Source organism: Caretta caretta, chromosome 1, assembly GCF_965140235.1.
Source record: "Caretta caretta isolate rCarCar2 chromosome 1, rCarCar1.hap1, whole genome shotgun sequence".
Lineage (NCBI taxonomy): Eukaryota > Metazoa > Chordata > Testudines > Cheloniidae > Caretta > Caretta caretta.
Window position 1 is genome coordinate 824774 of NC_134206.1, and position 135163 is coordinate 959936.

Here is a 135163-nt window from a genome sequence, read left to right on the forward strand (position 1 = left end):
CTTACTGCAGGAAGCGCCATCCACGGGGTGCAGTACATCCCACCGCGGCCAGCAGTTGTCACAGAGTCCCTGGGCGATGCTCTGGAACTGCTCCCCATGAAGCCAGTCAGGACTCTGGGGCAGTCACCTTCCTGTGAGCAGCCTGTACACCCTTACCCCACCACCTAGATACTTAAGAACTGCCTAGGGGAAACTGAGGCACCCCCACACTATTCAGAGGAAACATTAAGAACAGTCCCACTTCGTCACAGGGAACAGTGAGCCAGACAACCACGTCTGCCCTTCACTCCACGTCCCCAGCCAGCCCAAACTGCCTCACCCTCAGCCCCTCCTCCTCTGGGCTTTGTCCCTCTCCCGGTCCAGGAGGTCACCGGATTCCTTTGTTCTCCAACCCTTTAGCTCTCACCTTGCAGGGGGGAAGGGCCCAGGCCATCAGTGGCCAGGAAACAGGGTGTTGGCCATTCTCTGTGTCCAGACCCCTGCACACCCCTCCCCTCTAGGGCTCTGCAATGATCATACCCCCTTATCCCACCCCCTAGATACTTAAGAACTGCCTAGGGGAAACTGAGGCATCCCCACACTATTCAGAGGAAACATTAAGAACAGTCCCACTTCGTCACAGGGGTGTTGGAGGTCAGGTGGCTGGAGGTTGGGGGTCTGCGTGGGGGGAAGCAGGGAATCCAGAATGTTTGGCTCAGGACTCCCAAGATGGACTTGGCTGAAAGTCACTGATTTCTGTGCTACCAAGTTCTGCCCTACGCTGTGTTCCTGTTGCCTAATAAACCTTCTGGTTTCCCAGCTGGCTGAGAGTCACATCTGACTGCGAAGTTGGGGTGCAGGACCCTCTGGCTTCCCCAGGACCCCGCCTGAGCGGACTCGCTGGGGGAAGCGCACGGAGGGGCAGAGGATGCTGAATGCTCCGAGGTCAGACCCAGGAAGGTGGAAGCTGGGTGAGCTGCGTGTCCTGAAGACAGGCTGCTCACAGAAAGGCGACTGCCCCAGAGTCCTGACTGGCTTCATGGGGAGCAGTCCCAGAGCATCGCCCAGGGACTCCGTGACACCCCCCCCATCTCGGTGTCTCTGTCCTCCCAGTGCCTGCTCCCTGGCTGTGCACCAGGCTCTTCGTTCGGAGGCCGGCTGCTGAGCGACTCCAGCCCCCCCCGGCGCTGCCCCATTAATTCAATCAGCCAGAGCCACAGGCAGGAAGCTGAGCGCTGGGGGGGACCCCAGAGACCAGGCACCTGGTGGCTCTGGGCAGCTCTTGCTCACAGCTGGCGCCGAGGGGCCAGGCCGAAGCCCCACGGGACACGGGGCGCCCGGCTGGGGGCTCTGTGCTAATGGCCAGGCTCTGGGGGAGACGGGGCACCGGAGGCACCAGCTTGGTGCCGGCCGGGGAGGGGCAGGTGGCGGGGCCTGGCCAGAACAGGGGGCAGCTTACAACCTACAGCAGACTCTGACCCTGCTCGGGGCAGCGAAGCCCTGGCCAGGCTGGGACCGGCACCGCGCCCCAGTGAGGGGCCCCTCGGCCGGCCAGCGCCCCGGGTGTCCCGCTCTGCTCCAGGGCCGGCCACACGGCCTCAGGGCCTCCAAGACAGAGCCTCTGGGCTCCAGCCTGCCGCCAGTCTCCCATCCCCTGGTGCCCAGGTGCAGAGCCCAGGTGGCTCCAGTCGGGGCCCACAGCACCCGCTGCCCACTCCCGGAGGGGCCCCCAGCCCGAGGCAGCGCTGGCCAGGGGCTCTTCCAGCTGGGCTGGAATCTGGCCTCGTCCTGAGCCCGCCCCCGCCGGAGACCGAGGGTGCCACGGATGCTCCTTCCGCCCCAGCACGCGCCCGTCACCACAGGCCCGGGGCTCCAGGATGCCTGGGTTCTATTCTCAGCCCTGCCTGGAACTGGCTGTTCCCCGCTCCTGGGCGGGGGTGGAGTGAGGGGCCGCGCCTGCAGCTCTAACGACATGTCTGTGACCCACAGGCTGTGACCGAGCTGTACGGTTCCTGGCTCAGAGCCCGGCACCTGGGCCGGCTAACTGGATCTGCCCTCCCCGGCACTCAACTGCAGAGCCTGCAGGCACTTCCTGTCCCAAACGGCCGGGCGCAGCCAGACACTGTCGCAGAGCAGAGCCGGCCTGGCCCATACAATGCTGCCCCTGCGCTGGGGGGCAGAGCTGGGGTCGAGGGGGCTTCCCTATGGCTCTGGGGACAATCCCCATCACAGGCTGGGCCTGGCCTCCGCTGGGGGCAGGGGACCTGTTTGTGGAAATCACCTCTCGTGAATCCTTGTGCAAAACTGTGGTTGTGCAAGAATGTGTGTGCAACAGGCTCCTAGCAGGGCTGGGCTGGCGAGAGATTGCGGTCGGGAGTGAGGGGCACTGGCAGGGAAGGGGAGAACCTGGGCCGGGTGTGTGTGGGGGGCTGCGGGTCGGGAGTGAGGGGCACCGGCGGGGATGGGGGGAACCTGGGCCGGGTGTGGGGGGGGGGCTGCGGGTCTGGAGTGAGGGGCACCGGCGGGGATGGGGGGAACCTGGGCCGGGTGTGGGGGGGGCTGCGGGTCGGGAGTGAGGGGCACCGGCGGGGATGGGGGGAACCTGGGCCGGGTGTGGGGGGGGCTGCGGGTCGGGAGAGAGGGGCACCGGCGGGGATGGGGGGAACCTGGGCCGGGTGTGGGGGGGGCTGCGGGTCGGGAGTGAGGGGCACCGGCGGGGATGGGGGGAACCTGGGCCGGGTGTGGGGGGGGCTGCGGGTCGGGAGTGAGGGGCACCGGCGGGGATGGGGGGAACCTGGGCCGGGTGTGGGGGGGGGCTGCGGGTCGGGAGAGAGGGGCACCGGCGGGGATGGGGGGAACCTGGGCCGGGGGGGGCTGCGGGTCGGGAGTGAGGGACACCGGCGGGGATGGGGGGAACCTGGGCCGGGGGGGGCTGCGGGTCGGGAGTGAGGGACACCGGCGGGGATGGGGGGAACCTGGGCCGGGTGTGGGGGGGGCTGCGGGTCGGGAGTGAGGGGCACCGGCGGGGATGGGGGGAACCTGGGCTGGGGGGGGCTGCGGGTCGGGAGTGAGGGGCACCGGCGGGGATGGGGGGAACCTGGGCTGGGGGGGGGCTGCGGGTCAGAAGTGAGGGGCACCGGCGGGGATGGGGGGAACCTGGGCTGGGGGGGGCTGCGGGTCGGGAGTGAGGGGCACCGGCGGGGATGGGGGGAACCTGGGCCGGGTGTGGGGGGGCTGCGGGTCGGGAGTGAGGGGCACCGGCGGGGATGGGAGGAACCTGGGCCGGGGGGGGGCTGCGGGTCAGGAGTGAGGGGCACCGGCGGGGATGGGGGGAACCTGGGCCGGGTGTGGGGGGGCTGCGGGTCGGGAGTGAGGGGCACCGGCGGGGATGGGGGGAACCTGGGCCGGGTGTGGGGGGGCTGCGGGTCGGGAGTGAGGGGCACCGGCGGGGATGGGGGGAACCTGGGCCGGGGGGGGCTGCGGGTCGGGAGTGAGGGACACCGGCGGGGATGGGGGGAACCTGGGCCGGGTGTGTGGGGGGCTGCGGGTCGGGAGTGAGGGGCACCGGCGGGGATGGGGGGAACCTGGGCCGGGTGTGGGGGGGGCTGCGGGTCGGGAGTGAGGGGCACTGGCGGGGATGGGGGGAACCTGGGCTGGGGGGGGCTGCGGGTCGGGAGTGAGGGGCACCGGCGGGGATGGGGGGAACCTGGGCTGGGGGGGGGCTGCGGGTCGGGAGTGAGGGGCACCGGCGGGGATGGGGGGAACCTGGGCCGGGGGGGGCTGCGGGTCGGGAGTGAGGGGCACCGGCGGGGATGGGGGGAACCTGGGCTGGGGGGGGGCTGCGGGTCGGGAGTGAGGGGCACCGGCGGGGATGGGGGGAACCTGGGCCGGGTGTGGGGGGGCTGCGGGTCGGGAGTGAGGGGCACCGGCGGGGATGGGGGGAACCTGGGCCGGGTGTGGGGGGGGCTGCGGGTCAGGAGTGAGGGGCACCGGCGGGGATGGGGGGAACCTGGGCCGGGTGTGGGGGGGCTGCGGGTCGGGAGTGAGGGGCACCGGCGGGGATGGGGGGAACCTGGGCCGGGTGTGGGGGGGGCTGCGGGTCGGGAGAGAGGGGCACCGGCGGGGATGGGGGGAACCTGGGCCGGGTGTGGGGGGGGCTGCGGGTCGGGAGTGAGGGGCACTGGCGGGGATGGGGGGAACCTGGGCTGGGGGGGGCTGCGGGTCGGGAGTGAGGGGCACCGGCGGGGATGGGGGGAACCTGGGCCGGGTGTGGGGGGGGCTGCGGGTCGGGAGTGAGGGGCACTGGCGGGGATGGGGGGAACCTGGGCTGGGGGGGGCTGCGGGTCGGGAGTGAGGGGCACCGGCGGGGATGGGGGGAACCTGGGCTGGGGGGGGGCTGCGGGTCGGGAGTGAGGGGCACCGGCGGGGATGGGGGGAACCTGGGCCGGGGGGGGCTGCGGGTCGGGAGTGAGGGGCACCGGCGGGGATGGGGGGAACCTGGGCTGGGGGGGGGCTGCGGGTCGGGAGTGAGGGGCACCGGCGGGGATGGGGGGAACCTGGGCCGGGGGGGGCTGCGGGTCGGGAGTGAGGGGCACTGGCGGGGATGGGGGGAACCTGGGCCGGGTGTGTGGGGGGCTGCGGGTCGGGAGTGAGGGGCACCGGCGGGGATGGGGGGAACCTGGGCCGGGTGTGTGGGGGGCTGCGGGTCGGGAGTGAGGGGCACCGGCGGGGATGGGGGGAACCTGGGCCGGGTGTGGGGGGGGCTGCGGGTCGGGAGTGAGGGGCACCGGCGGGGATGGGGGGAACCTGGGCCGGGTGTGGGGGGGGCTGCGGGTCGGGAGTGAGGGGCACCGGCGGGGATGGGGGGAACCTGGGCCGGGTGTGGGGGGGGCTGCGGGTCGGGAGTGAGGGGCACCGGCGGGGATGGGGGGAACCTGGGCCGGGTGTGGGGGGGGCTGCGGGTCGGGAGTGAGGGGCACCGGCGGGGATGGGGGGAACCTGGGCCGGGTGTGGGGGGGGCTGCGGGTCGGGAGTGAGGGGCACCGGCGGGGATGGGGGGAACCTGGGCCGGGGGGGGCTGCGGGTCGGGAGTGAGGGGCACCGGCGGGGATGGGGGGAACCTGGGCCGGGTGTGTGGGGGGCTGCGGGTCGGGAGTGAGGGGCACCGGCGGGGATGGGGGGAACCTGGGCCGGGTGTGGGGGGGGCTGCGGGTCGGGAGTGAGGGGCACTGGCGGGGATGGGGGGAACCTGGGCTGGGGGGGGCTGCGGGTCGGGAGTGAGGGGCACCGGCGGGGATGGGGGGAACCTGGGCTGGGGGGGGGCTGCGGGTCAGGAGTGAGGGGCACCGGCGGGGATGGGGGGAACCTGGGCTGGGGGGGGCTGCGGGTCGGGAGTGAGGGGCACCGGCGGGGATGGGGGGAACCTGGGCCGGGGGGGGCTGCGGGTCGGGAGTGAGGGGCACTGGCGGGGATGGGGGGAACCTGGGCCGGGTGTGTGGGGGGCTGCGGGTCGGGAGTGAGGGGCACCGGCGGGGATGGGGGGAACCTGGGCCGGGTGTGGGGGGGCTGCGGGTCGGGAGTGAGGGGCACTGGCGGGGATGGGGGGAACCTGGGCCGGGTGTGGGGGGGGCTGCGGGTCGGGAGTGAGGGGCACCGGCGGGGATGGGGGGAACCTGGGCCGGGTGTGGGGGGGGCTGCGGGTCGGGAGTGAGGGGCACTGGCGGGGATGGGGGGAACCTGGGCTGGGGGGGGCTGCGGGTCGGGAGTGAGGGGCACCGGCGGGGATGGGGGGAACCTGGGCTGGGGGGGGGCTGCGGGTCGGGAGTGAGGGGCACCGGCGGGGATGGGGGGAACCTGGGCCGGGGGGGGCTGCGGGTCGGGAGTGAGGGGCACCGGCGGGGATGGGGGGAACCTGGGCTGGGGGGGGGCTGCGGGTCGGGAGTGAGGGGCACCGGCGGGGATGGGGGGAACCTGGGCCGGGTGTGGGGGGGCTGCGGGTCGGGAGTGAGGGGCACCGGCGGGGATGGGGGGAACCTGGGCCGGGTGTGGGGGGGGCTGCGGGTCAGGAGTGAGGGGCACCGGCGGGGATGGGGGGAACCTGGGCCGGGTGTGGGGGGGCTGCGGGTCGGGAGTGAGGGGCACCGGCGGGGATGGGGGGAACCTGGGCCGGGTGTGGGGGGGGCTGCGGGTCGGGAGAGAGGGGCACCGGCGGGGATGGGGGGAACCTGGGCCGGGTGTGGGGGGGGGCTGCGGGTCGGGAGTGAGGGGCACTGGCGGGGATGGGGGGAACCTGGGCTGGGGGGGGCTGCGGGTCGGGAGTGAGGGGCACCGGCGGGGATGGGGGGAACCTGGGCCGGGTGTGGGGGGGGCTGCGGGTCGGGAGTGAGGGGCACTGGCGGGGATGGGGGGAACCTGGGCTGGGGGGGGCTGCGGGTCGGGAGTGAGGGGCACCGGCGGGGATGGGGGGAACCTGGGCTGGGGGGGGGCTGCGGGTCGGGAGTGAGGGGCACCGGCGGGGATGGGGGGAACCTGGGCCGGGGGGGGCTGCGGGTCGGGAGTGAGGGGCACCGGCGGGGATGGGGGGAACCTGGGCTGGGGGGGGGCTGCGGGTCGGGAGTGAGGGGCACCGGCGGGGATGGGGGGAACCTGGGCCGGGGGGGGCTGCGGGTCGGGAGTGAGGGGCACCGGCGGGGATGGGGGGAACCTGGGCCGGGTGTGGGGGGGGCTGCGGGTCAGGAGTGAGGGGCACCGGCGGGGATGGGGGGAACCTGGGCTGGGGGGGGGCTGCGGGTCGGGAGTGAGGGGCACCGGCGGGGATGGGGGGAACCTGGGCCGGGGGGGGCTGCGGGTCGGGAGTGAGGGGCACCGGCGGGGATGGGGGGAACCTGGGCCGGGTGTGGGGGGGGCTGCGGGTCAGGAGTGAGGGGCACCGGCGGGGATGGGGGGAACCTGGGCCGGGTGTGGGGGGGGCTGCGGGTCGGGAGTGAGGGGCACCGGCGGGGATGGGGGGAACCTGGGCCGGGTGTGTGGGGGGCTGCGGGTCGGGAGTGAGGGGCACCGGCGGGGATGGGGGGAACCTGGGCCGGGTGTGGGGGGGGCTGCGGGTCAGGAGTGAGGGGCACCGGCGGGGATGGGGGGAACCTGGGCCGGGTGTGGGGGGGGCTGCGGGTCGGGAGTGAGGGGCACCGGCGGGGATGGGGGGAACCTGGGCCGGGTGTGTGGGGGGCTGCGGGTCGGGAGTGAGGGGCACTGGCGGGGATGGGGGGAACCTGGGCCGGGTGTGGGGGGGGGCTGCGGGTCGGGAGTGAGGGGCACCGGCGGGGATGGGGGGAACCTGGGCCGGGGGGGGCTGCGGGTTGGGAGTGAGGGGCACCGGCGGGGATGGGGGGAACCTGGGCTGGGGGGGGCTGCGGGTCGGGAGTGAGGGGCACCGGCGGGGATGGGGGGAACCTGGGCCGGGTGTGGGGGGGCTGCGGGTCGGGAGTGAGGGGCACCGGCGGGGATGGGGGGAACCTGGGCTGGGGGGGGCTGCGGGTCGGGAGTGAGGGGCACCGGTGGGGATGGGGGGAACCTGGGCCGGGTGTGGGGGGGGCTGCGGGTCGGGAGTGAGGGGCACTGGCGGGGATGGGGGGAACCTGGGCCGGGGGGGGGCTGCGGGTCGGGAGTGAGGGGCACCGGTGGGGATGGGGGGAACCTGGGCCGGGTGTGGGGGGGGCTGCGGGTCGGGAGTGAGGGGCACCGGCGGGGATGGGGGGAACCTGGGCCGGGTGTGTGGGGGGCTGCGGGTCGGGAGTGAGGGGCACTGGCGGGGATGGGGGGAACCTGGGCCGGGTGTGTGGGGGGCTGCGGGTCGGGAGTGAGGGGCACCGGCGGGGATGGGGGGAACCTGGGCCGGGTGTGGGGGGGGCTGCGGGTCGGGAGTGAGGGGCACCGGCGGGGATGGGGGGAACCTGGGCCGGGTGTGTGGGGGGCTGCGGGTCGGGAGTGAGGGGCACCGGCGGGGATGGGGGGAACCTGGGCCGGGTGTGGGGGGGGCTGCGGGTCGGGAGTGAGGGGCACCGGCGGGGATGGGGGGAACCTGGGCCGGGTGTGTGGGGGGCTGCGGGTCGGGAGTGAGGGGCACTGGCGGGGATGGGGGGAACCTGGGCTGGGGGGGGCTGCGGGTCGGGAGTGAGGGGCACTGGCGGGGATGGGGGGAACCTGGGCCGGGTGTGTGGGGGGCTGCGGGTCGGGAGTGAGGGGCACCGGCGGGGATGGGGGGAACCTGGGCCGGGTGTGTGGGGGGCTGCGGGTCGGGAGTGAGGGGCACCGGCGGGGATGGGGGGAACCTGGGCCGGGTGTGGGGGGGGGGCTGCGGGTCTGGAGTGAGGGGCACCGGCGGGGATGGGGGGAACCTGGGCCGGGTGTGGGGGGGGCTGCGGGTCGGGAGTGAGGGGCACCGGCGGGGATGGGGGGAACCTAGGCCGGGTGTGTGGGGGGCTGCGGGTCGGGAGTGAGGGGCACTGGCGGGGATGGGGGGAACCTGGGCTGGGGGGGGCTGCGGGTCGGGAGTGAGGGGCACTGGCGGGGATGGGGGGAACCTGGGCCGGGTGTGTGGGGGGCTGCGGGTCGGGAGTGAGGGGCACCGGCGGGGATGGGGGGAACCTGGGCCGGGTGTGTGGGGGGCTGCGGGTCGGGAGTGAGGGGCACCGGCGGGGATGGGGGGAACCTGGGCCGGGTGTGGGGGGGGGGCTGCGGGTCTGGAGTGAGGGGCACCGGCGGGGATGGGGGGAACCTGGGCCGGGTGTGGGGGGGGCTGCGGGTCGGGAGTGAGGGGCACCGGCGGGGATGGGGGGAACCTGGGCCGGGTGTGTGGGGGGCTGCGGGTCGGGAGTGAGGGGCACTGGCAGGGATGGAGGAGGGGTGGGTGCCCAGGGTTCAGGCTGCGCAGCCAGGACACCTGCAGCACCTTCAAGTTGGGGGAGCCCGGAACTGAGCAGCCGAAGGGTCCGGGCCAGGAGCTGGCTTGGGCCAGGGAGCCCCAGTAGTATCCCTGCCCCTGCCCCCCAATCCAGCCCTGCTCCAAGCACCCCCCCCCCAAACGGGTCTTCAGGTGGGAGCGGCCACTGGAAGCCGGAGCCAGCCAAGGTGGAGGCAATCAAGGAGTGGCCCCCTCCCCAGACCAAGAAACAGGTCCAGGCCTTTATCGGGGTGGCGGGGTACTACTGGGGGTTTGTACCCCACTTGAGCTCCCCAGCTGCCCCCATCACGGAGCTGTGCAAGAAGAAGCAGCCAGACGAGGTGGTCGGGACCGAGCAGTGCCAGGGGGCTCTCTGTGCGCGGAAGGAGGCTCCAATCCAGGGCCCGGTAACTCTGGGAAACCCGGACAGTGCCAAGCCCTACGTGGCCATCGAGAAGAAATGCCCGGCCGTGGGGCAGGCCCTGGAGACGCTGCAGCCGGATCTATGGGGCGGCGTTTCGTGGTGTGCACCCTGGAAGCACCGAGTGCCACACGAGGATTAGCACCTTGGCCCGAGGCCCCGCCCCGGCCCCCATTCCTACCCCTTCCCCAAAATCCCCGCCCCGCCCCCACCCTCCTGGGAAGTCCTAAGCGGGGCCAAAGGAAAGCGCTGGGGGGCGGGGGGCGGCACGCAGGGGCAGGGAGCTTGGCGGCCGCATGTGGCCCCTGGTGGACACGGACCATCCGCCCTGCTGTGGCTGCCCCAGAAAGGGGCTGCTGCCAAGCCTGCCCCCAGGGGTATCACATGGAGGTGGGCCAGGGGGCGGGAGTGCCGAGGTTAGAGCCCACACTTTACCATGGGGCGGGGCGGGGGCCTGAGCTTCCCCGGGTCACTGGCTCAGTGGCCCCGCTCCACTCAGGCTGGAAGGGGAGAGGTGACTAAATTGGGCTGTTTCTTGTTTTTTTCCTTGTTTTTCCCATGGTTTGCATCAGAGGGGGTGGGACTCAGTTTCCCTGGGTGTTGCTCGTTTAACGAGTGTCACAGAGTGTGGGGGAGTTGGGCCCTGCACCCCCCCTTTCCTGCGATTCCCCGGGACTCTCAGCCAGCCAGTAACACAGAAGGTTTATTAGGCGACAGGAACCTGGTCCAAACCAGAGCTTGTGGGTACAGAGACCAGGACCCCTCAGTCAGGGGGACAGGGAGCTTGGAGCCCGGCCCTGGGTGTCCCTCCGTTTCCCCAGCCAGCTCCAAACTGAAACCCCCTCCAGCCTTCGCACCCAGCCCCCCCACCCCCCGGCCCCTCCTCCAGCCTTCGCACCCAGCCCCCCCACCCCCCGGCCCCTCCTCCAGCCTTCGCACCCAGCCCCCTCCCACCCCCCAGCCCCTCCTCCAGCCTTCGCACCCAGCCCCCCCACCCCCCGGCCCCTCCTCCAGCCTTCGCACCCAGCCCCCGCACCCCCCGGCCCCTCCTCCAGCCTTCGCACCCAGCCCCCCCACCCCCCGGCCCCTCCTCCAGCCTTCGCACCCAGCCCCCCCACCCCCCGGCCCCTCCTCCAGCCTTCGCACCCAGCCCCCCCACCCCCCGGCCCCTCCTCCAGCCTTCGCACCCAGCCCCCGCACCCCCCGGCCCCTCCTCCAGCCTTCGCACCCAGCCCCCCGGCCCCTCCTCCAGCCTTCGCACCCAGCCCCCGCACCCCCCGGCCCCTCCTCCAGCCTTCGCACCCAGCCCCCCCACCCCCCGGCCCCTCCTCCAGCCTTCGCACCCAGCCCCCCCACCCCCCGGCCCCTCCTCCAGCCTTCGCACCCAGCCCCCCCACCCCCCGGCCCCTCCTCCAGCCTTCGCACCCAGCCCCCGCACCCCCCGGCCCCTCCTCCAGCCTTCGCACCCAGCCCCCGCACCCCCCGGCCCCTCCTCCAGCCTTCGCACCCAGCCCCCCCACCCCCCGGCCCCTCCTCCAGCCTTCGCACCCAGCCCCCCCACCCCCCGGCCCCTCCTCCAGCCTTCGCACCCAGCCCCCGCACCCCCTCCTCCAGCCTTCGCACCCAGCCCCCGCCCCCCCCGGCCCCTCCTCCAGCCTTCGCACCCAGCCCCCCGGCCCCTCCTCCAGCCTTCGCACCCAGCCCCCCCACCCCCCGGCCCCTCCTCCAGCCTTCGCACCCAGCCCCCCCACCCCCCGGCCCCTCCTCCAGCCTTCGCACCCAGCCCCCGCACCCCCCGGCCCCTCCTCCAGCCTTCGCACCCAGCCCCCCGGCCCCTCCTCCAGCCTTCGCACCCAGCCCCCGCACCCCCCGGCCCCTCCTCCAGCCTTCGCACCCAGCCCCCCCACCCCCGGCCCCTCCTCCAGCCTTCGCACCCAGCCCCCCCACCCCCCGGCCCCTCCTCCAGCCTTCGCACCCAGCCCCCCCACCCCCCGGCCCCTCCTCCAGCCTTTGTCCAGGTGCCTGGGCAGGTGTCACCTGGCTCCAACCCCTTCCTGGGCTCAGGGCCCCTGCTCAGGTATCGTCCCGCCAGTGACGTCACCCCCAATACCCCCCACCATCCCACACCGACGCAGCCAGTCCCAGTCTAACTCCCCCCAACATCCCAGGTCAACGCGCCCCACTCCCTGCTCCGTCACAAAGAGGGGAGGGGAGAGGCGGTTGTGGGGACACAGGACCGGCGAGGGAACTTGGGACCCCGCCAATGGCCTGGAGAATGGAGGCCCCAGCGACTGGGGACCTGGGAGCCCAGGCGGGTCTGGCCGGGGTGGGACAATGGGCTGTGGGGGGAGGACCCTGGTGACCGGACCAGGCGTCCCGGGCAGGGGGGAACAAAGGGCGGAGGAGAGGGGCCCCAGCGACCGAGACAAAGGGCAGAGGCGGGGCTTGGGGGCGGTGATGGGGGGCTCGGTGGGGGGGAGGGAGCAGGCAGAGCCCCCCTGGATGGGCTGGGGGAGGCCAGGCCTGAGGCCGGGTTCAGACGCTCACGGACCGTCCTGTGGTACGCTGGCCCGGAGTCGCTCCGGGCTGGGGATCGGGTCCCGCGGCGGAAGCAGAACCGGAGCGGGGCCGTTCCAAGACGTTTATTATCCGCGGCCGCGTGTGGGGCCAAGCAGCAGCGGGGGCGGGGGGGGGGTTACAGGCTCACACTCACCACCCCAGCAATCTCCAGCCTTGCTGGTCTGTGGCCCTCGCCCCCCAGGTCAGCCACCTGCTGCCCCGTTACCCCCCCGGGCACGGCTCCCGCGGGGCCCCCAGAACAGGGCTCAGGGACTGGCCAGGGCCCTGCTGGCTTCCCACTCCCCTGTGGGGCTGGCTCCTCCTCCCCAGGGGACCCCATCCTCCCAGCAGCCCCCCGCGCTGCTCACGCACCGCCCCTCAGGGCTCCCTGACCAGCCTACAGCAGCCCCCTTCCTGCACCTGCTCCCCACACTCCTGCCCCCCGACCAGGCTCGCAGCTCAGGGCCCCTGGAAATGCTCCTGCCCTCTCCCTGAGCCCAGGGGCTGGCCTGGCTAGGGGCACGTTGCCACCCACGGCGAGCTCTGTGTCTGCCCCAGGGTGTCTTGCGCCGGCGGGCAGCTCTCCGCCCATCCAAGGCCTTTCCCCATTGGAGCCCAGGCCAGCCCCATGGGGGCCAGGCTAAGAGCTGGCAGGGAGGGGGTTCACTCACCCAGCCCCAACCCCAGGACAGGGGCAGCCGGGCACGAGGGGACAGGCTCTGCTGGGGCCTGGACACATGGGGGGCTGCATGCTGGAGGCCCCAGGCCTAGCCAGCCATGGGGGGGGGGGGGGGGGGGGATATGCTGAGATCACCCTGCCTTGGGCCAGAGACCCAGCCCCCTGCTAGCAGGGCTGGGGGGCACCGGGGAGACGTGCCACAGACGCCTTTCCCAGCCCCCGGTGCCCGCGGGGACGGATGGGCAGAGCCTCCCAGCCGGGGCAACCAGCGCACCTGACAGCATCTCCAACCTCGCTGTGCTTGAGGCAGGGGGCTGGGGTGTGGGAAGAGGTGCAGGGTGTGGGAGGGGGTTTGGGGTGCAGGCTCTGGGAGGGGGCTCAGGGCTGGGGGTTGGGGTGCGGGAGGAGGTGCAGGGTGTGGGAGGGGGTTTGGGGTGCAGGCTCTGGGAGGGGGCTCAGGGCTGGGGGTTGGGGTGCAGGAGGGGGTTTGGGGTGCAGGCTCTGGGAGGGGGCTCAGGGCTGGGGGTTGGGGTACGGGAGGAGGTGCAGGGGGTGGGAGGGGGTTTGGGGTGCAGGCTCTGGGAGGGGGCTCAGGGCTGGGGTGCAGGAGGTGCAGGCGGGGGTTTGGGGTGCAGGCTCTGGGAGGGGGCTCAGGGCTGGGGGTTGGGGTGCAGGAGGTGCAGGCGGGGGTTTGGGGTGCAGTCTCTGGAAGGGGGCTCAGGGCTGGGGTGCGGGAGGTGCAGGTGGGGGTTTGGGGTGCAGTCTCTGGAAGGGGGCTCGGGGCTGGGGGTTGGGGTGCGGGAGGTGCAGGCGGGGGTTTGGGGTGCAGTCTCTGGAAGGGGGCTCGGGGCTGGGGGTTGGGGTGCGGGAGGTGCAGGCGGGGGTTTGGGGTGCAGGCTCTGGGAGGGGGCTCAGGGCTGGGGGTTGGGGTGCGGGAGGTGCAGGCGGGGGTTTGGGGTGCAGTCTCTGGGAGGGGGCTCAGGGCTGGGGGTTGGGGTGCGGGAGGGGGTGAGGGGTGCAGGCTCTGGGTGGGGGCTCAGGGCTGGGGGTTGGGGTGCGGGAGGAGGTGCAGGGTGTGGGAGGGGGTTTGGGGTGCAGGCTCTGGGAGGGGGCTCAGGGCTGGGGGTTGGGGTGCAGGAGGTGCAGGTGGGGGTTTGGGGTGCAGGCTCTGGGAGGGGGCTCAGGGCTGGGGGTTGGGGTGCGGGAGGGGGTTTGAGGTGCAGGCTCTGGGAGGGGGCTCAGGGCTGGGGGTTGGGGTGCGGGAGGAGGTGCAGGGTGTGGGAGGGGGCTCAGGGTTGGGGTGTGGGAGGGGGTTTGGGGTGCAGTCTCTGGAAGGGGGCTCAGGGCTGGGGGTTGGGGTGCGGGAGGGGGTGAGGGGTGCAGGCTCTGGGTGGGGGCTCAGGGCTGGGGGTTGGGGTGCGGGAGGAGGTGCAGGGTGTGGGAGGGGGTTTGGGGTGCAGGCTCTGGGAGGGGGCTCAGGGCTGGGGGTTGGGGTGCAGGAGGTGCAGGTGGGGGTTTGGGGTGCAGGCTCTGGGAGGGGGCTCAGGGCTGGGGGTTGGGGTGCGGGAGGGGGTTTGGGGTGCAGGCTCTGGGAGGGGGCTCAGGGCTGGGGGTTGGGGTGCGGGAGGAGGTGCAGGGTGTGGGAGGGGGTTTGGGGTGCAGGCTCTGGGAGGGGGCTCAGGGTTGGGGTGCGGGAGGGGGTGAGGGGTGCAGGCTCTGGCAGGGGGCTCAGGTGGCTCCCGGTCAGCGGGCCCCAGGCTGCCGGCGGCGGGGGGACTGCCAGCGGCGGGGGTGCCTGGGGGGCCCCAGGCTGTTGGCGGGGGGCTAGGGGGGCCCCAGGCTGCCGGTGGTGGGGGGACTGCCAGTGGCAGGGGGGCCTGGGGGGCCCCAGGCTGTTGGCGAGGGGCTAGGGGGGCCCCAGGCTGCCGGCAGGGGAGGGCCAGGGGAGCCCCAGGCTGACGGGGGCGCTAGGGGGGCCCAGGCTGCCGGCGGGGGAGGGCCGGGGGAGCCCCAGGCTGTTGGCGGGGGGCTAGGGGGGCCCCAGGCTGCCGGCGGCGGGGGGACTGCCAGCAGCAGGGGGGCTAGGGGGGCCCCAGGCTGTTGGCAGGGGCCTAGGGGGGCCCCAGGCTGCCGGTGGCGGGGGGACTGCCAGGGGCGGGGGGGCCTGGTGGGCCCCAGGCTGTTTGCAGGGGGGGCCCCAGGCTGCTAGCAGCGGGGGGACTGCCAGCGGCGGGGGGGCCGGGGGGGCCCCAGGCTGCCGGCGGGGGAGGGCTGGGGGAACCCCAGGCTGACGGGGGGGCTAGGGGGGCCCCAGGCTGCTGACGGTGGTGTAGCTGGTCTTGGAGAGGGAGGTGCCCGTGGCATGCACCTCGCCGTCGGGCGGGGGGCGGCGTGGGCGCCGGGGCCGGCAGCGGGCCAAGGTGGCGACGGAGGCGGTGCGGAAGCGCCGGTTCATGAAGCAGTAGATGAGGGGGTTGGCGCAGGCCGAGGTGTAGGACAGCAGGTGGATGAAGGAGATGGGGGCGCCCGAGAGCGCCCGCTGGGCCGAGGCCGGGGCGAAGGCGCGCCAGGTGTTGGCGGAGAAGACGGGCAGCCAGCAGAGGAAGAACATGACCACGATGACGATCAGCATGCGGATCACCCGCTTCTTGGCCAGCAGCTTGGCCTGCGAGCTGTTGACGCGGGCGCCGTCCTCCTGCGCCCCCCCCGGGCCCGCCCGGCCCAGCGAGCTCAGCTCCAGCACCCCCCCCGGCCTGGCCAGCTGCACGTAGCACCCGTCGTCCTCCAGCCCCGGGGCCAGGGGCTCCACGGCACCGTGCTGCAGACCTGGGGAGAGAGCAGAGCCACGGGCCGCCCCACGTCAGAGCCAGGGGTCAGCCTGCTCCCGCCCGTCAGCCGACAGGCCCAAGGAGTCCAAGGGGCGGGGGCCCGGGAAGCGGATGGGGAGCACCGGGGGGCCCCAGGGGTGGATGGGGGGGTCGGCGGGTGTGAATGAGGGATCCTGGGGATGGACGGTGTGATGAAGTGGGGTTTTATTCATCTTGTTATGTTGCATGCGAGTCTTACTGTCCTATACCAAAACTGGGTGTGCTTCAGTTTCCCTGGGTGCTGCACGAATACTGGGTGTGCCTCAGTTTCCCTGGGTGCTGCACCAACCCTGCGGGGGTGGGAACTGGGGGTGTGATTTTGCTGAGGCCCTCAGGGTAGGGTAGGTGCACCTGTGTGACCAGAGACCCAGGAGGGTGGATGCGACCAGGTGACACCTTTTGCTGGGAAGCGAGACAAAGAGACAGATGAGAACAGGGGGGTGTCTGACTGGGTGGCTGGAGACCTGCGTGGGGGGACTGGACCGGGGAATCCAGGGTGTCTGGCCCAGGACTCCTAAGATGGACTGTGCTGAAAGTCACTGATTTCCGTGCTACCAAGTGGACAGGGATGTGTGTGGATGGGAAGAGCTGGGGGCGTGAATGGGGGCCCCAAGGGTGGTGTATGTGGATGGGAGGGCCAGAGGTGTGCGCGTGGACGGGAGGGGGAGTCTGGGGGCGTGCGTGGATGTGGAGGGCCAGGGGCGTGCGTGGACGGGGGGGCCAGGTGTGTGAATGGGGGCCCCAAGAGAGGTGTGTGTGGATGGTGGGGGGGGTCCTGGGGGCGCGCGCGTGGCCGGGGGTGCGCGCGTGGCTGGGGGGACGTGGCCGGGGGTGCGCGCGTGGCCGGGGGGACGTGGCCGGGGGCGCGCGCGTGGCCGGGGGGACGTGGCCGGGGGCGCGCGCGTGGCCGGGGGGACGTGGCCGGGGGCGCGCGCGTGGCCGGGGGGACGTGGCCGGGGGCGTGCGCGTGGCCGGGGGCGTGCGCGTGGCCGGGGGGACGTGGCCGGGGGCGTGCGCGTGGCCGGGGGCATGCGCGTGGCCGGGGGCATGCGCGTGGCCGGGGGCGGGGACGTGGCCGGGGGCGGGGACGTGGCCGGGGGCGGGGACGTGGCCGGGGGCGGGGACGTGGCCGGGGGGGTCCGGGGGCGTGCGCAAGGCTGGGGGCGTGCGCAAGGCCGGGGGGACGTGGCTGGGGGGGGTCCGGGGGCGTGCGCGTGGCCAGGGGGATGTGGCCGGGGGGGTCGCGTGGCTGGGGGGACGTGGCCGGGGGCGTGCGCGTGGCCGGGGGCGTGCGCGTGGCCGGGGGGGGTCCGGGGGAATGCGCGTGGCCGGGGGGACGTGGCCGGGGCGTGCGCGTGGCCGGGGGGACGTGGCCGGGGGGGTCCGGAGGAATGCGCGTGGCCGGGGGGACGTGGCCGGGGCGTGCGCATGGCCGGGGGGGGTCCGGGGGCATGCGCGTGGCTGGGGGCATGCGCGTGGCCGGGGGCATGTGCGTGGCCGGGGGCTCTCAGCCTCTCACTCACCCGTGGCTTCTCTCCTGATGTCCGTCTCGAAGCGGATGCTGCGGTACAGCTCGCGGGAGATGAGTCCATAGGCCACGGCCATCACCACGCCGGGGATGAAGAAGAGGATGAGGAGCAGCAGGATGTACCTGGAGCGGGCACAGCCTGTCACATGGGAGCCCCTCAGCCTGGCTGCCCATGTGCCACCCCCCTCCCGGGCCCTGCTCCGTCCGAGCCCACCGCCAGGCCGGGCCTGGGGCTCCCCATGGCCTGGACACCCCCGCAGTCAGCCATGCCGTGCCTCCTGCTCCAGCTGCCCCATCCCAACAGGGGCCTGGCTCCCGGCACCGCCCCGGGCAGCGCGTCCTCTGGGCCGGAGCCCAGCACCTGCTGCTTGCCCAGGCCAGGACCCACGGCAGTGGGGGAGGGCGGGAGGGTGTTGGGGGCATAGTGGGGATGTGATGAAGTGGGAATGTTCTTAATGTTCTCTCTGAATACTGGGTGGGTGCCTCAGTTTCCCCTATGCTGTTCTTAAGTATCTAGGGGGTGGGATAAGGGTGTATGATCATTGCAGAGCCCTAGAGGACAGGGGTGTGCAGGGGTCTGGACACAGAAAATGGCCGACACCCTGTTTCCTGGCCACTGATGGCCTGGGCCCTTCCTCCCTGCAAGGTGAGAGCTAAAGGGTTGGAGAACAAAGGAATCAGGTGACCTCTTGGCCCGGGAAAGGAACAAAGCCCAGAGGAGGGGGTTGGGGGGCTGGAGGGAGTTTCAGTTTGGGGCTGGCTGGGACATGGAGTGAAGTGCAGACGTGGTTGTCTGGCTCACTGCCCCCCCAAAATGGACCCAGCTGAGGGGTCCTGTTCTTTGCACCTACAAGCTCTGTGTTAGACCATGTTCCTGTCGTCTAATAAACCTTCTGTTTTACTGGCTGGCTGAGAGTCACGTCTGACTGCGGAGTTGGGGGGCAGGACCCTCTGCCCCCCCCAGGACCCCCCTGGGCGGACTCGCTGTGGGACGCGCCCGGAGGGGCAGAGGAGGCTGAATGCTCCGAGGTCGGACCCAGGAAGGTGGGAGCCGGGTGAGCTGTGTGTCCTGCAGACAGGCTGCTCCCCGAGAGGAGACCCCCCCAGAGTGCTGCCCGGCTCCGTAGGGAGCGGTTCTCGCCCGGGCCCGTGAGGGGGGCGCAGCGCAGGGAGGCTCAGGGGCCCGCGGCACGGTGCGGGCGACTCACCAGGCCTGTGTGAAGTGCTGGTTGGGCCAGAGGTGCTGGCACTGGGCGAGGCCGGGCCGGGCGGGCATGGGCACCGTGGTGCTGTAGATGGCGTAGGGCAGCATGAGCAGCAGGGAGAGCAGCCAGGTGCCGGCGATGACCCGGTAGGCATGGGAGCGGGTCTGCCACACGCGGGACTGCAGCGGGTTGCAGATGGCTCGGTACCGCTCAGTGGCGATCGCCACCAGGCTGAAGGTGGAGACGCTGACGGACATGCCTGGGGCGGGGGGGACGCCGCGTGAGAACCGGCCCCCAGGCCTGCGCCCAGCCCTGCCCAGCACGGGGGTCAGCAGGAGAACCGGGCACCCAGCCCGCTCCCAGGGGCAGGGAGACCGACCCAGGCCTGACCCCCGCCCCCGGCACCAGCCAGGGCTGGCAGCTCTACCCAGGAGCTCCCTGGCTACCCACTCCCCCCCCACCCCGAGCTGGATCCCCAGCCCTGCCCAGTCCCCGGCCCCCCCAGCTCCCCGGTCCTGGCACATCCAGATGCCCGGCCCCGCCCAGCCCCCCGCCCAGCCCCCAGCCCCGCCGCACTCACTCATGAGATAGGCCATGAGCTTGCAGCCGGCGGTGCCGAAGACGAAGGTGCCCATGAGGTTGGGCAGCAGGGTGAAGGGCATACAGCACAGGGCCAGCAGCAGGTCGCTCAGCGCCAGTGAGAGCAGGAAGCAGTTGGTGATGGTGCGGAGCCGCCGGTTCAGGGCCAGGACCACGACGATGAGTGAGTTCCCGAAGACGCTGAGCAGGAAGATCAGCGAGTAGAGCAGGACCCGCACCGTGAAGTCCAGGTCTGTGGGGATGGAGAGGCAGTGTGAGGCCAGGGCACCTGGGTCCTGCCTAGCTCGGGGGGGTGGGGTGGAGGTCTGGTGGCCAGGATGCCTGGGTCCTGCCTGGCTCGGGGAGGGGGGTGTGGTGGGTTAGAGCAGGGGGGCTGGGAGCCAGGATGCCCATGATGGTGCCTGGGGGGGCCCCCACTGACTCTGCCTCAGGATGGCTCCCGCCATGCTCTGTGGCTGGGCCATGCTGGCCGCTGTCTGCCAGCTCCCACCCTGCGCCCGCTGCTCCCCCTCCCCTCCGGGCACAGCTTCTCCTGGCTGTCGAGAAATCTCCGCATTAAGCATCTTCGCAGAACTTCCACGCGACTTCGTGTCAGGCCTCTTCGCACAACCTTGTCTTAGAATCATAGAATCATAGAATAACAGAGTTGGAAGGGACCTCTGGAGGCCATCTAGTCCAACCCCCTGCCCAGAGTAGGACCAATCCCAATTAAATCATCCCAGCCAGGGCTTTGTCAAGCCAGACCTTAAAAACTTCTAAGGAAGGAGATTCTACCACCTCCCTAGGTAACGCATTCCAGTGTTTCACCACCCTCCTCGTGAAAAAGTTTTTTCCTAATATCCAACCTAAACCTCCCCCACTGCAGCTTGAGACCATTACTCCTCGTTCTGTCATCTGATACCATTGAGAACAGTCTAGAGCCATCCTCTTTGGAACCCCCCTTCAGGTAGTTGAAAGCAGCTATCAAATCCCCCCTCATTCTTCTCTTCTGCAGGCTAAACAATCCCAGCTCCCTCAGCCTCTCCTCATAACTCATGTGTTCCAGACCCCTAATCATTTTTGTTGCCCTTCGCTGGACTCTCTCCAATTTATCCACATCCTTCTTGTAGTGTGGGGCCCAAAACTGGACACAGTACTCCAGATGAGGCCTCACCAATGTCGAATAGAGGGGAACGATCACGTCCCTCGATCTGCTCGCTATGCTCTTACTTATACATCCCAAAATGCCATTGGCCTTCTTGGCAACAAGGGCACACTGCTGACTCATATCCAGCTTCTCGTCCACTGTCACCCCTAGGTCCTTTTCCGCAGAACTGCTGCCTAGCCATTCGGTCCCTAGTCTGTAGCTGTGCATTGGGTTCTTCCGTCCTAAGTGCAGGACCCTGCACTTATCCTTATTGAACCTCATCAGATTTCTTTTGGCCCAATCCTCCAATTTGTCTAGGTCCTTCTGTATCCTATCCCTGCCCTCCAGCGTATCTACCACTCCTCCCAGTTTAGTATCATCCGCAAATTTGCTGAGAGTGCAATCCACACCATCCTCCAGATCATTTATGAAGATATTGAACAAAACCGGCCCCAGGACCGACCCTTGGGGCACTCCACTTGATACCGGCTGCCAATTAGACATGGAGCCATTGATCACTACCCATTGAGCCCGACAATCTAGCCAGCTTTCTAACCACCTTATAGTGCATTCATCCAGCCCATACTTCCTTAACTTGCTGACAAGAATACTGTGGGAGACCGTGTCAAAAGCTTTGCTAAAATCAAGAAACAATACATCCACTGCTTTCCCTTCATCCACAGAACCAGTAATCTCATCAAAAAGGCGATTAGATTAGTCAGGCATGACCTTCCCTTGGGTCTTGGGTCTGTCCATGTGCGGCCTCTGTTTTCATGCAACTTTGTGTCAGATCCTCATACAGGAAACCTTGTATTGAACCTTGGTATAATGTTAAAAAATGTCTTTTCGCGAGGAGCAGAACAAGGTCCCCGCCCCCCGTTTTAATCCATTGTCCAGTTGGATGAACGAGGTGTGAACGGGGGCGGCGGAAGGCACCTCCAGACAGCCGCAACCCTCGGAGAGGTTTCAGAGTAGCAGCCGTGTTTGTCTGTATCTGTAAAAAGAAAAGGAGGACTAGTGGCACCTTAGAGACTAACCAATTTATTTGAGCGTGAGCTATAGCTCACTTCATCGGATACATGCAGTGGAAAATACAAAGTGGGGAGATTTATATACACTGAGAACATGAAACAATGGGTGTTACCATACACACTGTAACCAGAGTGATCAGGTAAGATGAGCTATTACCAGCAGGAGAGCGGCCCGGGGGAGGGGGGAACGACCTTTTGTAGTGATAATCAAGGTGGGCCATTTCCAGCAGTTGACAAGAAACATCTGAGGAACAGTGGGGGGTGGAGGGGCGGGGAGTAAACTTGTGGAAATAGTTTTACTCTGTGTAATGACACATCCACTCCCAGTCTCTATTCAAGCCTAAGTTAATTGTATCCAGTTTGCAAATTAATTCCAATTCAGCAGTCTCTCGTTGCAGTCTGTTTCTGAAGTTTTTTTGTTGAAGAATTGCCACTTTTAGGTCTGTAATCGAGTGACCAAAGAGATTGAAGTGTTCTCCGACTGGTTTTTGAATGTTATAATTCTTGACGTCTGATTTGTGTCCATTTATTCTTTTACGTAGAGACTGTCCAGTTTGGCCAATGTACATGGCAGAGGGGCGTTGCTGGCCCAAGATGGCATAGATCACATTGGTAGATGTGCAGGTGAACGAGCCTCTGATCGTGTGGCTGATGTTATTAGGCCCTGTGATGGTGTCCCCTGAATAGATATGTGGGCACGGTTGGCAACGGGCTTTGTTGCAAGGATTGGTTCCTGGGTTAGTGGCTCTGTTGTGTGGTGTGTGGTTGCTAGTGAGTATTTGCTTCAGGTTGGGGGCCTGTCTGTAAGCAAGGACTGGCCTGTCTCCCAAGTGAGAGTGATGGGTCGTCCTTCAGGATAGGTTTCAGAGTAACAGCCGTGTTAGTCTGTATTCGCAAAAAGAAAAGGAGTACTTGTGGCACCTTAGAGACTAACCAATTTATTTGAGCATGAGCTTTCGTGAGCTACAGCTCACTTCATCAGGATAGGTTGTAGATCCTTAATAATGCGTTGGAGGGGTTTTAGTTGGGGGCTGAAGGTGACGGCTAGTGGCGTTCTGTTATTTTCTTTGTTGGGCCTGTCCTGCAGTAGGTAACTTCTGGGAACTCTTCTGGCTCTATCAATCTGTTTCTTCACTTCTGCAGGTGGGTATTGTAGTTGTAAGAAAGCTTGATAGAGATCTTGTAGGTGTTTGTCTCTGTCTGAGGGGTTGGAGCAAATGCGGTTGTATCGCAGAGCTTGGCTGTAGACGATGGATCGTGTGGTGTGGTCAGGGTGAAAGCTGGAGGCATGCAGGTAGGAATAGCGGTCAGTAGGTTTCCGGTATAGGGTGGTGTTTATGTGGCCATTGTTTATTAGCACCGTAGTGTCCAGGAAGTGGATCTCTTGTGTGGACTGGACCAGGCTGAGGTTGGTGGTGGGATGGAAATTGTTGAAATCATGGTGCAATTCCTCAAGGGCTTCTTTTCCATGGGTCCAGATGATGAAGATGTCATCGATATAGTGCAAGTAGAGTAGGGGCGTTAGGGGACGAGAGGGGATGGGAGCCAGGGCCAAGAACAGCAAAACCGGCCCAGTGGGCTCACGGCAGAAGAGCAGACGTGTTGACGGCCTTGGGGGTTAGACGCGGCACCTTCTTTTGAAAACACCCTCTCTGGACGTAAACGTGGGGCAGTGGGACAGCGCCCAGAAGGAAGCGCCGCCGGGGACCCACAGACACAGATTTTGACGCTGGGCTCGATTTGCAGGAGAGGGAAGTGGCTATATGTGCGAGGTGTCGTGCAGAGGACCCCGGGTCTCGTCTTGTCAACATGGGAGCATCGATCCGGATCGGCAGAAGCCCGGCTCCACCCCTCCCCCGTCGAACTCACCTGGCCAGAGATGTTCAGGGGAGCAACGAGCTGGTAACGAGGAGACGGCGTGTGCGTGTGTGTGTGCGGGAGTGTAATATCCACCCTATGCCGATGACACAGTGGGGATTGATACATGGATTACCTTGTCCCCCCCGAAAAGATCCTGTCCAGAACTCGAAGTACCACACGGCACCGGGGCAGCCGCTGGGCTGACAGCCGGGCACGACTCCGCCCCCCCCGACTTCCCCCCCCGGGGTCCGCCCCCCCGACTCCCCCCCCGGGGTCCGCTCCCCCCGACTCCCCCCCCGGGGTCCGCGCTGGGTCCGCCCCCCCGACTCTCCCCCCCGGGGTCCACCCCCCCGACTCCCCCCCCGGGCACCGCTCCCGACTCCCACCCCGGGCGCCGCGCTGGGTCCGCTCCCCCCGACTCCCCCCCCCGGGCGCCGCTCCCGACTCCCCCCCCGGGCACCGCGCTGGGTCCGCTCCCCCCGAGTCCCCCCCCCGGGCGCCGCGCTGGGTCCGCTCCCCCCGAGTCCCCCCCTCCGGGCACCGCTCCCAACTCCCCCCCCCGGGCACCGCACTGGGTCCGCTCCCCCCGACTCCCCCCCCCCCGGGCACCGTGCTGGGTCCCCCCCCGGTGTGGAAGAGAGGTGGGGGCAGAGATGGGCTCTGGGAGCTCTCAGTGGCCGGAGAGATTCCTGCCCGGGGAGAGCGACCAGGCCGGGCTGGCCCAGGGCCGACAGGAGAGAATCGGGAGTCTGACCCGTTACCTCCTGCTTCCCACAGACCGAGGGGGAGTCGCTGACGCTGACGGGGCAGAGGAAATGCCTCTCAGCCCCGAGCCCCGTTGGCCTGTGGAACTCACCACCACATGGTCCCCTGGCCGGGCGCTGGGCAGGGCCCAGGAAGGCCCTGGCATCGCTGGGGCTATCAAGCCCCCAGAGCGAGGCCAGAGAGAGGCAATCGGCCAAGTCCGACCAGCCGCGCAGGGCCCCGGCCACCTCCCCCGCAGGAGGAATCCCGGGGACAGTTGATCCACTCGGGGCTCCGGGCCGTGAGGGGCTGGCCCTGGCCGGGGGGAGCTGGGAGCCCCACCGAAGTGGCCCTGGGCAGAGACCTGCCCTGGACAGTCTGCAGCCCAGCGAGGTGCACGGTACAGCACGCGGGCTCACCGTTCTCCTCCCCAGAGGTGCCCAAGAGTCTCTGCGGCCTGGCTCGGGGGGCACTTGCTGACAGGCTGGAACCAGGGTGCACCGGCGTGGGGCGGGCAGGGGGGACTGGGCACCGCCAGGCCGATTGCAGCTCCCCCAGCCTGAGCGGCGTTGCCCCAGTCCCCGGGCTAACAGCGCCGCCAGCCCCGATGGCTCGCCGAGCGATCAGCCGGAACAGGCCGCTGGATGTCGGGGGCACCTGGGCAGGGGCCGCAGGAGCCCGGGGGCCCCTCACAGGGGCTGATAAGTGGGGGTGCGGCGCGTGGCCGTGGATCCCAGCAGAGCCACGCGGCGCCGGCTACGAGTCCTGGGCAAACGGCTGGTTTCCCCGGGGCCACGCCGGCAAGGCCTGGAGATTCCCCTGCCCCTGGGAGCCGGTGCCACACGCCAGCTCAGCGGGACACCGAAGGATCCGGGGCCACAGCGGACAAGCCACCCCCCCGGGCCCCTCTGGGCCAAACGCCCGGGGGGTGGGCAGGAGAGCAGAGGCTCTGGTACCTGCCAGGGTGGCTCCAGTCCGGCGGCTGGGGGCGGGGAGCCAGGGCCTGCGGGTCGGGAGTGAGGGGCACCGACAGGGCGAGAAGCCAGACACGGAAACAAGGGACAAACCCGGCCCCAGGCTGGACGCCCATCTGGACGGAGGCGGGGAGCCAATGCCCCTCCCTGCGCGGCGGTAACGGGCAGCTCGGACCCAGTGACACCTCCGCACAGAGCCGGCCTGGGGGGGGTCGCGGGGACCCCAGCAGCCCTAGTCCAGCGCCCCCAGGCCAGGGCCGGACTGGTGCCCCCGAGAGGGGAAGGCCCCAGATTCCAGCACTTGCCACCCTGCACCTAAGGGTGCCTTCCACACCCCTGTGGGGGGGGGGCGCTCCCCCCACGTGTCCCACGCCCCCCCCCCCCCCGGGGCACACACTGGGAGGGCAGCACAACTCACCTTTCCCCTGCCTAAGAGAGAATCACAGCTGGGCTGGGCTGGGGGGGCTGCAGGTCAGGAGTGAGGGGCACCGGCAGGGCTGTGGGGGGGCTGCAGGTCAGGAGTGAGGGGCACCGGCAGGGCTGTGGGGGGCTGTGGGCTGGGAGTGAGGGGCACCGGCAGGGTGGTGGGGGGGAACAGCTTCTCCCTTGCAGCTTTTCCCCCCAGATTCCCAGCCCAGCAGCTCCCAGAGTCAGAGGCTCCCTGCCCCAGACGTGGGGGGTGCAGGATGGAGCCCCTGGGACTCACCCCCACCCTGGCAGCAGGGACCCTGGCCCCATCTTAGCGAAGGCCGAGCCCTGGGGCTGGGGGCAGTGCGGGGAGTATGACACACGGGGCAGTGCGTGCGGGGCGGGGGGGCGATCTCACCTGGGGGCCGGGGCAGAGGGAGGCGGGGGGGGCGGTACGGGGGGGCCGGTCTCACCTGGGGGCCCGGGGCAGAGGGAGGCGGGGGGCCGGTCTCGGCGGGGGGGCGGTACGGGGGGGCCGGTCTCACCTGAGGGGCTCCGCAGCGGGTCGCAGAGGCTCCGGTTCCAGCCCGAGGCGTTGCCGGGCCCCCCCGCGCACAGCAGCCGCTGCAGCAGCGTCTCGTTCATGCGCCGCGGGTCCAGGGCTCCGGCCGCGCCCATCCCCGGCGCCTCGCGGCGGCTCGCCCGGGCGGCGCCCAGGTCCCCGGTCCGGACCCGCCGCAGCCTCCGCTCGGCTCCAGCGCCGGGACCGACTGAGCCCGAGCCCGAGCCCGAGCCCGCACCGGCGGCGGATCCGCGAGCGAACAGCGCCCCCTGCCGGGCCCGGCGCCAACGGGAAGGGGGGGCTGCGGGTCGGGAGTGAGGGGCACCGCCAAGCTGTGGGGGGGGCAGGGGGCTACGGGTCGGGAGTGAGGGGCACCGGCAGGGCTGTGGGGGGGCAGGGCCAGGCTGGCAGGGGGCTGCGGGTCTGGAGTGAGGGGCACCGCCAAGCTGTGGGGGGGGCCAAGTCTGCGGGTTGGGAGTGAGGGGCACCGGCAGGGCTGTGGGGGGCAGGGCCAGGCTAGTTGGGGTCTGCGGGTCGGGAGTGAGGGGCACCGGCAGGGCTGTGGGGGGGCAGGGGGCTGTGGGTCGGGAGTGAGGGGCACCGGCAGGGCTGTGGGGGGGCAGGGCCAGGCTGGCAGGGGGCTGCGGGTCCGGAGCGAGGGGCACCGCCAAGCTGTGGGGGGGGGCAGGGGGCTGCGGGTTGGGAGTGAGGGGCACCGGCAGGGCTGTGGGGGGGCAGGGGGCTGCAGGTTGGGAGTGAGGGGCACCGGCAGGGCTGTGGGGGGCAGGGCCAGGCTAGTTGGGGTCTGCAGGTCGGGAGTGAGGGGCACTGGCAGAGCTGGGGGGCAGGGCCGGGCTGGCAGGGGGCTGCGTGTTGGGAGTGAGGGGCACCGGCAGGGCTGTGGGGGGCAGGGGGCTGCAGGTCGGGAGTGAGGGGCACGGGCAGGGCTGTGGGGGGGCAGGGAAGGGCTGGCAGGGGGCTGCGGGTCTGGAGTGAGGGGCACCGCCAAGCTGTGGGGGGGGGGGCAGGGGGCTGCGGGTCGGGAGTGAGGGGCACCGGCAGGGCTGTGGGGGGGCAGGGGGCTGCAGGTTGGGAGTGAGGGGCACCGGCAGGGCTGTGGGGGGCAGGGCCAGGCTAGTTGGGGTCTGCGGGTTGGGAGTGAGGGGCACTGGCAGAGCTGGGGGGCAGGGCCGGGCTGGCAGGGGGCTGCGTGTTGGGAATGAGGGGCACCGCCAAGCTGTGGGGGGGCAGGGGGCTGCGGGTCGGGAGTGAGGGGCACTGGCAGGGCTGTGGGGGGGCAGGGGGCTGCAGGTTGGGAGTGAGGGGCACCGGCAGGGCTGTGGGGGGGCAGGGCCAGGCTGGCAGGGGGCTGCGGGTCCGGAGTGAGGGGCACAGGCAGGGCTGTGGGGGGGCAGGGGGCTGCAGGTCGGGAGTGAGGGGCACCGGCAGGGCTGTGGGGGGGCAGGGGGCTGCAGGTCGGGAGTGAGGGGCACCAGCAGGGCTGTGGGGGGCAGGGCCAGGCTAGCAGGGGGCTGCGGGTCAGGAGTGAGGGGCACCAGCAGAGCTGTGGGGAGCCCAGGGGTGGGGCGCCTGCTCCCCTCCAGCCCCAGGGTTGGTGAATTTCAGTTCCAGGCACTGTTTGGTGTCCCACACAGGGTCCCTCCGTCTCCCCCAGGCCCCAGAGCCTGGCTGTAACCTCGGAGCCCAGCGGGAAGTGAGGGGTTCGGGGGGAGCCCACGTGGGTGCTGGGCCTGGCCAGGCCCTCGCAGGGGTCCAGAGAGGCCTGGGCCACTTCCAGCGTTTGAAGCCCCAGCCAAAATACCGTAAACCACGACGCCTCGCGGCCTAATCTTGGGCCATCGACCCCCCCCTTTTTATTCGTATTTATGAACATTTTACACCCTTTAATGTGATGGGGGGGAGTGTGGCCAGGCGTCCGGCCCCCAGGACAGGGCTGGGGAAGCGGGGCCCAAGGGTCCGGCCCCCAGGATGAGGGGGGAGTGGGGTTTGGGGGTCCGGCCCCCAGGAAAAGCTGCAGGAACCCCAGGTCCATTCAACGCCCCCTGGCTGGCACCCGGCATCGGCTTGCGGCGGATCCAGGCCCAACCCCACAGGGTTCCTGGGGGTTGTGTAGCCGGATCCCCCGGCCCGGGGCTGGGCCCAGACACACCCACAGGCCGAATGGGGGTCTGGGATCAGAGACCGGGGAGGGGGCCAGGAGCAGAACCCAGGCGTCCGGGTGACCGGTGCTGTGGGGTGTCGCGTTAGGGCGGGTGGGCCCGGGGTGCTGGGCCAGGATGGAGCTGCCCCACGTCGGGTGAGGGCCCCGGGGAGCGGACGCTGTCTCCCGGCAGCGCCTGGCCCCGCAGGCATCCTGTGTTTGCCCTGCTTATCCGAGCGGGCGGGCGGGCGGCACGGGTATCGTGCTTGCCGGCGGGGCCGTGTTGACTCGCGGCTCCGAGCTCCGGCCTGTTTACCTGGGGGGGGGCGGGTGGGGAACAGCTGCAGTTTTTCACCCCAGCCGCTCGCCCATTGTCTGGGCACCTGGCGCCCAGAGCTGCCCGCCCACGCGGCCGGGAGACAGCCCCCCCAGAGCCCCGTGACGTGGTACAACCCCCCCGCGCCCCCACAGAGTCCCGTGATGTGGTACGACCCCCAGTTTCCCCCCCCATACCCCGTGCCATGGTACGACCCCTCAGTGCCCCCCTGTCCCGGAGTCCCCAGGCGATGCTCTGGAACTGCTCCCCATGAAGACAGGCAAGACTCTAGAGGACCCTCCTCTCTGTGAGCAGCCTATCCCCAGGTGTGACGAAGTGGGACTGTTCTTAATGTTTCCTCTGAATAGTGTGGGGGTGCCTCAGTTTCCCCTAGGCAGTTCTTAAGTATCTAGGGGGTGGAGTAAGGGTGTATGATCCTTGCAGAGCCCTAGAGGGCAGGTGTGTGCAGGGGTCTGGACACAGAGAATGGCCGACACCCTGTTTCCTGGCAACTGATGGCCTGGGCCCTTCCCCCCCTGCAAGGTGAGAGCTAAAGGGTCGGAGAACAAAGGAATCTGGTGACCTCCTGGCCCGGGAAAGGGACAAAGCCCAGGGGGGGGGCTGGAGGGAGTTTCAGTTTGGGGCTGGCTGGGACATGGAGTGAAGGGCAGACGTGGTTGTCTGGCTCACTGCCCCCCAAAATGGACCCAGCTGAGGGGTCCTGTTCTCTGCACCTACAAGCTCTGTGTCAGACCATGTTCCTGTCGTCTAATAAACCTTCTGTTTTACTGGCTGGCTGAGAGTCACGTCTGACTGCGGAGTTGGGGGGCAGGACCCTCTGGCATCCCCAGGACCCCGCCTGGGCGGACTCGCTGGGGGAAGCGCACGGAGGGGCAGAGGAGGCTGAATGCTCCGAGGTCAGACCCAGGAAGGTGGAAGCTGTGTGAGCTGTGTGTCCTGCAGACAGGCTGCTCACAGAAAGGCGACTGCCCCAGAGTCCTGCCCGGCTTCGCAGGCAGCAGTTTCAGAGCATCGCCCGGAGACTCCGTTACAACTGGTGACAGCGGTGGGATGTACTGCATCCTGTGGACGGCGCTTCCTGCAGTAAGTGACGGGGGAGCAGTAACACAAAGGGGGATTGACGGGGACCAGGCGTGCTGAAGGCTCAGAGAGGAGCGGTTTCGGGGGGCGGTTAACCCCTGGGAGTGTGTGACCAGCGAGAAGGACTGTGCAGTAATGGGGTCCCCCTGGGGACTGTGGTGAGCAGTCTCAGGGGCAGTCTCAGGGGCGGAGGAGCCTGCAGCTTGGCCCTGGGAGAGAGAAGGACTTTTGCAGTAACAGGGTCCCCCTGGGGATTGCAGTGAGCAGTCCCAGGGGCGGAGGAGTCTGCAGCTCGACCCTGGCAAAGAGGTGGTGACCTCGAGAAGGGCTGGCACACTAGGGGTTCTCCCTGGAAACCGTGGGGAGCTGAGAACACACGGGCCTGTGAGTCCACAACAACTTGGGAGGAGCGGAGTGATGGCCTGTCACCGTCTCCTTAAGAAGGACATTGTAACCCTGTGCAAAAAGAGAGGGTTGAGCATTGGAAAGTTCACCAAAGCAGAGTTAATCGTGCAGCTGGAGGAGGATGACCGCTCTAAGGAACAGATTCCTGACCCCAACTGGGGCTATAGCAGGATCTGGGAGCAGCTGAAGCGGGAGCCAGGCATCGCCAAGACTCCTGTCCCCGACCAGACGGGGGTCTTCACGATCGGGTTCCCCATCGGGGGATCGAGACGGACGGGATTGGAGCTGAGTCCGAGAGAGCAAGAGGACTGTGAGAGACAGCGAGAGCCCGAGAAAGAGCTGCAGAAACAGCAGCAGCATGAACTGGCGGTGGGGGAGCGGAGAGGCCTAGGGGACCCCCCAGGGGTGAGTGGGGATAGACCCCGGGGGGCCAGTTCCGCAGGGAACCTCGAGATTAAATTGCTGCCCCTAGTTAAGGAGTGGGGGGATGTGGATGCCACCTCACTGCCTTTGAGCAGGCTGGCGATTTGAACCAGGGGGACCCTGCGGAAAAGCCCCGGTGTCTAGCTCCCTTGCTGGGTCCCAAGGCCATAGACTCCGCCAGCCAGATGGGTGGGGAGGTGGACAGGCTCCCACTCCTGACCCCAACCTATATGTCTGTGTGGAGTCTCCTGGGGTCGGGCCCCTCGGACCCCCAGTGGGAGCGAAAGGTGATGGTCAATGGGGAGACATTCCTGGGGTGGCGAGATCCTGGGACAGAGGGAACCGTTGTCAGGCCCCTGGTGGTGCAGCCTCAGAGGCTGAGGGGCTGTGTGAGGGTCCCAGGGATGAAGCCCATCACCCTGCCTATGGCCCAGATTCCTGTGCAGACCCAGGAGAGGTGGGGCTGGCTGGTCGTTGGGGTTCTCCAGGATATTGGCTGCGAGACCCTGTTGTGGGGTGACTGTGTCTCTTTGGGACAGGATCCAGGCCCTACTCCTGTAACGGCCAAGGGTTTGAATTTGAATCCAGGGGACCAATCGGCGGAGAGGGAAATGGTCAGTGAAAATGCAGATGACCTGGCTGGCAGCAGGGAGGAGCCGCTAGGCTCAGGCTACCTGCCTGCCTGTAACCAGACCCCTGGGACTGGGTGGCACAGAAAGATGCTCCCTGCCCCCTTGCACACCAGAGTGGGGGCTCACGCTGGCTCTGATGCAGTGAGGAAAGCAGCGAGCTCGCTGCCTACCCCCACTGGGACAGCAAGGGCAGCGCTGAGCACAGTGGGAGCGGAGACCCCAGCTGAGTGGGGGGAGACACAGGCAGGGCAGGGGATCTGTGGGGAGTGGTAAGGTGCTGGGTAAGGAAAGTTTGGATGAGCCTAGGCAGCCTTGTGAGCTGATGGCTGTGTCTAGTCAGCAGCGTGGGAAGGCGAGGAGAGTGGAAGATGAGTGTCCCTGGACCTTACCTGTTACCTGGGTGGAGAAGTGGGACAGGGAAGGAAACGTGCCTGTGTCTGTCAGGGGTATTGACTTGCCTGTGGAGGGAGCTACCCTGATCTCCAAGCAGTTGTCTGTGACCAGCCTTGTGTGCTGGGACAAGGGGAAAGAGGTCCCAAGCTGTGTGTCTGGGAAAGGAGAAAGTGTGTCCGGCTCTTCTTTGTCTGTGGAGCAGACAGAAGGGGCCTTTCAGCCTGTGACGGTTGAGGGTCGTGCAGTTGTCTCAGAGCTGGTTCTGGATTCAGCTAAAGCCCAGGAAGGAAAGGGCCCTAAGTTTCTGTCTGCTCGGGAGAATGGCCCTGTAACTAGGTCGCAGCCAGTTAGTGTCTATGCAAAATCCCAGAGCCCAGACAATTCTGGTGCTTGTATTTTGCCTGTTGCTAGTGTGTTGTTGGGAAAGGATGTAGCAACTCTGTCTAATCAGGGTGAGATCCTAGCCAGGGCACAAGGAGAGCAGAAAGGTGATTTGATTGTGTTACCTACTGAGGGTGTGGAAACCTGTAGCAAGAAGGAAAAGATTCCTGAACTTGTGTGTGGCAAAGGGAAGGAGAATGTGTGTGGCAAAGGGAAGGAGAATTTTATCTAGGAAGTCTGTAAGTTTGCCTGAAAGGGGATTGGGTAGGAATTCGCCGGATGGGCCAGAGGTGATTCTGGATGTAAGGGAGACCCAGAAAGAGCCTGTTGTTGCTCAGGAAAGTGTTCCTCTAGAGCAAGCCCTCGGTGAAGAGGGTAAGAGCAGAATTTCTGGGAGGGGTGAATTGTTGCATAGAAAAGCCCTCGGGAAAGGAATCCTCATGGAGTCTTTGCAAGCAGTTTACTGCCACTGAAGGGTGTGAAAGTGATTTAATCAAGAAAGTTTCAGTTCCTAACAGCCAGAAATTTTCTGTTGTGAATGGATCCACTGACTGTCCTGTTGAAAGACCCAGTGTGGAGAGCTTTGAGAAGGTCTCAGATCGAGTGAGAGCTGTTAAGAAAGTTAAACAGTCCTATAAGCAAGTGGCTGTGTTTGGCCGGCTTGTTGGGGAGTTGACCTAATCCAAGTTTGACCCCCTTGGGTTTTGGGGTGGCCAAAGGGCAGGGGCTGCATAAACCTTCCTACATGCGGCCTGCGAGTGCTATCGATCACCCCCGACCTAAGGGAGGGCGTGAAACTGGAAGGGCCTGGTGTAACTCCTACCAAGGAATGGGAGAGATGCTGGGGCATCCATGGGAACGTTGGTGGCTTCGAACTTCCCAAGGTCACCGGCTAAAGTGACCCCGCTCAGTTCGATCTCGAAGGGGGGAGAGATGTGACGAAGTGGGACTGTTCTTAATGTTTCCTCTGAATAGTGTGGGGGTGCCTCAGTTTCCCCTATGCAGTTCTTAAGTATCTAGGGGGTGGGGTAAGGGCGTATGATCGTTGCAGAGCCCTAGAGGGCAGGTGTGTGCAGGGGTCTGGACACAGAGAATGGCCAACACCCTGTTTCCTGGCCACTGATGGCCTGGGCCCTTCCTCCCTGCAAGGTGAGAGCTAAAGGGTTGGAGAACAAAGGAATCAGGTGACCACCTGGCCCGGGAAAGGAACAAAGCCCAGAGGAGGAGGGGCTGGAGGGAGTTTCAGTTTGGGGCTGGCTGGGACATGGAGTGAAGGGCAGACGTGGTTGTCTGGCTCACTGCCCCCCAAAATGGACCCAGCTGAGGGGTCCGGTTCTCTGCACCTGCAAGCTCTGTGTTAGACCATGTTCCTGTCGTCTAATAAACCTTCTGTTTTACTGGCTGGCTGAGAGTCACGTCTGACTGCGGAGTTGGGGTGCAGGACCCTCTGGCTTCCCTAGGACCCCGCCTGAGCGGACTCGCTGTGGGAAGCGCACGGAGGGGCAGAGGATGCTGAATGCTCCGAGGTCAGACCCAGGAAGGTGGAAGCCGGGTGAACTGTGTGTCCTGCAGACAGGCTGCTCACAGGAAGGTGACTGCCCAAGAGTCCTGACTGGCTTCATGGGGAGCAGTTCCAGAGCATCGCCCGGGGACCCGTGAGACCAGGACATACAGCTCACCCGGCTTCCACCTTCCTGGGTCTGACCTCTGACCCCAGCCAGCTCCAAACTGAAACGCTCCTGCCCCTCCTCCGGCCTTTGTCTCTCTCCTGGGCCAGGAGGCCACCTGATCCCTTTGCTCCCCAACACTTTCCGTTGGCACCTTGCAGGGGGGAAGGGCCCAGGCCATCAGTTGCCAGGAAACAGGGTGTCCGCCCTTTTCTGTGTTCAGACCCCTGCACACACCTGCCCTCTAGGGCTCTGCAATGATCATAGCCCCCCATCCCACCCCCTAGATACTTAAGAACTGCTTTTAGGGGAAACTGAGGCACCCCCGCAATATTCAGAGGAAACATTAAGAACAGTCCCGCTTCGTCACACCCCAAGAGAGAGTGGCCCCCGAGAAGGGCTGTCACACTGAAGGGGGCTCCCCCCAGGGACCGCACAGGGCCGAGAGTGGGCGCGACCTGGGGGTCTGTGACACCTGGCTCCCCCCGGCCACAGCAGCCCAGCCCTGCACTGGGGCCCGCCGGCCTCTCTGGGCTCCGCTGGGACGGGGGGCCACGAGCCGGCCCTCGCCCCTCACTGCCCGGGCACAGCCCCCGGGCCTTCCCCGCCGGCGCCAGCCCAGGCCTGCGTCTGCCACTCCAGGCGCTCGATGCGCAGGGCCAGCTTGAAGGCGCTGGACTCCAGCTCGGCCAGCAGCCGGGCGAACTTGGTCTGCAGCGCGTCCAGCGCGTCCTCCAGGGCCCCGGTGCGCCGCTTGGCCTCCTGCTGGCGCGCGCTCTCCTCCTCCACGGCCTTCACGTCCAGCTTGTCCATGCCCAGGAGGATCTCCCGGCCCTTGGCCTCCAGTGCGGCCTTGGCGCTGGGGAACTCGCTCAGCACGGCCTGCAGGTCCTCCTTGGACAGGCAGAACAGGTCCGAATAGCCGATGCTCTGGATGTTGGCCGTGCGGCGGTTCCCTGACCTGTTCCCTGCGGAGACAGGACCAGCTGGGACCAAGGCCCCACTGGCCCCAGGGCTGCAGCCGGGTGAACCCTGAACATCCCTGGGCCCCGCCCTGGAGCCCCCAACATCCCGCCTGGCCCCGGCCTTGGAACCCACAACATCCCAGCTGGCCCCAGCCCCGGAGCCCCCAACATCCCAGCTGGCCCCAGCCCCGGAGCCCCCAACATCCCGCCTGGCCCCGGCCCCGGGGCCCCCAACATCCCGCCTGGCCCCGGTCCCGGAGCCCCCAACATCCCGCCTGGCCCCGGCCCCGGAGCCCCCAACATCCCGCCTGGCCCCGGCCCCAGGGCCCCCAACATCCCGCCTGGCCCCGGCCCCGGGGCCCCCAACATCCCGCCTGGCCCCGGCCCCGGGGCCCCCAACATCCCGCCTGGCCCCGTCCCTGGGGTCCCCAACATCCCGCCTGGCCCCGGCCTTGGAACCCCCAACATCCCAGCTGGCCCCGGCCTTGGAACCCACAACATCCCAGCTGGCCCCAGCCCCGGAGCCCCCAACATCCCAGCTGGCCCCAGCCCCGGAGCCCCCAACATCCCGCCTGGCCCCGGCCCCGGGGCCCCCAACATCCCGCCTGGCCCCGGCCCCGGAGCCCCCAACATCCCGCCTGGCCCCGGCCCCGGAGCCCCCAACATCCCGCCTGGCCCCGGCCCCAGGGCCCCCAACATCCCGCCTGGCCCCGGCCCCGGGGCCCCCAACATCCCGCCTGGCCCCGGCCCCGGGGCCCCCAACATCCCGCCTGGCCCCGTCCCTGGGGTCCCCAACATCCCGCCTGGCCCCGGCCTTGGAACCCCCAACATCCCAGCTGGCCCCGGCCCCGGAGCCCCCAACATCCCGCCTGGCCCCGGCCTTGGAACCCACAACATCCCGCCTGGCCCCGGCCCCGGAGCCCCCAACATCCCGCCTGGCCCCGGCCTTGGAACCCACAACATCCCAGCTGGCCCCAGCCCCGGAGCCCCCAACATCCCGCCTGGCCCCGGCCTTGGAACCCACAACATCCCGCCTGGCCCCGGCCCCGGAGCCCCCAACATCCCAGCTGGCCCCAGCCCCGGAGCCCCCAACATCCCGCCTGGCCCCGGCCCCGGGGCCCCCAACATGCCGCCTGGCCCCGGCCCCGGAGCCCCCAACATCCCGCCTGGCCCCGGCCCCGGAGCCCCCAACATCCCGCCTGGCCCCGGCCCCGGAGCCCCCAACATCCCGCCTGGCCCCTGCCCCGGGGCCCCCAACATCCCAGCTGGCCCCGGCCCCGGAGCCCCCAACATCCCGCCTGGCCCCGGCCCCGGAGCCCCCAACATCCCGCCTGGCCCCGTCCCTGGGGTCCCCAACATCCCAGCTGGCCCCGGCCTTGGAACCCACAACATCCCAGCTGGCCCCGGCCCCGGAGCCCCCAACATCCCGCCTGGCCCTGCCCTGGAGCCCCCAACATCCCGCCTGGCCCCGGCCCCAGAGCCCCCAACATCCCGCCTGGCCCCGGCCCTGGGGCCCCCAACATCCCGCCTGGCCCCGGCCCCGGGGCCCCCAACATCCCAGCTGGCCCCGGCCCCAGAGCCCCCAACATCCCGCCTGGCCCCGGCCCCGGGGCCCCCAACATCCCGCCTGGCCCTGCCCTGGAGCCCCCAACATCCCGCCTGGCCCTGCCCTGGAGCCCCCAACATCCCGCCTGGCCCCAGCCCCAGAGCCCCCAACATCCCGCCTGGCCCCGGCCCCGGGGCCCCCAACATCCCAGCTGGCCCCAGCCCCGGAGCCCCCAACATCCCGCCTGGCCCCGGCCCTGGAGCCCCCAACATCCCGCCTGGCCCCGGCCCCGGGGCCCCCAACATCCCGCCTGGCCCCGGCCCCGGGGCCCCCAACATCCCGCCTGGCCCCGGCCCCGGAGCCCCCAACATCCCGCCTGGCCCCGGCCTTGGAACCCACAACATCCCGCCTGGCCCTGCCCCGGAGCCCCCAACATCCCGCTTGGCCCTGCCCCGGAGCCCCCAACATCCTGCTTGGCCCTGCCCCGGAGCCCCCAACATCCCGACTGGCCCCGGCCCCGGGGCCCCCAACATCCCAGCTGGCCCCGGCCCCGGAGCCCCCAACATCCCGCCTGGCCCCGGCCCTGGGGCCCCCAACATCCCGCTTGGCCCCGGCCCCGGGGCCCCCAACATCCTGTCTGGCCCCGGCCCCGGAGCCCCCAACATCCCGCTTGGCCCTGCCCCGGAGCCCCCAACATCCCGTCTGGCCCCGGCCCTGGGGCCCCCAACATCCCGCCTGGCCCTGCCCCGGGGCCCCCAACATCCCGCCTGGCCCTGCCCCGGAGCCCCCAACATCCCGTCTGGCCCCGGCTCTGGGGCCCCCAACATCCCGCTTGGCCCTGCCCCGGAGCCCCCAACATCCCGCTTAGCCCTGCCCTGGAGCCCCCAACATCCCGTCTGGCCCCGGCCCCGGGGCCCCCAACATCCCGCTTGGCCCTGCCCCGGAGCCCCCAACATCCCGCCTGGCCCCGGCCCCGGAGCCCCCAACATCCCGCCTGGCCCCGGCCTTGGAACCCACAACATCCCGCCTGGCCCTGCCCCGGAGCCCCCAACATCCCGCTTGGCCCTGCCCCGGAGCCCCCAACATCCTGCTTGGCCCTGCCCCGGAGCCCCCAACATCCCGACTGGCCCCGGCCCCGGGGCCCCCAACATCCCAGCTGGCCCCGGCCCCGGAGCCCCCAACATCCCGCCTGGCCCCGGCCCTGGGGCCCCCAACATCCCGCTTGGCCCCGGCCCCGGGGCCCCCAACATCCTGTCTGGCCCCGGCCCCGGAGCCCCCAACATCCCGCTTGGCCCTGCCCCGGAGCCCCCAACATCCCGTCTGGCCCCGGCCCTGGGGCCCCCAACATCCCGCCTGGCCCTGCCCCGGGGCCCCCAACATCCCGCCTGGCCCTGCCCCGGAGCCCCCAACATCCCGTCTGGCCCCGGCCCCGGGGCCCCCAACATCCCGCTTGGCCCTGCCCCGGAGCCCCCAACATCCCGCTTAGCCCTGCCCTGGAGCCCCCAACATCCCGTCTGGCCCCGGCCCCGGGGCCCCCAACATCCCGCTTGGCCCTGCCCCGGAGCCCCCAACATCCCACCTGGCCCCAGCCCCGGAGCCCCCAACATCCCGCTTGGCCCTGCCCCGGAGCCCCCAACATCCCATCTGGCCCCGGCCCTGGGGCCCCCAACATCCCGCTTGGCCCTGCCCCGGAGCCCCCAACATCCCGCCTGGCCCCGGCCCCGGAGCCCCCAACATCCCGCCTGGCCCCGGCCCCGGAGCCCCCAACATCCCGCCTGGCCCCGGCCCCGGAGCCCCCAACATCCCGCTTGGCCCTGCCCCGGAGCCCCCAACATCCTGCTTGGCCCTGCCCCGGAGCCCCCAACATCCCGCCTGGCCCGGCCCCGGAGCCCCCAACATCCCACCTGGCCCCGGGATGTAGGCCAGGTTGGGAGCAGGGGGCTGCAGGGTGGGACCAGGGTCTGTGGGGTGGGAGCCTGGGGCTGTGGGGCTGGCAGGAGCAGGGGGCTGTGGGGTGGGCGGGAACTGGGGGATGATGGCGGGGTGGGAATTGGGGGCTGCGGGGCAGGAGCAGGGCCTGCGGGGTGGATGGGAGTAGGGGATGAGAGCAGGGGGCTGTGGGGTGAGGGCGGGGTGGGAGCAGAGGGAGGGGCGGGAATAGGGGGCTGCGGGAAGGGCAGGAACTGGGGGATGAGGGTGGGGCAGGTGCAGGAGCAGGGGGCTGTGGGGCGGGAGCAGGGCCTGCGGGGTTGGTGGGAGCAGGGGGCTGTGGGGTGGGAGCTGGGGGTGGGAGCAGGGGGCTGCGGGGCGGGCAGGAACCGGGGCATGAGGACTGGGTGGGAGCAGGGGGCAGGGGCTGCGGGGCGGGCGGGAGCCGGGGGATGAGGACAGGGCGGGAGCAGGGAGTGGGAGCAGGGGGCAGGAGCAGGGGCTGCGGGGCAGGCGGGAGCCGGGGGATGAGGACAGGGCGGGAGCCGGGGCAGGGGCTGCGGGGCGGGCGGGAGCCGGGGGCGGGAGCAGGGGCTGCGGGGCGGGCGGGAGCCGGGGGATGAGGACAGGGCGGGAGCCGGGGGCGGGGGCAGGGGCTGCGGGGCGGGCGGGAGCCGGGGGATGAGGACAGGGCGGGAGCCGGGGGCGGGAGCAGGGCCTGCGGGGCGGGCGGGAGCCGGGGGATGAGGACAGGGCGGGAGCCGGGGGCGGGGGCAGGAGCCGGGGGCGGGAGCAGGGGCTGCGGGGCGGGAGCCGGCCGCCAGCCTTACCCTTGATGTTGATGATGCTGATTTCCCCGAAGTAGAGCCCCTCGCCGAGCACGGCGAGCTGCGTGCGCCCGTCGTCGCCCAGCACGGCCAGCCGCCCCTCGCGGACGAAGTACATCTCCCGCCCGATGTCGCCCTTGCGGCAGACGTACTCGCCCGGGCTGTAGACCTGGGGCCGCAGCTTGAGCACCAGCTCCTCCAGCAGGCCCCGCTCGCAGGCCTGGAAGAGCTGCACCTTGCGCAGGGCGGCCAGATGCACGCTCACCGCCAGCTCGGCCCGCAGCGGCCGGGGCAGGTGCCGCAGGGCCTGCTGCTCGTTGGTCACCTTGCGGTGGAGCCGCAGGTGCTGCTGCCAGCGGGCCACGCGGCTCTCCAGGCGCCGGCCCACGCGGTGCAGCCGCAGGTAGGCCTGCGCCCGCTCGGCGTCGGGGTAGAGGGCGGCCTCGGCCGCGCTCAGGCTGGAGACGACGGAGCTCATGCTGCCCATGACGGTGGCGAAGCCCAGGACGGCCAGCAGGCAGCCGGCCGCCGCGAAGAGGAACTCCGCCTGGCGCTGGGGCGGGGGCGTGTCGCCCACGGTGCTGAGCACCAGCACGGAGAGGTGGAGGCAGTGCAGGTATTGGCGCAGCGGGCGGGCGAAGCCGGGCCGGCTGTGGTTGGGGTACACCCAGGCGTCCGCCCCGTAGCCGATGGCGCCCGAGAGCGCGTAGTAGGCGCAGGCGTGCCAGTGGGCGGCGAGCAGGACGCAGAGCATGAGCCTGGCGATGCGCAGGGCGTGGGGGCGGGCCGTGCGCGTCTCCCGCCGCTCCAGGGCCTCGGCGAGGCGCGGCGTGCGCAGCAGGCGGTTGGCCCGCACGGCCGGCACCCGCAGGCCCAGCCACAGGTACAGCAGGTCGGTGGGCAGCACCGAGGCCACGTCCCACGGCAGGTGTGCGGAGTGCAGGTAGGCCCGGGCCGTCCGGGCCCGGTCCCGCACCAGGATCCCCTGCTCCAGGAAGCCTGCCGGGGGAGGGCGGGGGCACTGAGCCCAGGGCCCCCCACGGCTCTGGGCACGCGCCCCCGCAGGGCTCCCTAGGGCCAGCTTCTGGGGGCTCCCAAGCCCGAGTTCCCAGGGGTCCGCTAAGCACGTCGCGGGGCTGGGGGCCGCTCTGGGGCTGGGGCTCCCTAGGGGGCCCGGTGCCAGCTGTGGCCTTGGCACTGGCTCCTCCTGGGCACGGTGTGGCCCAGGGTGCCGGGCCTGCAGCCTCCTGCATGCCGAGGGCGAACGCTCGGCTTGCGCAGACCATGAGCCCCAGCATGCCCCGCTCCGTGCTCCCCACTCCAGAGCAGCCCCCAGCTGCCGCGATGGGCACAGGGCACGGGGGACTTGGGGAGGGCTGGACCGAAGGGCTGGGATTGTGGCTGGGGGGCGGGGCTCGGCGGGCGGGGCTGTGATGTTACTGACGTGAACTGGGAGCGTGTAGATCATTGTTGTGACCAAGGCCCCCCAGTGGCACCAAATCTTGTACACAGGGGGTCAAAGAAGGCGCCTAAGTCAAGGTGCTGGTGGGCTGGTTAGGCTGATGCTGTCTATCTGCGGGTACGATTCCTGTAGTTGAAGTTATGAACATTGGCTCTGTACGGTCTGCAGTTCAAACGTGTGCTCTGCTTCTGGGGGGCGCCCCAGACACGTGGCTGTCAGCTCTGCCCAGCCTGCTGGGTGGCCCATTAAGGACCATCCGTGATACAACTGACCCACTGAGAGAAGGCAGAGACGCCTGGGGACTCAGCCAGCTGTGCAGGGACCTGCCTAGGGACAGGACTCTGAGGTGTTTCCAGGCCATGGGATGGGCAGCTTGTCCTTGGGACACAGACAGCAGAGACCACACGGCAAGAGACTATAGAAACCTGCTGCAGCTCCTTCAGCTGGTCTTCAGTCCTGCCTCTGGCCTCTGGAGGGACTTCCCTACAAATGGAAGCTCTACACAAAGGACTGATTTCAGAGTAACAGCCATGTTAGTCTGTATTCGCAAAAAGAAAAGGAGGACTGTGACGAAGTGGGACTGTTCTTAATGTTTCCTCTGAATAGTGTGGGGGTGCCTCAGTTTCCCCTAGGCAGTTCTTAAGTATCTAGGGGGTGGAGTAAGGGTGTATGATCATTGCAGAGCCCTAGAGGGCAGGTGTGTGCAGGGGTCTGGACACAGAGAATGGCCGACACCCTGTTTCCTGGCCACTGGTGACCTGGGCCCTTCCCCCCCTGCAAGGTGAGAGCTAAAGGGTTGGAGAACAAAGGAATCCGGTGACCACCTGGCCCGGGAAAGGGACAAAGCCCAGAGGAGGAGGGGCTGGAGGGGGTTTCAGTTTGGGGCTGGCTGGGACATGGAGTGAAGGGCAGATGTGGTTGTCTGGCTCACTACCCCCCAAAATGGACCCAGCTGAGGGGTCCCGTTCTCTGCACCTGCAAGCTCTGTTTTAGACCATGTTCCTGTCGTCTAATAAACCTTCTGTTTTACTGGCTGGCTGAGAGTCACGTCTGACTGCGAAGTTGAGGGGCAGGACCCTCTGGCTTCCCCAGGACCCCGCCTGAGCGGACTCGCTGTGGGAAGCGCACGGAGGGGCAGAGGATGCTGAATGCTCCGAGGTCAGACCCAGGAAGGTGGAAGCCGGGTGAGCTGCGTGTCCTGAAGACAGGCTGCTCACAGAAAGGAGACTTCCCCAGAGTCCTGCCTGGCTTCATGGGGAGCAGTTCCAGAGCATCGCCCAGGGACTCCGTGACAAGGACTTGTGGCACCTTAGAGACTAACCAATTTATCTGAGCATGAGCTTTCGTGAGCTACAGCTCACTTCATCAGATGCATCTCAAAGCTCATGTTCAAATAAATTGGTTCGTCTCTAAGGTGCCACAAGTCCTCCTGTTCTTTTTACAAAGGACTGAACAACCCATCTGTGAGGACGTGAGGCAGCAGGGAGGGGGGAGTGTTGACCTGGGAATGTGCCCTGGGGATGGGAGACCTGAGAGCCTGTCACCTGAGCCAGGAGGGGGAGAGGGAGGTGACACCTCTGCCCAGGAATGTGAACAGAGGCCGCAGAAAGGAACCTGCTGGGTGAGTTTAGTTCCAGTTTGGGACTGGGTGGAGGAACGCAGGGAACCCCAGGGCTGGGGTCTGAGCTCCCTGCTCCCCCAGAAGGACTTGACTGAGGGGTCCTGGCTGTACCCACAAGCTCTGTTGTGGACTGTGTTCCTGTTGTCCAATAAACCTTCTGTTTTACTGGCTGGCTGAGAGTCTCAGTGAATCCCAGGAAGAGGGGTGCAGGGCCTGGACTCCCCCACGCTTCGTGACACCCTCCCAGCTGGGGATGTTCTCCAGAGACGGGATTTGAACCTGCCGTTTATTCCATCACTGCAACAAGCCTGAACCAAGAACTTGGCCGTTACTGTCTGTCATTGATTCCATTTCACCCATTCTAGCTCTCATCCCTATCCTTTTCCTTTTATGAATAAACCTTTAGATTTTAGGTTCGAAAGGATTGGCAACAGCGTGATTTGTGGGTAGGATCTGATTTGTATATTGACCTGGGTCTGGGGCTTGGTCCTTGGGGATTGGGAGAACCTGGATGGGGGGCAGGGGGCAGGGCAGGGGTCTGGGCACAGTGGGTGGGGGGGTGTGTGGGCGGGGGCAGGCGGCTGGGCTCTGGCTGGCGGGGGGCAGAGCAGGGGGCTGGGCTGTGCGGATGGGGGGCAGGGCGGGGGGCTGGGCTGTGCGGATGGGGAGCAGGGCGGGGGGCTGGGCACGGTGGGCGGGGGGTGTGGGCGGGGGCAGGTGGCTGGGCTCTGGCTGGCGGGGGGCAGGGCGGGGGGCTGGGCTGTGCAGATGGGGAGCAGGGCGGGGGGCTGGGCACGGTGGGCGGGGGGTGTGGGCGGGGGCGGGCGGCTGGGCTCTGGCTGGCGGGGGGCAGGGCAGGGGGCTGGGCTGTGCGGATGGCGGGCAGGGCGGGGGGCTGGGCACGGTGGGCGGGGGGTGTGGGCGGGGGCGGGCGGCTGGGTTCTGGCTGGCGGGGGGCAGGGCGGGGGGCTGGGCTGTGCGGATGGGGAGCAGGGCGGGGGGCTGGGCTGTGCGGATGGCGGGCAGGGCGGGGGGCTGGGCACGGTGGGCGGGGGGTGTGGGCGGGGGCGGGCGGCTGGGCTCTGGCTGGCGGGGGGCAGGCTGGGGGGCGGCGGGGGCTCACCAGTGTGGAGTCGCACTGCGATGTCCAGTAGGTAGAGCAGGTCACTCAGGTAATCCAGGCTCAGCCACAGGGCCAGGTGCAGCTGTTGCACCTCGGGGAAGCAGGACCTGCGAGTGGCCGAGCCGGTGCGTCACCCCGGTGCCGGCAGCTCCCCACGGGCACCTGCCCGGGGTGCCCCCCGTCCCCGCCCCCTCCTGCCCCACCCGGCTTGGACACCCCCCAGCCGGCCCGGGGGCCCTTGGCTCGTGGGCTCGGCTGCGAGTGGACGGATGCCCGGGCGTCGGGCCGGCACTGGGGCTGGGCAGAGCTGCCTTCCGTGCTGCCGGTGCCCCGTGCTAGGCCCTGGTCCCACCTGCCCGCTGGGGATGGCAGCGCTGCCCTGCCCCGGGGGTGGGGGGATCCCCTCAGTCAGCCCGCCCCCCTGAACTCGGCCGGGGCAGTAACGCTCCCCCGGATGTCACTAGCTCCTCCCGGCCCTGGGATGCAGCCGTCTCTGGGGCGGAGCACAGCAGCTGGTCGCCATGCACAGTAACAGGACAGGAAGGATCCCGAGTGTGTCCCCAGGACGCTCGGGGCGAGAGAGCAGCCAGGACTCCTGGGTACTCAGCTGTCTCAGCACGGGGGGGCTGCGGAGCTGCCTCCCAGGGCACCTGGGGCTGGAGAGGGACAGTGGATCTGGAGTGCCCCCGTCAGTGCCTGATTCCCTGGGCTGCCCCCCCAGCCCATGCTCCCGCCTCCCTCCAGCCATGCCCCAGTCACCCCCTGTGAGGATGGGGGGGAGTGTTGACCTGGGAATGTGCCCTGGGGATGGGAGACCTGAGAGCCTGTCCCCTGAGCCGGGAGGGGGAGGTGACACCTCTGCCCGGGAAACAGGACAAAGGCTGCAGGAGGGGGCCTGCTGGGGGGGTTTAGTTTTCAGTTTGGGGCTGGGTGGAGGAACGCAGGGAACCCCAGGGGTCTGAGCTCCCTGCTCCCCCAGAAGGACTTGACTGAGGGGTCCTGGCTGTACCCACAAGCTCTGTTGTGGACTGTGTTCCTGTTGTCCAATAAACCTTCTGTTTTACTGGCTGGCTGAGAGTCACGGTGAGTCCCTGGAAGAGGGGTGCAGGGCCTGGACTCCCCCACACTCCGTGACACCCCCAGCCTGTGCCTCAGTTGACCCCCCAGCCCCGCCCCCGTGGCCCCCCAGCCGCACCCACCTGCAGATGAGCATGATCCAGTTGTACAGGATGGGAACCACCATGATACTGAGCCACCAATAGTGCACATCCCCGGAGGGGTCCAGGACCCAGGTCCTCGGGGCACGGCCCCCGCTGCTGGGAGACACGCGTGGGCTTTAGTGCCTGGCGCCGGCTCTGAGCTCCCCGGGCTCCGGCGCGTGGTGCCCGGTGGCTCTGTGCCCTGGGTGGCAGGGCGGCACCAGTGGGCAGGGATCAGTGCGCTGGGGAGGGCAGCGATGGCTCCCTGGGGTGCTGCCCCTGTCCCTGACCCTGCCCTGGTCTCTGTGCGCCCACAGGGATGCGTCCATAACCTGGGCTGGCAAAGCCCCCAGGCCTCGGATATCCTGGCCCAGGCCCTGCTGCCTCTCTCCAGCATCCCGTGGGGCTGGGGCTCCCGGGACCCCACTCCCCAGCCCTGCTCCGCACCCCCGGGACCCGCCTCGGGACTGACACTGTGCCTGCGGATCGCTCAGCGCGTGGGGCACCGGGGAGCTCTGCCCCCCCACTCACCCCTCCGCAGGCCCCACACCTGCGCTGGACTGCACCGTGCTGATCAGCCCCCTCCTGCCCGCCTCGGGCCGGGCGGTGGCCTGCGGCTGGCGGCTCATGCTGGCACTGGGATGGGTGAGGTGCCAGGTGTGTCCCTGCGAGCCTGGCCTGGAGCAGCGGCTCCTCCGGCTTTGGCAGCTCACGCTGGATCTTAGCAACCGTGCCGGGGCCCCATGGGGCCCTGCGCACCTGAGCCCGGAGCCTGTGAAACTAAAGGCCCAATCAGGCCGGGTGCCAGTCTGTAATGGCTGCCCCGGGGAGCGGCTGGGAGCAGCCGGCAGGTTAGAACCACCGCAGGGCCCCTGAGGGCAGCACACCGGCTAACAGCCTGCCGGGCCGGCTCTCGGAGCCAGGGCCTCACTGTGACCACGTGGGTAGCGGGTGGCGAAATCCATCACCCCCACGACGTATTTCTTCCCTGCCCGGATCGCCTTGCCGAGGGGCCCCACTATGTCCATAGCCACCTTCTGGAAAGGCTCCTCTATGATGGTGTGATGAAGTGGGACTGTTCTTAATGTTTCTGCTGAATAGTGTGGAGTGCCTCAGTTTCCCCTATGCAGTTCTTAAGTACCTAGGTGGTGGGAATAAGGGTGTTTGATCCTTGCAGAGCCCTAGAGGGCAGGTGTTGCAGGGGTCTGGACACAGAGAATGGCTGACACCCTGTTTCCTGGCCACTGATGGCCTGGGCCCTTCCCCCTGCAAGGTGAGAGCTAAAGGGTTGGAGAACAAAGGAATCCGGTGCCCTCCTGGCCCGGGAAAGGGACAAAGCCCAGAGGAGGAGGGGCTGGGGGGAGTTTCAGTTGGGGGCTGGCTGGGGACATGGAGTGAAGGGCAGACGTAGTTGTCTGGCTCACTGCCCCCCAAAATGGACCCGGCTGAGGGGTCCCGTTCTCTGCACCTCAAGCTCTGTGTTAGACCATGTCCCTGTCGTCAAATAAACCTCCTGTTTCCCCGGCTGGCTGAGAGTCACGTCTGACTGCGGAGTTGGGGGGCAGGACCCTCTGGTTCCCTCCCCGCCAGGACTCCACCTGGGCGGACTGGCTGTGGGAAGTGCACAGAGGGGCAGAGGAGGCTGAATGCTCCGAGGTCAGACCCAGGAAGGTGGAAGCCGGGTGAGCTGTGTGTCCTGCAGACAGGCTGCTCCCAGAAAGGAGACTTCCCCAGAGTCCTGCCTGGCTTCCTGGGGAGCAGTCCCAGAGCATCGCCCGGGGACTCCGTGACAGATGGGCAGGGGTCTCAAGGGAGCTTCTCCCTTATCCCGGCCTTCCCCACGCTCTGGCCGGGGTTGCAGGACCTGCCGTGCCGCTGGGCCGCGTCCCAGACTCCAGGTCAGTCGTGGTTCTGCAGCAGCCGCTGCCTGGGGCCTGGATCCCCTGGTGTCCCGAGAGAGGTTCATTGTGGGCCAGGTACGACAGCCGGCGGCGACACTTCTGGGGCACCCCCAGCGGCCTCCTGATCCCCCACGGTTCTACTTCCCCTGGGGGAGCCCCTTCCTGGTACAGGAATCCCTTCTCCCACGGGAATCTGTCCCTGCAGCCTTCCCCACGGGGGTTTGCAGCCTGTGGCCAGCAAGTCCCCTCAGCGCCTCCTAGGAGGGATCCTCCTGCAGCTCGGTCTGGAATTCAGGTGCTGGGGGAGGGAGTGGGACCTGCTCCCTCTCGCGGGCTGGGCCTGGGGTCACAGCCCCACTGAGCCCTGTCCCTGGTCGCTCCCTCCCTGCCGTGGGATCACTTCCCAGCAGTATCTCTGGACCAGCTAAACCTGGTTGGCAGCCGAACTGCCCTTCCTGTGGGTCCCCCCCCTCAACTGGGGTCTCAGCTCCCCCCTTGCTCAGCGCTGCCCTTGCTGTCCCAGTGGGGGCAGGCAGCGAGCTCTCTGCTCTCCTTACAGCATCGGATCCAGCGTGAGCCCCCTCTCCCGTGTGCAGGGGGGCAGGGAGCATCTCTCTGTCTCACCCAGCCCCAGGGGGCTGGTCACAGGCAGGCAGGTAGCCTGAGCCTAGCCGATCCTCCCCCCTGCCAGCCAGGTCATCTGCATTTTCACTGACCATTTCCCTCTCCGCCGATTGGTTCCCTGGATTCAAATTCAGATCCTTGGCCGTTACCGGAGCAGGGCCTGGATCCTGTCCCAAAGAGACACAGTCACCCCCCAACAGGACCTCACAGCCGATATCCTGGAGAGCCCCAACGACCAGCCAGCCCCACCCCTCCTGGGTCTGCACGGGGATCTGGGCCACAGGCAGGGCGAGGGGCTTCGTCCCTGGGACCCTCACCCAGCTCACCCAGCCCCTCATGCCCCTCCTCCGCCGCTTTGTCTCGCTTCCCAGCAAAAGGTGTCACCTGGTCGCACCCCCTCTGGGTCTCTGGTCACACAGGTGCAAACAGCTGGGCAGCCTCACCTGCCCTGAGGGCCTCAGCAAAATCACACCCCCAGTTCCCACCCCCGCAGGGTTGGCGCAGCACCCAGGGAAACTGAGGCAGGGCCAGGGTGGGGCGGCGGACAGGGAAACTGAGGCCGGGCCAGGGCGGGGAGCGCCAGGAAGAGTGACCTGCAGCGCGAGGAGAGGAATGACACCCCGCTGCGGCAGGCGGGGGGCAGGGCCGCCCCCACATCCGGGAAGCCCCGCCCCGCCCCTTCCCGGCCCCGCCCCCCGCCGCGGCCCCGCCCCGCCCCTTCCCGGCCCCGCCCCCCGCCGCGGCCCCGCCCCGCCCCTTCCCGGCCCCGCCCCCCGCCGCGGCCCCGCCCCTGAGCGGCCGCCTGCTGGTCCAGGCGGCAGCGAGGCCCCGCCCCCAGCGCGGTGGGCGGGGCCTGGGCGGCCCCGGAAGGGCGGGGCTCGGCGCGCGCCCGGGGCGTCGGTGGGAGGCGGCGGCAAGATGGCGGCGGCTGGAGCGGGGGATGGGCCGGGCCGGTGAGAGCCACACGGGGGGGCCGGAGGGGGCGCTGGGGGGGTGACGCGGGGGGCTTCGGGCGGGGGCCGGGGGGATGACGCGGGGGCCGGGGGAGGGGCTGGGGGGTGACACGGCGGGCCGGGGGGGTAACGTGGGGGGCGCTGGGGGGTGACGCAGGGGGCCGGGGGGGTGACGCGGGGGGCCGGGGGGGGCGCTGGGGGCTCCGGGCGGGAGCCGGGGGGGTAACGTGGGGGGCTCCGGGGGCCGTGGGGGGCGCTGGGGGGTGACGTGGGGGGCGCGGGGGGCTCCGGGCGGGGGCCGGGGGGGGCACTGGGGGGTGACGCGGGGGGCTCCGGGCGGGGGCCGGGGGGATGACGCGGGGGCTGGGGGGTGACACGGGGGGCCGTGGGGGGCGCTGGGGGCTCCGGGCGGGCGCCGGGGGGGTGACGCGGGGGGCCGGGGGGGTAACGTGGGGGGCTCCGGGGGCCGTGGGGGGCGCTGGGGGGTGACGTGGGGGGCGCGGGGGGCTCCGGGCGGGAGCCGGGGGGGGCACTGGGGGGTGACGCGGGGGGCTCCGGGCGGGCGCCGGGGGGTAACGTGGGGGGCTCCGGGGGGCCCGGGTCTCACTGGCGCTTTCCCTGGTTTGTTCCCAGCCCTGGCGCTGCTCGGACATGAACCCGGGTCACCTCCGCTCCCAGGTAACGGGGTCTGGGGAGGGTTGGCGGGGTCTGGGGGGCAGAGGGGCTGGGCTGGGGAGGGTTGGCGGGGGTCTGGGGGGCAGAGGGGCCGGGCTGGGGAGGGTTGGCGGGGGGCTGGAGGGGCGAGGGGCCGGGCTGGGGAGGGTTGGCGGGGGGCTGGGGGGCAGAGGGGCCGGGCTGGGGAGGGTTGGCGGGGGGCTGGGGGGCAGAGGGGCCGGGCTGGGGAGGGTTGGCGGGGGGCTGGGGGGCAGAGGGGCCGGGCTGGGGAGGGTTGGCGGGGTCTGGGGGGCAGAGGGGCCGGGCTGGGGAGGGTTGGCGGGGGGCTGAGGGGCAGAGGGGCCGGGCTGGGGAGGGTTGGCGGGGGGCTGGGGGGCAGAGGGGCCGGGCTGGGGAGGGTCGGCGGGGTCTGGGGGGCAGAGGGGCCGGGCTGGGGAGGTTTGGCGGGGGGCTGGGGGGCAGAGGGGCCGGGCTGGGGAGGGTTGGCGGGGTCTGGGGGGCAGAGGGGCCGGGCTGGGGAGGTTTGGCAGGGGGCTGGGGGGGCGAGGGGCCGGGCTGGGGAGGGTTGGCGGGGTCTGGGGGGCAGAGGGGCTGGGCTGGGGAGGGTTGGCGGGGTCTGGGGGGCAGAGGGGCTGGGCTGGGGAGGGTTGGCGGGGTCTGGGGGGCAGAGGGGCCGGGCTGGGGAGGGTTGGCGGGGGGCTGGAGGGGCGAGGGGCCGGGCTGGGGAGGGTTGGCGGGGGGCTGGGGGGCAGAGGGGCCGGGCTGGGGAGGGTTGGCGGGGGGCTGGGGGGCAGAGGGGCCGGGCTGGGGAGGGTTGGCGGGGGGCTGGGGGGCAGAGGGGCCGGGCTGGGGAGGGTTGGCGGGGTCTGGGGGGCAGAGGGGCCGGGCTGGGGAGGGTTGGCGGGGGGCTGAGGGGCAGAGGGGCCGGGCTGGGGAGGGTTGGCGGGGGGCTGGGGGGCAGAGGGGCCGGGCTGGGGAGGGTCGGCGGGGTCTGGGGGGCAGAGGGGCCGGGCTGGGGAGGTTTGGCGGGGGGCTGGGGGGGCGAGGGGCCGGGCTGGGGAGGGTTGGCGGGAGGCTGGGGGGCAGAGGGGCCGGGCTGGGGAGGGTTGGCGGGGTCTGGGGGGCAGAGGGGCCGGGCTGGGGAGGTTTGGCAGGGGGCTGGGGGGGCGAGGGGCCGGGCTGGGGAGGGTTGGCGGGGTCTGGGGGGCAGAGGGGCTGGGCTGGGGAGGGTTGGCGGGGGGCTGGAGGGGCGAGGGGCCGGGCTGGGGAGGGTTGGCGGGGGTCTGGGGGGCAGAGGGGCCGGGCTGGGGAGGGTTGGCGGGGGGCTGGGGGGCAGAGGGGCCGGGCTGGGGAGGGTTGGCGGGGGTATGGGGGGCAGAGGGGCCGGGCTGGGGAGGGTTGGCGGGGGTCTGGGGGGCAGAGGGGCCGGGCTGGGGAGGGTTGGCGGGGGGCTGGGGGGCAGAGGGGCCGGGCTGGGGAGGGTTGGCGGGGTCTGGGGGGCAGAGGGGCCCGGCTGGGGAGGGTTGGCGGGGTCTGGGGGGCAGAGGGGCCGGGCTGGGGAGGGTTGGCGGGGGGCTGGAGGGGCGAGGGGCCGGGCTGGGGAGGGTTGGCGGGGGGCTGGGGGGCAGAGGGGCCGGGCTGGGGAGGGTTGGCGGGGGGCTGGGGGGGCGAGGGGCCGGGCTGGGGAGGGTTGGCAGGGGGTGGGGGGGCATGGGCAGAGGGGAGGGGGACGCAGAGGGCTCCAAGCGGGTAGGGGGCGCTGTCTCGGGGCCATGGGATTGGTTGGCCAGGCGGTGGGGGGGTCGCCAGCCCTGGCCATTGGTCCCTTGGCATGGGCTGGCCTTGTGCCCGCTGCTCGAGGACTGGCACTGGCCCGGGCTCCGGCCTGGGACGAGGGGCTGCGGCTGTTGTGGGGCCGGGGAGGGGGTGGGCGCAGCCTGCTGGGGGCTGGGGCAGGGGAACACCCCCCATTGCGTGAGGGGAGGGGAAGGTGGGCAGCTGGCCCTCCCCTGAAGAGCCTCACCTTCCTGGACTGGGGAGGCAGTGGCCCCACTTGGCGGTCTCCTGAAGACTGAATATGGGGCGGCCCCACGGCCGGCCCCCGGAGAGCATGGCGGGGGAGGGGCTGACCCAGAAGATTCCAAGGGTGAGTCGGGGGCTGCTGAGGTGTGTTTTCGAGGCCAGAGCTGGGCCCTGGCACGGTGCCCAGTCTGCTGGTCCCAGCGTCGCTCGGTGCAAGCTGGCCCTGGCTGGGTGCAGGGGGAGGCACCGGGCAGGTGTGGGGGGCGTGGCTCACCCAGGCCCTGGCCGGGAGCAGGGGGAGGCGCCGGGTGGGTGTGGGGGGCGTGGCGTGGCTCATGCAGGCCCTGGCCGGGAGCAGGGGGAGGGGCCGGGTGGGTGTGGGGGGCGTGGCTCACGCAGGCCCTGGCCGGGTGCAGGGGGAGGTGCCGGGTGGGTGTGGGGGGCGTGGCTCACGCAGGCCCTGGCCAGGTGCAGGGGGAGGGGCCGGGTGGGTGTGGGGGGCGTGGCTCACGCAGGCCCTGGCCGGGTGCAGGGGGAGGCGCCGGGCGGGTGTGGGGGGCGTGGCGTGGCTCACGCAGGCCCTGGCCGGGTGCAGGGGGAGGCGCCGGGCGGGTGTGGGGGGCCCGGCGTGGCTCACGCAGGCCCTGGCTGGGTGCAGGGGGAGGCGCCGGGCGGGTGTGGCGGGCGCGGCTCACGCAGGCCCTGGCTGGGTGCAGGGGGAGGCGCCGGGCGGGTGTGGGGGGCCCGGCGTGGCTCACCCAGGCCCTGGCCGGGTGTAGGGGGAGGTGCCGGGTGGGTGTGGGGGGCGTGGTTCACCCAGGCCCTGGCCGGGTGCAGGGGGAGGCGCCGGGCGGGTGTGGGGGGCGCGGCGTGGCTCACCCAGGCCCTGGCTGGGTGCAGGGGGAGGCGCCGGGCGTGTGTGGGGGGCCCGGCGTGGCTCACCGAGGCCCTGGCCGGGTGCAGGGGGAGGCGCCGGGTGGGTGTGGGGGGCGCGGCGTGGCTCACCCAGGCCCTGGCCGGGTGCAGGGGGAGGCGCCGGGCGGGTGTGGCGGGCGTGGCTCACCCAGGCCCTGGCCGGGTGCAGGGGGAGGCGCCGGGCGGGTGTGGCGGGCGCGGCTCACGCAGGCCCTGGCTGGGTGCAGGGGGAGGCGCCGGGCGGGTGTGGGGGGCCCGGCGTGGCTCACCCAGGCCCTGGCCGGGTGCAGGGGGAGGCGCCGGGCGGGTGTGGGGGGCCCGGCGTGGCTCACCCAGGCCCTGGCTGGGTGCAGGGGGAGGCGCCGGGCGGGTGTGGGGGGCCCGGCGTGGCTCACCCAGGCCCTGGCCGGGTGCAGGGGGAGGCGCCGGGTGGGTGTGGGGGGCGCGGCGTGGCTCACCCAGGCCCTGGCCGGGTGCAGGGGGAGGCGCCGGGCGGGTGTGGCGGGCGTGGCTCACCCAGGCCCTGGCCGGGTGCAGGGGGAGGCGCCGGGCGGGTGTGGCGGGCGCGGCTCACGCAGGCCCTGGCTGGGTGCAGGGGGAGGCGCCGGGCGGGTGTGGGGGGCCCGGCGTGGCTCACCCAGGCCCTGGCCGGGTGCAGGGGGAGGCGCCGGGCGGGTGTGGGGGGCCCGGCGTGGCTCACCCAGGCCCTGGCCGGGTGCAGGGGGAGGCGCTGGCGGGTGTGGCGGGTGCGGCGTGGCTCCCGACTGGTACCAGGAAGCCCCGGGACTGGAGCCGGGTCCCTGTTCCAGGGAGCTGGGCTGGCTTTTGCCGCCAGCGGTGCTTGTCCTCGTGGCGTCTGCTCTCCTGCGCCGTGGCCTAGACCTGCATCGCGCCGCTGAAGATGCCGTCGCTTGGCTCGCCGCGCGCACACGCGGAATCGGTGGCTCACTGCTGCCTTTGTTGGGCTCGGGGCTGCCGGCTTGCCAGCCGTGCGGCTTGCCAGCGTGCCTGCCTGGCCACGTGCAGATGTGAGGCGCTGTCTGGCCGGCCTCGGGGGTGGGAATCCCGGGAGCTGGCTTGGCGGGCTGGGGGAGTGCTCTGTGCCCCGGGGCCGGGCAGACACTCTCCTGGCTGGGCGAGGGGTTCTCAGCCGCTGGCACGTGCCCGCCTGGTGCGGGATTGCCCATCCAGCCCAAGCTCCCTGGAGGGTGAGCGTGTCGTGCGTGGCAGGAGCTGGGCGTGGGCTGGGGTTCCGGTGGCTGTAGCCTGTGGACGGCGGGGGCTCGCTGGGCTCCGGGATGTGGGAGTCCTGCCTCTGGCCGGCATCCGCTCCGAGAGTGGGTGGCTCCGCACCGAGGCAGCTGGGTCCTCGCAGCTCCCCCCGGGTCCCCTGCCCAGCACGGGCATGCCCCAGCCTGGCCCCGGTGCCCTGCCAGCTGAGCGCTGGGCTGGAGTGGTCTGTAGCTCGGGTCTCCGAGAGGGCCGCAGGCTGGGCCAGTGACCCTTGAGCCCCCCAGTGCGCTCAGGCGGGTCCAGTGGGTCTGTTTTATTCAGCCTTAGTGGAGTAAACCCCAAAGGGCGTCTCCCCGCCTGCTGCCCTGGGTCTAGGTCCACCCTTCCCCTGGGCCCCGCGGGCGTGGTGCAGCTGGGAGGGGTAGCACTGCCCTGCGGGAGCTTCCTGGTGCCCGCTGCTCCTGCAGCCCTCGCCGCCTGCCCGGCGCTCTGGGAAGGAGAAGGCACGACGGCCCAAAGGCAGGCCATGAGCGGCCCTGCTCCCAGATCCCCTTGCTTGGCAGCTGCCAGGCTGGGCTTTGGCGGAGAGTGGCAGCCGGTGGGGAGGGGTTCACACCTCAGCCTGGGCCCCGACAGCTGTGCTGGGCTTCGGCTCCCCATGGAGCCCCAGAGGGACGGCCTGGGCCCTCGCAGGGAGTGGGGGCGAAGTCACAAGGCCTTGCCTCCCCGCCAGAGTGGCTGGCGCTGCGTGGGCCGACGGATCCACGCCCTCCTCCCGGCGATGCAGCGTCTCTTGTGGGGAGCAGGCAGCTAGAAGGGGAGGGGAGGGGATGGCAGCCCAGACTCGGGGTTCTCCCGGGCTCTCTGGCCCCAGTGAGCCCGGCACCCGGCGGGAGAGCGTGCTGCCCGCAGGCTGAGTGCTCGGTAGGGTGGGACGTGGTAACGAGGCCTCCTCTTAGGGCAGTGCCCTTGTGTGCCCCGAGGAGTGTGCAGCCTGTGGGCAAAACAAACTGACGGGGAACACGAGGAACCGGGGAACTGGCTGCTGCCTCAGTTTCCCTGCCTGTGTCATGCCCAGGCCCATAGAGCAGGTCAGAGACAGAGCAGAACAAGACCCTGGCACTTCCCGGGAGCCAGGCGAGGGCACGTGTTCGGCTGGGCAAAGAACAAGGTCCCTCTGGTGGGGGGCATCCAGGGGGCCTCTCCACGCTGCTGGCCTGCAGTCTGTGACCCACGCCACGCCCAGGCTGGGGGGCTCGTGGGCTGGGCCTGTGCAGCGCTAGCCCCTCCCACTTCCCAGTCGCTCTGCCCAGGTTTGTGCTGGGCTGGCAAGTGGCCAGGCTTGTGCAGACGGGCTCTGCCTTGGAGCCCGGGCTGTTGGCATGTGGGGGTGCCCAGCAGCGGGCTCAGCGTCAATGCCAGGCCTCGGCCCCCTGGGGGGATGCAGGCAAAGGAGCTGGCTCTTGGCATCGTGCTGCCCTGGGGGTGCTAGCTGCTTACTCGCTGGTGCCACTGGGAGCTGGGCACCCTTCCCCTCCGCTTCTCGGCGTGTGCTGGAAAGCCCAGTGCCACACGCCAGCAGGGAGATCCTCAGCCAGGCCTGGGGCGTGGCCCGATGGGGAGTGGGGAGACCACCCGGCACAGGGGCAGCAGTGGGGATCCTCCCGGGCTCCATGTTTCCGTTCTCTGCCAGGCACAGTGCAGCTCTGTGTGTTGCCCGCGGGTGTGCCAGCTGGCGGTGCTCACGGGGGGAGAGGCCAGGCTGTTGGGCGGCACTCCCACCAGAACAGGGACCTTGCTCCGATCCTGGGGCTTCCTGGTACCAGTGCCAGGGTTGCGAGCACTGCCCGGGGCTGGGCGGGATGAGCTGTGCCCACGACCCTGACTCCCAGCCTGCTGCTGCCCCAGCCCTGCACGGCCGGTGCCTCTTGGTCTGCCCCGACCCGTCTGGGGGGGCGCAGGCTGCCCCCTCTGCTGGGGCCCTGGGGGCGCTTGGCTGGTCCAGGCCCTGTTCCTCTGGGCGATGGCCCCCGGTGCCCCGCAGTCACTCGGCTCTGACCCTCTGGCCCCGTTGTCTGTGCAGCCAGACCTCCCGAGGGCTGGCTGCTGCATGCCCACTCGGCACCCTTCCCGGGGCCTGGACTCTCCTCGTGCCAGGGACTGCCCTCCTTTCAGGGTGGCTGTGGTCAGTGCCAGCGGAGGGCCGGGGTCTCCGAGGGGCCCCTCTCCTGCATGGCGCTCGTGTTGCTGGCAGCGCCTGGCTCTGAAACGTGGGCGGGTTCTGCCCCCTCTGCCTCAGTTTCTCTCTTGTGTGGTGGGGACCCTCCCTGCAGGCTGTTGGGCCGGACGTGCTAAGAGGGGTGGGGGCTGGCTGGCGCCCTGTCTCACAAGAGGCCCGGGAGGGGTGGGGAGTGGCAGGCCTCAGGGCTGCTGTGCCCAGGGCCCATGGTGGCGGGTGTGCTGCCGGGCACTGACGGTCCAGGGATGTCTGGACCCCCGGCCCCTCCTCAGCCCTCTGTCCTGCAGCTGGTCGCACCGGCGGGTGGCCTGCAGGGGACATCCCTGGGTGTCAGTTGCTAGGTCTGGGCAGTTGTCTTCTGGGCCTCTCTGTGGGCCCAGGCCCCTGCGTCAGACCTGGGTCTGTGCAGGGAGCAAACACCCCTCCCCCCAGCTAACTGTGCAGCGCGTGGGGAAAGTGAGGCACGCCCTGGGTTCATCCAGAGCATTGACAAATTCCTGGGTGCAGTTGGAGGTGGTCGTTGCCTGCCCCCGGGCTGTGCCCGCCCTGCGTGTCCTGTGGTGCGGGCAGGAAAGCTGCTGTCCACGGAGGAGGGGTCTGGTCTGCAGGGCGAGTGGCAGGCCAGGTGCTGGGGGGGCTGTGAGCTAGCCATTGCCAGGCCTGGCGGGGGCCCGTCCTCTCCCTCTCCCAGGACAGCCGAGCTTTCGCTCCGACCCCCCGTGCCTGGCACTTCCCCAGCTGGCTCTGGGGGCATCTCCTGGGTCAGGTTCCTGCCTCAGCTAGGACCTGCCCTGTGTCTGCGTGGGGCTGCTGGTGTTGGCGGGAGGGAAAGGCTGGCCGCGCATTGGGGAGATGGCACGTCAGCCGTGTGTGTTCGGCTGTGCCAGCTCTGCGATGGTGTGGGTGAGGCCGAGACAATGCCCATCCCTCGCCCAGCCCGGCCTGCTAGGCGCTGCGTGGGAGCGGGTGTGCCCGCAGGGGAGATGGTGCCCGTCCTTTGCCCAGCCCGGCCTGCTAGGTGCTGCGTGGGAGCGGGCGTGCCTGCTGGGGAGATGGTGCCCGTCCCTCGCCCAGCCCCGGCCTGCTAGGCACTACTTGGAAGCGGGCGTGCCCGCAGGGGAGACAGTGCCCGTCCTTTGCCCAGCCCGGCCTGCTAGGTGCTGCGTGGGAGCGGGCGTGCCTGCTGGGGAGATGGTGCCCGTCCCTCGCCCAGCCCCGGCCTGCTAGGCGCTGCGTGGGAGCGGGTGTGCCCGCAGGGGAGACGGTGCCCGTCCCTCGCCCATCCCCGGCCTGCTAGGCGCTGCGTGGGAGCGGGCGTGCCCGCAGGGGAGACGGTGCCCGTCCCTCACCCATCCCCGGCCTGCTAGGCGCTGCGTGGGAGCGGGCGTGCCCGCTGGGGAGACGGTGCCCGTCCCTCGCCCAGCCCCAGCCTGCTAGGCACTACTTGGAAGCGGGCGTGCCTGCTGGGGAGACGGTGCCCGTCCCTCGCCCAGCCCAGGGTTGCCTTGGCACCTGGCCAGGCTGGGGGCTGCGGCTGCCTGCCCGGAACGTAGCCGTGTGTCTCTGCCCGTTGGCCTGCACATCAGGGCGCCATGGCCAGCCAAGGGCGGGCAGAGCTGTGGGCCCCGTTCTCGGTGCCCCGGGCTGGTGCTGGCTCTTCCCTTTGCTGCTGTGTTCCATTTCCAGGCTTGGGTGAGATGGCAGCGGGGGGTGGGCATGGCTGTGCCAGCTCTTGGTGCCCATGTGGCCAGCTGGCTCCCTGCCCCACAGTTCCTGGCATGCCGCAACTCGACTCAGAGATTTGTGTCCCTCCTGCCGTGTGGTTCCCCCCGGCCCAGGGTTGCGGCTGGGCCTCTGGCCCCCCGCCCCGTTTGCAGCGGGGGCGTGTGCCGCTCTGCCGTGTCCGGCACTGCCTGTGCCCTGCGCGGGCTGTGGCCTCTAGCTTGTCCTGCATGGCCTGGTGATGCCTCCCGCTATCCTGGCCTGCTCTGGGCATGGCCCAGCCGCCCCGCCCCCCTGCTCCTGGCACAGCCCTGCCTGGCCCCCCGCCCGTTCCCCCAGCAGTCCCTCCGGCCCTTCCCGCAGCCAGATGGGTGGGGCTGGTGGCAGTCAGGGGATCTCTAAGCGATCCCTGGTACTTAAGCTGACCACTAGGAGGCGCTCTCCCCTCAGAGCCTGCGCCAGGTTGATGGGTGTGTGCGTGTGCCTGGCAGACCCTCTCCTGGCGCCGGCGCTGCCCTGTGGGGCTGTGGCAGAGCCTGGCTCCTCTGGCCCCCGGCTCCCCGATTATAGCGGAAAGCCGGCCGGGTGGCCCCGGAGCCACGCTGCCGGGCGTCTCTTCTAGAGCTTGGCCCCTGTGCAGGGCCTGGGGGCCTAGGACTCCTGGCTCCTGCTCGACCCTCGGGGGACATGTCTGAGCCCTTCTACCGAGCTCCCCCTGGAGGAAGAGCGGGACCCCTGGGGTCTGGCCCGCGGAAGAGGACCCTCCAGGGGTGGTTCTGAAGTGGGGGGTGCAGCCCCAGCCCTGGGGATCCATGACAGCACCCTGCCTGGCCCAGCTCGCTTGCCAGCTGGAAGTGAGGGTGCAGAGGCTGTGGCTGGGCCAGGGCTGGCTGCAGGGCAGCGTCCTCCGGGCTCGGAGAGGGGCCACCCAGGGCAGCTGTGGGCCCCTCGCCCCGAGCCCAGCGGGCCGCCAGCCAGCCGGCAGCCGTGCCGGTCGCCTGAGGGACAGCAGCAGCAGGGCTGGGGGAGGAGCAGGCCGTTATAAATAGCCCGCTGGTCCCCCGCCCAGCTGCCGTGTGCCCCCGCTCTGACCCCCTCCCCCTTTGGGCTGGGCAGTCTCTGGGCAACCCTTCTGCGGGCAAGAGCCCCGGGATCCCGCTCTGCCCGCGGGCGCTTCTGGGCAGGGCCACGCTCACAAGGAGCGGCGGGAGGGAGGCCTGTGCCCGTGTTTGAGGTCCTGGCGCAGCAGCTGAGCTGTGTGCCCGGGCCGGGTGTGGCTGGCAGGTGGCACTGCCCTTGCAGCAGGGAGGGCGCAGGGGGCGGGTGGAGCGGCCCCGGCCATTGCCGGCTGGCGCTGCTGCCCCTGGGGCCAGGCAGCCCCCAAGGGTGTCGTGAAGTTGGCAGTGTCCTGCCAGCATGGAAACCCGCCAGGGCCTGCAGCTGCCGGCCTGCGCTGGAGAGCGGCCCAGCCGGCTGGCAGCCGCGCCCGGGGGGGAAGCCCGGTGGCTGTCGCTGCTGCGGCATGGCGAGGGCGGAGCCCTTCGTCCCCCGAGCTGAGCCAGGGCCGTGCCGGGAGCTCCCCAGGGCTGCCGGGGGGTCGGGCCTGCGGGTGGCGCTGGGCGGCTGTTGGCAGGAGCCAGCCAGCTGCAGGGTGTCTGCATGCAGCGAACACAGGGTGCAAAGCCCGTTTTGGTCTGGCTTTATGGGTCCCAGGCCCTCTCCTGTGGGCACAGGCGTGGGACGTGGGGTAGCCTGGGGGCCGGCGGTCTGCAGGCCAGGAGGAAAGGCTGGCAGCGCCCCCTCGCCCCCGTCGGAGCGGGGAGTACGGGGGCTGCGCTGGGACCCTGCTGACCGTCCCATCTGACCTGGGCCCGGGCCCAAGCCTCGCCAGTGACTCCGGGGTGAGCGAATGCGGCCCGTTCCACACCCGGCTCCGGGGACAGAGCCCACCCCGGCCAGGGCATTGGTCCCGTGCTCGTCCCTCCCGCTGGCCCTCGGGCTGGGAGCTGCCCTCAGGGGGAGGGGGGCACTTGCGGGCTCTGCTCAGGCTCCCGCTCCTGGAGAACTGCCCTGGAGAGCCCCCATGGAGAGCCCCGGGGACGAGGGGGCAGCCTGCCTGGGTGGTTTCCAGGGGCCCCTCCCGGGGGTGGGGGCTCCCGAGGGGAGCTCCCAGCGCCAAGGGGCTGGTGTGAAAAGGTGACCAGTGGGGGCTGGAGGCTGCCGGCCGCGCTGCCCAGCACGGCCCGGTTCCTGGTGCCCCCCGCCTGCAGCTGGAGGGGCTTGGGGCCGTCTCTGGTGGAGGCTCTTTGGGGCTCTGCTCCGTCCGTCCAGCGCCCCGCGCGGGGGGCCTCCAGTGCTGCAAATCATAACACGGCCGGGGTTCCAGACCCCCCGTTGCTGAGCCGGCCCAGCCCCCAGGGACGCTGGCTGAGGCCGTGATGCCACTGCCCTGCTCCTCGCTACCCCCCCAGAGCCGGCCCCCAGACCTTTCCAGGATCACTGCTTCCCGGGGCTCCAGCCCCAGCTCCCGTGGGGCACAGCCAGGCCCCTCATTTCCTGGCGGTGACGGGGTCGTCGCCTGCAGCCCAGGCCAGCGCGTGGCGAGCACCGGGCTGGGAACAGCCCCTCCAGCTGGCCCGGGCCCCGGCAGGTGGGCAGAGCCCAAGTCCCACGGAGAAGTGTCAGCCCAGCGGGCTGCAAAGCTGGGCACGTCGGGAGCCCGTTCAGCAGCATCTGCCCAGCGCTGGCCTGACAGCAGAGCCTCGGGGCCTCCCCGCCCGCAGGTGCTGAGGGTCCTGCTGTTGCGTCCCTCCTCCGAGCTGGCTGCATTGCAGCCGGCAGATGTGAGTCCCCCGACGTGTTGCGGGAGGGCACGGCGCCGGGTCGTGGGGTGGCTCTGTGCCAGGTTGGGGGATGCGGTGCCAGGTCATTGGGTGGCAGAGGACTGGATCGTTGGGTGGCTCGTTGGCCAGGTCGTTGGGTGGCAGAGAACTGGATCGTTGGGTGGCTCGTTGGCGAGGTCGTTGGGTGGCAGAGGACTGGTTTGTGTGGGGGTGCGGCGCCAGGTTGTTGGGGAGATGGCACTGGGTCATTGGGTGGCTCGTTGGCTGGGTTGTGGGGGGGGACGCAGTCCCGGGTCATTGGGTGGCATAGGACCGGGTCCTGGGGGAGGGCACGGCGCCGGCTCATGGGGTGGCATGATCCTGGGTTGTGGGGGGGCATGGTCCTGGGTTGTGGGGGGCACAGAGCCGGGTCGTCGGGGGGGTACGATGCTGGGTCATCGCGGGGCACGGTCGTGGGGTGGCAGAGGTCCGGGTCGTGGGGAGGCGCGGCGCTGGGTTGTTGGGCGAGCGTGGTCCCGAGTTGTGGGGTGGCAGAGGACCGGGTCGTGGGGGGTTCGTTGCTGGTCGTGGGGGGGCTCAGCGCCGGGTCGTGGGGTGGCAGAGGACAGGGTCATGGGGGCACAGCGCTGGTTGTGGGCGGGTGTGGTCCTGGGTCGTGGGGTGGCAGAGGACCGGGTCGTGGGGGGTGCGTCGCTGGTCGTGGGGGGGCTCAGCGCCGGGTCGTGGGGTGGCAGAGGACAGGGTCGTGGGGGGCACAGCGCTGGTTGTGGGCGGGCGTGGTCCCGGGTCGTGGGGTGGCAGAGGACCGGGTCGTGGGGGGTGCGTCGCTGGTCGTGGGGGGGCTCAGCGCCGGGTCGTGGGGTGGCAGAGGACAGGGTCGTGGGGGGCACAGCGCTGGTTGTGGGCGGGCGTGGTCCCGAGTCGTGGGGTGGCAGAGGACCGGGTCGTGGGGGGTGCGTCGCTGGTCGTGGGGTGGCAGAGGTCCGGGTCGTGGGGAGGCGCGGCGCTGGGTTGTTGGGCGGGCGTGGTCCCGGGTCGTGGGGTGGCAGAGGACCGGGTCGTGGGGGGTGCGTCGCTGGTCGTGGGGGGGCTCAGCGCCGGGTCGTGGGGTGGCAGAGGACAGGGTCATGGGGGCACAGCGCTGGTTGTGGGCGGGCGTGGTCCCGGGTCGTGACAGAGGACCGGGTGGTGGGCGGAGCGCGGTCCCCGTTGCTGGGTGGCTCATGTCCGGGCTCCGGGGCGCCCCACTCCTCTCTCCCCCGTCAGGCTGCCCAGCAGAGGTGGGGCCTGGCTCGGCTGAGCTCCCCGCCCTTGTCCGGCCTCTGGTCGGCCAGGCGCCCGCTCTCTTGTTCCCCACGGGCAGTGAGAGGTGGGGGGCTCTGGGGCAGGGAAGAGCCCAGCCCCTGGGCCAGGCCTAGAGGGGTCACTTCCTCCTCCTCCCGCGGCTGAGCACTGTGGGCTCCCCCCTCGGGCTCTGGGCGTCCCCTCCCCGGACCCCACTGCTGTCCCTGTGTGGACACGGCTGCCTGGCTCGCTTGCGCAGAAGGGGCGGGGGGTTGAAATGGGGGGCGAGTGCCAGGCTGTGAATGCTGGGTGCGTGGGCACCCCGTGCCTGCAGACTGCTCTGGGTGTGCCCTGCGCTGCTCCTGCCCCGGCAGTGCCCGCCTTTCCTGCTGCTCCTTGCACTTTGCCCCTGCTGCAGGTGGGCAGGGCGGGGCTCCCGTCCCTCGGCTCCCTCCTCCCGGCCGGGGGGGGGATGAGGCGGGAGTCCTGGGCGGTGGCCCCGGCTCGCAGCGTCCGGGCCGCCGGGGACACGGGGCTCCCTGCCTCATGCTTGTCTCTCTCCCCGCAGCCTGGTGCCACCCTGGCCTCAGCATGGAGAGCTGGGCCTGCCCTCGCCCGTCCGGCGCCCCCCAGCAGCCGTTGCCGCAGCCCGTGGAGCGCCCAGGGCCTGCCCGAGCCCTGTAGCCCCCCCTGGCCGGTGTGGAGCTGTGCCCGTGCGCATGGAGAGGATGAGCTGGCTCAGCAAGCTGCACCCCCGGGCAGCGGGGCACCGGGCCAGCCGCAGTGCCAGCCTGCAGAGCCCCGTGACGGCTGACCCCGAGACCTGCCTCATGGTCTTCAAGAACCACTGGTGCCAGGTGAGGGCGTTGGGGGCCCCACACCGCTCCAGCCGGGGGGCTGGCGATGGGGCCGTGGGAAGGCGCAGAGTGGGGGGGGTCAATGCAGGGGGGGAGAATTGGGGGAGGAGGGAGAGCTGAGGGCCCCCAAGAAGGGGGGGCTCCCAGGTGCCGGGTGGGTCTGCGCTGGAAATACGACAGTGTCACGACTCCCAGCTCGCGTGCGCTCTTGGCCCCGTGCGGTCGCTAGGGGGAGTCCCCTTCTCTGCCATGGGCCCCCTCAGGGAGTCCCCTCACTCTGGCCCCCCCGGGCCCCCACCCCCCGATCTCTGCACAGGAAACTGCCCGGCCTCAGGCCTGGCTTCCCCCAGCCCATCCAGGGGGGCTCTGCCTGCTCCCTCCCCCCCGCCGAGCCCCCCTATCACCGCCCCCAAGCCCCGCCTCTGCCCTTTGTCTCGGTCGCTGGGGCCCCTCTCCTCCGCCCTTTGTTCCCCCCCGGCGGGACCGGCTGGTCCGGTCACCGGGGTCCTCCCACTGCCCAGACCCGGCTATCGGCCAAGCTGGGGTGGGCCTCTTAGTCACCAGGTGTTGGGGTTCCCCGTCTCCAGGCCATTGTCCGGGGTCCCGGCTGCTAGGCGAGGTCACACCTTGTCCTCTGCAACAACCCCCCTCTCCCACCACCTTGTTAAACGTGCAGGACACAGGGAAACTGAGGCGCGCACATGCTCTTCATGGAAATCACTACAAACATCCCCCAGTGGGGACGCTGCCTGTCCCGCCGGAGCGGTTCTTCCCTGGGGGGTGTGGGGCGAGGAGAGGTCTCCGGGGCACCCCGGAGAGGTGGGGACAGCTCCGTCTCTCACCTGCAGTGACAGGGATATGCCAGGGGACGTCCCATCGGGGCAGGTGGCAGAGCAGCCAGAGAGCAGGAAGTTGCTGGGCAGGGCGCAGGTGTGGAAAGAAATGGGCTCTTGTCCGGGACTGCGCCCATGGCCCAGACACCGGGGGGGGGAAGAGGGGTGTCCCAGAGTGCCTGGCCCCCACGTGGCCAGCCCCAGGAGGGCCTGGCCTGGGTGCCAGGGCTAGTCCCCCCCGCCACCCCCAGACACGCTGTGACAGACCCAGAGGAGTCATCCCCCCCCCCCCCCCTCCCGCCTTGGCACCAACACCACACGAGACCTGCCCTGCTTTGAAACCGCCGGTGGGGGGTCCTTGCGGCGCCCAGCTTGGGGGGCTCCGGCTCCTGGCTGGATGGGGGCGTCCCTGCGGCTCCCGGCTGGGCGGGGTGGGGGGGCTCTGCACGGGGACACGGCTCCCCAGGGCCCGTCGGGGCTGGACGTGCTGGGCAGAGCTCAGGGGGGACGCAGGCGGCTGGAGCCCAGAGGCCCCATCTCAGCGCGTGCCGCCCCCCCCCGCGCCCTGCCCCCCCTCGCTCAGCGCGTGCCGCCCCCCCCGCGCCCTGCCCCCCCCCGCTCAGCGCGTGCCGCCCCCCCCGCTCCGCGCGTGCTGCCCCCCCCGCGCCCTGCCCCCCCTCGCTCCGCGCGTGCCGCCCCCCCGCGCCCTGCCCCCCCTCGCTCCGCGCGTGCCGCCCCCCCCGCGCCCTGCTCCCCCTCGCTCCGCGCGTGCCGCCCCCCCCGCGCCCTGGCCCCCCTCGCTCCGCGCGTGCCGCCCCCCCGCGCCCTGGCCCCCCTCGCTCCGCGCGTGCCGCCCCCCCCGCGCCCTGGCCCCCCTCGCTCCGCGCGTGCCGCCCCCCCCCGCGCCCTGCCCCCCCCGCTCAGCGCGTGCCGCCCCCCCGCGCCCTGCCCCCCCTCGCTCCGCGCGTGCTGCCCCCCCGCGCCCTGCCCCCCGCTCAGCGTCTGCTGCCCTCCCACCAGGTGCTGCGGATCCTGGAGCAGCGGGGCCCCGGGGGCCCGGGCGCGGCGGACGACCTGAGCGCCGTGCGGAACAACAGCTACCAGATGCTGACGCTGCTGGCGGAGGAGCGGGCGGGCGCCGGGGCGGGCGCCGGGGCGGGCGCGGGGCCCATCCTGCAGCTGGTGCTGGCGGAGAACCTGCTGGATCGGCTCCTGCACTGGCATCTGCAGCGGGAGGGCAGCGAGGAGCAGCGGGCGGAGCAGCTGAAGCTCTACGAGATGCTGATCAGCCAGAGCCGCCAGCCCCTGCTGCGGCACCCGCCCGTGCGCGGCCCGCTGCTGCGCCTGCTCAGCCTGTGCGCCGAGCCCGCCTCGCCCGCCCTGCGCACCAGCCTGGTGCTCCTCCTCAACCAACTCTGCGGCTGCCTGGCCAAGGACCCGGCCCTCCTGGAGCTCTTCTTCCACCGGCCCGCGGAGCAGGGCCCCGCCGACCTGCTGCCCTTCTCCCTGCTCGTGCCCTTCGTCCACCACGAGGGGCCCACGGGGCAGCAGGCCCGCGACGCCCTGCTGCTGCTGCTGGCCATGGCCGCCGGCAACCACGCCGTGGCCATGTACATCACCGACAGCTCCTACTTCTGCCCGGTACGGCTCCCACGCGGTGCCTGGCTCCGCCCCGCCCGGCCTCGGGGGCCCGGGCTGCTCCCCGGCCGGTCCCTGCTGGCGCCCGCGGGACGGGCCGGACTCGGGGTCCCGGGCTGCTCCCCGGCCGGTCCCTGCCGGCGCCCGCGGGACGGGCCGGACTCGGGGTCCCGGGCTGCTCCCCGGCCGGTCCCTGCCGGCGCCCGTGGGACGGGCCGGACTCGGGGGCCCCGGGCTGCTTCCCGGCCGGTCCCTGCCAGCGCCCGCGGGACGGGCCGGACTCGGGGTCCCGGGCTGCTCCCCGGCCGGTCCCTGCCGGCGCCCGCGGGACGGGACGGACTCGGGGTCCCGGGCTGCTCCCCGGCCGGTCCCTGCCGGCGCCCGCGGGACGGGACGGCCTCGGGGTCCCGGGCTGCTCCCCGGCCGGTCCCTGCCGGCGCCCGCGGGACGGGACGGACTCGGGGACCCGGGCTGCTCCCCGGCCGGTCCCTGCCGGTGCCCGCGGGACGGGCCGGACTCGGGGGCCCCGGGCTGCTCCCCGGCCGGTCCCTGCCGACGCCCGCGGGACGGGCCGGACTCGGGGTCCTGGGCTGCTCCCCGGCCGGTCCCTGCCGGCGCCCGCGGGACGGGGGCTTGTGCACGCTGTGGCTGTGACTCCTGGCAGGGGTGCTCTGGGGGGGCTGGGCAGGGCACCTCCTGCGGCCCATTACCGCAGCATCCGTGCCCCCCAGGCCAGGCAAGTGGGGCCACCCACGGAGGCCCAGGGAAACGAGGCGACCTAGCCCAGGTCGGGGCGCAGCCCCCTCAGCCTCCTGCTCAGCTTTGCTTCAGTGCGTCCCCTGTGCCCCTGCCCTGCAGAGCAGCTGGTGCCCAGCCTTGGTAGCTGGTGTCTGGCAAAGCCCGGCCTGGCTTGGTGTTCGGAGCAGGGTGCCTGGCACGGGGGACACACAACGGGGCACAGCCGAATGCCCAGCATGGCCCTGAGCCCAGCCTGCTGCTGGCTCCCTGGCTGGGAGCCGACTGGCAGAGGATGCCAGGGTGGCCCTGCCCATCTTGGCAGCTGAGCCAGATGCTGGCCCTGGCCCCTCTCTGCCTGCCTTCCCTCGTACATGGGGGAAGCTGGCCCCGGTCCTGTGGGGAGGGGAATGGAGCCTGGACAGGCCTCCCCATGGGGGGCACAGGGTGTTCTCTGGGGGGACCTATGGCTAGAGGGAAGAGCAGGGAATGGAGCCAGGACTCCTGGGTCCCATTCACAGGGTTGCTGCCAGCTTGGAGAGTAACCTTGGGCAAGCCCTGTCCTACAGAGTCTACGGGCCCCACTGTGCCTCAGTTTCCCCATCACGGGGGCTGAGACTGAGGCCTTGTCTGAGGGGATGTGGGCTCTGCTCTGCGAGTGTGGGCTAGCAGGCCGCTGGCTGGGGCCATGGGGGAGCTGGCACTGAGCTGGGCTGGGCACCCCGTGCTGCCCTGGGCACTCTGCCCTGAGCCATCCCAGCCTGCCCGGGGGATCCGCACCCCATAGTCAGCAGAGACTCACTCCCTGCGAGGGGCCAGCGGGGGGTCCCAGTGCCTGGGGGACTCGAGCTGGGCCCTTTGCCAGCCCCTGCCCGGCCCCTCCCCTGCGCTCTGGTGGGCAGGCGGCGTCCGTTAGGGCAGCGCCTGGCACCAGGTGCCCCCTGCTGGGGGCTCTTCCTAACCATCAGCCTTTCACTGCCCCTGTGCCCCCAGGTCCTCGCCACGGGCCTCAGCGCCCTGTACTCCTCTCTGCCCCGCAAGATCGAGGTGCGGGCGGACGACTGGCACAGCCTGCGTCGCGAGGACTGGATGGGTGTGCCCGCGCTTGTCCTCTTCATGAACTCGCTGGAGTTCTGCAACGCCGTCCTCCAGGTGGGCAGGCCGCAGCCTGCGGGCACGCGCCAGGGGCTGCCCACCACCGTGCCCGGCACAGCCTGCCCTGCCCGCCCCGAGATCCCCCATCCTGCCCCCCAGGGGCTGCCCAGCACCGTGCCTGGCACAGCCTGCCCTGCCCGCCCCGAGATCCCCCATCCTGCCCGCCAGGGGCTGCCCAGCTCCGTGCCCGGCACAGCCTGCCCTGCCCGCCCCGAGATCCCCCATCCTGCCCGCCGGGGGCTGCCCAGCACCGTGCCCGGCACAGCCTGCCCTGCCCGCCCCGAGATCCCCCATCCTGCCCCCCGGGGGCTGCCCAGCTCCGTGCCCGGCACAGCCTGTCCTGCCCGCCCCGAGATTCCCCATTCTGCCCCCCGGGGGCTGCCCAGCTCCGTGCCCGGCACAGCCTGCCCTGCCCGTCCCGAGATCCCCCATCCTGCCCGCCGGGGGCTGCCCAGCACCGTGCCCGGCACAGCCTGCCCTGCCCGCCCCGAGATCCCGCATTCTGCCCGCCGGGGGCTGCCCAGCTCCGTGCCCGGCACAGCCTGCCCTGCCCGCCCCGAGATCTCCCATCCTGCCCGCTGGGGGCTGCCCAGCACCGCCCTCTGCCACGCTGCGCCCTTCTCCTGGTGTGGAGTGGAGGCTGCAGCCTGGATCGCAGTGTCTGGCTGCACTGGGAGGGACCCAGGTGTCCTGCAGCCCCTGCTGCGGCCGGGCGCCCACGCTGAGCTCTGTGCTCTTGCAGGTGGCCCACCCGCTGGTGCAGAAGCAGCTGGTGAATTATGTCCACAACGGCTTCCTGGTGCCCGTCCTGGGCCCGGCCCTGCACAAGGTAGGGCAGAGCTGGGAATGGGTGGGCTGCTGGCGTGGGTAACGCACCCCGGCCTGGCTCCGCTGCTGTGGGGGGGTCTGGCAGAGCCTTGCCGTGGGGAGCAGGGGGGCTCGGCGGCTGAGCCCCGCAGTGGGGGGGGGGGAACCTGGCGGCCGCGCCCTGCGGCGTGGGGGGTGGGGGGCCCCGGCGGCCGCGCCCTGCGGCGTGGGGGGTGGGGGGCCCCGGCGGCCGTGCCCTGCGGCGTGGGGGGTGGGGGGCCCCGGCGGCCGAGCCCTGCGGCGTGGGGGGGTGGGGGGCCCTGGCGGCCGTGCCCTGCGGCGTGGGGCCCGGCTGAGCGGCTGTCCCGCAGGCGGCGGTGGAGGAGCTGGTGGCCAGCACGGCGTACCTGGAGCTGTTCCTGCGCAGCGTCAGCGACCCGGCCCTGCTCCGAACCTTCCTCCGCTTCCTCCTGCTTCACCGGCACGACCATAGCACCATCCTCGACACGCTCGTCGCCCGCATCGCCGCCAACTCCCGGGTACGGGCCCCCGCTCCCCCCCCCAGCGCTCCCGGGGACGGGCCCCCGCTCCCCCCCCCCCAGCACTCCCGGGGACGGGCCCCCGCTCCCCCCCCCCCCAGCGCTCCCGGGGACGGGCCCCCGCTCCCCCCCCCCAGCGCTCCCGGGGACGGGCCCCCGCTCTCCCCCCCCCCCAGCGCTCCCGGGGACGGGCCCCCGCTCTCCCCCCCCCCCCCAGCGCTCCCGGGGACGGGCCCCCGCTCTCCCCCCCCCCCCCCAGCGCTCCCGGGGACGGGCCCCCGCTCTCCCCCCCCCCCCAGCGCTCCCGGGGACGGGCCCCCGCTCTCCCCCCCCCCCCAGCGCTCCCGGGGACGGGCCCCCGCTCTCCCCCCCCCCCCCAGCGCTCCCGGGGACGGGCCCCCGCTCTCCCCCCCCCCCCCAGCGCTCCCGGGGACGGGCCCCCGCTCCCCCCCCCCCCCAGCGCTCCCGGGGACGGGCCCTCCCCCCGCAGCTCCCTGTTCGGGGTTCCATGGGCCTGTCCCCCAAGGCTCAGCTCCCCCAGGGGATGTGCCGAGGGGCAGGAGCCAGCCCGGCCCGCCTACTGCCCGGCTAACACCTGCCTCTCCCCCAGCTCTGCATGGTGTCTCTGAGCCTCTTCCGCACTCTGCTCAACCTGAACTGCGAGGACGTGATGCTGCAGCTGGTGCTCAGGTGACCCGGCGTGTTGCGACCTGGCTTCCAGCCCAGGCTTCCCGTGACCCTAAGCAAAGCCCTGCCCCCCTCTGTGCCTCGGTTTCCCCATCTCTGCCGGGCGCTGCTGAAGGAGGGGCTAGAGCGTGCGGTGGCTCTCCAGCAGCGCCATGGCACCCCGGGCAGAGCGCTGGGCCCTGGCTCCCGGCTGGGCCCCTAGGGCTGCCGGAGCAGATCCTGGCCCAGGCTCGGACCAGCCAGGCCTAGTCCCACTCCGGCAGGCTGCTGCGTCTGTGGCTTGGCCCCATGGGGAGCCCCAGTGCTGTGGCAGGGCTGCTTCCTCCCAAAGCGCACAGGGACCCGGGCCCCCTCGCTCGCCAGCCCGGCTGACAGTCTGGCTGCTTGGTCCCGGCGTGGCTCCGGCTCCTACCTGAGGCCGGGGCAGCCTTCCCCAGAACCCTGGGGGGCCAGGGACCATAGGGGTCATTTCAGGGTGCGCAGTGGGCCTGGACCACCCCGGGGCTGGCATGTGGCTGGGGCTGGCAGGACGGAGGCCTTTGGGGGAGCCCTGGCCACATGCAGCTCAGCCTGGAGCTGGGGCTGCCCCAGGGCTGGTGGGCGGCATGTCCCGGGGCTATGCAGCTGGCACAGCCAGCGGCGTGGGGGGCCAGGGCAGTCTGAGGGGGCCCGGAGCTGGCCAAGGCTGGGGGCCCTGGAGAGCCCCCCAAGCTCCTGTTGGTGCCCCGAGCCCTTTGGGTCTGGTGGACAGGGCTGGAGGCGCTTCACCCGCGGGCACCTGGAGGGGAAGCTTGGAGCACAGCACCCCCTAGTGCCCACTCCTGGCATGGCTCTGCTCTGGCTGCCCAGGCAGCCTGGCCCTGGAGTGCCTGGGAACAGCGGGCGCGCTGCCCCCCGATGGGCTGGGAGCGGAGCCAGGGTGAGCCTGGGGAAGCTGGAGGCAGTCTTGAGGCCTCTGCCCAGCCCTGGCGGGGAGCTGGCTCCCTGGCGGAGGGGGCCGGGCGGGGCCTGGTGTGACCGGGTTGCTCCCATGCCCCCAGGTACCTGATCCCCTGCAGCCACGTCATGCTGAGCCAGAAGCGGGCGGTGAAGGACCTGGACATCTACGGCAAGTCGGCCGACAAGTTCCTGTCGCTAATCCCGCGGTGCTGCCGGGCCGAGAGCCTGCCCGCGCCCGACCGGGAGGAGGAGCACGCCACCTGGGCCAAAGGTGGGCCGCCCCTGGCCCTACCGGAGCCGCCCGGCACTGGGCCAGTCAGGCTTCCCCCGGGGAAGGGGGGCACCGTCACCCAGCAACTCGGGGGCCCCGGCGTGGTCTCTGGGGGTGCCTGTTGGCGGCTGGCACGCGGGAGTCAGGTGGGCGGGAGGTGCTGTCTGGCCTCACCTGGGGCCGTGCCCCCACCCGGCCGTGCTTAGGGCGCCCAGCGGGTAGGTGTCCATTCCCCCAACCTGGGGCTGGAGTGCTCCGGGTTGGGGTCAGGCCCGCGGTAACGCTCCCTCTCGGCTCTCCCTTCGCAGCCCACGGGAGCCCCACCGTGGACACCTCCTCCGTGGTCACCGTGCCCAAGCCCTCCACGCCGTCCCGTCTCGCCTTCTTCATGCGCCAGCAGAGCTGCAGCTCGGAGGCGGGGAGCCCGGCGCCCCGCTCGCCTGGCCTGGCCACGCCCGGCGGGAGCCCCTGCCACCGCCCGGCCAGGTGGGAGGAGGTGGCGGAGCTGGACGGGAACTACCTGGAGTACCTGCGGGATGCGCAGCTCGGCGTGGAGCAGTGCGTGCGGGCCTGCCGCGTCTGGTCGGCCCCCTATGACGGGGAGCGGCCGAGTGCCGCCAGCCTGGCCCCCTCCCAGCCCGCCGGCCCCCCGGGCCCCGCCACCCCCGCGCACGAAGAAGAGGGGCCTGGCAGAGGAGAGGGTGGGGCTGGCCGGGGCCCCCAGCAGCAGTGAGCCCAGCGCTGGCCCCTCCACGCCCGACGTCGAGGACTCAACCCCGCTCCTCAACGGGGCCCCTAGGGTGGAGTCGAGCCGGGCCGGCAGGCCAGCCGGGGCCGTGGCGGTGAAGAAGGTGCGCCGGGGTCCCCCCTCTGCCAGCTCGGAGCGGGAGCGGAGAGGGCTCAAGGCCGAGGCGGAGAACGGCTCCCCCACCGCCCCGGCCCCGGCTCCGGCCCCGGCCTGGGAGCAGCCGTCCGTGGACTCCCTGATCGACGAGCTGCTGGCCCGGGCCCCCAGCGAGCCCAACGGCGCCAGCCTGAGCATCGAGAGCTTCTCGCGGGAGCTGCGGGAGCTGGAGGCTGAGCTGCAGAGCGGAGCTGAGCAGCCCCCCACCTCGCCCGCCGAGCCCCTCTCCCAGGAGGAGGAGGAGGCCTACGAGCGGTTCGCCTCGCCCCCCGAGCGCCCGGTTCTGGCCGCCTCCGGGGGGGCCCCGGGCCCCCGGGCCCAACTCGTCAGCAGCCCCCTGTGTGCCCTAGGACAGCCGCCCAGCCAGCCCTTCACAGGTGAGTGTGGGCGGGGGAGCCCCTGGCCCAGCCAGCCGGCACCCGGCCTTCCCGGGGCGCCCACACCAGGGCATATCCCGGGTCCCAACGCCAGCCACCCGAGCCAGGGACACCTAGCTAATGGCCTTCGATGGACCTGCCCCGTCGCATCCGGGCCCAGGGCGGGGACTGGCTGGGGGGGGAGCGGGGCACTGGCTTCATGAAGCTCCCTCCTCTCTACTGAGAAGAGGAAGAGTGAGTGGGGGGCTGGAGGGCGGGACAGGGGCTGGAGCCTCCAGTGGGCAGAGTGGGGGCCGGTGTGGGGTGGGGGCTGGTGCCCCACTGGGAAGGGCAGAGTGGGGCTGGTGGGCAGGACAGGGTGGAGGCTGGCACCCAGTGGGCAGCGCACAGGGGAGGTGGCGGCTGGCGCCTGGCGGGCAGGGCAGGGCAGGGCAGGGGGCGCCCGGTGGGCAGGGCAGGGCAGGGGGCGGCCGGCGCCCAGCGGGCAGGGCAGGGCAGGGGGCGGCCGGCGCCGGGCAGGGCAGGGCGGGGCAGGGGGGCGGCCGGCGCCCGGCGGGCAGGGCAGGGCGGGGCAGGGGGGCGGCCGGCGCCCGGCGGGCAGGGCAGGGCGGGGCAGGGGGGCGGCCGGCGCCCGGCGGGCAGGGCAGGGCGGGGCAGGGGGGCGGCCGGCGCCCGGCGGGCAGGGCAGGGCGGGGCAGGGGGGCGGCCGGCGCCCGGCGGGCAGGGCAGGGCGGGGCAGGGGGGCGGCCGGCGCCCGGCGGGCAGGGCAGGGCGGGGCAGGGGGGCGGCCGGCGCCCGGCGGGCAGGGCAGGGCGGGGCAGGGGGGCGGCCGGCGCCCGGCGGGCAGGGCAGGGCGGGGCAGGGGGGCGGCCGGCGCCCGGCGGGCAGGGCAGGGCGGGGCAGGGGGGCGGCCGGCGCCCGGCGGGCAGGGCAGGGCGGGGCAGGGCAGGGGGCGGCCGGCGCCCGGGGTGACGCCGCTCCCCGCGCAGGTCCCTTCGTGGCCGTGCTGCTGGCCAAGCTGGAGAACATGGTGCAGAACTCGCTGTATGTGAACGTGCTGGTGACGGGGCTGGTGGCCCGACTCGCCTGCTACCCGCAGCCCCTGCTCCGCTCCTTCCTGCTCAACACCAACATGGTTTTCCAGCCCAGCGTCAAGTCCCTGCTGCAGGTACGGCCCGGGGCGTCTGCCTGTGCCAGCCGGGGGGTGACGGCAGCCTGGGCATGGCCCCTGCCCGCTCGGCCTGGTTGGCAGCTCCTGTCCCCTCTGGGCCTCTCAGCTCGGTGGCACAGCAGTGACCCACGGGCGGGGGTGCCCAGATTGCTGGGGGGGGTCACAGGGTTCAGGCTGAGCCAGCAGGGAGCCCTGGCCCCAGGCCTGCATGCTCTGGGGTCCCCCCTACGCTGCCCCTTGGCATCTCGGCAGCTCCCCTGCAGCCTGGCCGGGCCCCCTGCCCTCGGTGGGCACTGACCCACCTGCCTTGCAGGTCCTGGGCTCGGTGAAGAACAAGATCGAGAGCTTCGCCGCCAGGCAGGAGGACTTCCCCACCCTGCTCTTCAAAGCCCGCAAGTACCTGCTCGCCCGCGGCCAGCTGGACTGGGCCGACGCCCCGAATGCCGCGCCTGCCCTGCGCCGCTCGGAGACGCTGGGTAGGGCCAGGGGCACGGGGGGAGGGGCCCTGGCAGGGGGCTGCCGCCTGCTTCGGGCCTGCCTGGCACCGCGCTCAGCCTGCATGTAGCAGGGTGTCCCGGAGTCCCCGGGCGACGCTCTGGAACGGCTCCCTGCGGAGCCAGGCAGGGCTCGGGGAGCCTCCTCTCCCCAGTGCAAGAAGCTCACACAACTTCCACCATCCTGGGGCTGACCTCGGAGATTCAGCATCCCCGTCCACACCGTGCACTTCCCACCGCGAGTCCGCCCAGGCGGGGTCCTGGGGGGGCCAGAGGGCCCTGCCCCCCAACTCCGCAGTCAGACGTGATTCTCAGCCAGCCAGTAAAACAGAAGGTTTATTAGACGACAGGAACATGGTCCAAAGTGGAGTTTGTAGGTACAGAGACCAGGACTCCTCAGTCAGGTTTGTCTTGGGGGTAGGGAGCCCAGAGCCCCATCTGGGCCTCCCTCCATTTCCCCAGCCAGCTCCAAACTGAAACTCTCTAGCCCCTCCTCTGGCCTTTGTCTCTCTCCCGGGCCAGGAGGCCACCTGATCTCTCTGTTCTCCAACCTCTAACCTTTGCAGAGGAGGGGCCCAGGCCACCAGTGGCCAGGAAACAGGGTGTCGGCCATTCTCTGTGCAGATGGCATCACACCTGCCCTCTCGGGCTCTGCAACAATCACACACCCTGATCCCACCACCTAGAGACTTAAGAACTGCCTAGGGGAAACTGAGGCACCCCCACAGTATTCAGAGAGAACATTAAGAACATTCCCACTTCATCACAGAGGGCTGCCAAGCGGGCCCTGCCTCCGGCCGCTGTGCCCCCAGTGCCCTCGCCTGCTTTCGGGACAGTCCCTGGCAGGCCCCCTGCAGGCGTCAGCCCCCTCTGGGTCACACTCGCCGTGGTCAGCCCCTCGGCTCCCCCCCTCCTGGGACCGACCCTCGGAGCCCCCAGCTCACGCCGGGAGCTCCCTCGGCAAGTCCCCCTGGGTGGGACCCCTGTGGGAGACTTGTACCCCAAGGGAGCCAGGCACCCCCCTGCCTGACTCTGCAGTGACTCAGCCAGCAGGAAACAGCAGGGGGGTGCCTGGGGGTCTGGACCCAGCGCAGAGAGTTAGAGCCTGGGCCAGCTGGGTCGGATCAGAGCCCAGAGCCCCCCAGCCCTTCTGTAATCCCTGTCCAGGAGTGTGTGTCCAGCTGCCCACACTAGTCATAACCAGGGCCCCTCATGTCTTCTGGGCTTATCATGGGTGCGGGGCCCTGGCCCGCCTGGTGTCAGTCACACCCGGGTCCCTACGAAGAATAACCACCTCCCCCAGTAGCCAGGCAGCGCATGGGGGACACTGAGGCACACACAGCATTTCCCTGTGCTCTCTGCCCCCCGGGAGCCGGGCCCGGCTGACTCCGCTCTCTGCCCGCAGTGAAGAGCCGGAAGCCGTCCATCGGGGAGCTGATCCTGCGGCATGCCAACAGCCCGACGCGGGCGCGGCAGGCGGCCCAGCTGGCCCTGCAGCAGGTGCGGGAGGCGCCGGTGGGCGCAGAGAAGCAGAGCGAGGCGCTGCGGGTGAGGAACGCCGTGTACAGCGCCGTGATCTTCAGCGAGTTCCTCAAGGAGCTGGCGGCCATTGCCCAGGCCCATGGGGTCACCTCGCCCTTCCTGCTGGAGCCTGAGGAGTGAGGGGCGCTGGGCCGCACCCCCTGCCCACCGGCCCCGTCCTCCCGCTGGCCGGGCGCTGCCGGGACTCGCCTTTTTAACCTGCCCTCGGGACACGGACCTTAATTTATTGGGGGTGCGGGGGGGAGGGAGGGGCTGCACTGTGGATAAAGGAGAGTGTCCCTCTGACTGGTGTGTGTGTGCAGGGCCCCCGCGACCTCCGGGCTGTCCCCACTGTCCCCTGCCCTTCAGCTGCTCCTGTGATCCCCAGCCCCACGGGCTGCCCCCTGCGACCCCCTGCCCAGCGGGCTGCCCCCCATCTACCCCCACAACCCCCTGCCCTTCAGCTGCCCCCTGCCCCCCAGGCTGCCACCCACAACCCCCTGCTGCAGGCTGCCCCCCCATCTACCCCCATGACCCCCTGCCTTCAGCTGCCCCCTGCTCTGCGGGCTGCCTCCCCACAACCTCCTGCTGCAGGCTGCTCTCTCATCTACCCCACGACTCCCTGCCCCACAGGCTGCTCCCCCACTGCCCCTCATGATCCCCTGCTACTGGCAGCCCCCTCTGTCTACTACCATGACCTGCAGCCTTTTGGCTGCCCCCATGACCCCCTGTCTCGCAAAGGGCCTGGCAACTTAGAAAGGGACCCAGAAGAGCGGCAGGAACATTGGGGGCTGGATCCTGCTTGGCAGTGGGGGGTGCTCTGTGCCCAGGCCTGGTCTGCCCAGTGAAGGCTAAGGGGTGCTGGGTCACCGGCTAAAGGTTCCTGATTCCTGCGGGCAGCTGGCAGTGCAGGCCAAGGCAGGGCGAGTCCCAGTGGGATTGTGTGGGGCAGGGTCAGCTCAGCCCCCTCACCCTTCATCTCCGCTGCCCACCCTGTGGCAAGGTGCCTGGCTGGGCCCTGCGCTGCCCGCCGTCTGCTCCCCCGCCTCAGGCTTTCGCTCCCCCGCCAGGGGGACCACGAGGAGAGGCTCAGGACTCTTGGGTTCTTCTTCAAGGGCTTGCTCATATCGATTCCAATTCGGTGTGCGCGCCGCGTGCACCATCATCGGAGAATTTTTACCCTAGCAGCACCCGGTGGGTCGGCCGTGGAGCCCCCTGGCGTGGCGCCTTCATGGCGTTGGATGTATGCCCCAGCCGGCCCAGCGCCCCCTCAGTTCCTTCTTGCCGCCCGGGACGGCCGTTGGAACTGTGCAGCGCGGCGTAGCTGTCCTCCACGCCCCCTAGCTTTCCCCTTCCCTTTCTTCGGCAGTTCTCATAGTTGCAGCACTTGTTATAGAGATAGTGATAAGTTTAGACTTAATTTAGTGGGTTGGAAGGGGTCCTTCCCCTCCTCCCTGCCCGCCGCTTGAGCTCATGCCCAAGGCTCCGGGTTTCAAGCCTTGCTCAGCCTGCCAACGGGAGACCCCCACGACTCCTGTTTGAAGTGCCTCGGGGGGTCTCACCAGGCTGACAAGTGTAGGATCTGTACGGCGTTCAGACCTCGGTCCAAAAAGGAGCAGGACTTTAGACTCAAGCAGCTCCTTACGGAGGCGGCCCTTAGCCCGGGCCCTCCATCGGCGCGCCAAGTCCCGGCACCGGGCGCTTCGGTGCGCAGCGCCCCGGCGGCAGCATCAGGTACTGCACCACGGTTGGACTCTGAGAGAGGCCCACGGCACCGGACCTCTCCAGCAGCACAGCCGGTACAAGTGACCCGGCGCCGTTCTCTGCCTCCGGGCCAGAAGAGACCGCGCAAGCCGGAGACGACTGTCCCACCTCAGCAGTCGCCGGCACCTCCCATACCAGCCTCGGAGTCGCGTCCAGCGCCGGAGCGACCGATATCGGCGCCGTTGACTCTGGCACCGAGAGAGGAGCTGTTGAGTCCGGTGCACACAGGCTCCCCGACCCGGACCGTGGTTGAGCCCCAGCTTCTGTCAACGCCGGAGACGTTCGCAGCGGCGCGAGAGCTCATCGCCCTCACAGAGCCGGCATCATCGCAGACCACTGCACCGCCTCTGACTCGTGCGGTACCGTCTAGGGGCAAGCCAACCCTAATACGTCCGCCATCTCCGTGCGTGCAAACACGGCACCGCTCCCGCAGGCGGTCGTCGTCATGGTCCAGATCTGGATCCAGGAACCAGCCTGGTCATCGGCACCGATCTCAATCCCAGCACCACTCTCCAGCGACCCGGTACCGATCCACACCATGCCCCGGAGAGTCGACGCAGGCACGCTCCTCACCACCTTGGCCCTCGCGCTCTGCCTCACGGTCGTCACAGTCCAAGGGCGGCTCGCGCTCAGCCTACCCTGCTCCAAGCCACGGCGAGGGTGATGTGCCTCACTGGCAGGAGGAAGGCCTAGACCCTAATCAGGAGCTTTCACAATGGTCCTTCTGGACCCGTGGGCGTACCACCAAGCCCAAGGAGTGCCGTCAGGGGCCTCCCGCTCAGCCCACTGAGAACCCCAGGTACCAGAGGCCACCATAAGTCGTTCTCCTCCGTGGGGTAGGGAAGCAACTGCACTTACCCTAGCGCAGGCCCCAGACCCCAGTGTAGCGGGTCCTGGGCAACAGGACCCTTCACAGCAGGTTCTGCCACAGGATCCCCTGGCCCCTGTGGCATCCTTCTCGTCCTCTCCAGAAGAGGCAGCGGCAGGGACAACAATCTCGGGTCCTCCCCCGATAGACCTTCGTGCCCACCAAGACCTTCTACGTAGGGTGGCACGTAATATGAACCTCCCAGCTGAGGAGGTAGTGGAGTTGGAGGACTCAGTGGTGGACATCCTTTCAGCGGAGGCCCCATCCCGAGTGGCTTTGCCCATTATCTGCACCATCCAGACCAATGGCAAGACAATCTGGCAAACCCCTGCCTCCATCCCACCGACGGCCAGAGGAGTGGAGAGGAAATACTTTGTCCCCTCCAAGTATCTTTATACTCACTCTCAGCCCTGTTCACTAGTGGTGGCCTCGGTGAACGAAAGGGAGCGGCATGGTCAACAGGCTCTGGCACCCAAATGGAAAGACGCCAGACGTCTCGATTTGTTTGGGCGCAAGATTTACTCCTCAGGGGGGCTACAGCTCAGGGTCGTGAACCAACAGGTGCTCCTGGCCGTTATGACTATAATTCATGGAGCTCCTTGTTGAAATTTAAGGAGTTAGTTCCTCAGGAGTCCAGGGCTGAGTTTGGGGCCTTAGTGGAAGAGGGCAAAAAGGGGGCTAGGACCTCCTTGCTGGCCTCCTTAGATGTGGTAGATGCTGCGGCTAGGACCCTTGCATCGGGCACAGCCATGCGACGCATCCCGTGGCTGCAGGTATCTGGCCTGCCACCAGAGCTACAACAGACCCTGCAGGACCTTCCATTTGATGGGCAGGGCCTGTTTTCGGACAAAACGGACTCTAGACTACAGAGCCTGAAAGATTCCAGGGCTACCATGCGCTCCCTGGGAATGCACACGCCAGTTACCCAGCGCAGACCCTTCGAGCCGCAGCCTCAACGGTCCTACCCCCCCATCCTCAACCGAGGCAGGACTTCTATAGATGGTGCGGGCGAGGAGGTAGGAAGAGATCTGCCGGCCACCAACCCGGTCAGAATCGGGGCCCTCCCAAACCACCGGCGGGGCCTAAGCAAAACTTTTGAAGGTGCGCCCGACCATCCAGGATCTTTCCCCTCCATTTCGAAATCGTCTCTCCTATTTCCACTGTGCGTGGTGCCGTATAACTTCAGACCACTGGGTTCTTCGCACGGTGGAAAAGGGATATTCTCTTCAGTTTTCTTTCTCCCCTCCCTCCCAATCCCTCTTCAGGGACCCTTCTCACAAGCAACTCCTTACAAGTCCTCCTTTTCTTTTTGTGGATACAGACTAACACGGCTGCTACTCTGAAACAGGCGGTCCAAATGCTCCTGACCATGGGAGCGATCGAGGAGGTTCCAAGGGAGCTAAAGGGCAGGGGTTTTTACTCCCATTACTTCCTAATCCCCAAGGCCAAGGGCGGGCTTCGACCCATCCTAGATCTGCGCAGACTCAACAAATTCATGGTAAAGTTGAAGTTCTGCATAGTTTAACTGGGGACCATTAGTCCTTCCCTGGATCCTGGAGACTGGTACGCTGCCCTCGACATGAAGGACGCGTACTTCCACATAGCAATTCATCCAGCGCACAGATGTTTCCTTCGCTTTGTGGTCAATCACGAACACTACCAATTTACTGTCCTTCCCTTCGGCCTGTCCACGGCTCCCAGGGTGTTCACCAAGCATGTGGCCATTGTGGCAGCCTCCCTTCATCAACAGTGGATCCAAGTGTTTCCGTATCTCGACGACTGGCTTATTCGGGGCCGCACCAGGGACCAAGTACAATCCCACGTTCGACTTACCACAGACATGTTCCATCAGCTGGGCCTCCTGCTCAACACCGAAAAGTTGACTCTGGAACCAACCCAGAGAATAGAGTTTATTGGGGCAGTCATAGAATCATAGAATATCAGGTTTGGAAGGGACCTCAGGAGGTCATCTAGTCCAACCCCCTGCTCAAAGCAGGACCCATCCCCAACTAAATCATCCCAGCCAGGGCTTTGTCAAGCCAGGCCTTAAAAACCTCTAAGGAAGGAGATTCCACCACCTCCCTAGGTAACGCATTCCAGTGTTTCACCACCCTCCTAGTGAAAAAGGTTTTCCTAATATCCAACCTAAACCTCCCCCACTGCAACTTGAGACCATTACTCCTTGTCCTGTCCTCTTCTACCACTGAGAACTGTCTAGATCCATCCTCTTTGGAACCCCCTTTCAGGTAGTTGAAAGCAGCTATCAAATCCCCCCCTCATTCTTCTCTTCCGCAGGCTAAACAATCCCAGTTCCCTCAGCCTCTCATAACTCATGTGCTCCAGTCCCCTAATCATTTTTGTTGCCCTCCGCGGGACTCTTTCCAATTTTTCCACATCCTTCCTGTAGTGTGGGGCCCAAAACTGGACACAGTACTCCAGATGAGGCCTCACCAGTGTTGAATAGAGGGGAACGATCACGTCCCTCGATCGGCTGGCAGTGCCCCTACTTATACATCCCAAAATGCCATTGGCCTTCTTGGCAACAAGGGCACACTGTTGACTCCTATCCAGCTTCTCGTCCACTGTAACCCCTAGGTCCTTTTCCGCAGAACTGCTGCCGAGCCATTCGGTCCCTAGTCTGTAGCGGTGCATTGGGTTCTTTCGTCCTAAGTGCAGGACTCTGCACTTGTCCTTGTTGAACCTCATCAAATTTCTTTTGGCCCAATCCTCCAATTTGTCTAGGTCCCTCTGTATCCTATCCCTACCCTCCAGTGTATCTACCTCTCCTCTCAGTTTGGTGTCATCTGCAAACTTGCTGAGGGTGCAATCCACACCATCCTCAAGATCATTTATGAAGATATTGAACAAAACCGGCCCCAGGACCGACCCTTGGGGCACTCCACTTGATACCGGCTGCCAGCTAGACATGGAGCCATTGATCACTACCCATTGAGCCCGACAATCTAGCCAACTTTCTATCCACCTTATAGTCCGTCCATTCATCCAGCCCATACTTCTTTAACTTGCTGGCAAGAATACTGTGGGAGACAATGTCAAAAGCTTTGCTAAAGTCAAGGAACAACACGTCCACTGCTTTCCCCTCATCCACAGAGCCAGTTATCTCATCATAGAAGGCAATTAAATTAGTCAGGCATGACTTGCCCTTGGTGAATCCATGCTGACTGTTCCCGATCACTTTCCTCTCCTCTAGGTGCTTCAGAATTGGGGACCTGCTCCATGATTTTTGCAGGGACTGAGGTGAGGCTGACTGGCCTGTAGTTCCCAGGATCCTCCTTCTTCCCTTTTTCAAAGATGAGCCCTACATTTGCCTTTTTCCAGTTGTCTGGGACTTCCCCGGATTGCCATGAGTTTTCAAAGATAATGGCCAATGGCTCTGCAATCACAGCCGCCAGTTCCTTCAGCACTCTCGGATGCAACGCATCCGGCCCCATGGACTTGTGCTTGTCCAGCTTTTCTAAATAGTCCCGAACCACTTCTTTCTCCACAGAGGGCTGGTCACCTCCTCCCCATGCTGTGATGCCCAGCGCAGCAGTCTGGGAGCTGACCTTGTTCGTGAAGACAGAGGCAAAAAAAGCATTGAGTACATTAGCTTTTTCCACATCCTCTGTCACTAGGTTGCCTCCCTCATTCAGTCAGGGGCCCACACTTTCCTTGACTTTCTTCTTGTTGCTTACATACCTGAAGAAACCCTTCTTGTTACTCTTCACATCTCTTGCTAGCAGTCTTAGACTCCAGACTCGCCCAAGCTCTCCTACCGGATGCCCGCTTTCAGTCGCTGGCGAACATCATCCACAGCCTTCAACACTTCCCGACTTCAACAGTAAAGACATGCCCGAGCCTTCTGGGGCACATGGCTTCATGCGTGTACGTAGCCAGGTATGCCAGACTTCAGCTTTGCCCACTTCAGGCCTGGCTGCCAACAGTATATCGGCCAGGTAGAGACAGCCTGAGCATGGTGGTCACTGTCTCAGAAGCGGTTTTAACCTCCTTCCACTGGTGGTTGGACCCCAAGTTAGTGTGCGAAGGGGTACCATTTCACGCCCCACAACCTTCCTTGTCCCTAGTCACAGATACGTCATCTCTGGGGTGGGGCACTGTCACGGAGTCCCTGGGCGATGCTCTGGAGCTGCTCCCCATGAAACCAGTCAGGACTCTGGGGCAGTCGCCTTCCTGTGAGCAGCCTGTCTGCAGGACACACAGCTCACACAGCTTCCACCTTCCTGGGTCTGACCTTGGAGCCTTCAGCCTCCTCTGCCCCTCCGTGCGCTTCCCACAGCGAGTCTGCCCAGGCGGGGTCCTAGGGAAGCCAGAGGGTCCTGCCCCCCAGCTCCGCAGGCAGACGTGACTCTCAGCCAGCCAGTAAAACAGAAGGTTTATTAGACGACAGGAACATGGTCTAACACAGAGCTTGTAGGTGCAGAGAACAGGACCCCTCAGCTGGGTCCATTTTGGGGGGCAATGAGCCAGACAACCCCGTCTGCCCTTCACTCCATGTCTCCAGCCAGACCCCAACTGAAACTCCCCCCAGCCCCTCCTCCTCTGGGCTTTGTCCCTTTCCCGGGCCAGGAGGTCACCTGATTCCTTTGTTCTCCAACCCTTTAGCTCTCACCTTGCAGGGGGGAAGGGCCCAGGCCATCAGTTGCCAGGAAACAGGGTGTCGGCCATTCTCTGTGTCCAGACCCCTGCACACACCTGCCCTCTAGGGCTCTGCAATGGTCATACACCCTTAGCCCACCCCCTAGATACTTAAGAATTGCATAGGGGAAACTGAGGCACCCCCACAATATTCAGAGGAAATGTTAAGAACAGTCACACTTCGTCACAGGCACCCACTCGGGGACCTCCTAACACAGGGTTTATGGACCACATCCGAGCTATCTCTTCACATCAATGTGCGAGAGCTGATGGCAGTGTGCTTGGTGTGTCAGGCGTTTCGCAGGCACCTACATGGCCGTTGTGTGCCGGTCCTCACAGACAACACCACGGCCGTGTTCTACATCAGCAAACAAGGGGGAGCCCGGTCATCCCCCCTCTGTCAGGAAGCCATTCGCCTGTGGGAGTTCTGCATAGCCCACTTGATCCATCTGGTGGCGTCGTTTTTCCGGGGGGTTCAGAACACGGTGGCGGATCGCCTCAGCAGGTCCTTCCAGTCTCACGAGTGGTTGGTTCGCCCAGATGTCATCCACTCCATCTCCCTGAGGTGGGGGTTTCCCCAGATCGACCTGTTCGCCTCGCGCAACAATCGGAAGTGCCAAGTGTTCTGTTCTCTCCAGGGACGTTCCCCGGGTTCCCTATCAGACGCCTTCCTACTTCCGTGGAAAGACCTTCCCTCCGTTCCCGCTAGTCCACAGGGTCCTGCTCAAGTTACGCAGGGACAGAGCACACCTGATTCTGGTCGCCCCGGCACGTCCCAGGCAGCACTGGTATACCACGCTCCTGGAGTTACTGGTAGACGCTCCGATCACACTCCCGCTGTGGCCGAACCTGATCTCACAAGACCATGGCCGCCTCTGTCACCCCAACCTGCAATCTCTCCACCTCACGGCGTGGATGTTGCATGGCTAACTCGGTCAGAGCTGCTCTGCTCACCCTCAGTGCAGCACGTACCGCTAGGTAGCAGGAAACCCTCCACCCGAGCCACGTACCTGGCCAAAGGGAAACTGTTTTCCTGCTGGTGTGCTCCAAACGGCACGCCCCCGCTGCAGACTTCGGTGCCTTTCATCCCGGATTCCCTCCTGTCCTTAAAACAACAAGGTTTGGCTGTATCGTCGATCAGGATGCACCTGGCAGCCATTTGGGCTTTCCACTTGGGGCAACATGGTCGCTCGGTCTTCTCCAACCCTATGGTCGGCAGATTCCTTAAGGGACTGGACTGTCTGTATCCGCAGGTGTGACAACCGGTTCCCATGTGGGACCTTAACTTGGTCCTCTCCAGGCTTATGGGGGCCCTGTTTGAGCCAATGGCCACCTGCTCGCTCCTGTACCTCTCTGGGAAGACAGCCTCCCTTGTGGCTATCACCTCTGCGAGGCGTGAGTCCGAGCTCAGAGCCCTCCTGTGGGAACCACCATATACGGTGTTGCATAAAGACCAGGTACAGCTGCGACCTCACCCTGCCTTCTTCCCGAAGGTAGCGTCAGCCTTTCACGTCAACCAGGAGCTCTTCCTTCCGACCTTCGTTCTGGCACCGATCCTGGGTAAGGCTTGGGAGTCACCTGATTGGAATCGATATGAGCAAGCGCTCGAAGAGGAACAGACGGTTACTTACCTTTGTAACTGTTGTTCTTCGAGGTGTGTTGCTCACGTCCATTGCACACCCGCCCCCCTCCCCTTTCGGAGTAGCCGGCAAGAAGGAACTGAGGGGGCGCTGGGCCGGCTGGGGCACACATCCCGCGCCATGAAGGCACCACGCCAGGGGGCTCCACGGCCGACCCACCGGGTGCTGCTAGGGTAAAAATTCTCCGCTGACGGGGCACGCGGCGCGCACACCGAATTGGAATGGACGTGAGCAGCGCATCTCGAAGAACACCGGTTACAAGGGTGAGTAACTGCTGCAGCGGGCTCACCCCAGGCCCGGCTCCAGGCACCGGCAAGGCAAGCAGGTGCTGGGGGCCGCACAATTCCAGGGGCGGCCAAACCTGGAGCCGGCCCTGGCTAACCCCCAGGCTGGGAGCGGGAAGGTGACTGGCTCCCCATGCACCCAGCCTGGCCACGGGCACCGGGCTCAGCCGGCGTCGCCCGGGCTGGGGGCCGCAGCACCCACCCCCCCGCCCCAGGGAAAGGGGCCTGTGGCAGCAGGGGGAGATGAGAGCCGTGGGCTCAGCTGCTGCAATGCCAGGGCAGGCACAGGGCCCTCTCCCGCAGCTGGTGTTGAAGGGGGGCTGCCAGGCAGGGAGGAAAGGGCCTGGCCTGAGGGAGCTGCCACGGGCAGCCCCCCCCACCGTGTGTGTGTGTGCGGGGGTGGGGGGGGGGACGGGACGATGACGACACATTGGCCTAGGGCCCAGCCCTGAGCTCGGCCCCGCCTTGCCCTGAGCCCTGCCCTGCCCTGAGCCCTGCCCTGCCCTGAGCCCTGCCCAGCCCTCAGCCCGGTCCCACCCTGCCCTGGGTCCTGCCCTGCCCTGGGTCCTGCCCAGCCTAGCCGTGCCCTGAGCCCTGCCCTGCCCTGAGCCTCGTCCTGCCCGGCCCTGCCCTGAGCCCTGCCCAGCCCTCAGCTTGGTCCCACCCTGCCCTGGGTCCTGCCCAGCCCAGCCGTGCCCTGAGCCCTGCCCTGAGCCTCGTCCTGCCCGGCCCTGCCCTGAGCCCTGCCCAGCCCTCAGCCCGGTCCCACCCTGCCCTGGGTCCTGCCCTGCCCTGGGTCCTGCCCAGCCTAGCCGTGCCCTGAGCCCTGCCCTGCCCTGAGCCTCGTCCTGCCCGGCCCTGCCCTGAGCCCTGCCCAGCCCTCAGCTTGGTCCCACCCTGCCCTGGGTCCTGCCCAGCCCAGCCGTGCCCTGAGCCCTGCCCTGAGCCTCGTCCTGCCCGGCCCTGCCCTGAGCCCTGCCCAGCCCTCAGCTTGGTCCCATCCTGCCCTGGGTCCTGCCCAGCCCAGCCGTGCCCTGAGCCCTGCCCAGCCCTGAGCCCGGCCCTGCCCTGCCCTGGGTCCTGCCCAGCCCGGCCGTGCCCTGAGCCCTGCCCAGCCCTGAGCTCGGCCCCGCCCTGCCTTGGGTCCGGCCCTGCCTTGGGTCCTGCCCTGCCCTGAGCTTGGCCCCGCCCTGCCCTGAGCCCTGCCCTGCCTTGGGTCCGGCCCTACCCTGAGCCCTGCCCAGCCCTGAGCTCGGCCCCGCCCTGCCTTGGCCCCGGCCCTGCCCTGCCCTGGGTCCTGCCCAGCCCTGCCCTGCCCTGAGCCCTGATCTCGGCCCTGCCCTGCCTTGGGCCCTGCCCTGCCTTGGGCCCTGCCCTGCCGTGTCATGGGTCCTGCCCAGCCCTGCCCTGCCCTAAGCCCTGATCTCAGCCCTGCCCTGCCTTGGGTCCTGCCCTGCCGTGCCCTGGGTCCTGCCCAGCCCTGAGCTGGGTCCCACCCTGCCCTGAGTCCTGCCCTGCCCTAGGCCCTGCTGTGCCTTGGGTCCTGCCCTGGCCTGAGCCCTGCCCTGGCCAGGAGCCCCCCAGGAGACTCAGACGCTCAGCTGGGTTCAGTGCAGATGCCGTGTTGCATGGCGGGTCGGGGCCCGGTTCAGCCGTCGCTCTCGGACTCGGTGCTCAGGCTCTGCAGCAGTGGCAGGGACATGGCGTGCCGGTCCGGGTCCCCGCGGCTGGGGGCGGCTGGCTGGGCGCGGCTCCTGGTGAACGGCCACTTCGCTGGGGACAGAGAGGGGGCTGGCGTTGCAATGCCCTTGTGGGTCCCTATTGCCCTAGGGTGGGCACTAGCTGGGCACGCTCCGGCACAGAGCTAAGGGGAGCTGAGCCAGGCTGCCGAGGGGTACCGCGGAGCCCCAGGGTCACGCTGCCCTGGCTGGACCTGCAGGGGGCTCCCTGAGACTCCCAGAATCCCCCACCCATGGGCCGCCTAAATGACCTCCCAAATTGGCAGATGTCCCCCAGACCGGGCAGGGTCAATGTTTCAGGCCTGTCTGCCCATGACCCCCCAGCCCCCAAGCCAGACCCCCAGGGCTGGCCTCAGTCCATTGTCCATGGCCGCCCCCAGTGCCCACAGCCCCCACCCACGCTGGCCCAGTTACCTGTCCCCAGGTGGTGGCCAAGGCTGGGGCTGGCCCTATGAGCCCCACGGCCCCCCCAAGGCCAATGGCCCCCAAGGCCAATGGCCCCCCAGCGCCTCCCGGCCTCCGCCCACGCCAGCCCCCTTACCTCTCCTGGAGGCCCGGTGGAAGGGGCTCTGGCCCTTGGGGCTGCTGTTGGTGGGAGGCACCGGGGGCTCCAGCGACGCCAGCTTGAGCCAGGCCACCCTGGCGGGCAGCGCGGGGCCCACGGGCTTCTGGGGCCCGAGGAGGCCGTGGGGGCCGAGGCCGAACTTGAGGCAGCCGAAGGCGACGGGGCAGGGCCCCGGCAGGTGCAGGGCGCGCTGGGCCTGCCCCCGGGTAACGGCCAGCACCAGGCCGGAGCAGCAGAAGACCTCGTGCAGGAGGTAGAGGCTGCGCAGGCCCCGGAGCCAGGGCAGGTCGGGGCGCAGGGCCACCTGGCCAGGGCGCAGGGCCAGGAAGGCGACCTTCTTGTGCACATTGGCCAGCTGCAGGCGGATGTGGCAAGGGGCGCCCTCCACCAGCCGCGTCTCCTCGTAGCGCGCCTCGCCCCGCGCCCGGGCGCTGTATTCCTGCGTGCAGCACGCCAGCTCCGCCGGCTCCACCCCCCGCTCTGCCAGCTGTGGCAGCCCCCCCACCGGCACCAGGGGCCGGGCCCGCCCCAGCAGGCGTGCCGCCCGGCCCGGCCTCCTCACCAGCACGCTCAGCAGGTCGTAGGCCGCGGCGTCCTCCAGGAAGGGCACGGGCACCACGGCGGGGCCAAAGCACTCCTCCACCACCTGCCGGGACGGCGCGCTTAGAGGGGCTGGGGACGGTGACCCCCCATGGGCCACCGAGCCACGCACAGCCTGAAGGCCGTATGGCTGAACCCCCCGGCCCGGCCCGGAGATGCGGCTGGCTCTGGGGTGGGGCAGGGGGCTGGTTGTACAGGGACTGACCACGCCCGGAGCTGGGGCTGGCTCTGGGGCAGGGCGGGGGGCGGGTCGTGCAGGGACTGGCCCGGTCCGGAGATGTGGCCTGTTCTGGGGTGGGGCAGGGGGCGGGGTGCGGGTCGTGCGGGGACTGGCCCGGTCCGGAGCTGCGGCTGGCTCTGGGGTGGGGTGGGGTGGGGGGCGGGTCATACGGGGACTGGCCCGGCCCGGAGATGCGGCTGGCTCTGGGGCGGGGTGGGGGGCGGGTCGTGCGGGGACTGCCCTGGCCCGGAGATGCGGCTGGCTCTGGGGTGGGGCGGGGTGGGGAGCGGGTCGTGCGGGGACTGGCCCGGCCCGGAGATGCGGCTGGCTCTGGGGTGGCGGGGGGCGGGTCGTGCGGGGACTGGCCCAGCCCGGAGATGCGGCTGGCTCTGGGGCGGGGTGGGGCGGGGTGGGGGGCGGGTCGTGTGGGGACTGCCCCGGCCCGGAGATGCGGCTGGCTCTGGGGTGGGGCGTGCGAGGACTGGCCCGGCCCGGAGATGCGGCTGGCTGTGGGGCGGGGCGGGGTGGGGGGCGGGTCGTGCGGGGACTGGCCCGGCCCGGAGATGCGGCTGGCTGTGGGGCGGGGCGGGGTGGGGGGCAGGTCGTGCGGGGACTGGCCCGGCCCGGAGATGCGGCTGGCTCTGGGGCGGGTCGTGCGGGGACTGGCCCGGCCCGGAGATGCGGCTGGCTGTGGGGCGGGGTGGGGGGCGGGTCGTGCGGGGACTGGCCCGGCCCGGAGATGCGGCTGGCTCTGGGGCGGGTCGTGCGGGGACTGGCCCGGCCCGGAGATGCGGCTGGCTCTGGGGCGGGGCGAGGTGGGGGGCAGGTCGTGCGGGGACTGGCCCGGCCCGGGGATGCGGCTGGCTCTGGGGCGGGACGGGGGGCGGGGTGGGTCGTGCGGGGACTGGCCCGGCCCGGAGATGCGGCTGGCTCTGGGGTGGGGGGCGGGTCGTGCGGAGACTGGCCCGGCCCGGAGATGCGGCTGGCTCTGGGGCGGGGCGGGGTGGGGGGCGGGTCGTGTGGGGACTGGCCCGGCCCGGAGATGCGGCTGGCTCTGGGGTGGGGCGGGAGTGGGGTGGGGGGCGGGTCGTGCGGGGACTGCCCCGGCCCGGAGATGCGGCTGGCTCTGGGGTGGGGGGCGGGTCGTGCGGGGACTGGCCCAGGGGTGGGGCGGCTGGCTCTGGGGCGGGGCGGGGCGGGTCGTGCGGGGACTGGCTCTGGGGTGGGGCGGGGTGGGGTGGGGGGCGGGTCGTGCGGGGACTGCCCCGGCCCGGAGATGCGGCTGGCTCTGGGGTGGGGGGCGGGTCGTGCGGGGACTGGCCCGGCCCGGAGATGCGGCTGGCTCTGGGGCCTGCCCCCAGCACTGCAGCGGTGCTGTGGTCGCAGCACATCTCAGGGGCTCCCTTCCCCGCCCCGACTAGCCTTGGCCTGGGCTGCCCCCGGGGTGGACATGGGGCAGGGCATGTGACCCCCTGCAGGAACCCCCCGGAACCCCCCGCCCCACACCGGCCCTGCTCCCACCTTGTCTTTGATCAGTGCCCAGTTGGTATCGGCCTCTCCGATCTCCAGCGCCGAGGCCCCACCGTCCGCCATGTTCAGGGGCCGGCGTGGGGGCTGCACTGGCCCTGCCCGGAGAGCCCAGGCCTGGGGCCCCAGCTGGACATGGGGCCCGGCTGTGAGGTCACAAAGCCGCTGGCTCCATCAGCCCCCTCCCCTGGCCAGTCCCACCCTCCTGCCTCACGGCCACAGCCCAGGGCTCGCCCAGGACCAGCGCCCCCGGCCCTGGGGTGCCCCCTGGGGGGATGTGGCTGCACCCCTGGCCCTGGGGTGCCCCCTGGGGGGACGTGGCTGCGCCCCCGGCCCTGGGGTGCCCCCTGGGGGGACGTGGCTGCGCCCCCGGCCCTGGGGTGCCCCCTGGGGGGACATGGCTGTGCCCCGGCCCTGGGGTGTCCCCTGGGGGGACGTGGCTGCGCCCCGGCCCTGGGGTGCCCCCTGGGGGGACGTGGCTGCGGCCCTGGGGTGCCCCCTGGGGGGACGTGGCTGCGCCCTGGCCCTGGGGTGCCCCCTGGGGGGACGTGGCTGCGCCCCTGGCAGGGGGTGTGTGTCAGACCCTGCTAGTCACCCCCCTGGGCCTGCTCGGTGCCTGGCTGGGGGAGCTGGCGGTGGGGACCGTTGTGCAGCGGGTACGGCACTGGGGTAGTGGGTGGGGCTGCAGCCAGTCTCCCGGCCCCCGTCGGTGCAGGCCTGTCAGCACAGGGTCTGCATTCCCCCGGGGGGCGCCGGCGAACGGACCGGGGCGGGCAGGGTCACCGCGTCACCGCCCCACGGCTTGGGGGCTGCAGCCGGCGCCAGGCCCTGAGCCCAGACCTTGGCCTGGAGCTCTGCCCCATCCCATGGCACTGCTGCAGGGGTGGGGCACAGCAGGTGGGGGGCAGGAAGGGAGGGGGAGCTCCCATGGGGAGGGCAGTTCATGGGGGCGATGAACTGTCACCTGATGTCTCAGCTAGGCCTCCCCCAGGCGAGTCCCTCAGGCAGACAGTAGCTTCAGCCCACCACGCCCCACCCCAGAGGTGGCTGCATCCCAGCGGCAGGCGAGGGGGTCCCTGTATAACCAGCCCCCCCGCCCCACCCCAGAGGTGGCTGCGTCCCAGCGGCGGGCGAGGGGGTCCCTGTATAACCAGCCCCCCACGCCCCACCCCAGAGGTGGCTGCGTCCCAGCGGCGGGCGAGGGGGTCCCTGTATAACCAGCCCCCCCGCCCCACCCCAGAGGTGGCTGCGTCCCAGTGGTGGGCGAGGGGGTCCCTGTATAACCAGCCCCCCACACCCCACCCCAGAGCTGGCTGCGTCCCAGTGGTGGGCGAGGGGGTCCCTGTATAACCAGCCCCCCCGCCCCACCCCAGAGGTGGCTGCCCTGTCCCAGCGGCGGGCGAGGGGGTCCCTGTATAACCAGCCCCCCACACCCCACCCCAGAGCTGGCTGCGTCCCAGCGGCGGGCGAGGGGGTCCCTGTATAACCAGCCCCCCCGCCCCACCCCAGAGGTGGCTGCCCTGTCCCAGCACTTTAAGGCCCATTTCCAGCAGCTGAAGCGGGTTGCTGGTGCTGGTGTGGAGGCTCCCAGGCTGCCCCCACAGGCTGGCGCTGGGTGCAGAGGGCACAAGCAGGGGCGCTGCCCGCAGGGGGCCGGTGCGGGGCTGGCGGAGGGGCCTGGGGCGCAGCAGGGGGCAGGCCCAGGCCTCCGGATCTGGGGGCAGTACCTGGAACCTGGCAGGAGGGAAGAGTCGGTGCCCGGTCAGCAGCCCCCCTGCCCGTGGGGCAATGCCAGGTGTGACCGGGGCTTGGGACAGCGGGGGGGGGGGCACTCAGAGCCAGGGCCCAGCTCCCCCCCGGGGTCCTGGGGCTCCTCATCCCACCCCTCCCCATTCCAGGGTCCCCCCCAGCAGCCTGTCCAGGCCATGGTGGCGGAGGGGGCTGGGCAGGCGGTGGCCACCCTGGGCTCCCACCAACCTTTGGGTGGCTTCTGGCCCCTGCCAGGTGGGACCCCACCCTGTGTCCCCGCAGCAGCATCGGGCAGGGAGGGACCCTGCTCCCAGGGGCCTGGCCCCAGACCCTGCAGGCCACTCCCCGTGCTGCCCCCGGCCATGGGGCCCGTCCAGGGGGGCACAGCTGGGCCGACATGGGGACAGCGCAGGGGCCAGGTCAGGGACGTGACCTGGCCGGCGGGAGAGAGCGTGTCTCCCCCAGCACCAGGGGCCTCTAGCCGGCTCCCACCCCCTGCGAACGGCCACCTGGGGCTGGGCCCCCATCCCGGCCGGTTCCTGCCCCGTCACCCTCGGGCGCCAGCCGAACCCACCGGCCCCGTGACGCGTCTGTCTCTGTGCTCTGCCCTGACTCGAGCCCAGGCCCCCCGCGTGGGGCTGGCGCGAGCCGGGGGCAATCGGGGCTGATGGGCCTGTTGCGTGGAGAGGGGGGATTCGGGGTCCATGAGCCCATTGCATGGGGGGGGCGGGGAGTGCCCAGCGGGCTGAGGGAGGGGAGGCTTGGGGGGCTCTGGCCCCCCACCCAGGGTGCAGCCCCCCCACCCCACAACGCCCTCTGGCCCCCCTGGGGCAGAAGCTGAGAATAACCCAGGTTCCGTACGGACCCCCAGCCAGGGGGCTGGTACCAGGGGAGCTGCCCCACAGCTGCCTCGGCCCCCTCATTCCCGTGCCAACATGCCAGAGCAACGTGGGGGGTATTTATTATCGTTATGCAAATATATGCAAATTAAGTGCAGCCCACAGCCTCCTGAGACATTGTAACAGCACCAGGTACAGCCCCCGATTGAGCAGGACCCAGGCAAGGAGGGGAGAGGAAGGGGGCGAAACGGCCCCAGCCCCCGGCCTGGCTTCAGCGGCTGCTTCCAGTCACTGACACTGCCAAAATAACAACCCCCCCAGCCCCCCCGGCGCCCCTCACTCCCGACCCGCAGCCCCCTGGGCTCCCCCCAGCCCCCCTGGCGCCCCTCACTCCCGACCCGCAGCCCCCTGGGCTCCCCCCGGCTCCCCCGGCGCCCCTCACTCCCGACCCGCAGCCCCCTGGGCTCCCCCCGGCACCCCCGGCGCCCCTCACTCCCGACCCGCAGCCCCCTGGGCTCCCCCCAGCCCCCCTGGCGCCCCTCACTCCCGACCCGCAGCCCCCTGGGCTCCCCCCGGCTCCCCTCACTCCCGACCCGCAGCCCCCTGGGCTCCCCCCGGCACCCCCGGCGCCCCTCACTCCCGACCCGCAGCCCCCTGGGCTCCCCCCGGCACCCCCGGCGCCCCTCACTCCCGACCCGCAGCCCCCTGGGCTCCCCCCGGCGCCCCCCACTCCCGACCCGCAGCCCCCTGGGCTCCCCCCAGCCCCCCCGGCGCCCCTCACTCCCGACCCGCAGCCCCCTGGGCTCCCCCCGGCTCCCCCGGCGCCCCTCACTCCCGACCCGCAGCCCCCTGGGCTCCCCCCGGCTCCCCTGGCGCCCCTCACTCCCGACCCGCAGCCCCCTGGGCTCCCCCCGGCTCCCCTGGCGCCCCTCACTCCCGACCCGCAGCCCCCTGGGCTCCCCCCGGCGCCCCCCACTCCTGACCTGCAGCCCCCTGGGCTCCCCCCAGCCCTGCCAGTGCCCCTTCCCTCATTTTGCTTAGGGGAGCAGTCTCTGCCTCATCGCCCCATCTGTGCCGAGGACCCCCTGCCCCGGGGTGCAGCCCTCCTCCCCAGTCCATGGCAGCTTGTGCCAGCCAGCAGCCGCTGCAGGTCCTGTCTCTGCTCGGCCTCGTCTCCGGCCCGTGGGGCTGTTCTCCGTGGGTGGCTCCACCTGCAAAGGCAATGGAGGTGGGGGGCCCCCGCGGCCCCCACCCAGAATAATACCCCCCAGCAGCACACCTGCCCCTGGCTGGAACCGGCTCCTGATGCTGCCAGGGCCCCCACAGATAACCCAGCCCGGTGCTGCCCCCCGCCCCCCAGCCCCTGTGGGGGTGGCCCTGCCCCCTTCACCTTCACAGCGGCGTCTCCTTTCGGGGGTCGCTGCGGCAGGTGGGCCCCTCGAAGCGCAGCTTGACGGCTCGCTGCAGGCGCCGCTGGGGGTCCGGCGTGGCGAGGGAGGTGAGAGGGAGGGTCCGCGTCGGCCCCTGCCTGGCCAGGGCAGGAGGCCGTTGGGCTTGATGTCCCACTCGGGGGATGGCTCCTCCCGCCCTGGGCTGCCTGCCTGCGGCTGGGGGCTCTTGGGGGCGGGGAGCTGGGGCTGGGGGGCCGGGCCTGCGGCTGCTGGGTGAAGGTCGGGCGGCCGGCCGGCACCGTCTGTGCCGTGGCCAGCGAGTGTCGGGTGGAGCCGTGGGAGCCGTGCAGGGAGGCGTCGGGCAGCTGGCCACGCTGGCTCACAGACTCTGGCAAGGCCGAGCCGGGACCCTGGCTGGGGGCGGGGCCGCCGGGGGGCTGCTGCCGGAGGAGCGGCTGGAGGCGCCCAGCGGGGAGGTGGTGGTGGCGGTCGGCGCCCTGGAGCTCTGCAGCAGGTGCAGGATGGCGGCGTGGCCCGGGCGGGCGGCCACGGGGCTGGGCATGCGCCCGTCCCGGTCGGTGTGGGTGGGGTCGGCGCCCTTCTCCAGCGGCGCCCACGCCACCTCGCGACGGCCCTCCTGGGCGGCGATGCCCAGCGCCGTGGCGCCCTGGATGCAGGCCTGGTCCACGTGGGCCCCACACTCCAGCAGGAAGGCCACGGTGCCGGCGTGGCCCTGCCAGGCGGCCGAGTGCAGGGCTGAGCGCCGCTCCGTGTCCGGCGCATTGACGTTGGCGCCGTGGTGCACCAGAGCCCACGCCGCCTCCAGCCGCCCCTCCAGCAGGAGACGTGCAGCACCGTGCACCCGGGCACCCCGCGCCTCCAGGTCGCTGCCACTTGCCAGGAGCAGCTCCAGCAGGTAGGCCAGGGGCCGCCCCTTGGCATCCAGCAAGGGGTCAGCCCTGTGGCGCAGCAGCAGCTGAGCTGTGGCACGGTGCCCCCCCAGTGCAGCCGCGCCCAGCGCTGTGCCCCCATCATGGCCCCGGTGATCCACGGGTGAGCCGCTCTCCAGCACCAGCCGCACGCACTCGCCGCGGCCCCCCTGGGCTGCCAGGAGGAGGGGGGTGCGGCCGTCCCGGTCCTGCTGGGCCAGGCGGGCGCCATGCTTGGCCAGTGCCCCACAGGCCCCCGCGTGCCCCTCGCTGGCGGCCAGGTGTAGCGGGCTCCAGCCCATGGCGTCCTGGTGGTTCTCGTCCAGCCCGCGCTCCAGCAGGGCCCGCACCACGTCCTCATTGCCCTGGGCAACCGCCAGGCTCAGAGCTGTCCGGCCCTCGCTGTCCTCGGCGCCCGTGGCCGCGCCCCACAGCAGCAGGGTCTGCACCACGGCGCCGTGCCCCATGGCAGCGGCCGCCAGCAGTGGGCTGCACCCCACGGTGTCCACCGGCTCCATGTCGGCCCCGCGCTCCAGCAGCAGGCTCACCACCTCGAGGTGGCCGCGGCTGGCCGGCACGCACAGGGCCGCCAGGGACAGGGCCGAGCGCCCGTCCACATCGGCGTGGTCGATGTCGGCGCCGTGACGGAGCAGTTGCTCCACAATCTCACAGCGCCCCATGCAGGCGGCAGCGATCAGGGCCGTGCGCCCCTCGGTGTCGGCCCGGTTCACCTGGGCACCGTGCGCCAGCAGCGTCCGCCCGATGTCCTCGTGGCTCCCCCAGGCGGCTGCTCGCAGCGCCGTGCGGTCCTCCGTGTCCTGGCTGTCCACGTCCGTGCCCGCCACGGCCTCGGCGTGCCCACCCCAGGCAGCCGAGCGCAGCGCCGTCCAGCCCTTCTGGTCAGCGTGGTTGATGTTGGCGCCATGGGCTAGCAGGCAGTGCAGGACCTTAGCGTGGCCCTGGTGTGCGGCCAGTGTCAGCGGGGTCTGCCCGTGCCGGTCAGGGGCCTCCACCTGTGGGCAGCACTGGCCAGCTGGGTGCACCCGTTGGCATCCCGCTGGCTGGCGCCGGCCCCGTTCTCCAGCAGCATGCGGACCGCGTCCTCCCGCTCCAGCGCCTGGTGCAGCAGGGCCCCCACGCCGGCCTCCCCCTCGCCCAGGCCTGCCCCCGCCAGCACCAGCAGCTGCAGCACCTCCGTCTCCAGGGGCAGTGTCGGCAGGTCAGCCTGCAGGCAGTGGGCCACGGGCACGTCCTGCCACACCACCCAGAGCGCCAGCTGGCAGGGCGGCAGGTGCAGGCCGGCGCCCAGCAGGTGGGGGCCAGGCCGTGCACCTCGTGGGGGCGGAGCCGGCGGGCGCGGCCGGCGGCGCTGATGGCCAGCAGGCCGTGGCCCTCGGCCGCGCTGCACAGGGAGCGCTGGGTGCAGAACTTCACGTCCAGCAGCCACTCGGCGAAGCTGGCGTGGAAGAGGATCCGGGTGCCGCCTGGGCCGTCCAGCAGCAGCGTGGCCAGGCTGTCTGTCGAGCTGGCTCTGGAACTCCTCCCAGCTGGGGCCGGGGCCGGGGCCGGCCTGGCGCGCCCAGAGGGTGGCGTGGAGCTGGTGGGGGGCGCAGCGGGCGGGGCGCAGCCAGCAGCACGTTGAGCAGCGGCCGCAGGCGGGCGAAGAGCTCGGCAGGGAGGAGGCGCTGGCAGAGCCACAGGTAGAGGCCGTTGAGCCTGCCGGGGATGTGGCGGGTCTCCCGCAGCGCCACCGACCCTTCAGCCACCCCGTCCAGCACCCGCTCCAGGTACAGGATGCAGCCATTGCTCTTGATGTGCAGCTAGCTGCTCCAGCCGGCCCAGGACGTATCACTGCCTGCCCCACACCGCCGGCGCCCCCCGCAGGTCGTCCAGGCCGATCCGCCGGAACCCTGGGGGCAGGCGGGGGGGGTCAGCCGGGGGGTGCCACAGGCCTCCCCCGCCGCGTGCAACCAGCCTCCCCCCCGTGTGCAACCGCCACCCCCCAGCGTGCTGCCGGCCCCCATCTGAATCCAGCCCCCACCCCCATCCCAGCCGGGCCGAGCAGACGAGCAGCAGCCAGGGGGGCAGCAGCCGGGCGTGGGTGGTGCTGCGCCCCCCCGGCTGCCACGCGCTGGCCCCCCAGGGTGCTGCCCTTGTCCACCAGCAGCAGCCGCCTCTGGGGAGACCCAGGGGTCAGAAGGGAGACCAGACCCCCAGGGCGACAGGAGGGGTTACAGGGGCAGCCCCCCGAGATGTGGTTGGGGAGAGTCTCTGCCCCCCCAAGATGATGTGAACTCCCCTACAGCTCCCCCCCATCCTCACTGGGCCTCACTGGCCCTCTTCAGCTCAGGGATGGGGGCCCATCTCCCCCCACCACCCAGGGGCTCAGCCCAGCCCAGCCCCACAGGCAGATCTGCAGAGAGGGTACCACGTGGTCTCGGGTGTACTAAGGAGACAGGTGTGCCATGGGGTTTGGGAGTATCAGGGTGCTGGGGGGCTCATGGGGCAGTCTGGGGGCGCTGGGGGCACAGGGCACAGTCTGGGGGGTGCTGGGGGCTCAGTCTGGGGGTGCAGGGCGCAGTCTGGGGGGCGCTGGGGGTACAGGGTGCAGTCGGGGGGCGCTAGGGGCGCAGGGCACAGTCTGGGGGTGCTGGGGGTACAGGGCGCAGTCTGGGGGCACTAGGGGCACAGGGCGCAGTCTGGGGGGTGCTGGGGGTGCAGGGCGCAGTCTGGGGGCACTGGGGGAGCAGGGTGCAGTCTGGGGGGTGCTGGGGGTACAGGGCGCAGTCTGGGGGCGCTAGGGGCGCAGGGCGCAGTCTGGGGGTGCTGGGGCTCAGGGCACAGTCTGGGGGTGCTGGGGTCACAGGGCGCAGTCTGGGGTCACAGGGCGCAGTCTGGGGGCACTGGGGCTCAGGGCGCAGTCTGCGGGTGCTGGGGGCGCAGGGTGCAGTCTGGGGGTACTGGGGGTGCAGGGCACAGTCTGGGGGTACAGGGCGCAGTCGGGGGGCGCTGGAGGTGCAGGGCACAGTCTGGGGGCGCTGGGGGTGCAGGGCACAGTCTGGGGGTACAGGGCGCAGTCTGGAGGTGCTGGGGGCACAGGGCACAGTCTGGGGTTACTGGGGGTGCAGGGCACAGTCTGGGGCTACAGGGCGCAGTCGGGGGGCGCTGGGGGCACAGGGCGCAGTCTGGGGGGTACACGGCGCAGTCTGGGGGCGCCGGGGGCACAGGGCACAGTCTGGGGGCACTGGGGGTACAGGGCGCAGTCTGGAGGTGCTGGGGGCGCAGTCTGAGGGCGCTGGGGGTACAGGGCACAGTCGGGGGTGCTAGGGGCGCAGGGCACAGTCTGGGGGTGCTGGGGGTACAGGGCGCAGTCTGGGGGCGCTAGGGGCACAGGGCGCAGTCTGAGGGCGCTGGGGGAGCAGGGCGCAGTCTGGGGGGCGCTGGGGGTACAGGGTGCAGTCGGGGGGCGCTAGGGGCGCAGGGCACAGTCTGGGGGTGCTGGGGGTACAGGGCGCAGTCTGGGGGCACTAGGGGCACAGGGCGCAGTCTGGGGGGTGCTGGGGGTGCAGGGCGCAGTCTGGGGGCACTGGGGGAGCAGGGTGCAGTCTGGGGGGTGCTGGGGGTACAGGGCGCAGTCTGGGGGCGCTAGGGGCGCAGGGCGCAGTCTGGGGGTGCTGGGGCTCAGGGCACAGTCTGGGGGTGCTGGGGTCACAGGGCGCAGTCTGGGGTCACAGGGCGCAGTCTGGGGGCACTGGGGCTCAGGGCGCAGTCTGCGGGTGCTGGGGGCGCAGGGTGCAGTCTGGGGGTACTGGGGGTGCAGGGCACAGTCTGGGGGTACAGGGCGCAGTCGGGGGGCGCTGGAGGTGCAGGGCACAGTCTGGGGGCGCTGGGGGTGCAGGGCACAGTCTGGGGGTACAGGGCGCAGTCTGGAGGTGCTGGGGGCACAGGGCACAGTCTGGGGTTACTGGGGGTGCAGGGCACAGTCTGGGGCTACAGGGCGCAGTCGGGGGGCGCTGGGGGCACAGGGCGCAGTCTGGGGGGTACACGGCGCAGTCTGGGGGCGCCGGGGGCACAGGGCACAGTCTGGGGGCACTGGGGGTACAGGGCGCAGTCTGGAGGTGCTGGGGGCGCAGTCTGAGGGCGCTGGGGGTACAGGGCACAGTCGGGGGTGCTAGGGGCGCAGGGCACAGTCTGGGGGTGCTGGGGGTACAGGGCGCAGTCTGGGGGCGCTAGGGGCACAGGGCGCAGTCTGAGGGCGCTGGGGGAGCAGGGCGCAGTCTGGGGGGTGCTGGGGGTACAGGGCGCAGTCTGGGGGCGCTAGGGGCGCAGGGCACAGTCTGGGGGTGCTGGGGGTGCAGGGCGCAGTCTGGAGGTGCTGGGGGTACAGGGTGCAGTCTGGGGGCGCTGGGGACACGGTGCAGTCTGGGGGTGCTAGGGGCGCAGTCTGAGGGCGCTGGGGGTACAGGGCGCAGTCTGGGGGTACAGGGCACAGTCGGGGGGTGCTAGGGGCGTAGGGCACAGTCTGGGGGTGCTGGGGGTGCAGGGCGCAGTCTGGGGGGTGCTGGGGGTACAGGGCGCAGTCTGGGGGTGCAGGGCGCAGTCTGGAGGTGCTGGGGGTACAGGGTGCAGTCTGGGGGCGCTGGGGACACGGTGCAGTCTGGGGGTGCTAGGGGCGCAGTCTGAGGGCGCTGGGGGTACAGGGCGCAGTCTGGGGGTACAGGGCACAGTCGGGGGGTGCTAGGGGCGTAGGGCACAGTCTGGGGGTGCTGGGGGTGCAGGGCGCAGTCTGGGGGGTGCTGGGGGTACAGGGCGCAGTCTGGGGGTGCAGGGCGCAGTCTGGGGGTGCTGGGGGTACAGGGCGCAGTCTGGGGGTGCTGGGGGCGCAGTCTGAGGGAGCTGGGGGTACAGGGCACAGTCTGGGGGTACAGGGCACAGTCTGGGGGTGCTGGGGGCGCAGTCTGAGGGAGCTGGGGGTACAGGGCACAGTCTGGGGGTACAGGGCACAGTCGGGGGCCGCTAGGGGCGCAGGGCACAGTCTGGGGGTGCTGGGGGCACAGTCTGGGGGTGCTGGGGGTACAGGGCGCAGTCTGGGGGTGCAGGGTGTAGTGTGGGGGTGCTGGGGGCACAGGGCGCAGTCTGGAGGTGCTGGGGGAGCAGGGCGCAGTCTGGGGGGTGCTGGGGGTACAGGGCGCAGTCTGGGGGTGCTAGGGGCGCAGGGCACAGTCTGGGGGTGCTGGGGGTACAGGGTGCAGTCTGGGGGAACTGGGGACACAGGGTGCAGTCTGGGGGCGCTGGGGGTGCAGTCTGAGGGTGCTGGGGGTACAGGGCACAGTCGGGGGGCGCTGGGGGCGCAGGGCGCAGTCTGGGGGGTACACGGCACAGTCTGGGGGCGCTGGGGGCACAGGGCACAGTCTGGGGATGCTGGGGGTTCAGGGCACAGTCTGGGGGTGCAGGGCACAATCTGGGGGCACTGGGGGTACAGGGCGCAGTCTGGAGGTGCTGGGGGCGCAGTCTGAGGGCGCTGGGGGTACAGGGCACAGTCGGGGGTGCTAGGGGCACAGGGCACAGTCTGGGGGTGCTGGGGGTACAGGGCGCAGTCTGGGGGCGCTAGGGGCACAGGGCGCAGTCTGGGGGGTGCTGGGGGTACAGGGCGCAGTCTGGGGGTGCTGGGGGAGCAGGGCGCAGTCTGGGGGGTGCTGGGGGTACAGGGCGCAGTCTGGGGGCGCTAGGGGCACAGGGCGCAGTCTGGGGGGTGCTGGGGGTACAGGGCGCAGTCTGGGATCGCTGGGGGAGCAGGGCGCAGTCTGGGGGGTGCTGGGGGTACAGGGTGCAGTCTGGGGGCGCTAGGGGTGCAGGGCACAGTCTGGGGGTGCTGGGGGTGCAGGGCGCAGTCTGGAGGTGCTGGGGGTACAGGGTGCAGTCTGGGGGCACTGGGGACACAGGGCGCAGTCTGGGGGTGCTGGGGGCGCAGTCTGAGGGCGCTGGGGGTACAGGGCGCAGTCTGGGGGTACAGGGCACAGTCGGGGGGCGCTAGGGGCGTAGGGCACAGTCTGGGGGTGCAGGGGGTGCAGGGCGCAGTCTGGGGGGTGCTGGGGGTACAGGGCGCAATCTGGGGGTGCAGGGCGCAGTCTGGGGGGTTCTGGGGGTACAGGGCACAGTCTGGGGGTGCTGGGGGCGCAGTCTGAGGGAGCTGGGGGTACAGGGCACAGTCTGGGGGTACAGGGCACAGTCGGGGGCGCTAGGGGCGTAGGGCACAGTCTGGGGGTGCTGGGGGTACAGGGCACAGTCTGGGGGTGCAGGGCGCAGTCTGGGGGTGCTGGGGGCACAGGGCGCAGTCTGGAGGTGCTGGGGGTACAGGGCACAGTCTGGGGGCGCTGGGGGAGCAGGGCGCAGTCTGGGGGGTGCTGGGGGTACAGGGCGCAGTCTGGGGGTGCTAGGGGCGCAGGGCACAGTCTGGGGGTGCTGGGGGTACAGGGTGCAGTCTGGGGGCACTGGGGACACAGGGTGCAGTCTGGGGGCGTTGGGGGCGCAGTCTGAGGGCGCTGGGGGTACAGGGCGCAGTCTGGGGGTACAGGGCACAGTCGGGGGGTGCTGGGGGTGCAGGGCGCAGTCTGGGGGGTGCTGGGGGTACAGGGCGCAGTCTGGGGGTGCAGGGCACAGTCTGGGGGGTGCTGGGGGTACAGGGCGCAGTCTGGGGGTGCTGGGGGCGCAGTCTGAGGGCGCTGGGGGTACAGGGCACAGTCTGAGGGCGCTGGGGGTACAGGGCACAGTCTGAGGGTGCTGGGGGTACAGGGCACAGTCTGGGGGTACAGGGCACAATCGAGGGGCGCTAGGGGCACAGGGCACAGTCTGGGGGTGCTGGGGTTACAGGGCACAGTCTGGGGGTGCTGGGGGTACAGGGCAGAGTCTGGGGGTACAGGGCACAGTCGAGGGGCGCTAGGGGCATAGGGTACAGTCTGGGGGTGCTGGGGGTGCAGGGCGCAGTCTGGGGGTGCTGGGGGTACAGGGCGCAGTCTGGGGGTGCAGGGCGCAGTCTGGGGGGTGCTGGGGGTAAAGCGCGCAGTCTGGGGGTGCTGGGGGCGCAGTCTGAGGGAGCTGGGGGTACAGGGCGCAGTCTGTGGGCGCTGGGGGAGCAGGGCGAAGTCTGGGGGGTGCTGGGGTACAGGGCGCAGTCTGGGGGTGCTAGGGGCGCAGGGCACAGTCTGGGGGTGCTGGGGGTACAGGGCACAGTCAGCGGGCGCTGGGGGTACAGGGCGCAGTCTGGGGGCGGTAGGGGCGCAGGGCACAGTCTGGGGGCGCTGGGGGTACAGGGCGCAGTCTGGGGGTACAGGGCACAGTCGAGGGGCGCTAGGGGCACAGGGAACAGTCTGGGGGTGCTGGGGGTACAGGGCGCAGTCTGGGGGCGCTTGGGGCACAGGGCGCAGTCTTGGGGTGCTGGGGCTCAGGGCGCAGTCTGGGGTGACAGGGCGCAGTCTGGGGGCACTGGGGCTCAGGGCGCAGTCTGGGGGTGCTGGGGGTACAGGGCGCAGTCGGGGGGCGCTGGGGGTGCAGGGCACAGTCTGGGGGTGCAGGGCGCAATCTGGGGGTACAGGGCGCAGTCTGGAGGTGCTGAGGGCACAGGGCACAGTCGGGTTACTGGGGGTGCTGGGGGTACAGGGCACAGTCGGGGGGCGCTAGGGGCGTAGGGCACTGTCTGGGGGTGCTGGTGGTGCAGGGCGCAGTCTGGGGCTACAGGGCCCAGTCGGGGGGCGCTGGGGGTGCAGGGCGCAGTCTGGGGGGTACACGGCACAGTCTGGGGGCGCTGGGGGCACAGGGCACAGTCTGGGGGCGCTCGGGGTGCAGGGCACAGTCTGGGGGTGCAGGGCACAATCTGGGGGCACTGGGGGTACAGGGCGCAGTCTGGAGGTGCTGGGGGCACAGTCTGAGGGCGCTGGGGGTACAGGGCACAGTCGGGGGTGCTAGGGGCGCAGGGCACAGTCTGGGGGTGCTGGGGGTACAGGGCGCAGTCTGGGGGCGCTAGGGGCACAGGGCGCAGTCTGGGGGCGCTGGGGGAGCAGGGCGCAGTCTGAGGGGTGCTGGGGGTACAGGGTGCAGTCTGGGGGCGCTGGGGACACAGGGTGCAGTCGGGGTGCTGGGGGCGCAGTCTGAGGGCGCTGGGGGTACAGCGTGCAGTCTGGGGGTACAGGGCACAGTCGGGGGGCGCTAGGGGCGTAGGGCACAATCTGGGGGTGCTGGGGGTGCAGGGCGCAGTCTGGGGGGTTTTGGGGGTACAGGGCGCTGTCTGGGTGTGCAGGGCGCAGTCTGGGGGGTGCTGGGGGTACAGGGCGCAGTCTGGGGGTGCTGGGGGCGCAGTCTGAGGGAGCTGGGGGTACAGGGCACAGTCTGGGGGTACAGGGCACAGTCGGGGGGCGCTAGGGGCGTAGGGCACAGTCTGGGGGTGCTGGGGTTGCAGGGCGCAGTCTGGGGGTGCTGGGCGTGCAGTCTGGGGGCACTGGGGGTACAGGGCACAGTCTGGGGGTGCAGGGCACAGTCTGGAGGTGCTGGGGGTACAGGGCGCAGTCTGGGGGTGCTGGGGGAGCAGGGCGCAGTCTGGGGGGTGCTGGGGATACAGAGCGCAGTCTGGGAGTGCTAGGGGCGCAGGGCACAGTCTGGGGGTGCTGGGGGTACAGGGCGCAGTCTGGGGGTGCAGGGCACAGTCTGGGGGGTGCTGGGGGTACAGGGCGCAGTCTGGGGGTGCTGGGGGCGCAGTCTGAGGGTGCTGGGGGTACAGGGTGCAGTCTGGGGGTACAGGGCACAGTCGGGGGGCGCTAGGGGCATAGGGCACAGTCTGGGGGTGCTGGGGGTGCAGGGCGCAGTCTGGGGGGTGCTGGGGGTACAGGGCGCAGTCTGGGGGTGCAGGGCGCAGTCTGGGGGCACTGGGTGTACAGGGCACAGTCTGGGGGTGCAGGGCGCAGTCTGAGGGGTGCTGGGGGCACAGGGCGCAGTCAGGGGGCGCTGGGGGTGCAGGGTGCAGTCTGGAGGTGCTGGGGGTACAGGGCGCAGTCTGGGGGTGCTGGGGGCACAGTCTGAGGGTGCTGGGGGTACAGGGTGCAGTCTGGGGGTACAGGGCACAGTCGGGGGGCGCTAGGGGCGTAGGGCACAGTCTGGGGGTGCTGGGGGTGCAGGGCGCAGTCTGGGGGGTGCTGGGGGTACAGGGCGCAGGCTGGGGGTGCAGGGCGCAGTCTGGGGGCACTGGGTGTACAGGGCACAGTCTGGGGGTGCAGGGCGCAGTCTGAGGGGTGCTGGGGGCACAGGGCGCAGTCTGGGGGCGCTGGGGGTGCAGGGTGCAGTCTGGAGGTGCTGGGGGTACAGGGCGCAGTCTGAGGGCGCTGGGGGTACAGGGCACAGTCTGGGGGTACAGGGCACAGTCGAGGGGCGCTAGGGGCGCAGGGCACAGTCTGGGGGTGCTGGGGGTACAGGGCACAGTCTGAGGGTGCTGGGGGTACAGGGCGCAGTCTGGGGGTACAGGGCACAGTCGAGGGGCTCTAGGGGCACAGGGCACAGTCTGGGGGTGCTGGGGGTACAGGGCACAGTCTGGAGGTGCTGGGGGTACAGGGCACAGTCTGGGGGTGCAGGGTGCAGTCTGAGGGCGCTGGGGGCTCAGGGCGCAGTCTGGGGGCCCTGGGGCACAGGGCACAGTCTGGGGGTGCTGGGGGCACAGGGCGCAGTCTGGGGTTACTGGGGGTGCAGGGCACAGTCTGGGGGTACAGGGTGCAGTCGGGGGGTGCTGGGGGCACAGGGCGCAGTCTGGGGGGTACACGGCACAGTCTGGAGATGCTGGGGGCACAGGGCGCAGTCTGGGGGGTACTGGGGGTGCAGGGCACAGTCTGCGGGTACAGGGCACAGTCTGGGGGCGCTGGGGGTGCAGGACGCAGTCTGGGGGGTACTGGGGGTGCAGGGCACAGTCTGGGGGTGCTGGGGGCACAGGGCGCAGTCTGGGGTTACTGGGGGTGCAGGGCACAGTCTGGGGGTACAGGGCGCAGTTGGGGGGCGCTGGGGGCACAGTGCGCAGTCTGGGGGGTACACAGCACAATCTGGAGGTGCTGGGGGCACAGGGCGCAGTCTGGGGGGTACTGGGGGTGCAGGGCACAGTCTGGGGGTACAGGGCACAGTCTGGGGGCGCTGGGGGCGCAGGACGCAGTCTGGGGGTGCTGGGGGCACAGGGCGCAGTCTGGGGGCGCTAGGGGCACAGGGTGCAGTCGGGGGCGCAGGGCACAGTCTGGGGGCGCTGGGGGCTCAGGGCGCAGTCTGGGGGGTACTGGGGGTGCAGGGCACAGTCTGGGGGTACAGGGCGCAGTCTGGGGGCACTGGGGCTGCAGGGCACAGTCTGGGGGTGCAGATGGGGTCACAGGGCACAGTCTGGGGGTGCTGGGGGTGCAGGGCGCAGTCTGGGGTTACTGGGGGTGCAGGGCGCAGTCTGGGGGCGCTGGGGGTACAGGGCGCAGTCTGGGGTTACTGGGGGTGCAGGGCGTAGCCTGGGGGCGCTGCTCCGATGTGGGCCACAGCAGCTCCATGCACAGCGCCGTCTTACCGCTGCCGGCCCCCCCCGTGAGCAGCAGCCCCCCGGCCTGTCCCACGCCAGCCCCCGCGCCAGCCGCTGCAGCGCCCACTCCCGGCAGTGGAAGGGTTTGCCCTGCAGCAGGCTCTCCCCCCCCGCCATGCTGCCCCACGCCGGGCCCAGATCCGGGCAGCCGCGCCCTGGCCACCGTGTTCCGCGGGGGCAGCACGGCCGGGCGCGGGCAGACCTGTGGGGGGACAGGAGACTTCACCCAGCGATGCCACGACTGCCCAAGTGTGCCCCTGCCACCGCCCCACGCCCACCCTGCCACGGCCCCACGCCCACCCACCATGCCCGTCCCCTGCCCTACCATGGTGCCATCTGCCCTGCCACGGCCCCACCCCCACCCCCAACCCGCCACAGTGTCATCTGCCCTGCCACGGCCCCACGCCCACGTCCCACACCCCCCACGCCTATCCCCTGCCCTGCCATGGTGCTGCCTGCCCTGCCACGGCCCCACCCCCACCCCCACCCCCTACCCCGCCACGGTGTCATCTGCCCTGCCACGGCCCCACGCCCACCCTGCCATGGCCCCACCCCCACGCCCATTCCCTGCCCCACCACGGTGCCATAGAATCATAGAATCATAGAATCACAGACTATCAGGGTTGGAAGGGACCCCAGAAGGTCATCTAGTCCAACCCCCTGCTCGAAGCAGGACCAATTCCCAGTTAAATCATCCCAGCCAGGGCTTTGTCAAGCCTGACCTTAAAAACCTCTAAGGAAGGAGATTCTACCACCTCCCTAGGTAACGCATTCCAGTGTTTCACCACCCTCTTAGTGAAAAAGTTTTTCCTAATATCCAATCTAAACCCCACCCCACTGCAGCTTGAGACCATTACTCCTTGTTCTGTCCTCTTCTACCACTGAGAATAGTCTAGAGCCATCCTCTCTGGAACCACCTCTCAGGTAGTTGAAAGCAGCTATCAAATCCCCCCCTCATTCTTCTCTTCTGCAGACGAAACAATCCCAGTTCCCTCAGCCTCTCCTCATAACTCATGTGTTCCAGTCCCCTAATCATTTTTGTTGCCCTTCGCTGGACTCTCTCCAATTTATCCACATCCTTCTTGTAGTGTGGGGTCCAAAACTGGACACAGTACTCCAGATGAGGCCTCACCAATGCCTAATAGAGGGAAATGATCACGTCCCTCAATCTGCTGGCAATGCCCCTACTTATACATCCCAAAATGCCATTGGCCTTCTTGGCAACAAGGGCACACTGCTGGCTCATATCCAGCTTCTCGTCCACTGTCACCCCTAGGTCCTTTTCCGCAGAACTGCTGCCTAGCCATTCGGTCCCTAGTCTGTAGCGGTGCATTGGGTTCTTCCGTCCTAAGTGCAGGACCCTGCACTTATCCTTATTGAACCTCATCAGATTTCTTTTGGCCCAATCCTCCAATTTGTCTAGGTCCCTCTGTATCCTATCCCTGCCCTCCAGCGTATCTACCACTCCTCCCAGTTTAGTGTCATCCGCAAATTTGCTGAGAGTGCAATCCACACCATCCTCCAGATCATTTATGAAGATATTGAACAAAACTGACCCCAGGACCTACCCCTGGGTCACTCCACTTGATACCGGCTGCCAACTAGACATGGAGCCATTGATCACTACCCGTTGAGCCCGACAATCTAGCCAGCTTTCTACCCACCTTATAGTGCATTCATCCAGCCCATACTTCCTTAACTTGCTGACAAGAATACTGTGGGAGACCGTGTCAAAAGCTTTGCTAAAGTCAAGGAATAACATGTCCACTGCTTTTCCCTCATCCACAGAGCCAGTTACCTCATCATAGAAGGCGATTAGATTAGTCAGGCATGACCTTCCCTTGGTGAATCCATGCTGGCTGTTCCTGATCACTTTCCTCTCCTCTAAGTGCTTCAGAATTGATTCTTTGAGGACCTGCTCCATGATTTTTCCGGGGACTGAATTGAGGCTGACTGGCCTGTAGTTCCCCAGGTTCTCTTCTTTCTCCACAGAGGGCTGGTCACCTCCTCCCCATGCTGTGATGCCCAGTGCAGCAGTCTGGGAGCTGACCTTGTTCGTGAAGACAGAGGCAAAAAAAGCATTGAGCACATTAGCTTTTCCCACATCCTCTGTCACTAGGTTGCCTCCCTCATTCAGTAAGGGGCCCACACTTTCCTTGACTTTCTTCTTGTCGCCAACATACCTGAAGAAACCCTTCTTGTTACTCTTCACATCTCTGGCTAGCTGCAGCTCCAGGTGCGATTTGGCCTTCCTGATAACATTCCTACATGCCCGAGCTACATTTTTATACTCTTCCCTGGTCATATGTCCAACCTTCCACTTCTTGTAAGCTTCTTTTTTATGCTTAAGATCTGCTAGGATTTCACCGTTAAGCCAAGCTGGTCGCCTGCCATATTTACTATTCTTTCGACACATCGAAAAGACCCCATCTGCCCTGCCACGGCCCCACGCCCACCCCCACCCCCTACCCCGCCATGGTGCCATCTACCCTGCGATGGCCCCATGCCCACCTCCCACACCCACCACGCCCACCCCCTGCCCTGCCACGGTGCTGCCTGCTCTGCCACGGCCCCATGCCCACCCCACACGCTGCCGCCTGCCCTGCCCTCCCCTTCTTTTCTACGCTGAGAAATCCCAGTCTGATTAATCTCTCCTCATACAGAAGCTTTTCCAGACCCCTCATCGTTTCTGTTGCCCTTTTCTGAACCTTTTCCAATATATCATTCTTGAGACGGGGCGACCACATCTGCGCGCAGTATTCAAGCTGTGGGTGGACCAGGGATTTCTAGAGAGGGAACACGACGTTTTCCATCTCATTATCTCTCCCTTTCCTAATGATCCCCAGCACTCTGTTCGCTTTTTGGCTGCTGCTGCCCATTGAGTGGATGCTTTCAGAGAACTGCCCACAATGACTCCAAGATCTCTCGCGAGTGGTAACAGCTAATTCAGACCCCATCATTGTATAGTATACTTGGGATGATGTTTTCCCATGTGCATTACTTTGCATTTATCAACATTGAATTTCATCTGCCATTCTGTTGTCCAGTCACCCAGTTTTGAGAGACCCTTTTGTAACTCTTCGCAGTCTGTCTGAGACTTAACTATTTTGATTAATTTTGTAACATCTGCAAAGTTTGCCACCTCACAGTTTACCCCTTTTTCCAGATCGTTTATGAATATGTTGAATAGGACTGGGCCCAGGACAGACCCCTGGAGGACACCACTATTCACCTCTCTCCATTCTGAAAACTGACCATTGATTCCTACCCTTTGTTTCCTCTTTTAACCAGTTACTGATCCACGAGAGAACCTTCCCTCTTATCCCATGACAGCTTACTTTGCTTAGTCTCTAAGGTGCCACAAGTACTCCTCATTCTTTTACTTTGCTTAAGAGCCTTTGGTGTGGGGCCTTGTCAAAGGCTTTCTGAAAATGTACGCTAGATCCACTGGATCCCCTTTGTCCACATGCTTGTTGACCCCCTTAAAGAATTCTAGCAGATTGGTGAGGCATGATTTCCCTTTGCAAAAACCATGTTGACTCTTCCCCAACAAATTATGTTCATCTCTATGTCTGACAATTTTGTTCTTTACGATAGTTTCAACCAGTTTGCCTGCTACTGAAGTGAGGCTTACCAGCCTGTAATTGCCGGGATCACCTCTGGAGCCCTTTTTAAAAATTGGTGTCACATTAGCTATCCTCCAGCCATCTGGGACAGAAGCTGATTTAAATGATAGGTTAGAAACTACAGTTAGTAGTCCTGCAATTTCACATTTGAGTTCCTTCAGAACTCTTGGGTGAATCCCATCTGGTCCTGGTGACTTATTACTGTTTAGTTTATCAATTTGTTCCCAAATCTTCTCTAATGACACCTCAATCTGGGACAGTTCCGCAGATCTGTCACCTAAAAAGAACGGCTCAGGTTTGGGAATCTCCCTCATATCCTCGGCCGTGAAGACCGACGCAAAGAGTTCAGGGAGTTTCTCCGAAGTGGCCTTATCGTCCTTGAGTCTCCTCCTGCAGCTCGCTCCTTGTTTAACGGCTTCCTGCTTCTGATGCACGTAAACAATCACTGCTGCTTCCAGCTACTTGCTCTTGGAATTGTGCCCTGGCCCCCGAGTCACAGACCTACAATCCTAGAGCTGCCCGGCCCCGCCCTCCCCGCCACACAGCGCCCGCTGCCCCGTCTACCTCCCCCTCCCCCGCGGCTCCACCTTCCCTCCCATGCCCCTCCCCCTCCCCCACCTCGTCTACCTCCCCCCACGGCTCCCCCTCCCCTGCCCCGCCACGCCCCTGCCCCTCCCGCGCCATGTCCCTCCCCCTCCCCACCACACCCCCCCCATGGCTCCCCCTCCCCCTCCATGCCCCTGCCCCTCCCCCACCACACCCCTGCCCCTCCCCCGCCCTGTCTACCTCCCCCTCCCCGCCACACCCCCCCCATGGCTCCCCCTCCCCCTCCATGCCCCTGCCCCTCCCCCGCCCTGTCTACCTCCCCCTCCCCCGTAGCTCCCCCCCCTCCCCTATGGCTCCCCCTCCCCCTCCACGCCCCTGCCCCTCCCCTGCCTTGTCTACCTCCCCCTCCCCTCCCCCACCGACCTCCCCATCCCCTGCAGCTCCCCCCTCCCCCGCCACGCCCCTCCCCCATGTCTCCCCCTCCACCTCCACGCCCCTGCCCCTCCCCCACCCCATCTACCTCCCCCTCCCCCTCCACGCTGTGAGGATGTGACTCAGCAGGGAGGGGGGGGTGTTGACCTGGGAATGTGCCCTGGGGAGGGGAGACCTGAGAGCCTGTCCCCTGAGCCAGGAGGGGGAGGGGGAGGTGACACCTCTGCCCAGGAATGTGAAGACAGGCTGCAGGAGAGAGCCTGCTGGGGGGGTTTAGTTCCAGTTTGGGGCTGGGTGGAGGATCGCAGGGAACCCCAGGGCTGGGGTCTGAGCTCCCTGCTCCTCCAGAAGGACTTGACTGAGGGGTCCTGGCTGTACCCACAAGCTCTGTTTTGGACTGTGTTCCTGTTGTCCAATAAACCTTCTGTTTTACTGGCTGGCTGAGAGTCTCAGTGAATCCCAGGAAGAGGGGTGCAGGGCCTGGACTCCCCCACACTCCGTGATAGAACTCAAATATGAAATTGCAGAACTATTAATCGTGGTTTGTAACCTGTCCTTTAAATCAGCTACTGTACCCAGTGACTGGAAGATAGCTAATGTAACGCCAATATTTAAGAAGGGCTCTAGAGGTGATCCCGGCAATTACAGACCGGTAAGTCTAACGTCAGTACTGGGCAAATTAGTTGAAACCATTATTTGACTATTGGGTAATGTAATCAAAATCACTAAAGGATGGCAGAGGTTTCTTTTGGAACTTAACTTGGCTGCCCCTAGTTGTGTCTAGTTGTACAAGATGGAAGTGTAATCGGGGTACAGTTGTGTAAAAAAGAGTAATCACAGTGCAAGGGATGTTAGGCAAAACAGAATTTTGTGTGTGTGCACAGGTAAAAGAAAAGGAAAAGGGGAGGAATGATGGGAACACTGAGCCTTGAGATGGCTCTGGGGGATTAGATTGTTGCTTTGGTGGGTTCTGCATGAAAACTCTGTAGGCACGGGGGAGGCAGTTATACCTTGTGTAAAATTAATTTGGCTAATATGATGTTATGGAGGTTAAACTATATGGAAGGAATTTGCATTTTCCCAGGACATGTGCAGTGTATATTGGAAAAGGAGTAAAAGAAATGCAAATAAAACATGGTACTTCATTAAAATCCTAATAGGGCTCCAAAGGAGCCACAATAGGTTGTGCTTTCTTTTTCAGATCGCTGTGTTTTGGAGCAGGAGATGAAAGTGGAAAGTAATCAGAACTCTGGTGGAAGTAAAACGCTTCCCTTTTAAGACAGTGTCTGAGCTGCTAACAGCTTTGGATCCAAAAGCAAGCTAGTAATCCTCTGTGTGTAAATGCAAATTACCTAGCTGATGGGCACAAAGGAGCTGCAAATAACTGAATACATCTGGTCAGCAAACAAGCTACTAGAAGACTCAGATTATGGCCCTTCAGGAAAGGGAGGTGAAAAAAAACAAGTCAAGCCTGAAAATAAGGGGGACAGGTTAACCTTAAGGGGTGTGGGTGGGGGTGTGGGTGGGGGTGGGCATGGGCATGTGGGTAAGGGAGATGGGAACAGGGAATGGGGGTAAGAAAATTGGAATCATGTTTTGCTAAAGGGGGAAATGGGAACAGGGAATGGGAGTAAGTGGGCCCCTTACTGAATGAGGGAGGCAACCTAGTGACAGAGGATGTGGAAAAAGCTAATGTACTCAATGCTTTTTTTGCCTCTGTTTTCACTAACAAGGTCAGCTCCCAGACTGCTACGCTGGGCATCACAAAATGGGGAAGAGATGGACAGCCCTCTGTGGAGATAGAGGTGGTTAGGGACTATTTAGAAAAGCTGGACGTGCACAAGTCCATGGGGCCGGACGAGTTGCATCCGAGAGTGCTGAAGGAACTGGCGGCTGTGATTGCAGAGCCATTGGCCATTATCTTTGAAAACTCGTGGCGAACCGGGGAAGTCCCGGATGACTGGAAAAAGGCTAATGTAGTGCCAATCTTTAAAAAAGGGAAGAAGGAGGATCCTGGGAACTACAGGCCAGTCAGCCTCACTTCAGTCCCTGGAAAAATCATGGAGCAGGTCCTCAAAGAATCAATCCTGAAGCACTTGCATGAGAGGAAAGTGATCAGGAACAGCCAGCATGGATTCACCAAGGGAAGGTCATGCCTGACTAATCTAATCGCCTTCTATGATGAGATTACTGGTTCTGTGGATGAAGGGAAAGCAGTGGATGTATTGTTTCTTGACTTTAGCAAAGCTTTTGACACGGTCTCCCACAGTATTCTTGTCAGCAAGTTAAGGAAGTATGGGCTGGATGAATGCACTACAAGGTGGGTAGAAAGCTGGCTAGATTGTCAAGCTCAACGGGTAGTGATCAATGGCTCCATGTCTAGTTGGCAGCCGGTATCAAGTGGAGTGCCCCAAGGGTCGGTCCTGGGGCCGGTTTTGTTCAATATCTTCATAAATGATCTGGAGGATGGTGTGGATTGCACTCTCAGCAAATTTGCGGATGACACTAAACTGGGAGGAGTGGTAGATACGCTGGAGGGGAGGGATAGGATACAGAAGGACCTAGACAAATTGGAGGATTGGGCCAAAAGAAATCTGATGAGGTTCAATAAGGATAAGTGCAGGGTCCTGCACTTAGGACGGAAGAACCCAATGCACAGCTACAGACTAGGGACCGAATGGCTAGGCAGCAGTTCTGCGGAAAAGGACCTAGGGGTGACAGTGGACGAGAAGCTGGATATGAGTCAGCAGTGTGCCCTTGTTGCCAAGAAGGCCAATGGCATTTTGGGATGTATAAGTAGGGGCATAGCGAGCAGATCGAGGGACGTGATCGTTCCCCTCTATTCGACATTGGTGAGGCCTCATCTGGAGTACTGTGTCCAGTTTTGGGTCCCCCACTACAAGAAGGATGTGGATAAATTGGAGAGAGTCCAGCGAAGGGCAACAAAAATGATTAGGGGTCTGGAACACATGAGTTATGAGGAGAGGCTGAGGGAGCTGGGATTGTTTAGCCTGCAGAAGAGAAGAATGAGGGGGGATTTGATAGCTGCTTTCAACTACCTGAAAGGGGGTTCCAAAGAGGATGGCTCTAGACTGTTCTCAGTGGTAGCAGATGACAGAACGAGGAGTAATGGTCTCAAGCTGCAGTGGGGGAGGTTTAGATTGGATATTAGGAAAAACTTTTTCACTAAGAGGGTGGTGAAACACTGGAATGCGTTACCTAGGGAGGTGGTAGAATCTCCTTCCTTAGAGGTTTTTAAGGTCAGGCTTGACAAAGCCCTGGCTGGGATGATTTAACTGGGAATTGGTCCTGCTTTTGAGCAGGGGGTTGGACTAGATGACCTTCTGGGGTCCCTTCCAACCCTTATATTCTATGATTCTATGATTCTATGAGTAAGGAAGTTGGAATCATGTTTGGCTAAGGGTAGAAATGGGAACAGGGACACAGGTGTAAGGCTTTGTGGTGTCAGAGCTGGGAAGGGGGATACTAAGGAAGGAAACTGGAATCATGCTTGCTGGAAGTTCACCCCAATAAACATCGAATTGTTTGCACCTTTGGACTTCGGGTATTGTTGCTCTCTGTTCATGCGAGAAGGACCAGGGAAGTAAGTGGGTGAAGGAATAAGCCCCCGCATTTGCTCCAACCCCTCAGACAGAGACAAACACCTACAAGATCTCTGCCAAGCTTTCTTACAACTACAATACCCACCTGCAGAAGTAAAGAAACAGATTGATAGAGCCAGAAGAGTTCCCAGAAGTCACCTACTACAGGACAGGCCTAACAAAGAAAATAACAGAACGCCACTAGCCGTCACCTTCAGCCCCCAACTAAAACCCCTCCAACGCATTATTAAGGATCTACAACCTATCCTAAAGGATGACCCAACACTCTCACAAGTCTTGGGAGACAGGCCAGTCCTTGCCTACAGACAGCCCCGCAACCTGAAGCAAATACTCACCAACAACCACATACCACACAACAGAACCACTAACCCAGGAACTTATCCTTGCAACAAAGCCCGTTGCCAATTGTGCCCACATATCTATTCAGGGGACACCATCACAGGGCCTAATAACATCAGCCACACTATCAGAGGCTCGTTCACCTGCACATCCACCAATGTGATATATGCCATCATGTGCCAGCAATGCCCCTCTGCCATGTACATTGGTCAAACTGGACAGTCTCTACGTAAAAGAATAAATGGACACAAATCAGATGTCAAGAATTATAACATTCATAAACCAGTCGGAGAACACTTCAATCTCTCTGGTCACGCAATCACAGACATGAAGGTCGCTATCTTAAAACAAAAAAACTTCAAATCCAGACTCCAGCGAGAAACTGCTGAATTGGAATTCATTTGCAAATTGGATACTATTAATTTAGGCTTAAATAGAGACTGGGAGTGGCTAAGTCATTATGCAAGGTAGCCTGTTTCCTCTTGTTTTTTCCTACCCCCCCCCCCCCAGATGTTCTGGTTTAACTTGGATTTAAACTTGGAGAGTGGTCAGTTTAGATGAGCTATTACCAGCAGGAGAGTGAGTTTGTGTGTGTATGGGGGTGGGGGGGATGTGAGAAAACCTGGATCTATGCAGGAAATAGCCCGACTTGATTATGTGAAGAGTTGTCACTTTGGATGGGCTATCACCAGCAGGAGAGTGAATTTGTGTGGGGGGGTGGAGGGTGAGAAAACCTGGATTTGTGCTGGAAATGGCCCACCTGATGATCACTTTAGATAAGCTATTACCAGCAGGACAGTGGGGTGGGAGGAGGTATTTTTTCATATTCTCTGTGTGTATATAAAGTCTGCTGCAGTTTCCACGGTAAACATCTGATGAAGTGAGCTGTAGCTCACGAAAGCTCATGCTCAAATAAATTGGTTAGTCTCTAAGGTGCCACAAGTCCTCCTTTTCTTTTTGCGAATACAGACTAACACGGCTGTTCCTCTGAAACTAATCTGACTGTCCACCGGGTGCAGACAGGGTCGCACCCGCCGATAAGATGCTCCCCCTTCCGAGTCACAGGGAAAACTGCTCAGGACCTGGAAAGAGAGGTCTGGGACATGCTGGCTTTGGGGGTGATCCAGCCATCGGCCAGCCCGTGGGCGTCGCCAGTGGTGCTGGTCCCCAAAAAGGACGGGTCGGTCCGGTTCTGCGTGGACTATCGGAAGCTCAATGCCATCACTGTATCGGATGCCTACCCCATGCCCAGGCCTGACGAGCTCCTAGATAAGCTGGGAGGAGCTCGGTACCTCACCACCATGGGCCTTACAAAGGGCTACTGGCAAGTGCCGCTGGATGCAGATGCCCGGCTGAAATCAGCCTTTATCACCCCTCTGGGGCTCTATGAGTTCCTGACCCTGCCTTTCGGCCTCAAGGGAGCGCCGGCCACCTTCCAGCGCCTAGTGGACCAGCTCCTGAGGGGGATGGAGAGTTTTGCCGTGGTGTATATTGATGACATCTGTGTCTTTAGCCAGACCTAGGAGGACCACGTGTCCCAGGTTAGACAAGTGCTGGACCGACTCCAGGGGGCTGGGCTGACTGTAAAAGCGGAGAAGTGCAAGGTGGGGATGGCGGAAGTATCTTACCTGGGCCATCGGGTGGGGAGCGGCCGCCTAAAGCCGGAACCAGCTAAGGTGGAGGGGATCAGAGACTGGCCCGCTCCCCACACCAAAAAGCAGGTCCAAGCCTTTATTGGGATGGCAGGATACTACCGAAGATTTGTGCCCCACTTTAGCGCCATAGCCACCCCCATCACTGAGCTATGCAAGAAGGGGAAGCCAGACAAGGTGGTCTGGACCGAGCAGCGCCAGGAGGCTTTCCGGGCGCTGAAGGAGGCCCTGGTCAGTGGCCCAGTCCTGGCAAACCCAGACTTTGACAAGGCCTTTGTGGTGTTCACCGACGCCTCCGACACAGGACTGGGGGCGGTGTTGATGCAGGAGGATGAAAAGGGGGAGAGACACCCCATCGTGTACCTGAGCAAGAAGTTGCTACCCCGGGAGGAACACTACGCGGCCATCGAGAAGGAGTGCCTGGCCATGGTGTGGGCCCTCAAGAAACTAGAGCCCTATCTCTTCGGGCGGCACTTCACCGTGTACACCGACCACTCGCCCCTGACCTGGCTGCACCAGATGAAAGGAGCCAACGCCAAGCTCCTGAGGTGGAGCCTGCTCCTGCAGGATTACGACATGGACGTGGTCCACGTGAAGGGACCAGTGCGGCACCAGGGGGCGCTGTGCTGTGGGGCAGGGGCTCAGCAGGGGGCGCTCTCCCCGGCAGTCGGGGGGGGGCCCAGTGCGGCACCAGGGGGCGCTGTGCTGTGGGGCAGGGGCTCAGCAGGGGGCGCTCTCCCCGGCAGTCCGGGGGGGGCCCAGTGCGGCACCAGGGGGCGCTGTGCTGTGGGGCAGGGGCTCAGCAGGGGGCGCTCTCCCCGGCAGTCGGGGGGGGGGGGCCCAGTGCGGCACCAGGGGGCGCTGTGCTGTGGGGCAGGGGCTCAGCAGCTGGGAGATGGGCGCAGGTTCCCAGGGCTGGCGCCAGGGCTGGGAACGGGAAACTTGTGGTTCACCTCATCACGGAGAGATGGCAACTCCTGTAGCCTCGCGACCCCCAGCGCCACGGGTCAGCACCCCCCACCCCACTCCCTGCATCCCTGCCCCCTGCTGACCCCCCACCGCACCCCCTGCTGCCCAGTGCCCCCCACTGAGCGCGCCCCCCCTGAAGCCCGCCTGACTGAGCCCTCACCCCGCCCTCTGCAGCCCACTCCCCTGCCCTGCCCCCCAGAGGCACAGGGGGACGCTGGGCCAGCTCGGGGGGGGGGCCAGGCCCGCAGCTCTGTGGGGCGGGGCCGTGACGCTGGTGCCAGAGGCTGGTTCCGGCCCGTCGGGCCCTGACCTGCCGGCGCTGGGCCTGGGGCCGGTTTCCTGGGGACCGGACCTTGGCAGTGGCCCCCGTTCCCGGCCCTGCCCGCGGGTATCGCTTCCCCGAGCGGGCAGGGCGAGGCCTGGCAAAGGGCGGCTCCCGCTCCAGCCCATCCCTGCTCTGCTGCCCGCACGGGCCCGGAGCTGGCCAGCGCCCACAAGCCTGGGGCAGGGAACCAGAGAGGGCGGGACCCCTCCGGGAAAGGGGTGCCGGGGATGTGTGAGGGGCACCGGCGGGGCTGGGGGGAACAGGGGGCTGCGGGTCGGGAGTGAGGGGCACCGGCAGAGGTAGGGGGGCAGGGCTGAGGGGGGGGCTGCTGGTTTTGTTCAATATCTTCATAAATGATCTGGAGGATGGTGTGGATTGCACTCTCAGCAAATTTGCGGATGACACTAAACTGGGAGGAGTGGTAGATACGCTGGAGGGGAGGGATAGGATACAGAAGGACCTAGACAAATTGGAGGATTGGGCCAAAAGAAATCTGATGAGGTTCAATAAGGATAAGTGCAGGGTCCTGCACTTAGGACGGAAGAACCCAATGCACAGCTACAGACTAGGGACCGAATGGCTAGGCAGCAGTTCTGCGGAAAAGGACCTAGGGGTGACAGTGGACGAGAAGCTGGATATGAGTCAGCAGTGTGCCCTTGTTGCCAAGAAGGCCAATGGCATTTTGGGATGTATAAGTAGGGGCATAGCGAGCAGATCGAGGGACGTGATCGTTCCCCTCTATTCGACATTGGTGAGGCCTCATCTGGAGTACTGTGTCCAGTTTTGGGTCCCCCACTACAAGAAGGATGTGGATAAATTGGAGAGAGTCCAGCGAAGGGCAACAAAAATGATTAGGGGTCTGGAACACATGAGTTATGAGGAGAGGCTGAGGGAGCTGGGATTGTTTAGCCTGCAGAAGAGAAGAATGAGGGGGGATTTGATAGCTGCTTTCAACTACCTGAAAGGGGGTTCCAAAGAGGATGGCTCTAGACTGTTCTCAGTGGTAGCAGATGACAGAACGAGGAGTAATGGTCTCAAGCTGCAGTGGGGGAGGTTTAGATTGGATATTAGGAAAAACTTTTTCACTAAGAGGGTGGTGAAACACTGGAATGCGTTACCTAGGGAGGTGGTAGAATCTCCTTCCTTAGAGGTTTTTAAGGTCAGGCTTGACAAAGCCCTGGCTGGGATGATTTAACTGGGAATTGGTCCTGCTTTTGAGCAGGGGGTTGGACTAGATGACCTTCTGGGGTCCCTTCCAACCCTTATATTCTATGATTCTATGATTCTATGAGTAAGGAAGTTGGAATCATGTTTGGCTAAGGGTAGAAATGGGAACAGGGACACAGGTGTAAGGCTTTGTGGTGTCAGAGCTGGGAAGGGGGATACTAAGGAAGGAAACTGGAATCATGCTTGCTGGAAGTTCACCCCAATAAACATCGAATTGTTTGCACCTTTGGACTTCGGGTATTGTTGCTCTCTGTTCATGCGAGAAGGACCAGGGAAGTAAGTGGGTGAAGGAATAAGCCCCCGCATTTGCTCCAACCCCTCAGACAGAGACAAACACCTACAAGATCTCTGCCAAGCTTTCTTACAACTACAATACCCACCTGCAGAAGTAAAGAAACAGATTGATAGAGCCAGAAGAGTTCCCAGAAGTCACCTACTACAGGACAGGCCTAACAAAGAAAATAACAGAACGCCACTAGCCGTCACCTTCAGCCCCCAACTAAAACCCCTCCAACGCATTATTAAGGATCTACAACCTATCCTAAAGGATGACCCAACACTCTCACAAGTCTTGGGAGACAGGCCAGTCCTTGCCTACAGACAGCCCCGCAACCTGAAGCAAATACTCACCAACAACCACATACCACACAACAGAACCACTAACCCAGGAACTTATCCTTGCAACAAAGCCCGTTGCCAATTGTGCCCACATATCTATTCAGGGGACACCATCACAGGGCCTAATAACATCAGCCACACTATCAGAGGCTCGTTCACCTGCACATCCACCAATGTGATATATGCCATCATGTGCCAGCAATGCCCCTCTGCCATGTACATTGGTCAAACTGGACAGTCTCTACGTAAAAGAATAAATGGACACAAATCAGATGTCAAGAATTATAACATTCATAAACCAGTCGGAGAACACTTCAATCTCTCTGGTCACGCAATCACAGACATGAAGGTCGCTATCTTAAAACAAAAAAACTTCAAATCCAGACTCCAGCGAGAAACTGCTGAATTGGAATTCATTTGCAAATTGGATACTATTAATTTAGGCTTAAATAGAGACTGGGAGTGGCTAAGTCATTATGCAAGGTAGCCTGTTTCCTCTTGTTTTTTCCTACCCCCCCCCCCCCAGATGTTCTGGTTTAACTTGGATTTAAACTTGGAGAGTGGTCAGTTTAGATGAGCTATTACCAGCAGGAGAGTGAGTTTGTGTGTGTATGGGGGTGGGGGGGATGTGAGAAAACCTGGATCTATGCAGGAAATAGCCCGACTTGATTATGTGAAGAGTTGTCACTTTGGATGGGCTATCACCAGCAGGAGAGTGAATTTGTGTGGGGGGGTGGAGGGTGAGAAAACCTGGATTTGTGCTGGAAATGGCCCACCTGATGATCACTTTAGATAAGCTATTACCAGCAGGACAGTGGGGTGGGAGGAGGTATTTTTTCATATTCTCTGTGTGTATATAAAGTCTGCTGCAGTTTCCACGGTAAACATCTGATGAAGTGAGCTGTAGCTCACGAAAGCTCATGCTCAAATAAATTGGTTAGTCTCTAAGGTGCCACAAGTCCTCCTTTTCTTTTTGCGAATACAGACTAACACGGCTGTTCCTCTGAAACTAATCTGACTGTCCACCGGGTGCAGACAGGGTCGCACCCGCCGATAAGATGCTCCCCCTTCCGAGTCACAGGGAAAACTGCTCAGGACCTGGAAAGAGAGGTCTGGGACATGCTGGCTTTGGGGGTGATCCAGCCATCGGCCAGCCCGTGGGCGTCGCCAGTGGTGCTGGTCCCCAAAAAGGACGGGTCGGTCCGGTTCTGCGTGGACTATCGGAAGCTCAATGCCATCACTGTATCGGATGCCTACCCCATGCCCAGGCCTGACGAGCTCCTAGATAAGCTGGGAGGAGCTCGGTACCTCACCACCATGGGCCTTACAAAGGGCTACTGGCAAGTGCCGCTGGATGCAGATGCCCGGCTGAAATCAGCCTTTATCACCCCTCTGGGGCTCTATGAGTTCCTGACCCTGCCTTTCGGCCTCAAGGGAGCGCCGGCCACCTTCCAGCGCCTAGTGGACCAGCTCCTGAGGGGGATGGAGAGTTTTGCCGTGGTGTATATTGATGACATCTGTGTCTTTAGCCAGACCTAGGAGGACCACGTGTCCCAGGTTAGACAAGTGCTGGACCGACTCCAGGGGGCTGGGCTGACTGTAAAAGCGGAGAAGTGCAAGGTGGGGATGGCGGAAGTATCTTACCTGGGCCATCGGGTGGGGAGCGGCCGCCTAAAGCCGGAACCAGCTAAGGTGGAGGGGATCAGAGACTGGCCCGCTCCCCACACCAAAAAGCAGGTCCAAGCCTTTATTGGGATGGCAGGATACTACCGAAGATTTGTGCCCCACTTTAGCGCCATAGCCACCCCCATCACTGAGCTATGCAAGAAGGGGAAGCCAGACAAGGTGGTCTGGACCGAGCAGCGCCAGGAGGCTTTCCGGGCGCTGAAGGAGGCCCTGGTCAGTGGCCCAGTCCTGGCAAACCCAGACTTTGACAAGGCCTTTGTGGTGTTCACCGACGCCTCCGACACAGGACTGGGGGCGGTGTTGATGCAGGAGGATGAAAAGGGGGAGAGACACCCCATCGTGTACCTGAGCAAGAAGTTGCTACCCCGGGAGGAACACTACGCGGCCATCGAGAAGGAGTGCCTGGCCATGGTGTGGGCCCTCAAGAAACTAGAGCCCTATCTCTTCGGGCGGCACTTCACCGTGTACACCGACCACTCGCCCCTGACCTGGCTGCACCAGATGAAAGGAGCCAACGCCAAGCTCCTGAGGTGGAGCCTGCTCCTGCAGGATTACGACATGGACGTGGTCCACGTGAAGGGACCAGTGCGGCACCAGGGGGCGCTGTGCTGTGGGGCAGGGGCTCAGCAGGGGGCGCTCTCCCCGGCAGTCGGGGGGGGGCCCAGTGCGGCACCAGGGGGCGCTGTGCTGTGGGGCAGGGGCTCAGCAGGGGGCGCTCTCCCCGGCAGTCGGGGGGGGGCCCAGTGCGGCACCAGGGGGCGCTGTGCTGTGGGGCAGGGGCTCAGCAGGGGGCGCTCTCCCCGGCAGTCGGGGGGGGGGGCCCAGTGCGGCACCAGGGGGCGCTGTGCTGTGGGGCAGGGGCTCAGCAGCTGGGAGATGGGCGCAGGTTCCCAGGGCTGGCGCCAGGGCTGGGAACGGGAAACTTGTGGTTCACCTCATCACGGAGAGATGGCAACTCCTGTAGCCTCGCGACCCCCAGCGCCACGGGTCAGCACCCCCCACCCCACTCCCTGCATCCCTGCCCCCTGCTGACCCCCCACCGCACCCCCTGCTGCCCAGTGTCCCCCACTGAGCGCGCCCCCCCTGAAGCCCGCCTGACTGAGCCCTCACCCCGCCCTCTGCAGCCCACTCCCCTGCCCTGCCCCCCAGAGGCACAGGGGGACGCTGGGCCAGCTCGGGGGGGGGGCCAGGCCCGCAGCTCTGTGGGGCGGGGCCGTGACGCTGGTGCCAGAGGCTGGTTCCGGCCCGTCGGGCCCTGACCTGCCGGCGCTGGGCCTGGGGCCGGTTTCCTGGGGACCGGACCTTGGCAGTGGCCCCCGTTCCCGGCCCTGCCCGCGGGTATCGCTTCCCCGAGCGGGCAGGGCGAGGCCTGGCAAAGGGCGGCTCCCGCTCCAGCCCATCCCTGCTCTGCTGCCCGCACGGGCCCGGAGCTGGCCAGCGCCCACAAGCCTGGGGCAGGGAACCAGAGAGGGCGGGACCCCTCCGGGAAAGGGGTGCCGGGGATGTGTGAGGGGCACCGGCGGGGCTGGGGGGAACAGGGGGCTGCGGGTCGGGAGTGAGGGGCACCGGCAGAGGTAGGGGGGCAGGGCTGAGGGGGGGGCTGCTGGTGGCGAGTGAGGGGCACCGGCAGGGCTGGGGGGGCAAGGCTGAGGGGGGGGGACGGTGGGTGGGGAGTGAGGGGCACTGGCAGAGGTGGGGGGCAGGGCTGGGCTAGTGGGGGGCTGCGGGTCAGGAGTGAGGGGCACCGGCAGGGCTGGGCTAGTGGGGGGCTGCGGGTCGGGAGTGAGGGGCACCGGCAGGGCTGGCCTCCGATGCCACCCCCAGTAACAAAGTTCCCCGCCTCGTTTCCAGGCCCCTCCCGGCAGGGGGCAGAGCCAGGGGGCCACAGGGGAGGGTGGGGGGGTGGGTGACCGGGACTTGGGGCTTTTCCCCTCTGGGGGGCGCTGGCCCCGATCCAGCCAGCTGCGCCCCTGGAGTTTGGTGCCGGGCGCTGCGTTCCCCGGGGGGGGCTGAGCGGCTGCCAGGTGGGGCCGGGCTGGGGGCCAGGCGCAGGGCTGGGGCTCCCCCTCAGGAGCAGCTCCGCCCCCCACCCCGTCCCCCGAGACCCTGGCGCAGGCCGTGGCCCCGCGGGACGTGTGCCGGGCTGGGGGGCCCCGTCGGTTGCGACCCGAGACCCCACCCCGTAGCCCCGGGCACCCCGGCTGCCCCCCAGCCTAGCAGCCCCGCGAGCGGCCCCCCGTGCCAGGCCCCGGGCAGGACCCTCAGCTGAGCCGGGCTCTGGGGAGAGACGGAGAGTGAACCCCCCGACACCCCTAGGCAGGGCTGCACCCCCCGCCCCACGGCTGCGCCACGTGCCCCCAGCATGGGGCTCACGGGGGGCTGCGATTGGCCCCGCACCCGCGCTGCCCCGGCTCGCTCCTGCCCAGGAGGGGGGTGCGGGGGGGACGCATGGCTCCAGGCCCAGCACCCGGCACAGGCCGGGCCGGGGGAGGAGCCCAGCCGCGGAGAAGGGAAGGAAACGAGCTCCCTGGGGCCAGAAACAGCTTCACACCGAGTGCGAGCCACACTGACGCGCGGCCTTTCCCCTCCAGGGGGCGCCCGATCCCGCCCGGCCCCGGGCCCTTTCCCCTCCAGGGGGCGCCCGATCCCGCTCGGCCCCGGGCCCTTTCCCCTCCAGGGGGCGCCCGATCCCGCCCGGCCCCGGGCCCTTTCCCCTCCAGGGGGCGCCCGATCCCGCTCGGCCCCGGGCCCTTTCCCCTCCAGGGGGCGCCCGATCCCGCCCGGCCCCGGGCCCTTTCCCCGCCAGGGGGCGCCCGATCCCGCCCGGCCCCGGGCCCTTTCCCCTCCAGGGGGCGCCCGATCCCGCCCGGCCCCGGGCCCTTTCCCCTCCAGGGGGCGCCCGATCCCGCCCGGCCCCGGGCCCTTTCCCAGCCAGGGGGCGCCCGATCCCGCCCGGCCCCGGGCCCTTTCCCCGCCAGGGGGCGCCCGATCCCGCCCGGCCCCGGGCCCTTTCCCAGCCAGGGGGCGCCCGATCCCGCCCGGCCCCGGGCCCTTTCCCCGCCAGGGGGCGCCCGATCCCGCCCGGCCCCGGGCCCTTTCCCCTCCAGGGGGCGCCCGATCCCGCCCGGCCCCGGGCCCTTTCCCCTCCAGGGGGCGCCCGATCCCGCCCGGCCCCGGGCCCTTTCCCCTCCAGGGGGCGCCCGATCCCGCTCGGCCCCGGGCCCTTTCCCCTCCAGGGGGCGCCCGATCCCGCCCGGCCCCGGGCCCTTTCCCCGCCAGGGGGCGCCCGATCCCGCCCGGCCCCGGGCCCTTTCCCCTCCAGGGGGCGCCCGATCCCGCCCGGCCCCGGGCCCTTTCCCCTCCAGGGGGCGCCCGATCCCGCCCGGCCCCGGGCCCTTTCCCAGCCAGGGGGCGCCCGATCCCGCCCGGCCCCGGGCCCTTTCCCCTCTAGGGGGCGCCCGATCCCGCCCGGCCCCGGGCCCTTTCCCCGCCAGGGGGCGCCCGATCCCGCCCGGCCCCGGGCCCTTTCCCAGCCAGGGGGCGCCCGATCCCGCCCGGCCCCGGGCCCTTTCCCCGCCAGGGGGCGCCCGATCCCGCCCGGCCCCGGGCCCTTTCCCCGCCAGGGGGCGCCCGATCCCGCCCGGCCCCGGGCCCTTTCCCCGCCAGGGGGCGCCCGATCCCGCCCGGCCCCGGGCCCTTTCCCCGCCAGGGGGCGCCCGATCCCGCCCGGCCCCGGGCCCTTTCCCCTCCAGGGGGCGCCAGATCCCGCCCGGCCCCGGGCCCTTTCCCCTCCAGGGGGCGCCAGATCCCGCCCGGCCCCGGGCCCTTTCCCCTCCAGGGGGCGCCCGATCCCGCCCGGCCCCGGGCCCTTTCCCCGCCAGGGGGCGCCCGATCCCGCCCGGCCCCGGGCCCTTTCCCCGCCAGGGGGCGCCCGATCCCGCCCGGCCCCGGGCCCTTTCCCCGCCAGGGGGCGCCCGATCCCGCCTGGCCCCAGGGCAGGCCAAATGTGGGCCTCAGAAATTGATGCATGTGGTTTCACCAATGCCCTGTGCAGAGGTAAAATCCTTCCCCTGCTCGCACTCACCACTGCCCTGTTTATACAGCCAAGGGTCACATCAGCCCTTTTGGCCGCAGCGTCACACTGGGAGCTCACAACGAGCTGGTTTTACACAGTGACGTCTAAATCCTGATCAGGACCCTTGCATTGCATAATACAGCGTCCAAGACTGCGGGTCAGGCCTGCGTTGCCTGTTACGAAGGATACGTTTGGATCTGACTGTATTAAAACATTGCGTTTGCATGGGACACTCTTACCAATGCTCCAGATCAGTCGGTATGCCTGCCCTGTCCTCCTCATTTTCACCACTCTGCCAATCTTTGGGTCGTCTGAACATTTTATCTGCAGTGATTTTCTGTGTCCTCTCAGATCCTTGATGAAAATACTGCCTAGCATTGGGTCTAGAACTGATCCCTTCAGAATGCCACTAGAAACAGCCCCGTTCACTGACAATAGCCGATTAACAATTGATTTCTGAGATCTGTCAGTTCGCCAGTTTTAGTCTATTTTATTTGTGCACGACTGATATTGTAGAGTGTTAATTATCTTATCTCAGAGTTTTCCCTGATATATCAAATGCCTCAGGAAAATCAAAGCTGATTACATCTGCATGGTTCCCTTGCTCAGCCAAACGTGTGCTCTATTAAAGGGATGGAATCCGGTGTATTTGACAAGACTGGCTTTGCATAAACCATGTTGTTGAATGGCATGACTTATATTATCGAATTTTTTTCTTGAACTACTTCCATACCAGCTTTTCCATTGCTTCCTAACCTTCTCAAATCTTTGTTTTAAATAGTACCTTAATTTTTTTTAATACTTTACATATAACAAAGGAATTTCCCTAAAACTTTTCTAGGATTCCTTTTGTTCTTAATATACTTAATAACCTCCTTTTTGTAATCCTCAGCCTGCCAGCTTTGGATTTTCCCCTGATGTCTTCAGTGTCCCTTATCAGTTTTCATAACTTCCATTATGTGTTGCTGGCTATTTTCCCTTTTCCCCATTGATATTGTTACGAACACTCCTCCTGGTGCACGATGTGCTTGCTTTTAGACAATGGTGGGCCCCAAACCAAAACGGAGTCACATGTGCTAATTTTTCCTTAACAATATACATATATCTTCCCCACCCTAATTACTGCCTTCACTTTGCAACTGGACCGGCTTTTTAGCCAAAGGTTTTCAGCATCTTGACGGAGCAATCATGCCTTTCTTGCTATCTCATGATCTCTTTTTAAAAAACACTCTCAATTTGCATTCCCATTTTTTGTCTAATTATTTCCTTCCAATCAGTTTTGATGAGAGTTTTCCTCAGCTTTGGGGAATTAGCACTTTAAAAGCACTAAGTGTCTATAGAAAGTACTGGTTTGGTGTTCTTCTCTGTTTCTCCATTTGAATGTAATCAGTTCCGTTCTTTATTTTGCTGTCCTCTATTATATGCCCCCTTGTTTGTCTCTTCTCTAAGCAGCCTCAGACTTTTCAGTCTGTCCACATATGGCAGCCTCCCCATTCTCAGAGCCTGTCTTGGAAATCCCCTTTTTATTTGCTAGATCATTTATAGAGACCAGGTAACCAAAACTGAGCACATATCCAAAGCAGATTAGTTTCCATTCCATTCCGAAGGCATCCAGATATTGTTTTTCTTTTGGCACCTGTGAAGGAGCGGGTGTTTCTCCGGAGCTGTTATCAGTGATGCCCAGGCCCTTTCTCTGAGGTGTTTTCTAGTTGGGATGTTTCCCCTGGCACGTCTTGGCAAAGGTTTGGGTTTTCTCTCCTCTCATATTTTAAGCAACCAGATGAAAAATGGGAACTGCCTACATGGATTCTCTAGCCTGGCTTTCTTTGTGTTAAGGAACAATGATTGATAACCAATATTCACACTCGTGTTTCCTGTTGGTGCCTCTTAAGGTTTCCCCACTAAGACATGTAAGAATTATTGATGCATGGAGCATCATCATATATTGAATTGGCATAAGGAAGGTCAGTTGTTCAAAATTCATTTATTTAAATAATAAGAATGTCATTTCTCAGTGTATGAAGAGCAACCAATCTACTTCACTCGCAAGAACAGTCTCCGCTAGTGTATGTAGTGTCTCATATTCACATTGTCTCTCCATCTAGGCATTTGTAAAGCGACCATCACCCTGCACCCTACGGTACACGCAGGAGACACCGTTCTGCCTCAGAGTTGGACACGTTCTCCCTGCCTCCATGTCAGAGTCCAACACAACCGACTTCACCAACCCCTCCACCTTCATCCTGCTGGGCATTCCTGGCCTGGAGGCGGCCCATGTCTGGATCTCCATCCCCTTCTGTGCCATGTACGTCATAGCCATGTCGGGGAACGTCACCATCCTGTTCATCGTGAAGACAGAACCAAGCCTCCGTGGGCCCATGTACTATTTCCTCTGCATGCTGGCCGTCACCGACCTGGGCCTGTCCACGTCCTGCCTCTGAAAAAAGAAAAAAGAAAAGGAGGACTTGTGGCACCTTAGAGACTAACCAATTTATTTGAGCATGAGCTTTCGTGAGCTACAGCTCACTACTGTGGAAAAACATCCGATGAAGTGAGCTGTAGCTCACGAAAGCTCATGCTCAAATAAATTGGTTAGTCTCTAAGGTGCCACAAGTCCTCCTTTTCTTTTTGCAAATACAGACGAACACGGCTGTTACTCTGAAACCTGAAAAAAGAAAGTGTGTGTGTGTGTGGGGGGTGGGGGGGTAGCTCCCTTTGATGGACACCCAGCCAGCCAGTTCGCTGTAAAATCCCTCTTGGTCTGTCTCTCTCCTTGCTTTACCTGTAAAGGGTTCAGCGTCCCCCAGGTAAAGGGAAAAAGTGGCAGTGAGCAAAGGAGCCAGTGGGAAGGTACGAGCGGGAGGACGTGGGGCACTCAGAGACTCAGCGGCTTATTAGAGCAGAAGCTTTCATGAGCTACAGCTCCCTTCGTCGGACGCCTGCAGTGGAAAATGGGAAGGAACTTTTTAAAATGGGGAAAGAAACTTTCCCTTTGTCTGTTGTTCTCGGGCTGCAGGGACTCGGGCAGCTGTGCTGTACGCAGCGTCAGCCGGGGCTGATTACAGCCCATCGCTTCTGCCTCCAACCGACTTATCTGGAGCCCCAGCTATGTACGTAAAACTCGGGAATGGCTAGAAAGACGCGATCAGGGCTTGTGGACACCTCTGTGCTAACCCCAGATGCTTTTGTTTGCTTGTAACCTTTAAGCTGGACCCCCAAGAAAGCTAGTTTGGGTGCTTGATTTTTGGAATTGCTCTTTTAAAATCTAGCAAAAGCCTAAGGTCCAGATGGATTTTCTTCCTTTTTGTTTTTAATAAAATGTACCGTTTTGAAGAACAGGACTGGATTTTTGGTGTCCTAAGAGGCTTGTGCAAGTTGTTTGATTAGCTGGTAGCCACAGCTGATTTCCTTTGTTTTCTTTCTCAGCTCTTCCCCGGAGGGGCAGGGGTGAAAGGGCTTGAGGGTGCCCCACAGGGAGGAATTCCCAAGTGCTCCTTCCTGGGTCCAAGGGGTTTTTTGCATTTGGCTGGTGGCAGCGTTTACTAAGCCAAGGTCAGAGAGAAGCTGTAACCTTGGGAGTTTAATACAAGCCTGGAGTGGCCAGTATTAATTTTTGAAATCCTTGTGGGCCCCCATCTTCTGCACTCGGAGTGCCAGAGTGGGGATTCAGCCTTGACAGGGGCCTTTTCCCTCTAGGGGACACCGGCTCTGATCCAGCCCCCGGGCCGGCCACTGGGACACAACCCTTTCCTCTCTAAGGGTCTCAGGCTCCCATCCATCGACAGGGCCGGCCACTGGGACATGGGGCCTTTCCCCACCCATGTCCGGCCACTGGGATATGGGGCCTTTCTCCTCTCGGAGGTGCCTGCTCCCATCCAGCCCCAGGGCTGGCCGCAATACTCCTTTTCTTTTTGTGAATACAGACTAACACGGCTGCTACTCTGAAACCTACATTTCAAGGATGATTTTAACTAGTTGATTCTGGGAAACTTTCACGGGAGAGTGCATCAGCCACTTCGTAAGGAGCTCCTGAAATGTGTTGGATGTCAAAATCAAAATCTTGGAGAGCTAAACTCCACCAAAGAGGTTTCTTGTTATTTCCCTTGGTGGTATGCAACCAATTCAGCGCAGCATGGTCGGTTTGCAGGTGGAAACGCTGTCCCCAAAAATATGGGCGTAGCTTTTCCAGAGCGTAGACAATGGCATAACATTCTTTTTCACTGACTGGCCAGTGGCTTTCCCTCTCAGACAGCTTCTTGCTGAGAAACATGACAGGATGCAATTCTTGATCTGGTCCTTTCTGCATTAAAACTGCTCCCACACCATGCTCGGACGCATCTGTGGTTACTAGGAACGGTTTGTCAAAGTCTGGGGCCCTTAGTACAGGGTCAGACATGAATGTCGCTTGAAGCTGGTTAAAGGCCTTCTGACACTCTTCAGTCCACTGAACGGCATTTGGCTGTTTCTTTTTGGTTAGGTCTGTCAGTGGGGCGGTGATTTCGCTGCAGTGCAGCACAAATCGCCTGAAATATCCGGCCAAGCCTAAGAAGGATTGGACCTGTTTCCTTGACTTTGGGACAGGCCACTTTTGGATAGCATCCACTTTCACCTGTACGGGGTTAATAGTTCCTTGGCCCACCTGGTGTCCAAGGTAAGTCACTCTGTTTAGGCCTATTTGACACTTCTTAGCCTTAACAGTTAGTCTTGCCTCTTTTATGCGCTTGAAGACTTTTTGTAGATGCTCCAGGTTTTCTGCCCAGGAATCTGAAAATATGGCCACATCGTCAAGGTAGGCGACTGCATATTCTCCTAATCCCGCTAGGAGACCATCTACAAGTCTTTGGAAGGTGGTGGGGGCATTTCGCAGCCCGAAAGGGAGTACATTAAATTCATACAGCCCGAGATGGGTGGTGAAGGCTGACCTTTCCTTGGCGGATTCATCTAGCGGTACTTGCCAGTACCCCTTGGTTAAGTCCAAGGTAGAGATGAACTGGGCCCGTCCCAGTTTCTCTAATAGTTCATCTGTGCGTGGCATTGGATAGTTGTCTGGGCGAGTTACAGCATTTAGCTTACGGTAGTCCACGCAAAAACGTATTTCCCCATCTGGTTTGGGAACTAGAACCACTGGAGATGCCCATGCACTTTCAGAGGGGCGGATTACCCCCATCTGTAACATATCCTGGATCTCCCGTTCTATAGCAGTTTTAGCTTGAGGAGACACCCGGTAAGGTTGGACCCTAATTGGGTGAGCATTCCCTGTGTCAACGGAGTGGTATGCCCGTTCAGTCAGTCCTGGGGTGGCTGAGAACGTCGGTGCGTAGCTAGTGCACAGCTCCTGGATCTGCTGTCGCTGCATACGCCCAAGGGTCATGGAGAGGTTCCCCTCTTCCACACCATCCCCACATTTCCCTTCGTAGTAGACACCTTCGGGCCACTCAGCGTCGTCTCCTCCCTGGGCTGTAAACTGACAAACCTTTAACTCTCTGGAATAAAAGGGCTTTAGAGAATTAATATGGTGCACCTTAGGCTTTCGATTGGAGGTGGGGGATGCTATGAGATAATTAACAGCTCCCAGGCGCTCCTGGACCGTGAATGGCCCTTCCCACGATGCTTCCATTTTATGGGCCTGGAGCGCCTTTAAGACCATGACCTGGTCTCCTGCTTTGAAGGAACGCTCTCTGGCATGTTTATCATACCAGGCTTTTTGCTCTTCCTGAGCATCTTTTAGGTTTTCTTTTGCAAGGGCTAAAGAGTCGCGGAAGGTGTTTTGAAGGTTGGTTACAAAGTCCAGAATGTTAGTTCCTGGAGACGGTGTAAACCTCTCCCCTTGCTGCTTCCCCAACTGTAATGGCCCCTTAACCTCACGGCCATATACAAGTTCAAATGGGGAAAACCCTAAACTGGGGTGTGGTACAGATCTGTAGGCAAAGAGCAACTGCTGCAACACTAGGTCCCAATCACTGGAGTGCTCGTTTATGAATTTACGTATCATGGCCCCCAAAGTTCCATTAAACTTCTCCACCAGGCCATTTGTTTGATGGTGGTAAGGAGTGGCAACCAAGTGATTTACCCCATGAGCTTCCCAAAGGTTTTCCATAGTTCCTGCCAGGATATTAGTCCCTGCATCTGTGAGGATGTCGGAGGGCCAACCTACCCTGGCAAAAATGTCTGTTAGTGCCTGGCACACACTTTTAGCCCTGGGGTTGCTTAGAGCTACTGTTTCCGGCCATTGGGGGGCAAAATCCATGACAGTCAGTATGTACTGCTTTCCTCTGGGTGTCTTTTTACAAAAAAGGACCCAGAATATCCACAGCTACCCGCTGAGATTGAACTTCAGTGATGGAGAGTGGCTGGAGAGGGGCTTTGATCTGGTCTTGGGGTTTTCCCACTCTTTGGCACACCTCACAAGACCGGACATAGATAGAAACATCCTTGCCCATTCCCTCCCAGTGGAATGACCCCCCAAAACGGTCTTTGGTCCTGTTCACCCACCATGGCCACTAGGATGATCGTGGGCTAATCTCAAGAGCTTGACCTGGTACTTAGTTGGAACTACGAACTGTCTCTGAGGATGCCAGTCTTCCTGGTGTCCCCCAGAAAGAGTTTCCTTGCATAAAAGTCCCCTTTCTACAACAAACCTGAATCGATCAGAAGAGCTGAGAGGCGGTGGGTTGCTCCGTGCTGCCGTCCAAGCTCTCTGGAGGCTTTCATCTGCTTCCTGTTCGGTCTGGAACTGTTCCCTTGATGCTGGAGACATCAGTTCCTCATTGGATTGTGGACCTGGGCTTGGTCCCTCTGGAAGCGATGTAGGGGATGGGGCTGTTTCCGTTGACTGGGAACTGCTCTCCGCTGGGGCACTATGTTGGGGTTCAGGCTCTGGCTGAGCCTCTTGTGTAGGGTTATCGGCTGCTGCCAGGGCAGGCTCGGTGGTGCCCTCTGGTATTGGAGCTGTAGACGGGGTTGCAAGTGCTGGACTCAGGGCTGGCAATGGGTCTGGTGTTGGTTGCTCCGCCGGTTCCGGTTCAGGTACTGGCTTTCGCTGGGTCTCTGGGGCTGGATCCACTACGGCCATTGCAGTTGTTGGCAGGGGATCCGGTTCTACCACCTCCATCTGGGTCTCTGGTAACACAGACGGGGCCCTGTTGGAAGGCTCAGGAAGAGGGATAGGTGTGGAAGCTGGCTTTGTCTGGCTGAAGTTGACCATTCCCACCCTCTTGGCCAGCTTCACATGGTTGGCCAAGTCTTCCCCCAGCAGCATGGGGATGGGATAATCATCATAGACTGCAAAAGTCCACATTCCTGACCAGCCCTTGTACTGGACAGGCAACTTAGCTGTAGGCAAATTGAAAGAGTTGGACCTGAAGGGTTGAATCGTCACTTGGGCCTCTGGGTTGATTAAGTTGGGGTCCACTAAGGATTGATGGATAGCTGACACTTGTGCTCCGGTGTCCCTCCACGCGGTGACCTTCTTCCCGCCCACACTCACAGTTTCCCTCCGCTCCAAGGGTATCTGGGAGGTATCTGGGCCTGTGGACCTCTGGTGTGATCCCGGTGCAATGAACTGTAATCTGTTGGGGTTCTTGGGGCAGTTGGCCTTTACATGCCCCAGCTCGTTACATTTAAAACATCGTCCAGCTGACGGGTCACTGGGGTGAGGGGGGTTGCTGGAGAACGGGGTGGTGGGACGATAAGGGGTCTGGAGGGTTCTTTGGGAGGTAGGTGGGGCCTTGGGCGGCCCCCGGTAATAGGGTGTGGTCTGGGGTGGTCCCTTCTGGTCTCCGCTCCAACTGCGACCAGTTTTCTTCTTCTCTGCCACCTCCACCCATCTGGCTCCAATCTCTCCTGCCTCAATTACAGTTTTGGGTTTCCCATCTAGGATGTATCTTTCTATTTCCTCAGGAACACCCTCTAAGAATTGTTCCATTTGCATTAGGAAGGGAAAATTTACTGGAGAGTCAACACTTGCTCCTGATATCCAGGCATCCCAATGTTTCACAATGTGGTTGGCATGTCGGGCAAATGACACGTCTGGTTTCCACCTTAGGGCTCTGAACCGCCGACGGGAATGCTCGGGTGTTAGCCCCATTCTGACTCTCGCCTTGGATTTAAACAGTTCATACTTGTTCATGTGTTCTTTAGGCATTTCAGCTGCCACCTCAGCTAAGGGTCCACTGAGCTGCGGCCTCAGCTCTACCATGTATTGGTCAGTAGAGATGCTGTACCCAAGGCAGGCCCTTTCGAAGTTTTCTAAGAAGGCCTCAGTATCATCACCTGCCTTGTAGGTGGGGAACTTTCTGGGATGGGAAGTGGTACCTGGAGAAGGATTGCTAGGGTTTGTTGGGATATTCTGCTGAGCCTTTGCCTTCTCCATCTCCAGTGCATGCTTCCTCTCTTTTTCCTTCTCTTCCTCCATGTGCTTCCTCTCTTTTTCCTTCTCCTTCATAGCTCTCTTGTGGGCAGCTTCCTCTGCCTCCACCCTGGCTTTTTCTGCCTTCACCTCCAAGTGCCTTAAGGCCATCTGTCCATCATGCTCTTTTTGTTTCTCTTCAGCTTTGAATCTGACCAGCTCTCAGGGCCGGTGCAAGGAGGTTTCACGCCCTAGGCGAAACTTCCACCTTGCACCGCCCCCCCCCCATGGCAGCTCCCTGTCCCCCCCTCCGCCCTGAGGCGCCCCCACTGCAGCAGCTCCCTGCCGCCGCCCCCCCCCTCAGCCTGGGGAGCCCCCCCACGGCAGCTCCCCACTGCCCCCTCCCTCCCTCCCCTCAGCCTGGGGAGCCCCCCCCATGCAGCTCCCCACCGCCCCCTCCCCCCCCTCGGCCCGGGGAGCCATGTGCAGCAGCTCCCCGCCCCAGGTCACCTCTGCTCCGCCTCCTCCCCGAGCACGCCGCCGCTTCTCCCGCCTCCCAGGCTTGCGGAGCCAATCAGCTGTTTGGCGGCAAGCCAGGGAGGGAGAGAAGCAGAACGGGGCGGGGCTCAGGGGAGGAGGCGGAGCAGAGGTGAGCTGGGGCGGGGAGCGGTTCTCCTGCGCGCCCCCACCCCCGTTACTTGCTGCAGGCGGCCCTCCCCGCGCCCCCCTGCTCCAGCTCACCTCCGCTCCACCGCCGCCCCCAAGCACTTGGTGCCCTAGGCGACCGCCTAGTTTGCCGCGTGGTTGCACCGGCCCTGCCAGCTCTAGTTTATTCACTGCTTCGCTGGTAGTCATTTTCCTGCTTTCTTGTGCGTAACTCTAGCTGTACCGGAGAGTTCGGAAAAAAACAAACAAAACAAAAAACTTGTGAATTTCCCTGCAGGAGGTTAACTACCCTGCCTTTAGGTAGAGAAAAACCCAGCTCAAAAAAGAAAAATCCCTTTGTAAAAAAACGAACACCTCAGTCTCCAGGTAAATAGACAGAAAACCCTCAAGCTGCTCTCAGCTTAAAACCCCTCTTCAGGTCTGTGCTTTTGGTTCAAAATGATCCCACCGCTCTGCCACCATGTCAGGGTTCCCTCCCCACACTGAACTCTGGCGTACAGATGTGGGGACCCGAATGAAAGACCCCCTAAGCTTATTCTTACCAGCTTAGGTTAAAAACTTCCCCAAAGTACAAACTTTGCCTTGGCCTTGAATCGTATGCTGCCACCACCAAGTGCATTAAACAAAGAATAGGGAAAGAGCCCACTTGGAGATGTCATTCCCCCAAAATATCCCCCCAAGCCCTACACCCCCTTTCCTGGGGAAGGCTTGATAATAATCCTCACCAATTGGTACATGTGAAAGCAGACCCAAACCCTTGGATCTTAAGAACAATGAAAAATCAATCCGGTTCTTAAAAGAATTTTAATTCGAGAAAAGGTAAAAGAATCACCTCTGTAAAATCAGGCTGGAAAATACTTTCTAGGGTATTCAGATTCAAAACACAGAGGATCCCCCTCGGGGCAAAACCTTAAAGTTACAGAAAACAGGAATAAACCTCCCTCTTAACACAGGGAAAATTCACATAAAACAAAAGATGAACTAATCCACCTTGCCTGGCTTACCTATACTGGTTGCAATATTGGAGACTTGGATTAGGATGGGTTGGAGAAGATGGATTTCTGCCTGGCCTCTCTCAGTCCCAAGAGAGAACAACCACCTAAACAAAGAGCACAACAAAAGCCTTACCCAACCAAGATTTGAAAGTATCTTGTTTCCTTATTGGTCCTTGGGTCAGGTGCCAGCCAGGTTAGCTGAGCTTCTTAACCCTTTACAGGTGAAAGGATTTTGCCTCTGGCCAGGAGGGATTTTCTAGCACTGTATACAGAAAGGTGGTTACCCTTCCCTTTATATTTATGACACCAAGTAATCTGAAGGAGACCACAGTATCCCAGCCTTCTGCAGACTACACAATGGAGTGCTTCTCTGCCACACCCCACCCTTCTTCTCCAGAGCTCGCTGCTTCTGCCCAGTCTGGTCTCCGATTCAGACCTAACGTGGATATTGGCCACTCACAAGCTTCATCCGCACCCTGCTACGAATTGCCTTTTCCTTAGAACTCCTCCCTGCGCGCCCGCCTCTCTCTGCCTCTTGACTGGAGAGTGCAAGCTCTGTGGGGCAGGGTGTAGGCAGCCGGGTTCAGTGGTTCGAGCCGGAAGCAGTCAGGCCTGAGGGATTAAGCCGGAGTCGGTAGCCGCAGTCCAGAGCCCAGGGTCAGGCTAGAACCAGTAGCCAGGAACCGCAGGGCTGGGCAGGGAGCAGAAGTGGGGACCAGGAGCAAGGCAAGGGCCATCTTGGCAGCAGATCTGGGATCTGCCGAGCACACAGACGATTTCCTGCACTCTCTCCCGGCTTAAATAATCGGTCTGGGCCAATGAGAGTTCGCGGGAGGGGCGGCGTGGGTGTCACTTCCTGCGGCGGCTGGTCTCCCAGCATTGGGTGGGGCTCTGCTGAGGCTGTCGGGGGCTGGCGCGAAGCGCTGCCTGCTTGGAGCTCCGCCGACCTGGGCTCAGGTCTCGCAAATCCCCACCGTGGGGATGGCGTGAATACGGTGTCGCACCTGGAGGGGTGTGCGCAGCAGGCTGCTTCCAGCCCTCAGGCCTCCATTCCGCCGCCTCGTCTGGCGCCCGGGAGGTGCTGCCGTGCAGACGGAGGGGCCGCCGGTCGTGGTCCCTTTCCCCCGCCCTGGCCTTCCCGCAGTGGGTGGCAATGCCGGGCCTTCCTGCTGCCATGGCAACGATCCAGCCTGGGCCCCGGATCTTGGGGCTGGATCTTGGGGCTGGACGTTGCTCCCTGGGCCTCTCTGTGCAAGGCCCACTGCCTGCAAGGGGAAGGGGAAGGAGCCGGCTCCGTCGCAGCCAGACGTCGCAGCTCCCCTCTGGCCACTTTCACGGTCACGGGATTTTAAAAAGCGTAGCTGTCATGCTGTCGGCTCCTTAAATCTGAAAGGTCACGGTGCTGCAACTGGAGGGCCCTGACCCAAAAAGGAGTGGTGGGGGTCACAAGGTTATCGTGTGGGGTGGGGGGTCTGCGCGGCTGCTGGCTGGGAGCCCAGTGCAGAAGGCGGAGACGCCGTCAGCCGCAGCCCAGCAGGACGCAGAGCACCGCACAGGGTCGCCGGCCTCGCTTCTGGGCTGCTGACTCCAGAGCTGGGCCCTCAGGCAGCAGCCGCCGCGCTCCAGCCACCCGGCTCCGAAGGCAGAAACGCAGAAGGAAGGGTGGCGACGCCGCGACCGCCCCTCAAATAACCTTGCGACCCCCCTGCAATCCCCTTTTCGGTCAGGACCAAACATGCCAAACCCGTGAGAAAAACACAGAAACTGGGCTTGTTTCTGGCTTAATTGGCTTGTGAGTTGCTTGTTGGCTAGTTTTTGGCTTGTTGCTTCTTTTATTTTGATTGGCTCCCGGCGAGGGGGGACAAGGGGGCAAGCAGGGGTGAGCAGGCGAGAGAGTCGGGTGCAGAGCAGGCCCACCACAGTCCCAGACTGCACGCGGGGGGCTCTAGTCCCATAGAGTGTTGGGCTTCCCAGGGACTGGCTTGTTTTGGCCCTGTTTTGAAATGGGATTATCTTGAATTCTGGCTTATTGTGAAAGTCTGGGTGCTTATTTACTGCATGAAAGTTGGCAACAGCGGTCAGGACCTCCAATTTGAGAAACGCTCGTCTCCCCCGTGAAATTTGTATAGTGTACGGGAAAAGCACACACATGACCAGATTTCACAGGGGGAGACCAGATTTTACGGTCCGTGACATGTTTTTCCTGGCCATGAGTTTGGTAGGGCCCTAATTATTGGCTGGCTTAGCTGCTGCGATGCCAACCACATCAGTGAAGATGAGGCCAAGTTTAGTCTGCCCTCATGTTCGCCAGGCGTGGTTAAACCCTGCGGGGACCTAATGATCACAGCCATGGGCAGCAGGTGAACCCCTGCTTTGTGGAGGCTAGCCCCCCGTCCCTGCCCCTTCTGCCCAAAGGCCCCAGCCCCACATGCCAGCACCCCAAAATCCTACCTTCCTAACAGGAGAAGCCCTGAGGGGCCCCCCCATGACCGGAGGAGCCCTGGCCCACCCGCCCCAGCCACATGGGACCAAGCCACCAGCCCCCCCGATATACTGCCACCACCCCGAGCACTGGGCCCATCTGCCAGCCCCCCCAAGTGCCAGGCTGGCCTCAGCACCACACTGAGCTACCAACCCCCGTGCCCCTGACAACCCTCACAGCTGAGCCACCGCCCCCCCCCCCACCAGGACTGGCCCAAGCTGCCAACCCCCCAAGTGCCAGGCCAGCCCCCCCACCAGTGCCGGCCCAAGCTGCCAGCCCCTCCCCCCCCCAGTACTGGCCTGAGCAGCCAGCCCCTGCAAAGTACTGGCCCCCTGAACCCCAAAGGCTCTCCCCTGGCCAAACCACTGGCTCTCCGCGTCCCTCCTCACTCCCCCAGCCCCGAGGAGGAGGAGGGACACGGCGAGAGCCGTGGGGACCTCCGGAGGTGGGGGTGGAGTGGAGGAGCTGCAGGCAGCGGGGGCCTCGGGGATGGGGTGGGGCTACTGTGGCCCAGGTGTCTGGCAGCGGGTCGGCCGCAGTGCTGAGTCTGCCCTGGCCTATTCTACCCACCGCCCACGATCACAACTGGATTTTGTGGTGCAGACGCACGTCTAAATTGCCTGACAGGGTTCCTGGCGAAGCGTCCTTCCTCAGCACTGCCCCGAACCGCGGTCTCCCCAGCTCCGCTTTGTTCGTCATCGTCCCAGTCTCGGTGTCTTTAATTAGTCACCTGCTTCCGTGCTGCTTCTTCTGCTCCTCTGCTGTGCGTGTCCCTTGTAGTCTCTGTCTGGTTGATTTCCTTGTTGCGCCGAGGAGCCCAGACTCCACGGCAGTATCCAGCCGTACGAAGAGGAAGCGCCGTTTCTCTGGCCTCAGGCGATAACCCTCTGCGGGCAGCCCTGGGGCCCTGCTCACGCTGCGCACTTCTGCCTGGTAAGCCTGGTGATAGCAGATAAGAAACTTGGATGGGAGGCAGCTGCGGCTTACGGCCGAGGGGGGGTGTTGCTGGAGATGTGTCTGGGGTCTGGGACGGCGGCGGTTCCTTCCACTTTGCGTTCGGCCTGAGACCGGAGGCGTGGAACCGTAGAGGGGGCTGATTTGGCTAGTGGTTTGAGTGATTTATAGGAGCTCGCAGCTGGGTGACAAACTCACCCCCAAAGGAAACCTTGCACGCAAGCAGAAATGTTTGTGCACAGCCACTCCTGACTGCCCCAGAGTGTCCCTCGGGTCT

General features: G+C 66.8%; 4 protein-coding genes, 1 non-coding gene and 1 pseudogene across 6 annotated transcripts; 1 reads left to right on the forward strand and 5 right to left on the reverse strand.

Moving 5' to 3' along the window:
- Positions 1-13611: 13611 nt before the first annotated feature.
- Positions 13612-25650, reverse strand: CCKBR (cholecystokinin B receptor). Its single transcript, XM_075125515.1, has 5 exons — positions 25465-25650; positions 18757-19008; positions 18180-18435; positions 16967-17094; positions 13612-15402 (listed from the first exon to the last, which is right to left on the reverse strand). Exons 1-5 carry the CDS (start codon positions 25595-25597, stop codon positions 14876-14878), a joined length of 1296 nt encoding a protein of 431 aa, XP_074981616.1. The 5' UTR covers positions 25598-25650; the 3' UTR covers positions 13612-14875.
- A 7883-nt stretch (positions 25651-33533) lies between these two features.
- Positions 33534-44261, reverse strand: CNGA4 (cyclic nucleotide gated channel subunit alpha 4). Its single transcript, XM_048837203.2, has 5 exons — positions 44164-44261; positions 43633-43746; positions 42434-42540; positions 38231-39226; positions 33534-33928 (listed from the first exon to the last, which is right to left on the reverse strand). Exons 1-5 carry the CDS (start codon positions 44259-44261, stop codon positions 33534-33536), a joined length of 1710 nt encoding a protein of 569 aa, XP_048693160.2.
- Positions 44262-47011: 2750 nt separating this feature from the next.
- FHIP1B (FHF complex subunit HOOK interacting protein 1B) lies at positions 47012-73277 on the forward strand. Its single transcript, XM_048852359.2, is given in 14 exon segments — positions 47012-47110; positions 47744-47788; positions 60612-60900; positions 62754-63374; positions 65100-65258; positions 66004-66090; positions 66440-66607; positions 67218-67297; positions 68335-68504; positions 68813-69168; positions 69170-69785; positions 70775-70953; positions 71270-71432; positions 72856-73277. Coding segments are annotated over 12 exon segments (2994 nt in total). The 5' UTR covers positions 47012-47110; positions 47744-47788; positions 60612-60762; the 3' UTR covers positions 73113-73277.
- A 10381-nt stretch (positions 73278-83658) lies between these two features.
- C1H11orf42 (chromosome 1 C11orf42 homolog) lies at positions 83659-86936 on the reverse strand. Its single transcript, XM_048869021.2, has 3 exons — positions 86829-86936; positions 84464-85133; positions 83659-83956 (listed from the first exon to the last, which is right to left on the reverse strand). The coding sequence occupies exons 1-3, from the start codon at positions 86898-86900 to the stop codon at positions 83832-83834; spliced, it is 867 nt and encodes a 288-aa protein (XP_048724978.1). The 5' UTR covers positions 86901-86936; the 3' UTR covers positions 83659-83831.
- Positions 86937-90814: 3878 nt separating this feature from the next.
- Positions 90815-102441, reverse strand: LOC125631030 (uncharacterized; annotated as a pseudogene).
- A 20966-nt stretch (positions 102442-123407) lies between these two features.
- Positions 123408-134839, reverse strand: LOC125638366 (uncharacterized). 2 transcript variants are annotated; one of them, XR_012667117.1, is made up of 4 exons: positions 134542-134839; positions 131460-132868; positions 130531-130672; positions 123408-123879 (listed from the first exon to the last, which is right to left on the reverse strand). It is a non-coding gene; the product is annotated as an uncharacterized LOC125638366 (transcript). The 2 variants fall into 2 exon arrangements; XR_007357217.2 differs by having other exon boundaries at positions 131460-131554; positions 134542-134788.
- Between the last annotated feature and the right edge of the window lie 324 nt (positions 134840-135163).

Excerpts from the sequence above, each read along its gene's own strand:
- CCKBR (XM_075125515.1), bottom strand. The coding sequence starts at position 25,597 with ATGGGCGCGGCCGGAGCCCTGGACCCGCGGCGCATGAACGAGACGCTG. Across the intron at positions 19,009-25,464 it reads CCCGCTGCGGAGCCCCTCAG|ACCTGGACTTCACGGTGCGG; the intron begins GTGAGACCGGCC and ends CCATCCCCACAG. Across the intron at positions 15,403-16,966 it reads CATCAGGAGAGAAGCCACGG|GTCTGCAGCACGGTGCCGTG; the intron begins GTGAGTGAGAGG and ends CTCTCTCCCCAG.
- CNGA4 (XM_048837203.2), bottom strand. The coding sequence starts at position 44,261 with ATGAGCCGCCAGCCGCAGGCCACCGCCCGGCCCGAGGCGGGCAGGAGG. Across the intron at positions 42,541-43,632 it reads TGGATCATGCTCATCTGCAG|GTCCTGCTTCCCCGAGGTGC; the intron begins GTGGGTGCGGCT and ends GGCCACTCGCAG. Across the intron at positions 33,929-38,230 it reads CAGCATCATCAACATCAAGG|GGAACAGGTCAGGGAACCGC; the intron begins GTAAGGCTGGCG and ends CTGTCTCCGCAG.
- C1H11orf42 (XM_048869021.2), bottom strand. The coding sequence starts at position 86,900 with ATGGCGGACGGTGGGGCCTCGGCGCTGGAGATCGGAGAGGCCGATACC. Across the intron at positions 85,134-86,828 it reads GGGCACTGATCAAAGACAAG|GTGGTGGAGGAGTGCTTTGG; the intron begins GTGGGAGCAGGG and ends CCGTCCCGGCAG. Across the intron at positions 83,957-84,463 it reads CCACCGGGCCTCCAGGAGAG|CGAAGTGGCCGTTCACCAGG; the intron begins GTAAGGGGGCTG and ends CTCTGTCCCCAG.